Source organism: Scyliorhinus torazame, chromosome 5 (genome assembly GCF_047496885.1).
Source record: "Scyliorhinus torazame isolate Kashiwa2021f chromosome 5, sScyTor2.1, whole genome shotgun sequence".
NCBI lineage: Eukaryota > Metazoa > Chordata > Chondrichthyes > Carcharhiniformes > Scyliorhinidae > Scyliorhinus > Scyliorhinus torazame.
In genome coordinates, this window is record NC_092711.1 from 251,592,146 (window position 1) to 251,736,324 (window position 144,179).

At 48.0% G+C, this 144,179-nt stretch overlaps 1 protein-coding gene across 4 annotated transcripts; it reads left to right on the forward strand.

The window, feature by feature from the left end:
- Window positions 1-17,862: 17,862 nt before the first annotated feature.
- Window positions 17,863-82,987, forward strand: LOC140421039 (uncharacterized). 4 transcript variants are annotated; one of them, XM_072505346.1, is made up of 8 exons: window positions 17,863-18,284; window positions 18,500-18,767; window positions 34,284-34,458; window positions 38,120-38,263; window positions 58,792-58,917; window positions 63,533-63,775; window positions 65,106-65,231; window positions 71,817-76,200. In XM_072505346.1, exons 2-8 carry the CDS (start codon window positions 18,637-18,639, stop codon window positions 72,069-72,071), a joined length of 1,200 nt encoding a protein of 399 aa, XP_072361447.1. In that variant the 5' UTR covers window positions 17,863-18,284; window positions 18,500-18,636; the 3' UTR covers window positions 72,072-76,200. The 4 variants fall into 4 exon arrangements, with proteins under 4 accessions (XP_072361447.1, XP_072361446.1, XP_072361448.1 ...); XM_072505345.1 differs by having other exon boundaries at window positions 18,503-18,767; XM_072505347.1 differs by lacking the exon at window positions 71,817-76,200 and adding an exon at window positions 82,718-82,987 and having other exon boundaries at window positions 17,863-18,767.
- Window positions 82,988-144,179: the final 61,192 nt, after the last annotated feature.

The following is a 144,179-nucleotide window of genomic DNA, read 5'->3' on the forward strand; positions in this document are numbered from 1 at the left end:
GCACTCTCAGGCAGCACAATCCAGGTTTGAACCACTCGCTTCATGAAAATGATATTCTTCATAGCATTCTTGGTTTCCTTGCCAAGCACTTTAAATCCGTATCCTCTGGCTCTTGACCCCTCTGCCAATGCAACTGATTCTCGATATCTATTCTGTGTAGATGATGAACATTGATACGTCAAATTTCCTCTTGACCCTTTCTTCTTTAAGAGTGATCTTAGCGTCTCCATTTGTCCAGGTATCCCTCATCCTGGTCATATTCTTGTAAATCTTCTCTGTACCCTCTGTACATCCTTCCTAAAGTGCAATAACCCTATTATTAGTTGATGTCGAATCAGAGGTTTAGATAGGTTCATCATAAATGTCTTGCTTTTGTACTATACTTGATCAAACGAGGGGAGTCGAATGGGTTTCTTCAAAGTCTGTTTATTCACCAACAGCATTATCTCTCACACACATGGCCTGGTTACATTTAACTTATTTTGTAGTTTCTATAAAGGCAGGACATGTCTCGGAAAAGTCATTACAATGTAAATGGCATTCCCGCATGTTGACGATGACCCTGTCAATTTCAATAGAAGAGACGTCAACTAACAAACAATAGTTGCTAGGCCCCATGAAGATGAAATTTCAAATAAATACATTCAGGCGACTACGCATGGCAGGAATATTGATGGGATATCATCAATTCTCCATTGTGTATCAATTACATCTGCCATCAATCCATTGCCCAGATAGGGGCTGGTTTAGCACAGTGGGCTAAACACCTGGCAGAACAATGCCAGCAGCGCAGGTTCAATTCCCGTACTGGCCACCGCGAACAGGCTTCGGAATGTGGCGAGTAGGGGTTTTTCACGGTATCTTCATTGAAGCCTACTTGCGACAATAAGCATTTATAGTTGAATACATTGATAATGTTGTTACATGACTGAAACTGGCTGGTGGTAACCAATATCTCATTAATCCACAGGGGTAGCCCAATAGATCAATCTGGGTTACAAAGACCAGAGTCAAGCAAGACCATAAGACATCGGAGCAGAATTAGGCCACTTGGCCCATCGAATCTGCCCCGCCATTCAATCATGGCTGATATTTTCTCATCCCCATTCTCCTGCCTTCTCCCCATAATCCCTGATCCCCTTATTAATCAAGAACCTATCTATCTCTGTCTTAAAGGCACTCAGTGATTTGGCCTCCACAGCTTTCTGCGGCAATGAGTTCCACAGATTCACCACCCTCTGGCTGGAGAAATTCCTCCTCATCTCTGTTTTAAAGGATCGTCCCTTCAGTCAAAGATGGTGCCCTCGGACTTCCGGTGGTGGCCATGGAGTAAACAGTGGCACATTCAGCAGCTCTCGCCCTTAGTGTTTTTTTTAATGGTGTTTGAGCCGGATTTTTCAGAAAATCTCTCAACATAAGTTGATTGAAGGGAGAGGAAACGGAGGTGACCCTCAATTTATGGAATTGTGTCCAAATAAGAGTCGAAAAAGGAGAAACCAAAAGATGAGTGAAAGCAAGAATCAAAGATCACCGAGCTCAATGGTAACGAGATAAAGTGTGTCCACGCCAGCTCACTGGTCGATGGAACAATGGGTCGAGTACCTGGATGAGAAGTTCACCCGGCATCGCAAGGAGTTCACAGAAGATGTAACCCAGATGATAGCCTCGATTACGGAGGTGTTTGACCGGGTGGAGGAGAAAATGACGACCCAGGGACAGGAGATTCTAAAGTTGCAGGAGCTGGCGACTGAACGAGAGGAGGAGTCCACTGCAATGGCTTTGGAAATTAGCATACTACAGGGCAGCCAGAAATGACTGCTAGATAAAGTGGACGACTTGGAGAACCGGTCTCGCAGGTAAAATATCCGAATCATCGGGCTGCCAGAGGGGAAGGAGGGATCAGATGCGGGAGCGTATGTGGGGAAGATGTTGCAGGAGATGGTCGGGGCCGATGTGTTTGACAAGCCGCTGGAGGTGGACCGGGCGCACAGGGTGCTCGTACGTAAGCCCCAGGGTCGTGAGCCCCCGAGGGCCATGGTGGTGAGGCTACATAGATTCCTCGACAAGGAGCGTATCATGAAGGGGGCCTGGCAGACGAAACGGTACGTGTGGGAAGAATCAGAGATCCGGGTGTACCAAGGCTGGGGACCAGAACTCGCAAAGAGGAGAGCAAGTTTCAACAAAGTTAAAATGGCCCTGTTTGAGAAAGGCATTAAATTTGGACTGTTATACCCGGCGCGTCTTTGGGTGACCTATGAGAACCGGGAGCTGTACTTTAATTCTCCGGAAAAGGATGTTACTTTCATGAAAGACAATAATCTGGCTTAAGGACTTTTAAATGGTGGGCTGAGTCTGAGGGAAGGGATGGAGTGGTGGGGAGGAGAGAAAAATGGTTCTCAATAGATTTTGTCTTGTTTTTGTCTTGTTTAAAATTTCAGTCTTTTAATTCTGTGAGTTAAGTTGCGATGTTTGGGAAGAAAAGGTTTGGGTGTTTTATTTTTAAAAAAATGTTTTTCTCTCTTTTCTTTTCTCTCGTCTTGTGTAATTTGATTTTGATTTATTCTCTGTAACAAAGATGGTTAATTCTTGCATGCATAATTTTGATTAAGCTGCTAGAAGCTTCTTCTATTGTGTTTAATTTTCTTTGAAGGTGATGTACCTGATAAGAATCGGTCAAAGGGGAAGGGGTAGAACCTGGCAATCTGGTGTAACGACTTTTAAATCAAACTGTGGTGGTCTGAATTTGGGGGAAGGGACAGTCTTGTTTAAAATTTTGTTTTTTTAATTCTGTGAATTAAGTTGCGATGTTTGGGAAGAAAAGAGTTTTGGTGTTTTAATTTTTTTTTCTCTTTCCTCTCTTTTTGTGTCATTTGATTTTGATTTATTGTTTTATATACTGAAGTATATATATTGTTTTATATACATGAAGAACTTTTAAGATGCGATGGGGTGTTTTAGTTTCTGCAAGAAGGATGGTTGATTCATGCATGCATAATTTCGCTTAAGCCGCTTGAAGCTTCTTCTTTTGTGTTGGATTCTGTTTGAAGGTGACAGGACTGATAAGAATCGGTTAAAGGGGGAGGGGTTTGCTTCGTTGCCTGCGCATTGGGGGATGGTATGTTTGCTTTTTGGGATTGTTGTTACTGTGTTGAGTGCTTGTGTTACTACTAGGTGTGATAGAATCTGGCAGTCGGCAGGTTTTTGGACGCCAGAGGATGGGAGATGCTGAGCTAGATGGATAGCTGGTTCACGGGAGCAAAGTGGGGGGAGAGCTGAGGAAAGACGAAGTGGGGGGAAGGGGAGGGGGCGGGAGTGGGGGTACTGCTGATGGGTAAGGGACAGTTAGGAGACTGGAGATGGAGATTAGATGGCGGTCACTGCCGAGGGGCAGATCAAGTGAGATGCTAGGAGCTGGCCTAGGAAAGGTCATGGTTGACCAACATGGGAGGGGGGCAAAAGCCCCTCCCGACCAGACTGGCTACATGGAATGCTAATGGACTGAATGGGCCGGTTAAGAGAGCTTGTGTGTTCGCACACCTGAGATAGTTAAAAGCGGACGTGGCTATGTTACAGGAGATACACTTGAAGCTGGGAGACCGAATTAGATTAAAGAAGGGATGGGTCGGGCAAGTGTTTCATCCAGGACTGGACTTTAAAACAAGGGGGGTAGCTATCCTGATTAATAAAAGGGTGACATTTGAGGTGGGGAGGATAGAGGTAGACCAGGAGGCAGATTTATTATGGTTAGTGGGAAGCTAGAGGGAATGGCGGTGGTGTTGGTGAATGTATATGCCCCAAACTGGGATGATGTCGCGTTTATCAGGAAGGTGCTGGGGAAAGATCCTAGACCTTGACTCGCACCGGCTGATCATGGGGGGGCGGGTGACATTAATACGGTCCTGGACTCGAGGTTAGATCGGTCGAGTGCTAGTTCAGGGAAGCTATCAGCAATGGCAAAGGAACTGCGGGGTTTCATGGAGCGCATGGGAGGGCTGGATCCGTGGAGATTTGAGGAGCAGGGAATATTCATTCTATTCCAATGTCCATAAGGCATATTCCAGGATAGATTTATTCGTGCTAGATAAAACACTGTGAGCAGGGGTTGAGGACACTGAGTACTCAGCAATTGTGGTCTCAGATCATGCACCACACTGGATAGACCTACGGGCAGCTGGGGTGGTTTGGGAGGCACTGAAAGCGGTCATTAGAGGGGAATGTATTTCAATTCGAGCCCACAGGGATAAAACTGGGCGGTCGGAGCTGGATAGGTTGGTAGGAGAAATCTTACAGGTGGACAGGAGATATTCAGAGTCTCCAAATGAGGAGCTCTTGAAGGAGCATCAGAGACTTCAAATGGAGTTTGGGCTCCTTTCCACAGGAAAGGCGGAGGGACAGCTGAGGAGGGTGAGAGGGGCAATATAAGAACATAGGGAGAAAGCTAGCAGGATGCTGGCACAACATGCTGTGGAAACAGGAGGCAGTGAGAAAAATAGGGAAAATAAAGGATTTGAGGGGGAAGATGGCGACGGACCCGAGGGCGGTGAATGAAGTGTTCCGGGAATTTTATAGCCAGCTATACGAGTCAGAACCCTCGGTTGGGGAGGAGGGCATGAATCAATTCCTGGGGAAGCTAGAGTTCCCGAAGGTAAAGGAAGTGCTGGTGGAAGCCCTGGGGGGGCCGAATGGGCTTGGGGAGGTGATAGAGGGACTGGGGGCGATGCAATTGGGTAAAGCCCCGGGACCTGATGGGTTCCCAGTGGAATTATATAAGAAGCTCTGTGGATTACTGGGGCCGCTCCTGGTTAAGATTTTCAATGAGTCCGAGGAGCTGAGAGTACTCCGCCCAACGTTATCACAGGCATCAATTACTCTCATCCTGAAGCATGACAAGGATCCGGAGAGCTGTGGATCGCACAGGCCAATCTCCCTCTTGAATGTAGATGCCAAACTATTGGCAAAGGTCCTGGCCACTCGAATAGAGGATTGTGTCCCGGAGATAATTGGGGAGGATCAGACGGGATTTGTAAAGGGCAGGCACCTAACATCCAACATTAGACGGCTTCTTAATGTAATTATGGTGCCAGCGGAGGGGCGCGAGGCTGAGGTGGTAGTTGCCATGGACGCAGAGAAGGCGTTCGACAGAGTGGAGTGGAAGTATCTAGGTGATATTTTAAGCAGGTTTGAGTTTGGGCAGGGATTGGTGGAGTGGGCCTGGCTACTGTACCAGGCCCCAGTGGCAAATGTTAGAACTAACCGAGTTCAGTCAGAATACTTTAGTCTTTGTCAGGGGACAAGGCAGGGATGCCCGCTCTCCCCATTACTTTTTGCCATGGCCATAGAACCCTTAGCAATGGCCCTGAAAGCAGAGAATACTGGAGGGGTACAGTGAGGGGGGAGGGGGGGAGGTGAAGCACAGGGTCTCTCTCTATGCGGACAATTTGTTGCTTTATATCACGGACCCGGTGGGGGGATGACTGAAATCATGGAGGTATTAGGAAAATTTGGGTGATTTTCAGGCTATAAGTTAAATAGGGGAAAAAGCGAGATGTTCGTGATTCAGGCAAGGGGGCAGGAAAGGAGACTGAAGGAGCTACCTTTTAAAGTGGTTGGGAAGAGTTTTAGGTATCTGGGGATTCAAGTGGCCAAGGATTGGGGGCAGCTTCACAAGTTAAATTTGGGCAAAGCAATGGATCAAATGAGAAGGGATCGTTGTAGATGGGACATGCTCCCACTGACGGGGAGGGTTCAGACGGTGAAGATGACTGTCCTTCCGAGACTGCTTTTCTTTTTTCAGTGCCTCCCGAGTTTTGTCCCAAAGGCTCTTTGGAATGTGGCGATATCCAGATTTATATGGGCGGGTAAAACTCCGAGAGTAAAGAGGACACTCCTGGAACAGGCCTGTGGGGAAGGGGGATTGGCTCTCCCGAGCTTTATTAACTATTACTGGGCTGCTAACATACCGATGGTCAGGAAATGGGTAATGGGGGAGGGTCGGTCTGGGAGCAGATGGAGGCAGCATCCTGCAAAGGTACGGGACAGGAGGCTTTACTGACGGCACCCCTGCCGATCTCGCCGGCTGGGTACTCCACAAGTCCTGTGGTGGTGGCAGCCCTGAGGGTGTGGGAGCAATGGAGGCAGCATATGAGACTGGAGGGGGCGTCAGTGTGGTCTCCGATCTGTGACAATCACCAGTTTGCCCCAGGGGGGGCTGGATGGGGGCTTTAAGGTATGGCAGCAGGCAGGGATTGAGAGGTTTGGGGATCTATTCATCCAGGAGAGCTTCCCGACCTTGGAGACATTAGAAGAGGAGTTTGATTTGCCGGGTGGGAACGGGTTTTGGTACCTTCAAGTGTGGGACTTTGTACGGAGACAGGTCCCAAGCTTTCCTCGCCTCCCCCTGAGGGGACTGTCATGATATACATCAGCATATCATGGTGCAATCACATACACACTGACACACTGATGGACATACAGTAGGACCAACCAGCATATACAACATCGCAGCCAATCACCAGTGAGATCACATGCACTATAAAGACAGGGAACACCAGAGTTCCCGCTCAGGCTAGCAGCAGCCAGCTCAGAGCACAGAGCTCACAGCCTGCCTCTCAGACATTCACCATGTGCTGAGTGCCTCACCTAGATAGTGATAGGACAGGGTCCACAGATAAGCTGGTAATGCACGTACCCAAGCTTACAGTATGTTATTACAGTTGAGTTGTTAATAAAATAGAGTTACACCATCTCCAGCCGTGTTGACCTGTTTGTAGACCAGAACACCCAACACGACAGGGACTACAGGATAAAGTGCTGTCAAAAACAGGGGTTATAGGTGGGAAGGTTTCAGACATAGACAGGGAATTGTTAGAGTGGGAAGGGGCCCCTATCAGAGAGATGAAGAGGGAGTGGGAAGAGGAGCTAGGAGGGGAGCTAGAAACTGAACTATGGGAAAAAGCCTTGAAAAGGGTAAATGCATCCTCGTCCTGCGCTAGACTTAGCTTGATTCAGTTCAAGGTGGTCCACCGGGCCCACAGGACGGTAGCTTGGATGAGTAGGTTCTTCCAGGAGGTGGAGGACAGATGTGGACGGTGTGGGGGTAGTCCGGCCAACCATGTTCATATATTTTGGGCATGTCCGAAACTGAGGGAATTCTGGCAGGGATTTGCAGATGTTATGTCAGAAGTCCTATAAGGTAGGGTAACTCCGAGTCCCGAATTAGCAATATTTGGGGTGTTGGAAGATCCGGGGGCAAAGGCGGGGAGGGAGGCCAATATCCCTGGTGGCCCGGAGACGGATCTTGCTGAGATGGAGGGACTCGGAGCCCCCGAATTCAGGAGTGTGGGTCAGCGATATGGTGGAGTTTCTCAGTCTGGAGAAAATCAATTTTGCTCTAAGAGGCTCAATACAGGGGTTCGCCCGGAGTTGGCAGCTGTTGATCGATTTCTTTAACAAAAACTGAATGCCAGCAGGAAAGGAGGAAAGGGAAAAAGTGGGGGGGGAGGAAAATAGGAGGCATGGTAATGTTAAATAAGGACAGGGAATTTAGTACACGGGTAATTGGGGATAGGGTGGGAGAAGTGGGGTACGTGGTTTATTGTTTGATGTTATTTTAGGGGGTATTTTGTGCGTCGACCCACGCGGTTGTTTTAGAAATGTCAATATGTTAAATTATGAAAATTACAAATGCTTCAATAAAATATTTTCTAAAAAAACAAGATGGTGCCCTCTGGTTCTAGTTTCACCTACAAGTGGAAACATCCTCTCCACGTCCACTCTATCCAGGCCTCGCAGTATCCTGTAAGTTTCAATAAGATCCACCCTCATCCTTCTGAACTCCAACGAGCACAGACCCAGAGTCCTCAACCATTCTTCATACACCAAGCTCTTCATTCCAGGGATCATTCTTGTGAACGTCCTCTGGACCCTTTCCAAGGCCAGGACATCCTTCCTTAGATACAGGGCCTAGAATTGCTCACAATACTCCAAATGGGGTCTGACCAGGGCCTTATACAGACTCCGAAGTACCTCCCTGGTCTTGTATTCTAGCCCTCTTGACATGAATGCTAACATTGCATTTGCCTTCTTAACTGCCGACTGAACCTGCATGTTAACCTTAAGAGAATCATGAACATGGACTCCCAAGTCCCTTTGTGCTTCTGATTTTCTAAGCATTTCCCCATTGAGAAAATAGTCTATGCCTAAATTCCTCCTTCCAAAGTGCATAACCTCACACTTTTCCACATTGTATTTCATTTGCCACTTCATTGCCCACTCTCCTAGCTTGTCCAAATCCTTCTGCAGCCCCCTTGCTTCCTCAATACAACTTTTCCCTCTACAGACCTTTGTATCATCTGCAAACTTAGCAACAGTGCCTTCAATTCCTCCTTCCAGATCGTTAATTTATATTGTGAAAAGATGTGGTCCCAGCACAGACCCCTGAGGCACACCACTAGTCACCGGCTGCCATCCTGAAAAAGACTCTTTTATCCCCACTCCCTGCCTTCTGCCAGTCAGCCAATCCTCTATCCTCTTACCCTTAACATCATGGGCTTTTAACTTATTTAAAGTCTCCTATGAGGCACCTTGTCAAAGGCCTGCTGGAAATCTCATAAATCATGTCCACTGGTTCTCCTTTGTCTAACTTCCTTGTTACCTCCTCAAAGAACTCTAACAGATTTGTCAGACACGACCTCCCTTTGACAAAGCCGTGCTGACTCAGTCCTATTTTACCATGCACTTCCAAGTACTTTGTGATCAGGGGCGTCATTCTCCGACCCCCCGCCGGGTCGGAGAATGGCCGTTGGCCGCCGTGAATCCCGCCCCCGCCCCCGCTGAAGTCTTCGGTACCGGAGATTGGGCGGGGGCGGGAATCGGGCCGTGCCGGTTGGCGGGACCCCCCGCTCAATTCTCCGGCCCGGATGGGCCGAAGTCCCGCCCAGAAATTGCCTGTCCCGCTGGCGTAAATCAAAGCTGGTATTTACCGGCGGGACCAGGCGGCGTGGGCGGGCTCCGGGGTCCTGGGGGGGGCGCGGGGCGATCTGACCCCGGGGGGTGCCCCCACGGTGGCCTGGCCCGCGATCGGGGCCCTCCGATCCGTGGGCGGGCCTGTGCCGTGGGGGCACTCTTTCCCTTCCGCCTCCGCCACGGCCTCCACCATGGCGGAGGCGGAAGAGACTCTCCCCACTGCGCATGCGCGGGAAACTGTCGGTGGCCGCTGACGCTCCCGCGCATGCGCCGCATTTCCGCGCCAGCTGGCGGGACACCAAACGCCATTTCCGCCAGCTGGTGGGGCGGAAATCCCTCCGGCGTCGGCCTAGCCCCTCAATGTCGGAGCATTCCGCACCTTTGGGCCGGCGCGATGCCCGTCTGATTGGCGCCGTTTTTGGCGCCAGTCGGCGAACATCGCGCCGTTGGGGGAGAATTTCGCCCCTCATCTTTAATAACAGACTCTAAAATCTTACCAATGACCGAAGTCAGGCTAACCGGCCTATAATTTCCTGTCTTCTGCCTCCCTCCCTTCTTAAACAGTGTGTTACATTAGCCACTTTCCAGTCCTCTGTGACCCTTCCTGCCTCCAGTGATTCATGAAAGATCATCACCAATGCCTCCACAATTTCCACAGCTATCTCTTTTAGGACCCTGGGGTGTAGTCCATCCGGTCCAGGTAACTTATCCACCTTCAGACCTTTCAGTTTCCCCAAAACCTTCTCCCAAGTAATGTTCACTGCACTCACCTCTTCCCCCTGGTTCTCCTGGAGCTCTGGCATCCCACTGGTGTCTTCCACCGTGAAGACTGATGCAAATAACTATTCAGTTTGTCTGCCATTTCTTTGTTTCCTATAATTACTTCTCTAGCCAAATTTTCCAGTGGTCCAATGTCTATTTTTGCCTCTCTCTTACCTTTTATATATTGAAAAAAACTCTTCCTATCTTCCTTTATATTACTAGCTAGCTTGCACTCATACTTCATATTGTCCCCCTTATTGCTTTTTTAGTTGTCTTCTGCTCGCTTTTAAAGGCTTCACAATCCTCTGGCTTCCCACTAATCCTTGCCACTTTGTATGCTTTTTCTTTAGCTTATATGATGTCTTGACATCCCTCGTCAGCCATGGATGCCTTTTCCTCCCCTTAGCATGTTTCCTCCTCCTTGGGATGAATTTCCATTGTGGCACCCTAACAATCCCCCAAAACTCCTGCCATTGCTGTTCCACTGCCTTCTCTGCTAGGCTCCTTTTCCAATCAACTCTGGCCAGCTCCTCCCTCATGTCTTTGTAGTTACCCTTATTTAATTGTAATACCGTTACATTTGATTGCAGTTTCTCCCTCTCAAACTGCAGGATAAATTCTATCATATTGTGGTCACTGCTCCCTAAGGGTTCTTTCACCTTAAGTTCCCTAATCAAGTCTGCCTCATTTCACATCACCAAACCCAGAATTGCCTGTTCCCTAGTAGGCTCTGTCACAAGCTGCTCCAAAAAACCATCTCTTAGACATTCCACAAATTCCTTTTCTTAGGATCCACTCCCAAACTGATTTTCCCAGTCCCCCTGCATATTGAAGGCCCCATGATTATTGTAACATTGCCTTTTTTACAAGCAATCTTTTGAATAGCCAAGATTGGGCCTTGCCCAAAAATGAAAGTCATGTAATGCAGTGAGAGGCTAATTGATTTTACCCACAGTTTTATAAATTGTTACTACAGGAGCTCAACCGCAATTTCAACTGAAAAGCCAGAAATTTTAAAATTCCATTGTCTCCAGTGAACCAAGAGATAATCCTTCAGGCCTGCAACATTGCAACCACCATCTTAAGGACTGTATAATGAAGTGACCTGTTTCTTTTACGCTTTGTATAATTAAAGTGCATGTTATACCTTTAGAAACATCAATTCTTGTGTGTGTTTGAGGAGCAAGTGTTTGCTTTGATTACATTTCAGGTATTGTGCATCTTTTCTTTTGATTTAACTTTACAAGAAAGCCTGTTTTGTGTCTGTATTCTTTTTTAAGAGACAGCACACAATGTTCAGCACCATTCACAACTCCTCAGATAATGAAGCAGTCTAGTCCAAACGCAGCAAGACCTGGACAATTTAAGGCTTGGGCTGACAAATGGCAAGTTACATTCATGCCACACAAGTGCCAGGCAATGACCATCTCCTACAAGAGAGGATCTAACCACCACCTCTTGACATTCAAATGGCATTACCATCGCTGAATCCCACACGATCAACATTCTGGGTGTTACCATTGATCAGAAACTGAACTGGACTAGCCACATTAATACTGTGGCTACCAGGGCAGGTCAAAGACTAGGAATTCTACGGCAAGTAACTCACCTCCTGACCCCCCAAAGCATGTCCTTCAACTACAGGGCACAAATCAGGAGTGTAATGGAATACTCTCCACTTGCCTGGATGAGTGCTTCTCCAACAACACTCATCCAGGCTCGACACCATCCAGGACAAAGCAGCCCGCTGAATTACTCCCCCTTTCACAAACATTCAAACCCTCTACCACCGATGAACAGTGGCAGCTGTATGCACCATCTACAAGACGCATTGCAGTAACTCACCAAGGTTCCTTCGACAACACCTTCCAAACCCATGACCACTACCACCTAGAAAGACAAGAGCAGCAGATACCTGGGAACCTCACCACCTGGACATTCCCCTCCAAGTACTCACCACCCTGACTTGGAAATTTATCGCCGCTCCTTCACTGTCGCTGGGGCAACATCCTGGAATTCTCTAACAGCACAGTGGGTGTACATACACCTCAAGGACCACAGTGGTTCAAGAAAGCAACTCAACACCACCTTCTGAAGGGCAACTAGGGATGGGCAATAAATACTGGCCTAACCAGCAATGCCCACATCCCGTAAATGAATTTTTAAAACACTCAAATTATTAAAACGCTAGTTATCAAAAATACATCTTGTTGCTGTTAGCCAAGAGGTGATAAAAGGAGAAATTATCCTACATCTCACGCATCCTTAACAATTCCTTTGTTACCTCTAGATTTGCCAATACCAATGCACTCCTGGCTGTTCTCCCACATTATATCCTTTGTAAATTTGAGGTCATCCAAATCTCTGCTGCCTGTGTCCTAATTTGCACCAACCCCTTTCATCCTTGTGCATGCTGACCTACACTGGCCACCAGTCGAACAGCAACCAGTCGAACAACATCTTGTTTTGAAAATTCTCATTGTGGTTTTCAAATTGGTTCATGGCCTCTCCTTTTCCTACTTCCACACTCTGCTCCAGTTCCACAGCTCTCTCAGATATCTGGCCTCTAATTCTGACCTCTTGAGCTTCAGTTATTTTAATCACTCCATATTTGGCAGATGCGCTTTCATAGGAACATGGGATTAGCAGCAGTAGTAGGCAATTCAGCCCCTCGAGCCTGCTCCACCATTCAATCAGATCATGGCTGATCTCTTCCTGGTCTCAAGCCACCTCCCTACATGTTCCCCATATCCCTTTAACCCATTTTTAAAATCAGAAATATATCTATCTCCTTCTTGAAACCATTAATGACTCAAAATTCATGGCACTATGGGGCAGCGAGTTACACAAATTCACCACCCTCTGTGAGAAGTAGTTCCTCCTCATCTCAGTTCTAAAACTACCGCCTCTCAACCTATAACTGTCACCTCTCGTTCAAGATTGCCCCACAAGGGGGAAAATTTGGTCTATGTTTACTTCATTAATCTCTTTCATTATTTTATATACCTCGATTAGATCCCCTCTCATCCTTCTAAACTCCAGCGAGTGTAAGCCTAAACTGTTTAATCTCTCCTCATATGTCAACTCTTTCATCCCTGGAATCAATCTGGTGAACTTCCTCTGAAGTGCCTCCTATGCCACCACATCCTTCCTCAAATAAGGAGACGAAAACTGGACACAATACTCCAGATATTGTCTCACCAACACCCGATACAATTGCAACAACAGCAACAATACTTCTCTAGTTTTACACTCCATTCCTTTTGCAATAAACGCTAACATTCCATTTGTCTTTTTTATTACATGCTGTACCTGCATACCGACTTCTGCGATTCATGAACAAAGACACCCAGATCCCTCTGTCCAGGTGCATTTTGAATCTGCTTTCCATTTAGAAAATAATTTGCCTTTCTATTTTTTTGGCCAAAATGGATAACCTCAGACTTATCCACATTAAACTCCATCTGCCAGATTTTGGCCCATTCTCCTAGTCTATCTATATCCGTCTGTAAAATCTTTATCTTCTCTTCATTGCCTGCTTTTCCATCCTCAAATTTTGCTATGTTACACCCTGTCCCTGCTTGCAGGTCATTTATATCAAAGAACAAAGTACAAAGAAAAGTACAGCACAGGAACAGGCCCTTCGGCCCTCCAAGCCTGTGCCGATCATGATGCCCTAACTAAAAACAAAACCTTCTACCCTTACTCGGTCCCTATCCCTCTATTTCCTCCCTATTCATGTACCCATCCAGATGCCTCTTGAATATTGCTAACGTGACTGCTTCCACCACATACTCTGGCAGCGCGTTCCAGGCACCCATCACTCTCTGCGTGAAAATCTTACCCCGCACGTCTCACTTAAACTTTCTCCCTCTCACCTTGAACCTGTGCCCCCTTGTAATTGACACTTCCACCCTTGGAAAAAGCCTCTGGCTATCCACCCTGTCCATGCCTGTCATAATTTTGTAGACCTCTATCATGTCTCCCCTCAGCCTCTGTCTTTCCAGTGATTGTAAACAGTTGAGGTCCGAGTGAGGACTGACCCCTCTGGCACTCTGCTAGTTATGGTTTGCCAAGCAGAGGAGGACCCATTTATCCTGACTCTCTGCTTTCTGTCAATCAGCCAATCCTCAATCCAATCTAGTATTCTACCCCAATTCCTTGCGATGTCACCTTCTGGATCAGTTTTTTTATGTGGCACCCTGTCAAATGCCTCCTGGAAGTCTAGATATACGACATCCACAGGCTCCCCATTATTCACCTTGTTGGTTACATCCTCAAAGAACTCAAGCAAGTTTGTCAAGCATGACTTACCCTTCATAAAGCAATGCTAACAATGGTGGTTTGAGCTTTGTCGTTCCAAATGTTTAGTCATCCCCTCTTTAATGATTGATTTCCAGCATCTTCCCCACCACCAGCTAACCGGTGCATAGTTTCCTATTTTTAAAAATAAAAAGCAACGGTTAAGGGTAGCTACTCAGACTAGCAAAAGATAGGAGGTGGTGGCCCAAAGGAATTAGAATAGAGACCACTGTTGTTCACTATTTATATATACAATTTGGATTCGGAAATGTGTTAACTGTGGACACAAGCCCTGTAATAGCTGTTCAATCTTGTGAGTGTCCAAAAACGGGATTTGTGCCGGTGAGACCTGTTTGCCTGTCCCCGCCGGTGACATGATCAGGTTCATGCCCAAAAAGGCAATGAATCTGATTTGAATATATTGACATAATTTATATGCCATTCAAGGGTTTGATGCTTTAGTGTCAAACCACGGCGCATCCTCCCCTCGCAGCGTGATTTCATGCCAGGGCGAATTACTGCTGCTTTTCAAAAGCGAAAAACAGTCATGGTGACCATGCCGGGAACATGGAGGTGCCTGTAGGCTCTGGGGATTGAGGGACATGGCTGGGCATTGCCACCTTGGCACAGCCAGGGGGCAGGGCCGAACAAGTTATGGTAGGGATGTTACCCTCCTCCATTAGCGTGGAGGGGTTCCACCTGTGTACTGGGGGGAGGGGAGAAGGAAGAACTTCGATTTTTGTGAGGAGGGTGGTAGAGAATGGAGAACTCCAATGACTGCAAGGAAGGTGGTGGGGGAGGGAGTAACGGTATAAGGGGTGAGAGCCCTGATCCCTGTGAACGGGGTGTGGTGGGGGTGGGAGCCCTGATGTTGGCATTGTGATGAGGAGGTTCTCCGATGCCGGTGTTGTGGTGGTGGTGGAGTGGGGTGCCTCAATGCTTATGGGTGGGTGGGGTGGGGAAACCTTAAATTTAACTTTGATATCAGGGCGCCAATCCCGCCTTTGCAGGCGTGTTTCGGACCTGCCATTCCAGCTGGTTGTGTGATCCTCGCCAGCACGTTGAAATTGCACAGTGTACCATTACATCAGGTGAGAAAAGGTGCCTGTGAAGGCAGTGAGTTTCACACAGCTATTCTTGCCTGATCCTACACTGTGCATTATTGGGAAAATTGCACCCCAGAAGAGCAATATCAAAATTTACAGTGTAGCCACCTGAGTTGGCCAAGTCCCGATTTAAAATGGCGAACGGCAAAGGCTGAAGGGAAATTCAGCCAACACAGGCAGAAACCAGCAGATGCAGGTTTGCTGTGTATTTAACTCTGCAAAAGCCCAGACAGCATCGATACCAGCGACCATCAGCATAATAATGTAGCAGCCATCTACATACTAATGAGCAATCCCCGGGAACAATAGCAACATTTGGGACACACAAAACTGAGCCAGACTCCCCGGCGCCAGCAGGAGCCAACACAAAAGAGGTTAACGGCCACCTCAAGACCACCCATCAATAAGGGAACCGCTCCAGTATTGGAGAAATCGAACCAAGCGATTGGAACGAAGTCCAATCTCCTAGAACCAGGTACAGGGTCCGCCCCACCCCTGACCTGGTGGGCCAGTCCAAAGCTAAGTACAGGCCTGTTAGTTGTAGAAGTAGCTTAGATGTAGAATTTGTGCATGAGTAGCGATTACTTTGTATAATAAATGTGCTTTGATTTAAATCTTACTAATCGGTGTATTGAGTTATTGGTCATTACTCGAACTTGAACCTCGTGGTGGTATCATAAAGATACCTGGCGACTCAAGAGCAAAGGTTATAAAACAGAGCCAAGTGAACCAACCAAAAGTTAGCAACAACAGCCAACTCCAAATTATTGGGTGTATTTAACATAGATGAATTTGTGGAATGGGTGTCTAATTGGCAAACTAATTGCATTATTGGTAACTGTGAAGTTGTGAGGCATTTTACAAGGAATAATAAGAAGGCCAGTTGAACAATAATAACAATAATCTTTATTATTGTCACAAGTAGGCTTACATTAACACTGCAATGAAGTTACTGTGAAAACCCCCTAGACACCACATGCCGGCACCTGTTCAGGTACACTGAGGGAGAATTCAGAATGTTCACTTCACCTAACAGCATCTTTTGGAACTTGTGGGAGGAAATCCTCGCAAAGGGAGAACGTGCAAATTCCGCACAGTGACCCAAGCTGGGAATCGAACCCGTGTTCCTGATGCTGTGAAGCAACAGTGCTAACCACTGTCTGAATAGGCTTGAAGAGCAAAATGAATTTATGGGTATATGGGGCACACAGTACATAAGGCCCAGAGAAAACCAAGGAGCAGGAAACTTTGTAAAAATGCTCAGGTTGTATGTTTGGCATGAAATTAATATTGTCGATATAGTCTGTAATTCAAAGTGTAATGAGGCATCTCAGAATGCCACATGCTGCATTGAATGAAAGGAGTCTTTTTTGCACTTTATTCCATGTTAATTTTGAACTATTATGTAATGTACCTTTACAAATTTTATCAACAAATTATAATTTGGAGGAAAACATTATGTATATTCTTATTAGGAAAGGCTGAATCTTTTTTTTAGAAAAAAGGCTGAGGCATAACACAAGAAATAGGAGCAGTTGTAGACCACATGGACCATCGAGCCTGCTCCACCATTCAATATGATATGGTGACCTTGGGTTTCAGCTCCATTTACCCACCCACTCTCCTTGTCCCTTATTTACCCGAGAGACCAAGTCAGTCCATCCCAGCCTGAAATGTAGTCAATGATTCTACATCCACAATTCTCTGGGGTAAGATTCACCACCCTTTGAGTGAAGAAATTTCTTGTCTCAGTCCTAAATGATCAGTCCCTTTTTCTGAAACTCTGCCCCCATTTGTAGATTCCCCGGCCCACGGAAACAATCTCTCAGCGTCCACTCTATCACACCCTTTCAGAATTTTGTAGGTTTCACACAGACCCAGGCCTCTCATTCTACTGAACTCCAGAGAATAGAACGCCAATTTATTCAGCCTCACATCACAGGACACCCTCCTCATCCCACAGACCAATTTAGTGAACCTTCGCTGCACTGCCTCCAATTCAAGTAAATCCTTTCTTAAATGTGGAAGCCAAAACTGCACACAGCATTCCAAATGTGGTCTTAGCAAAACCCTGTGCAATTGCGGCAAGACTTAATTGTACCAGCAAACTCAAGTCTCCTTTAACATCAACACTTACAGGTTTCACACCTTTAAAACAAAAACACATCTGCTTTTCTACTCTTAACGACCAAAGTGAATAACTTGACAAGTTAGGCATGATCTGGTGGGCATCTTTAAAATGCTGACTGAGAAGGTAGATGCAGAGATGTGAACAAGTCCAAAACTAGCCACTAATAAATCGAACAGGAAATCTGGGGGGCGAAAAAGCTTTGTCCAGTGGTCAGGATGTGGAATGCATGGCCACATTAAGGCAAACAGCACAGTTGCACTTAAAGGGAAAGCTGGATATGCACAGGAGGGAGAAATGGATATAACGCTATGCTGGTGGAGATTCCTCTAGCACATTAACGAGTGTGGAGATGTTGGGTTCAGTGGCTGTGCCTGTGCTGTACACTCTCGATGTGACACAGGACACGCAGGGTAAATTCACTTCATCATACCGAACCTGACTCACAACCGCTGTCATCGCTTCAGTAGGTTGTCTTTCAAGGGGAAAGTACACTTCTGAAATAATAGTCACATGCCTCGGAAAGTACACTTTTTTTCCGGGGGGCGTGGGTTTGGGGGGAGGGGGGGCGGGCACAGCAACTCATCGTCACACCATGTACTGACCAAAAAGACACGGTCGATGGAGTGGGCTGTTGGCCAAGGAACATTAGACATAAGTCACACTTGCCACATGTGTGGTGTGTGGATTGGGCCGGGTTGTCCATGGGGGAGAAGGACAACAGCAGCGGACTGTGAGCCGCAGCAACACCGCACAGTTCAGTCAGCAGGCACTCAGACACCAGGATCAGCTCAGTCTGCAGCTACAGCTGCGGATCGGACCATCATCTTCCGCTTTCCTCACTCTTTGGAAAGTCCCGGGGCAGTTTTCTGGAAACCACAAGAGATCACATCCGCCCAACGCTTGGAGTCTGTGTCCGCGTGATGACAAGTTACCTTTTCAATAACATGGACATCTCGCATGCCAATGATAACACAGCGTGTTGTGGGAAGGAGTGAGGCGGATTGACTGAACAACTTGGCGTAAGGGTCACTTCCCATTCACAGCTATTCGGCGAGTGCGCGCCGGTTCTCGGTTATTCTTAAAAGGTCTGCTTTCCTCTCGCGTGTTTGAATGTAATATTTCCAGAGCTGGGACACCGCCTTATCAGCTGCACTCTGCAACATTGCACCTGACGCTGAGTAAAGTTCCTCCTGAAACTTGCATCAAAGCCACTTCCTCTTTTCTTTTAACCAAGTAGGTTGAAAGTTCGGTCACAAGAGGACTGGGACCTTCGTCAGGGGAGACTGAAACTTGTCACAGAATCATAGAATTTACAGTGCAGAAGGAGAGCATTCTGCCCATCGAGTCTGCACCGGCCCTTGCCATTGAAGGATGGAGAGCCAAGCTGTCCTGCTGCCCCACTCCAGTCACAGCCTTGAGCTGCTGCCAGCACTCGACAAAGCTTCCAACATTCACCAGGAGGGCAAAAACAAAGGTGTCACTGCAGCTGGAGTTACATTTGGGTAAGTTCCCTTTGAGTTACAGAACTGCCAGGATCTGGGTATGACTTTTGGCTGAGCACAGGGTCAGCTTTGACGCTGAAGTCTATATGGCCAAATAGTTTGCTGTCCAGGTTTCTGTCACTCGAGAGTCCAGCAAGTACCCATAGCAGAAGAAAAAAACTTAGCAGGCAAAAAATTGGCAAGAGTAAAATATTTTCCAGAGTTTAATTCTTTAATCAGTTTAATTACGATTAAGCTGCCTTGTTAAATAAGGACTCACCTGACGAAGGAGCTGTGCTCCGAAAGCTAGTGATTCCAAACAAATCTGTTGGACTTTAACGTGGTGTTGTGAGACTTCTTCCTGTGCCCACCCCAGTATCATCGGCATCTCCACATCATTGTTAAATATTAAAACCAGGTATCGCAAGTTTCAGAATCCCATTTCAGAGCGTCACTGCCAAACTATTGTAGAAATGCTGCACATTTAAGGTCATATCTGCTGTGTGCTTTTATTGAAACATGTCTGGGTAGGGGATTTTACTTTTATCTGCATGATATTTCAGTCATGCAGAAGGCTGAAGAATTTGCATGTACTCTACTTTTTTATATTTTGTTCACCCTTTTGTAGAATAATAGCATGATATACATTGAATCCCCCCAACTTCACAACACGTGTGTTCTACAGACGGAAGTGCACTCATTCCCCTGAATGAAACAAAAGGGTCAATCGCATTATGACGCAGGATAGTCCTGCATATTAGGAAGAATTAGGACTGCTATGAAAAACATTGGTGAAAAGGTAGGCTGCCATTTCACAATGCTGGTGAAGCTGCCTAAACCTGCATATCTGGATTCACATTCCAGTCACAAAGTTAGTTTTGAGTAGCATATAATCTATGCCTCTGTCAATTAATTTACTAAGGTGTAATCAGTCATCCCCATGGTTCTCTGATCTAATGTTAATGTTACTCGTTGCCTACAAAAACTAACCAGTTGTAAATTTTCAAATTCCTTTCTTTTTTGATAATTAACCATAAAGTCTCTTCAAATCTCTTTCACCTTTTGTCAGCTCTCATGGTCCATTTATGGAGCTGACTTCAACAAAAATATTCTCACAGGTAGAGAACTAATATTAAAGGTGTTTTCAACCAATTGAATTCGCAGATTTTCATGACTGACGTAGTTGAAACAAAGGTTATTATACAGCAACTCTGGTCCTTCAGGAATACCAAAGCCTCACATCGCAATAAATAATAAAAACAGGGATGAACCAATAACTTATATAGAGGAAACTGTTTTTGAGCTTATTCAAACTTTTCAAGCATATTAAACCTTCAATATTTGCATATTAAAATACCTACCTTCGGAAGTTTAGTTATAGTTGGTATGACAGAGAAGTAATATGTATTTTATTGTTTTTTACACCCTAATGAATTCTGGCAGTCAGTTCAAATGTATGGATTGAAACTAGCCAATGCATTCAAATCGCACTGTGCAAATTAAGTAACAAATTTTAATCTATTCGCCTGACATTCATCTATGATGTTATAACAAAGGAATGAACCAATTGAAAATGAATGGATTCACACCTTTACTATAATATTGCATGGAGCTGTTAACTTCAGTAAAGATACAAGAAATGAATGAAATTGTGAAGCCAATCGGGATGAAAAGTAGTAATTGATTTGCCATTTATGGAAGAGAGTTCTGAATTTCTGTCATCTTTTGCATGTAGAAGTGGTACCTCACATCACTCCTCAAAATCTTGGCTCTAATTTTTAGGCCACGTTCCCCACGTGCTAGACTCCCCACCGAAAGGTTTTTTAACTGCCTGCGATATTTGTTTCTGTCCAGTGAATGGGCCGCAGCTGCCGCCATGAGGGGTAACAGCTGTCACTGGCAGCCATCCAGTGGAGAGGGCACAGCTAAGGCCACTAACTGTGCAGTGAAGGGGTCAGAGCTATGACCATGAGCTGGTGAATGGAGGGAGTCAATATGTGGCCTCAAGCTGTTGAATGGAGGAGTTGCAGTTGTGGCCACTAGCCAACCCATGCGGGGGGGGTCACAGCTGTGGCCACTAGCCGTCCAATGGAGGGGTCATACCTGTAGCTGCCAGTTGTCCAGTGGAGGGGTCACAGCTGTAGCTGCTAGCCGTCCGTGGAGGGGTCACAGCTGTAACCGCTAGCCGTCCAGTGGAGAGGTCACAGCTGTAACCGCTAGCCGTCCAGTGGAGGGGTCACAGCTGTAGCCGCCAGCCATCCAGTGGTGGGGTCACAGCTGTAGCCTCTCGCCATCCAGTGGAGGGGTCACAGCTGTAGCCTCTAGCCATCCAGTGGAGGGGTCACAGCTGAGAGCACTAGCCGTCCGGTGAAGGGGTCACAGCTGTAGCTGCTAGCCGTCCAGTAGAGGGGTCACAGCTGTAACCGCTAGCCGTCCAGTGGAGGGGTCACAGCTGTATCTGCCAGCCATACAGTGGAGGGGTCACAGCTGAGAGCACTAATGGTCCAGTGGAGGGGTCACAGCTGTAGCCACTAGCCGTCCAGTGGAGGGGTCACAGCTGTAGCTGCCAGCCATACAGTGGAGGGGTCACAGCTGAGAGCACTAGCCATCCAGTGCAGGGGTCGCAGCTGTAGCCGCTAGCCATCCAGTGAAGGGGTCACAGCTGAGGCCACTAGCTGTCCAGTGCAGGGGTTACAGCTGTAGCCGCTAGCCGTCCAGTGGAGGCATCACAGCTGAGAGCACTAGCCATCCAGTGCAGGGGTCACAGCTGTAGGCGCTAGCCATCCAGTGAAGGGGTCACAGCTGAGGCCACTAGCTGTCCAGTGCAGGGGTTACAGCTGTAGCTGCTAGCCGTCCAGTGGAGGCATCACAGCTGAGAGCACTAGCCATCCAGTGCAGGGGTCACAGCTGTAGGCGCTAGCCATCCAGTGAAGGGGTCACAGCTGAGGCCACTAGCTGTCCAGTGCAGGGGTTGCAGCTGTAGCCGCTAGCCATTCAGTGCAGGGGTCGCAGCTGTAGACACTAGCCATCCAGTGAAGGGGTCACAGCTGAGGCCACTAGCTGTCCAGTGCAGGGGTCACAGCTGTAGCCGCTAGGAATCCAGTGGCGGGGTCACAGCTGAGGCCACTAGCCATTCAGTGCAGGGGTCACAGCTGTAGCCGCTAGCTGTCCAGTGCAAGGGTCACAGGTGTAGCCACTACCTGTCCAGGGGAGGGGTCACCGCTATATCCACCAGTCATCCAGTGCAGGAGTCACAGCTGTAGCTGCTAGCAATCCAGTGGAGGAAGCTGTAGCCACTAGCCATCCAGTTTAGGGGTCACAGATGTAGCTATACCTGTCCAGTGAAGGGGTCACAGCTGGAGCTGCTAGCTGTCCAGGTTAGGGGTCACAGATGTAACTGCTAGCTGCCATGTGGGGGGGTCATGGTTGTGGCCGCTGGTCTTCCAGTGGATTGGTCATACTTGTAGCTGCTAGCTGTCCAGTGGCGGGGTCACAGCTGTAACCACTAACTGTCCAGTGGAGGGGCCACTGCTGCAATCACTAACTGTCCAGTGGAGGGGTCATAGCTGTAACCACTAACTGTCCAGTGGAGGGGTCACAGCTGCAACCACTAACTGTCCAGTGGAGTTAGTCACAGCTGTAACCACTAACTGTCCAGTGGAGGGGTCACAGCTGCAACCACTAACTGTCCAGTGGAGGGGTCACAGCTCAAGCCACTAGCCTTCCAGAGGAGGGGGTCACCAATGTCCACCATCGTAAATTGCTCTGCCAACATTCCTTTTTACTGTCACAACATAGAAGCAGACTCTGACCACTGGATGTTCTGGTGAGGTGTTTTATTTGTATGTTTCTCTCTAAGCATCATTGACACAGTTTTAGAGAAAAAATGCTTTTGTATTCAACTGAATGTGGGCAATTTCATGAAGAATTTACTGATATTGTTGATATAAGCATTACATCCACGAGCTAAATCAAGAAGACTTCCTCTGGTCACTTTGCATAGCTTTTTGGACACCTTTCTGATTTGCTTCAAACCTTGTCAGAAAAAGTCTTCATGAATTATTTAAGATGTTGCTCTAATATAAACCAGAATAACAGAGCTCAAGTTATGCTGCTTATAAAAGGGACATACTTACACTTGCTAATACTTGTATCGGAATGTTCAAAACTGTATTTGAAATGCAGTTGCTTTCTCAAAGGTGATGTGCCAAAATGGCCCAACTATGATGTGACTAATGTAATCGTTCAACAATATGTTGCTAAGATTTTTCGTAGCTAGAGAAACACGGCATTGCACCATTAACAACGTGATTCCTTCAAAAGGAAGAAAACACTTGTGTAGTATTTCAATTAAAATTGTTGGTTGATTTGCTACATAATCTTCGAAAAGTGGGAAAGATATTTTGAGAATGGTTGTGGAGGAAAAAATACAAATTGATGATTTAATAAAAAAATTAGGTGGTAGTTTTTTTTAAGGGGAAACTATTGTTAAAAAGCTTTATCATGCAGTGCATCACCTGATTCGAACAGTTTGACATAGTTATTTTCATGTTTAGATCCAAAGATATTTTCTTGCTGTGTGCAAATGAACATTTAGGTAGTTTTACTGGAAGTAGATATGCATTGCACTAAGGTGAGTCTCTGTTCTAATCTTAAGAGGTGCTGAGATGCTATCTGTGGTGTAACGGTGACTGGACGTTTGCTCTTTATTTTGCATGGGCAACTTACTAATTGACAGTGAGGTATTACTGATAATGTAAAGCTAAAGGAACACTGATATTCTGCAAAAGATTGTACTGGGGATAAGTTGGAGCATGCAATCAACTGATTGCTGAAGTCAGTGCATAATGTCAACCACTAAATTATTTCTGTTTTATTGAACATTAAAGGAACATAACTGTGTAAAAACCACAACAAAGTAGCTGCTGCTGCAGCTGTTGCAACAGGGATGTGTCACACTCGCGTTGCGGCAGAGAATATGATGCCAATTAATTTTTGTAAAGAAATAGTTTCAAAAACTGGCACCTCCCAAAACAGCCTTAAGTTTAAAGATGCCTCTTTGTCAAACTTCTCAATGGACCACATAGGTGATACTTAAATGTTTGAGTTCCCAATTTATCATTTCCTGAATTGCACAGGAAACAGCAAACACCACAAGCCGCAGAGGACAATTAAAAAATAGTGAAAACAAGTGAATATTTTGCTAGCATTGTTACCAGTGAAATATGGCTCATTGCCATGAAATAAGCATCAGCCGTGGTCATTAGAGTTGAGAAACACACAAGGGATTTATAGAATACTTTAATTAGTTATTTCTCCCTTTCCTGCCCACAGTGTAAATGTGTAGAGGTGTTGCAAACTACTATAGTCTGGTATGATTAAGATCAGGTGATTGTTTCCAGTTCTTTTATGTCTCATTTTACTTCATAACTTGGAGTGCTGCCATCAATAAATCAAGAATAGTGTATCTAGAAAGATACATTGCCATGCCAAAAAGCACAAAAGCTCACAGCAAATGCCTCTATTATAGAATCACTGAACACTGGCTTTCCATGATTAATGTCACATTATGCAGCACTATCTGAATTCATTACATAATGTACCTCACTACCAAAGATTGTGTTATTTAAAAAAAAACCACAGGACTGGAACATCTCACACACACACAAGTTACTTCCCTCTTCCCCTTTCTCTACACGGCTGAAAAACAGAGTGTGTCAAGTGATATCATTATTTTAATTATCCACTCTCTTCATCTTTTGTGTTGCACTTAACCCTTTGAAGCCTGTTACAAATCTGTCCAACCTGTGTACCCAGTACTCAAAACCCGGTGGTATTTGCTACCTCTTGCGTAATTCAGAAAATTACAAATTGGTGAGCTGAAACTTTTAAGTAGCACCTGTATGTGGTTCATCCAAGTTTTTCAAAGGGAGAAATGTTTAAATAATTGGCAGCACAGTGGCACAATGGTTAGCACTACTGCCTCAAGCACCAGTCACCCAGGTTCAATTCCGGCCTCGGCCGACTGTCTGTCTGAAGTTTGCACTTTCTCCTCGTGTCTGAGTGGGCTTCCTCTAGGTGCTCTGGTTTCCTCTCACAGTCCAAAGATGTGCAGATTAGGCGGATTGGTCGTGCTAAAATTGCCCTTAGTATGTCCAAAGATGTGCAGGTTAGGTGGGGTTACGAGGATAGGGCGGGGGAGTGGACCTAGTTTTGGGTGCTCTTTCAGAGTGTCAATGCAGGCTCGATGGGTCAAATGACCTTCCGCACTACAGGGATTCTGTGGTTCTATGGATAGATCATTGTTTGAGAAAAAGAAAGCTTGATCCTTTCATTTCGGATTTATTGATTATTGGTAAGGAGAAATAAATAATTTTGATTTTTTTTTAAAGAATTAGAAGCACTTTTAGTCAATTTAAATTAGAGTTAAAAGCTTAAATCTTAGGGCAAAAGTAACTTTTGAAAACATTTGTCGAACACCAGGGTGCTATATTGATGAACTCCCATACCTTGCATACAGCAATGCCTCACACGTAATGATCAGGTGACCTATTTTTGTGATGTTGATTGAAGAGTAAATATTGGCAGGACACAGGTCTTTAAAATATTAGCATGGAATTTTTTATGTTCAACAGATGGGGTCTCACTTAACACCTCACCAGTGCAGCATACCCTCAGTACATCACACCTTCGGAACCTCGCACCACTCGCACGTCATCATAGATTTTAGACCTCAGGCTCTGGAGCAGAGTTTGAACCTGGAACCACCTGATTTAGGGGCAAGAATGCTACCAACTGTGCCACAAGATTGAATGGAGAATATTGTAACATTAAATTAAGAGCTATACACACAGATATGTACCCTGCAAGCACAACTCCCTAACAGCAGTATAATAAAAATCAAAATACTACAGATGATGGCAATCTGAAATAAAAACAGAAAATGCTGAAAAACACTCTGGGAGCATCTGTGGGGAGAAAAAAACAGAATTTAATGTTCCACCTCCGAATGACTCTTCTCCCTAATTACAGTGTCAGATTGCAGAATCTCCCTGACATCTTGTACCGTTCCAATTCTGAGGGAAAAATATAGGGCTAGATATTCCGTTTCAGTGGCTAAGTGCCGGCTCGAACGGAGAATTTGTGGGAGGTTTACGATGAAAAAAATCGGTGCCGACACTGCACCGATTCCAGGACCGATGAGGGGCTAGCAGCAGCGTCGGGTGAAACTCCCGGCACCCGCACCGAAAACAATGGAGAATGGTCAGGTCCCTGGCTGCGCTTGCGCACGGCTCACAAACTGCAGTGGACCCGACCCGCTATCTGCACCCCACAAGTCACTCCCTGACCACCCCTCAACAGCCCAACAGTCCTCCAACTTCGCGGAAGCACCCCCGCCCAGCGGCACGGATCCCGGCCGAGTGTGGCGGCGCTGGACACAGTCCGCAGCCGCCACGCCAGTTCTCAACCGCTGAGACCACACATGTCCCACCCCATCGGGAACTTGGCCCATCGGGGGGGGGGGGGGGAGCATCCCAGGAGGTATATGTATCAATGTAACAATATAACGATGATGCTGCAATGGCGCTCAACGCGATTATGCCGTTTCCAAGGAGGCGGAGCATGGTTGACCAGCGTCAAATCGCCGCTGGCCCATGATTTGGGCGTCAGTGTTGTTTCTCCGCCCGATCGCTGATTATGATGTCGACATCGGGCAATGGAGAATCCCGCCCATAGTGTTTGATTGTCAGCAAGGCCATCCCTTATCTTTATGAAGAGAAAAGGTACTTGAAGAGCTTTTAAAAAATGCGATACTATTTCTTTGTTAGCAAAACAATTAACATTTCATAAGAGTGCAGAAGAAGGACGTGTAACTTTCACTTCCAGTGCCTGGGTAGTGATCTGGTAAAGTGGATTGTACAATAGGATGAATATCAGTGGATTCTGCAAGGACAGGTGACTTGTTCCATCGGATTCATGCCCAGTCACTGAAACCAAAAATGAACCTGAACGAATTCAACTAAAATTAACTTTTTCAAAAAACACACTTGCCTTGCAAAGTAGCTTTCCACATGATTGCTTTTAAGGGGAATAACACTGCAAGGAAAATCACCTTCATCTAAATCCATCGCACGGGCTGATTGCCAAGCATTATCGGCCTCAAAGGACCCCATATTGCTGCGCTTGATCTGTCATTGCAGTGTAGCCTATTTCTACAAGTAGCCATGTTGGTGTTAACACCACATTCTGCATTCCCCGTGTTGCAATAAAGTCACCATCTGCATCATAAAACTACAGGACATAGATCAATCATATTCTCTGACTACAAGTGGAGCTATTTAACTCCTGGCCCACTGGCTACATCAGATATTGACTGTTTATGATATTTGGTCTCTGCCATCTATATCCTCTACCTGTGCAGTGATGAAGATTTTCTGAAATATTATTATTGTAAAGATATGCATTATTAACCAAGAACTATTCTGTTCACCAGGTTAATCTGATAATGATGGTTATCTTACTTATGAGTGAACACACGAGACAGTCAGATGGAATTGACCATGCACTAGCCCAGGGTGTCATAACTGTTCCTTCTGTGTAGCTGTGTAACAATCAAGTTAACCTCATCTATTGAGGAAAATCGTATTTAAATGATTTGATGGCTCAGTCTGGACAGAGAAGAGTGTGTTATTCATATGCCATATGCATTCTACTTCATAATAATAATCTTTATTGTCACAAGTAGGCTTACATTAACACTGCAATGAAGTTATTGTGAAAAGCCCCTAGTCGTCACATTCCGGCGCCTGTTCAGATACACAGAGGGAGAATTCAGAATGTCCAATTCACCTAATAAACACGTCTTTTGGGACTTGTGGGAGGAAACCGGAGCACCCGGAGGAAACTCACGCAGACACAGGGGGAACGTTCAGTCACCGCCCATATAGTGACCCAAGCCGGGAATCAAAACTGGGACCCACTGTGCTACCCTGCCGCCCAAGACTGTGTGAAAGAATTTGGAGAGCAAATGCAGCTTTGAAATAATATAAAAATTGGGAGTTTGAATAATGGTTACATAATTGGATGAAATCCAAGTGAAAATGAAAATACCTCAGTTGGGGATTCTGAAATATTATTGCATAATAAAGTAGATCATAATTCACAGGATGATCAAGGGCTAGAAAATTCAGCTTCTTTGTGTCCCGCCCGAACTGCCTCCAAAATGGTTTCCACTGACATTGTATTCTTCTGGAGCTAACCACACCAGGCAACATTTTGGAGAGGGCATCAGCACATGCACAGGGAGTGCCTGCTCGAAATATGCAGATTGTGACATTAATCAATATATAATGCTGGTGTGATGCCAGCACTCCCATCACTCCACCTATAACTTGCACAGCTAAACATGCATTCAACAGCAGGAAAGTCCCCCCACCAGTTCTATTTAAAGGGATCATCAGCCATTTTCAAGTCTGGTTTGCTAGCTGTTGCTGTGATTGTAAAGTGTTTGGTGGTTTCCAAAGTTGGTTAAAGTTGCTGAAGTCTAATGACGTGACATGTCTCGACTGCAAAGATTCTGCAAAAAAACACTCGCTTCAGGACGTGGGTGCAGAAAGTTGTATCTGCTTGAACGAAAGCTTGGCAGGGAGTGGCAACAGAGAGCAGGATAGGCCGCTGGAAGAGGGAGGACTCTCAGCAGGAGGCGACATTCGCCCCGGGTATTCGGAGAACAATTCCCCTCCATCAAACTCGACCAGGAACAGTAAAGGATATCACTAAGGATATCCTTACTAAAAGTTAACACATGCTGCAGCTGCAGAACCAAGTGAAGATGGCATTACCAGTGACCGTGGTTTTTATGCATCGGGCTGCTTCCAGGGTAGAGAAAGTGATTTTTAAAATTAATTTTAAGGCATGTGGGTGTCGCTGGCTTGGCCAATATTTATTTCTCATCCCTAGCTGCCCTTCAGAAGGTGGTGCTGAGCTGCCTTCTTGAGCTTCTACAGTCTGAGGGGTGTAGGAACACCTATAGTGCTGTTAGGAAGGGAGTTCCATGATTTTGACCCAGCTACACAGAAGGAACAGTTATGACACCCTGGGCTAGTGCATGGTCAATTCCAGCCCCACTTGACCAGGGTCGCAGCAAATAATCCTTAGAAAAATACCCAAGGTCTTTGGCCCTTAGCTGCCCAATAACTATAGTCATCAGGTTTGTAAGTTTAAACACAATTACTCTTTATTTATAACGAGAACTATAATGAAATATGCAGCAAATACAACTGGTTAAGTACTATCTAATTCCTAATTCCCCACTTTAACTTGACCTACCCTCTATATACATACATATGCAAGGCAGACAAACACAGAGGGGAGGAGAGGGGAGAAAATAATAGGTAACAGGAAAGGTAGTCCTTGTTTCAGATGGTTGTCTTTAGGCACACCTTTCTTCAAAGTAAGCTTTCAGATCCAGGTCACTGTTTGCGGCCTGTAATGGTTTCACTGTGGATTCATTCATTCAGGTTCTCTGTAGGTTCAGAAATATAGAAGCACAGCCTTTCTGGAGAGAGAGAGGAGAAGGTCCTTGTCCCTGTGCTTCCAGGAGTCAAACTCTATTTTCCTTGGGTCTCTGGAAATCATCCCACTCAGGCAGGACCCAATCACAACCTGTTACTGGGCAGAAAACGGTCTTTTGGCCAAGTCATTGGCCACCAGCCAATCAATTTAACTGAGTCCCATCCCATCTCTCGGGTGCTGCAAAGTCTGGGTCTTACTGTCCAAAGCTAACAGCACCATATACTATGTCGCAACTTCTTCAATTCATCATTCACTCTGCTGCTTGACTTAAAGCTACGTGGCCATTCAGCCCTCATGGATCAAAAATGATAACAGCAAAATAACGAAAGAGCAAATAAGGGAATCAACAGGAAGGACCCTAACAGAACAGTGATATATTTCCAAGTCAGAATAGTGAGTGACCTAGAGGGAACCTCCAGATGGTGGTGTTCCATGTATCTGTTGCTCTCATTCTTCTAGAAGGCAATGGACATGGGCTTGAAAGGTGTTGCCGCAGGAACCTTGGTGAGTTCCTGCAGTGCATCTTGTAGATGGTACACGTGGCTGCCATTGTTTGTCAGTGGTGGAGAGTTTGAATGTTTGTGGAAGGAGGAGAAATCAACTGGCTGCTTTGTCCTGTATGGTGTTGAGCCTCTTGAGTTTTGTTGGAACTGCACTTATCCAGGCAAGTCAGGAAAATTCCATTACACTCCTGACTTGGGCACAGGCTTTTTTTGGGGGGGTGGGGTCAGGAGTTGAGTAATTCGCTGCAGGATTCCCAGCCTTGACCTGCTCTGGTAATCACAGTATTTATATGGCTAGTTCAATTTGTGGTCAATGGTAACCCCCAGGATGTTGATAGTGAGGGATTCAATGATGGTTAATATCAAGGGTCGATGATTAGATTCTCTCTTGTTGGAGATACTCATTGCTTGACACTTGTGAAGTTTGAATGTAACTTGCCACTTTCTAGCCCAAGCCTGAATATTATCCAAGTCTTGTTGCATTTGGACATGAGCTGCTTCAGTTTCTGAGGAGTTGCAAATGGTGCTCAACATTGTGCAGTCATTTGTGAACATTCCCACTTTCGACCTTATGATGAAAGGACGGTCATTGTTGAAGCAGCTGATGTTGATTGGGAATAGGACACTATTGTGAGGAACTTCTGCATTAATGTGCTGGAGCTGAGATGATTGACCTACAACCATCACAATTATTTTCCTTTGTGCCAGGTATGACTCTAACGAGCAAAGAGTTTTCCCTCCTGATTCCTTGATGCCATACTCGATGAAATGCTGCCTTGATGTCAAGGGAAGTCACTCTGAGTTCAGCTGTTTTGTCCATGTTCGAACCAAGGCTGTAATGTGGCCAGGAACTGAGTGACCCTGGTGGAATCTAAAATGCACATCCGTGACCAGGTTGTAGCTGAGTAAGTGCCACTTGATAGCACTGTTCATGACCGCTTCCATTACTTTGCTGATGATCGAGTAGACCAATGGGGTGGTAATTGGCCAGGCTGGATTTGTCCTGTTCCTTGTGTAGGGAATATGCCTGGGCTATTTTCCATATTGCAGGGTAGATGCCAGTGCTGCAGCTCTGCTGGAACAGTGTGGTTCAGGGTGTGGCAAGTTCTGGAGCACAAAGCTTCAGTATTATTGCCTGAATATTGTCAGGGCCCATAGCCTTTGCAGTATCGAGTGCCTTCAGCCATTTCTTGATATCCCATGGCATGAATTGAATTGGTTGAAGACTCACATCTGTGGTGCTGGGGTCCTCCGGAGGAGGCCGAGATGGGCCATCCACTCGGCACTTCTTGCTGAAAATTGTTGTGAATACTTCAGCCTTCTCAGTTGCAATGATGTGCTGGGCTCCTGCACCATTGAGGATGGGGATATTCGTGGAGCCTCCACCTCCAGTGTGTTGTTAAATTGCCCATCAACATGTAAGGCTGGATGTGGCAGGACAGCAGAGCTAAGATTTGATCCATTTGTGGTGGGCTTGCTTGGCTCTGTCTATTACTTGCTGCTTATGCTGTTTGACAGACAAGTAGTCCTCCTGTGTTGTAGTTTCACCACTGACATGCCCTCCTGCACTCTTCGTTGAATCAGGGTTGAATCCTGCAACATCTCGCAGCTAAACACTCATTGTTGTATAAGGGAAGCCACTGTGACTCTATATGCAAAGACAGATGAATGCATTTCATTGTGTCTTGCCAGAGAGGAGCTGGTCGAGTGAGCTCATGGATTCACCAGGATAGCTGGATGCTGCTGACTGCACATATGTTACTTTGCAAACACCGCATGTCAACAATGAAATTTACTGCAATTGGAAAGAATTCAACCTTCTCCAAGTCAAGCTGCTCTGTGACTATAAACAGTGCATCAGGTAGGTCAGTGCCTGCTATTTTGGCAGCAGTCGTGATGCCTTCGTTCTAAGGAGTCTGCCTTACCATCTGCACTTGCGCCACCACGAAAAACCAGAGGTTGTCTTCTGAGTGAGAAGGGCTCTCCTTTAACGACAAGACCCCGACACGTGAGCAACATGCATAAAATGAAAACCCTTGCATGAAATATAATTGGGATTCTTAACGATATTTCCATTAAATGGTCGACTTTGGAAGAGTCATGCGGTACCCTTCAGATTGTGTCAAGACATGTGGCGGTCTGAGCTTGTGTGGCAGTAAGCTGAGTTTGCTGACCTCACTCAACCTGAGCTTCCACCAATTCACTTAGATATTTGAGTGGCTTCTGCTTATGCTGCACTGGAAGCAGGGACTTTAGCTACCAGAGGCTGCGTCATATTTGTGTCCACATGAGTTCTCATGGAGTTTCACACTGGAAAGGAACGGCTCCAAGCTCTGTGCATGGACCTGTACTAAGATGGTGCCACTCTTCCAGACTTCTTGACAGTGGCTGCATGTTTTCATGCAAGCCTTGCAGTGCACTAAGCATTTCATTGTCCATACAATATACACTGCAGCAATTCACAAAGGCTCCTTTGAACAGCACCTGCCAACCCACAACCTCCACTAACTAGAAGGACAAGGGAAGCAGACACATGGGAACACCACTGCCTGCAAGTTGACCCCAAACTCACTCACCATCCTGACTTGGAGATATATCGCCATCCTTCACTGTCACTGGGTCAAAACTCTGGAATTCCCGCCCTAACTGTGGGTACCTACAGCACATGGATTATAGCAGTTCAAGGCAGCAGCTCTCCATCGCCTTCTCAAGTGAAATTGGGGATGGACAATAAATACTGGCCTAGCCAATGGTGTCCTCATCCCATGACGGAACTTTAAAACCACCATCAGCCGTTTTATGTATGCACTGCCTGTGCTAACCCTCCTCCCTCAATCCACCACCCCATCGAAGTCCTCATCTGAGTCCTCTGCAGCATGTCTCACCTACCAGTGAGCTGATACCAACATTACAATTTGTCCCTGCCCTGGCTGAAGGCTGCTTTTACCCAGTGCCTCACTGCATGCAAATCCTGTCTCCATGCTATCCTCTATATAAGGTATGCGCCATGTCGCTCTGAGCAGGTGGCCGCTGGTCTGAGAGCAAGTGATGTTGTTTCTTTTTCATCACTTTCTTCTGGTTCTTCCACCACTGCTGACTAAAAGTAAGAAAAATATAGTGGCTTTCATGAACGCTGGATGTCTCGAGTGCTTTGCAGCCAACAAAGTACTATTGAAGTGTAGTCACTGTTGTAATGTATTAAATGCATCAGTCAATTTTCACACATCAAATTCCCATAAAGAGCGTTGTGAAGCTTTTTTTTTAGTTGATTGACCAGGTGGCAGTTCCTGAGTATCTGAAAGGAGAAAGGCACAGGGTAGTGTTGTGGTAGGAAATAGATGGCGGGAAAGAAAGAGGTGTGTGCTTACACCACGTACAGCTTGTAAATCAGAAGAGATTGTCGGGTGAGGGAAGCTGGAGGTGAGAAGGAGGGATTGGGTATGAGGACATGATTGTCTTTGGTTTCAGCACTGCTGCTGGCCACGGCCTCAGCCCTGGTTGCTCCAGCGAATGGCGAACACCGTCTCCTGCATGAGTTAAGGACAGCCGTGCCCATCTCCCGTGGACTAGATGGTGCTTCCTCTGTTTATGCATGACCTTGTCCTGGAAGAGAGGGGGAAGTGTGTCATTGAGGGTGTTGCAATCCATTTGAACGATGGTTCAATAGCTGGCAGTGTGTGCAGTTTGCCAGATGTGGGTGTATGTCTTACAGCAGTACAAAGCGTGTGGGCATGAAATGAAGCTATGAATATAAGGTACAGGTCCTGATTGATAGAGATTGTTGAGTGTGGGGTGCATTGGAGCAGTACATAAAGGCTAGTGCTGCAGTTGGTGGTATATGCCGTTGGAAAATACCTTCACTCGTCTTGACCACTCCAATTCGATCAGTGAACCTCTAGTGGCCTGCAGCCAGATCCTCATTCCTGGCATTGAGGACCATGGATAACTGATTCCCACTGCCTTTGAAAAGTTAGCCTGCAGGATCTCTGGCCCCTGTAGATAGATGACAGGTTTTATAATCTCCACCGCCTGAACTCGGGTGCAGGCTGCCTTTAAATAAGGAAGGCTAGCTTTAACGTGTGGTAACCTCTCCTGATTTTACAGCATTTGCTCAGACATGCAGCCACTCAATGGTGTGCTCAGTGCTGGCTACATTCTGCAATCTGTTTAAATAACTGCTGCCTGTATTAGAAGCACTGGATGTGGGGTAATCCTGTAGTGCCTGTTTTTGGGCCCTGTCCAACTTAGTGGCCAAGATGTTTTTCTCAAGAATAGGGAAGTGCTGCATTTACACTCCACTGCCTTTGAGTTACTCTGTGCTTCAGACAAATGTTGGCATCCAAACCCAAATGGCCTACAAGAAGCAGGGCTGTGCGCTGATTGTGCTATACGATTGTCTGACTGCAGTGCTCCAGGTCTCTTGAGCACCTGAGAATAAACAATATTTTTGTTTTTTTAGAGACAGTATCACTAGAACATCAAATGAACCATTCCAACTGGCCCAAAATGTGAATGAGTTTGGAGCCGAGGAGAATGTGACCTTTATCACAGAGAGCATGAGTGTAACTACTGCAGATGAGGAGAAACTGCTGCTGCTGAACAGGAACACTGAACTGAGACGTATGAACAAAGAGGTATTTGGTTCCCTTCTGCATCTCTACTTTTTAAAAGCAATTTGAGCACCAGGTGATTTACATATGCAAAGTCTATTAAGCAACACCCTGCTGGAGTTTCCCTCCTGACCCAAGGACAACTGACAATCATTTATAATTAACACTCATCTTCTCTGCAAAACAGAATCAGTCAAGCATGTAGTTATTGAAATGTCTTGAGAAATGTATCTTTTGGTGTCAGCTGTTACTTACTTGCCCTTGAGATTTAAGTGGTCTGTCCAGCATCACATCATGCAGCACATATCATCGAACTGTGAGCCACATTATCACAAATGTTATTGTGGGAGAGATTGCTTACGTTGATCATCAAAGACATTCCGATCATGTTGTGGCTTCATTCCATTCTATAATTAAATGACAGTCTATGTACTTTTCAGAATTATTTAAAAACAAAACCTGCGCAATGAATGAGTATGACTCTGAAATGATATTGTAGGCTAGGTGCACAGTGCAATTGAAAAACTGAAGTGACTCATGTTAAGTTTGTTAGAAAGAAATAAGAAAGAACTTGTTCATATAGACAATATATAATATATACATTATATAACATTTATATGCAAAGCACCTTTCATGACTTTAGGATATCAGGAAGCCTGTTGCAGACAATGAAGTACTTTTTAAGTCCAGTCACACTTGTAATGTAACAATCAACAGTCAATTTGCACACATCAAAGTCCCACATAAAGCACTGAGATGACTAATTAGATTGTTTGATTTTAATTATTTATGGCAAGGGAAATATGCTCCTCTTTGCATATTTCAAATGTTGTCAAGTTTGCATCGTTCTGAATTCTGCCCCTTGTACGTACAGAGGGATAATGAAATACCAACATCATTTCATAGTGGATTTCCTTGGGCATTGCTGCAAATGAGTTGGAGGAATGTAGGTTGTATTGAGCGTGCTGTTGTTTTAAGTCAAAGTGGTACTTTCAAATTTTGTGACCCTCTGCAGAAGCTTGTGACAGAGTATCTTTTATTTGGTCATTGGATGCATTCTGCTTGCTTGGATGTATTTTTTTCCCTGTAGAGACACACAACAAAGATTGCATATTGTCAACAAAAGGAAGGAAAACAGCCGGGATACAAAGCAGTTGATTGCAGAGTGAGTGTGCTCTTGAGTTGGAAGACATGGCAGGAGGGAACAGACCCGATACATTGCTTGCCAGCGCATGCCTGTATGGGTTCGTCAAAAGCACTGCTTTTCACAAATGTCAGTTGTGGAGTGGTTGATGCACTTGACATATCCAAGCATTTATGATCACACAAGTCAAACGCTATGAAATCCCCTTTGCAAAGAAATGACAGGTCGGGAAGATCGAACTGGTTAATGCCAGCTTTGTTTTCAAAAGCTGTTGTGTTTTATTTTATAAATTATGCAGTAACTGTTCTGTGTTAGATTTGTTGTAATGTGGTTGTAGGGTGAAATCAGGGGATAGAGTTTCTCTGGGTGTGTTGTATCCTTGGATGAGGAGCAATTACTGATACAGGCAATAACGACTGGATAAAATGGAAAATAGCTAAGAAAGATGGGTGTCCATTCAAAAACAGACATGGAATGTACAACTACACAATAACAAATGTATTAAAAAAGTTTTTTGTATACATTTTCAGAATAGAAAAAAAGAATAACATACCACTGATAGAAGGGAAGCCATAATAAATCGAGGGGAGTAATTTATCATATCTAATACAAGTAACAAATTATATTTAAAATAGATAATTTTCTAGGACCTAATGATTCGCACTCCAGGATATTAAAATAATTACAAAAGCAATGTTCTATGGATGCTGGAAATCTGAAATAAAAACAAAAGTGCTAGAAATATTCAGCAGAACAGGCAGCTTCTGTGGAGAGAAATAGCGTTGACGTTTCAGGTCAATTACCTTTCAGAGCACAGGTGAAAGATTATCAACCAGCAGTGTTAATTCCCTTTATCATGGATGCTACCTGACCTGCTGAGTATTTCCAGCATTTATTTGGTATTGGTGAGAGAATTGCAAAAGCATTCGGTATAATTTTCCATAGTGCTCTTGGTTTGACAATTGTGCAAATTGGAAATTTTCTAATGTAATTTCATTATTTAAAAAGAGTAGGAGACAGAACCTCTACGCTGTAAGTTTTAACAACATTTATCTTGAAGCTGCTTAAGAAATGCCATTAGTGTTATAAAATGTAAATGTTACTTTGAGGGTAATTATTGTATCAATATTGAATTTTATTAGGTCACTAAAAGGTAGCTAAATGTATATGGATGTTATCTTAAGGGGGCTAGTTTAGCTCAATTGGTTCATGATGCAGAGCAGGGCCAACAGCGTGGGTTCAATTCCCGTACTGGCTGAAGTTATTCATGAAAGCCTTGCCTCTCAACCTTGCCTCTCATCTGTGGTGTGGTCCTCGGGTTAAATCACCACCAGTCAGCTCTCCCCTTAAAGGAGAAAGCAGCCTGTGGTCATCTGGGACTATGGCAACTTTGTAGACTTCTCAAAAGCACTTGTTAAAGTGATAAATGATAGCATTTGAAATTGGAGGTAGCCTTTGATTTGAGACAAAAATTGGTTTGGAGGTGGAAACAGAGAGTGACAATGAAAGGTCGGTACTCTGATGGGATGTGACAAATAGCATTTCAAAGAGATATGTTCAGGAGCCACAAACTTTCAACATATCAATTAGTAGCTTGAATGAGTTGTGCATCCAAGCTAATGGATGACACGTATTAGGTGAGGTGCAGCAAGCTACAAAGGAACATAGATGAAGCAAAAGGGCAAAACTGTGGCAAGTGAAGTCAAGTGTGAGGCTATCCATGTTGAGCCCCCAAAAGATATAGATAAATTGGATTATTTTCTAAATGGTTAGAAACAAGGAACTCTGGAGGAGCAAAGAGATTTGGGAGTCCAGGTAAAAGTTAGTAAATGGCTCCAAATAGTAACCAACAAGGCTAATGAATTTTTCTTTTTCCATATCTCAAAGGGTCTGAAATATAAAGAGAGGAAGTTCAACTTTACTTGGGTGGGATACTTCGGTCCCCCAGCCGCAGATTTCTCGGCCGCACGCCGTTTGCTGGCAGCGGAATTCTAAGTTCCCGCCGCTTGTCAATGGAATTTCCCATTGTAACCACTCCAGTCTGCCGGGAAACCTGTGGGCGGGGGTGCGCACCTGGGGAAAAAGTGAATCTCAACGACCAGAGAATTTCAGCCATTATCTGGAGTGCTGCATTCAGTCGAGGAAAGTTTTATATTGCACTTGGAGGGGTTGCGGTGCAGATTCACCAGAATGATACTGGCACTTGGATGGTTAAATTAAAGTACATTAACTCGACTTGTAGTCCCTTAAGTACAGAATATTAACCGTGATCTAATTGAGATGTTAAAAGGATTTGACAAGGTAAAGATGGAGAAAGTCTAGACACAATCTGTATAATCCATGTCCCTAACACATGATAAAGAGGTATTGCTCATTGTCAATACTGTTAGTTTACTAAGACACAATGACCAATTGATCAGGAAATTCTCTCCAGAATCAGATGTAATCCATTAAAAAGAAAACTGGAGAATGTGGCTGTCGCTGAACACCAACTAATGTGGAATATCTGCTTCCATTCTTGTCATATGATCTTCCTTTCAGCTGATGAAACTCAACCAAGACTGGGACCAGGTCTATCGAGCAACCACAACAGGACTTCAGCAAAGAGTGGCAGCACTGCAGATGGAGGTTTCAGATACCAATCAGCATGCTAATGCACTTTCCAAGAAACTGGATAATGAGCAGGTATAAATAACACCAACAACCAGAATTACTGATCAATGACTGTTCTCCCCCTTTTTCTTATATATGTCAAGCATTAGTGCTTTTCTCTGACGTTTAGCATTTTAGGCAAATCAATGTTTGGCACAGATGAGTGTCGCTGTTTAACCTGCTAGCCAGCTCTTCTGGTATATTGGCTTATACACCAGGCAGGTCTGCTCCTTCCAGTATTAATAGCCCAGATTGTTATATGTGTACACTGTAAACAGGAACTTTTTCAAGAACCAGAACTCCTTCATAGCTGGCAATTCCCATCAATAGATCTATGAGAACATTGATGGAAGGAATGAGACCAAACCAGTCTGTGAACTTTGGGGTAGATTAGGAGCAATGTCAACCAATGGAAAACAAACAATATTTGAAGAGGACAGGATGCATGACATGAAGGGAAATGGATGCAGAGGGAAATGAAAGAATGGATGCACTTGGGAGGGGTGTGGCTAGCAGTGGAGGATGGGGAGTGGCAGCAAATAGCTGGAAATGAAAGGGAACTGAAAAGAAAAATTGAATGAAGAGGACGGTGAGGAAGTTGCCTCAGAAGTAGATAAGAATTTAAGAAAAGGCAAAATGAATGGCAATGAAGTGGAAAGAGAGCGGACGTTAATGCTAGGAACAAGAAAGGAGAACGTAAGGGTTAGACCTTTGAGCTCGTGGACAAGGAGAGTATCAGCAGCAGCTGTAAGCAAATGGGAAGAGAATTCTCCAACAGGAGTGTGGGCTCAAGCCAGTACTGTGGACATATAGGAATTGGAAGTACCAGATTAATTAGGTCAGTGAAGGTGAAGAATAATGAACCCTTTATAGAAGGTGAAAAAGGAAAGAGAGAATTTACCTGATTCTAAACTAGAAGGGTTAAAGAAGAGAGCATCTCCCTAAAAAGGTGGGGAGTTGAATGAGGTCTAGTATCTCTGTGAATTGGATCTGGAGCAGGTTATGTGTTTTTGTGAACATGTGGCAGAGGTTACATGTGAAACAATGACAGTTGTGTGTGTGGATTAGTAAAAGTTGACATTGTATTTGGGTAGTACATATCCCATTGGTTTTCACTCATTATTACCTTAAATCTATTAATTTGTCAAAAATATAAGTCTTCAGGACATAATTCCTCCAAGGTTCTACCAGTTTTGTAATGGAGATCCACCTGTAGTCATGCTAACACCTGCCTGGCCTATGCAAGTATCAGTGCCGCTCAGCACTGACGGGTGCAATCTAGGTAGATATGAGAAATATTGGCCTGCTTAAGATTAGCCATAAAACAGGTAAAAGGCTATTCCTCAATTCTCAACATTTTGTGAACTGTCAGCTTTTGCTATTTTCCTAGATTGTCTCCAATGTATTCTTGCAATGTGACCAAGAGCGCTTTTGTTATAAAGGTGTAAAATATACCCTCTTCCCAATATGTGACATAAGAATTTTATTGTAAACATTTAATGAGGGCCTAAAATATAATGGAATTAGTAGACTGAAGGAGTAGCAAGAAGGTGGTCAGGTGTTACTGTGGAGGAGTATGCACTCATACAAGTATACAAATAAATAAGCCATGTAATATTCTCAGGAGCTTTAGGATCCTCACCAAAGTGACTCCATTGCTTTGGATGCCATTAGGAGTCCCAAATTATATTGCAACCGTAAACATTTGTCCCAGTTCATCTGAAAAATACATTTTCTCTTTCAGTTATTGCAGAATATCTTGAAAGTCTGCATGGAAAGAATTTGTTTCTTTGCTGCAACAATGGTCTCTACTGATGATCCAATTTCTAAAGTCTGTGCCTATAATTAGAATCCAAGTACGGAGCTACTTTATGTTTGTAACATGCAAAATCATAAGCATCACCTTATCATTGTAGAAATAGTGTGCAGTTCTCTTGGTAGCCTCGTACAGTTATGGACCCATTCATTTAGAGGGGAGTTATTCTTCCCTCAGAATGCAGTCATATTAACATGACCAGTTATATTTTCTGAAGGAAAGTACATTGTAAAGGTAGTTATTTGTTCCAATGATCTTCAGAGCTGCTAATTAATTAAAGCTCATCATTTGTTTTACTTTTTGCTAGATAATAGCAAATTACTGCACAGAAACTTCTTTGCAACAATTCAGTCACAGTAAATTGGTAATAGAAGACATACAGAATCTACATTTTTTAAAGTATCATTTGAATAAATTCAATGGTGAATTCTTTATCTCAGTTGCATTGTTTTTGAAGGTCACGTTTCTGATTCTCTAGAGAATGCCAGTTGTAATTGTAACATTGTGGCCAGTTGGATTCATCGCAGTATTGTCGCTTCTGTCGCCAGCCTTGATGTTGCAATAGCGGCAAAGGCCACAAGTAATCCAGTGGTTAATCTCAATTCCTTATTTAAGGCAGCACACTTATTATTGCATTGAACCTTGGATGAGAATATAATTAACCAAACATTCAAGAGGAGAAACTTGTCGATTCCTCTGGGACAGGCAGCACCAGGCGCCAATTCCCGTGGGATCTGCTTCACTGATACCACTGGAGACCAGCTTTCCCGCCCATAACCGTGCTAGAAGCGGTGCCTTTTCTCCCTGGCTGGATCTCTTCAGGAATTTGAAGAATTATAATTGTGTGATCCACAGTGTACCTTTTTGGGACTTGACTTTCAGGCACCTGTGCCAAATTTGGGTCAGTCTTGTCTCCAAGTCAAAAACTTGAAGGTTGAAGCAGAATTCCAAAGGCTTGAGCATATAATCTCAGTCGATGCCTCAATGCAGTCCTGAGAGCGTGCTGCATGGTCAGAGATACCATCATTTAGATAAATCGTTCAACCAAGGCTCACCTGATTCTCAGATGGATGTAAATTATGTGACAATCCCATTCAATGAAGAGCTCCTGGTTTCGAGGCAAACATTTATCCCTCCACAAACGCCGATAAAATGCATTTTTTCCTCATTGAATTACCATGGGCGTGATTCAGCAGACTCGAGTTAAAGTCCGCTGAACAGTGCGTTTAACAGGATGTTTCTCGGCGGCTGCAGTATCGAGAAACATCCCGCTAGCCAATGGCACTGTGCTGTGTTTCTTTTGGCCTCGGAGACTTTCTCCCCGCCCAGGCCGCACCTGGAGGGATTTCCTGCTGTGGAGCTGAAGCTCATCAGATGGAACGGCTCCTCAAAGATCGGGGACCCTTTTTGTCCAGCAGCCCCGATCTTCAACTCCCACACCCTCTCAACCTGGCACCTTGGCATTCTGGCTGGGCACCCTGGTGGTGCCATGGTATCCGGGTGTCAGCGAGAGTTCCAGGGTGCCATCCTGTCCTATCCCTAACCACCCGGGAGGGTCTACAGTGGCCAGAGAGACCCCCAGGTGCCGTTGCGACTGGCCACGTTTGTGGATGTGAGATGTTGCCATCTTGATCCCACCCACAGTGGGTGGGATCTGTACTTGGCAAATCTGCATATTAAACCAAACAGCTAGTCTCAATTTAGTAACTCATCTGATTTACCCAAGACATTGGGATCGAATCCCTTCGCCTTAGAGGGGCCCAGTTAGTTCCGGTCTCCACAAATTGAGACCAAGCATACTGGCACTTGGCACTTGGGTGGTTGGGCTCTGAGCATGTTGGTATCCTGGCTGTGGTGAATGTATTCACCTAAGTATGAACTGTCTGTATAGTGCTGTGACCTATGACCTGGAAATGATAATACGGGTTACTTCCAGGTACTGTACTGGAACCCCGGTGGGCTCCGCCTCTGGCTCTGCCCTCACCGGGTCGATATATAGACCGGCCACCTGTGGGTGGCACTCATTTGAACAGCAGACACTGGCAGGCGAGTTCCTGGATAATAAAGCCTTATATTCACTCGCTCTCACAGTATCGCAGTGAATTGACAGTGTAACAATTTATTATCCAGCGACAGCACCATGGAAGCCGCTCTAAAGCCAGATAAACTCGAACTCGACGCGTGAGCCACACAGACCAAGGAGATCTTCTCACACTGGCTTCGCTGTTTTGAGGCCTACCTCGACTCCTCCGCAACGCCTCCATCTGAAACTCACAAGCTGCGATTCCTCCACGCTCGGATGAGCCATCGAATCTCCGTGATGATAGAGAAAGCTGCCACGTATGAGGCGGTGGTCGCGACCCTCGAGGCGCATTTCGTGAAGCCCGTAAATGAGGTGTTCGCGCGGCACCTCCTCACTACTTGCCGTCAACGCGCCAGGGAATCGCTGGATGAGTACCTGGAAAACCTAACCCTACTCGCAAGGAACTTCGACTATCGGGATGTGACGGCAGAGGAGCACATGAAGCTACAGATCCGGGACACCTACGTGGCTGGGGTCCGATCGAACTACATCAGGCAGCGCCTGCTGGAAAACAGGACCACTGACCTGCAGGACACGGTAAAACTAGCCACCTCGTTAGAGGTGGCCTACCAGAGTCTCAATGCATTTCCCGCGCACCCGAAAACCCCTCGTGGACACCATCGTTGCGGATTCCACCGGACCCGACTACGCCACAGGCCTGTACGGCGCGGCTGCCCGTCCAGACCGGGGAACCGCAGTGCTACTTCTGCGGCCAGGGTCAACACCCCGGCAGCATTGCCCAGCCCACAAAAAGGACACTTCGCCAGAGTCTGTCTGGGCTGACCTAAAGCCCAGGAATCGAAAACTCACCAGGCCCGACCCATGGACTCGCAGGCCCGCAGACCATGCAATGTGGCTGCATGCCTGCCCGGAACGCCCCCTTCAGACGTGTCATCAGCCTCGTGCGATTCATGGGGGCCACCAACTTGGCCGCCGGCTCCGGCACCGACCGACACGTGCGACTCGTGGGGGCCGCCACCTTGGCCGCCGGCTCCGGCACCGACCGACACGTGCGACTCGTGGGGGCCGCCACCTTGGCCGCCGGCTCCGGCACCGACCGACACGTGCGACTCGTGGGGGCCGCCACCTTGGCCGCCGGCTCCGGCACCGACCGACACGTGCGACCGATGGGGGCGGCCATCTTGGTCGCCAACACGTGCGAATCATGGGGGCCGCCATTTTGTGACCCCGATACCGCCGACCACGCAGGCTACCTGCAGCTTGGTGCAGTCACCCTCGACCAGTTGCAGCCAAAGCACCTGAAAAATTCAATGATGGTCGTCCAGGTCAACGGGCACGAGACCCCCCCTGTCTTCTTGACTCCGGGAGCATGGACAGCTTCGTTCACCCTGACACGGAAGTCCATCTCCAGGGTCTCGCTTCCATCCTGGCTGACAACTCCGGGACCTGTCCTTCTCCGGAAGCATATGTGTAGCCATAAGACCGACCCCCTGGTCGAGACGCTCCAGCTGCTGCACACCAACCCCCAGTACGCCTACATCGCGCACCAGGACGGACGGCAAGATATGGTCTCCCTACGGGACCTGGCGCCAGCTGGTTCCCCTGCCAACGCGCCCCCCTCCCCACTGCTTACCGCCACCCCCAGTGCCCCTTAAGCCCCCCTGGGTCTCCTGTATTGTCCCGCGCCGGCACTGCTGCCACCGACCACCCCACTGCCTACCCCCACCCCTCAACTGTCTCCAACTGAAGCTCTATCTGCAGACACAACGCCCCCGGAGTCACCACCTGCAACAACCGTGCCCGCCGCATCGCCAGAGCTGAGGAGGTCTAAAAGAACGATCCGGCCTCCAGACAGACTGAATATTTAATGACCCCACGTCACTCCCGCTGATTGATTTTTTTAACAGGGGGTGAATGTGGTGAATGTATCCACTTAAGTAAAAACTGTCTGAATAGTGCTGTGACCTATGACCTGGAAATGATAATACAGTCTACTTCCAGGTACTGTACTGGAACCCCAGTGGGCTCCGCCTCTGGCTCCGCCCTCACCGGGGCGATATATAGACCGGCCATCTGTGGGTGGCACTCATTTGTACAGCAGACACTGGCAGGCAAGTTCCTGGATAATAAAGCCTTATATTCACTTGTTCTCACGCCTCGCAGTGAATTGACGGTATAACACTCGCACTCCTGGTGCCAACCTTGCAGTGCTACCCACATGCCACCTGGGCATTGCTAGGGTGCCCATGTGGCACTGCGAAGCCAGCAGGGTCAGTACCAAGGTACCAGGTTGGCAGTGCCAAGGTGCCCAGGTGACATTTTACCCATCCCGGGATCGGGCCTGGGGGTGCCTTGCCCTTATTCGGTGGTGGGCTTGATGACCACCTTACAGGTGAGTTGGTGCCTTGGGGGGGGGGGGGGCATTTAAAAATGGCAGTGCCGGTAAACACACGGCTAAGTGTGCTTAACACGGGACTCTGTTTCATTTCTGTTTGATCACGCCTGCCATTACTACCCTGTGCCCTTGTTCTCTGAAACTGAGCAAAATATAGAAATCCTTTCTTGTCACTTTCTCTCATATACTGTGCCTTTGATTAGAATGTTCACTCTTTCTGGTTTTAATGATCCAAAAATCGAGCTGTAGATCAGAACTATCACACAGGAGAATTATTGAAGCTTTGCTACTATTAGCCGATCCCCAACCCACCACCGGCTCAATCTCACACTGACCCCCAACCCTCCCACAGCCTCAGTCACACACACACACACACCCAACCCCCACACAGCCTCAGTCACACACAGACCCCCAACCGTCCACCGGCCCAGTCACCAGCCCCCCCACAACCCTCCCAGTGCCTCAGTCACACACACACCCCCAACCGTCCACCGGCTCAGTCACACGCAGACCCCCAACCGTCCACCGGCTCAGTCACACACACACCCCCAACCCTCCCAGAGCCTGAGTCACACACAGACCCCCAACCGTCCACCGGCTCAGTCACACACAGACCCCCAACCGTCCACCGGCTCAGTCACACACACACCCCCAACCGTCCACCGGCCCCAGTCACCAGCCCCCCCACAACCCTCCCAGAGCCTCAGTCACACACACACCCCCAACCCTCCCAGAGCCTGAGTCACACACAGACCCCCAACCGTCCACCGGCTCAGTCACACACACACCCCCAACCCTCCCACAGCCTCAGTCACACACACACACACACCCAACTCTCCCACAGCCTCAGTCACACAGACACCCAACTCTCCCACAGCCTCAGTCTCACAGACCCCAACTCTCCCACAGACTCAGTCTCACACACACACAACCCTCCCACAGCCTCAGACACACACACACACACACACTGATGCACGGTCAATTACACAAAGACGAGAGTAGGATGTAATTGAGGCTTTATTACACTGAGATGTGTGGCCTCCGACAGCAGCTGACGAAATGGCTGCCGTACTGGGAGCACGCATATTTATACTCCGCCTACTGGGCAGAGCCAGCACGCAGGGATCTACCCCCGTACCTGCAGTACAGGGGCCATACCGTAAAGCACCTATATCAACATTCTATATACACAACAGTGGTGACTACCACATTCACCCCCTGTTAAAAAATGAGTCCGGCGGGGGTGGTGGAGAACTATATACAGAAAGTTGTGTTTTAAAAGTACAGATAAGATTACAAATTCAGGCGGCCCGGTGCCTTGATCTGTCAGCGAGTGCCGCAGTGCTGGTGGCGACTCCGGCGGCGGCTTGATCTTCGGTGACTCCGGGAGCGTGTCGAAATCCTCTTCATCCCCGGGTGTGAGCACGGGGAGGACGTATTGTCCCGGAGCAGGGGCTGCGGTGGGGCTGCGGTGGGGTGCGTCAGGGGAGGGGAGGGTGGCGCGGGGTGGGGGGGATGGGGTGTGTGGAACCAGCTGATGCCAGGTCCCTGAGGGAGACTGTGTCTTGGCGGCCTTCGGGGTACGCTACGTAAGCGTACTACGGGTTGACGTGAAGTAGCTGTACCCTCTCAACCAACGGGTCCACCTTCTGGAGTCGAACGTGTCTGCGGAGGAGAACGGGTCCTGGGGCTGCCAGCCATGTCGGGAGCGAAACACCGGAGGTGGAATCCCTAGGGAAGGCAAAGAGACGTTCATGGGGGGTTTCATTAGTCGCGGTGCACAGGCGTGACCGAATGGAGTGAAGTGCGTCGGGGAGGACCTCCTGCCAGCGGGAGGCCGGGAGATTTCTGGACCGTGGGGCCAGCTGGACGGCCCTCCAGACCGTCCCATTCTCCCTTTCAACCTGCCCATTTCCCCTGGGGTTGTAGCTGGTCATCCTGCTCGAGGCAATGCCCCTGTTGAGCAGGTACTGGCGCAGCTCATCGCTCATGAATGAGGATCCCCGGTCGCTGTGGACGTAGGCGGGGAAGCCGAACAGAGCGAAGATGGTGTTGAGGGCTTTGATGACGGTGGCAGACGTCATGTCGGGGCATGGGACGGCAAAGGGGAATCGGGAATATTCATCGACCACACTGAGAAGTACGTGTTGTGGTCGGTGGAGGGGAGGGGCCCTTTGAAGTCCACGCTGAGGCATTCAAAGGGGTGGGAGGCCTTCACCAGGCGTGCACGGTCTGGCCAGTAGAAGTGCGGTTTACCATCCGCGCAGACCTGGCAGTCTCTGGTGATTGCCCTGACTTCCTCGATGGAGTAGGGCAGGTTGCAGGCCTTGATGAAATGGTAAAAACGTGTGACCCCTGTGTGGTGATATGCATCACTGTAAATACACAAGGGGTTAATGCAAATACACTAAGACTAGATAAACACTAGAGGGAGCACCAGAGACATCATGACACACAGACATTCAACCAATAGGTCAGTAAGATAGGACACAACCAATGGGCATTCAAGACACACCCAGACGTGACAGTACCACAGGGGGGCATTACACCAACCCATATAAAAGGACACAGCACACATGTTCAATCTCTTTCCAGTGGAGACACTTAGTGAGTACAGACAGGGTTGATTGAAATACATCACACCCACCACGTGGATTGTAGCAGACTGGTTAGTTAGTCTGAGTAGCTATAGCAGGATTAACAGGAGAGTCGAATCCAAGTAGAAGAATTGTTAACAGTTTAATAAATGTGTTAAAGTTATCTCCAAGTCTGAACCTTCCTTTGTCAGAGTGCACATCAAGGAAGCAGCTTATGCTACGTCAAGAGCATAACAAAACACCCTGGCTGACAGAGGTTGTCGCGCAGGGTCCGGATTCGGTCCACCTGTGCGCTGGCACCTGTACCTCGGGATAGGGCATCGGGGGGCTCGTGGAGCTTACCTGGGCGATACAAAATCTCATAATTGTAGGTGGAGAGCTTGATCCTCCACCTCAAGATTGTATCGTTTTTGATCTTGTCCCGCTGTGTGTTGTTAAACATGAAGGCAACCGACCGTTGGTCAGTGAGAAGAGTGAATCTCCTGCCGGTCAGGTAATGCCTCCACTGCTGCACAGCTTCAACGATGGCTTGGGCCTCCTTTTCGACGGAGGAGTGCCACATTTTGGAGGCATGGAGGGTGCATGAAAAGAATGCCACGGGCCTACCTGCCTGGTTGAGGGTGGCGGCCAGAGCGACGTCTGATGCATCGCTCTCGACTTGGAAGGGGAGCGTCTCGTCGACCGCGTGCATTGCGGCCTTGGCGATGACGGCCTTGATACGGTTAAAGGCCTGGTGAGCCTCGGCCGTCAGAGGAAAAACAGTGGATTGAATGAGTGGGCGGGCCTTGTCCGCATAGTTTGGGACCCACTGGGCGTAATACGAAAAGAATCCCAGGCAACGTTTGAGGGCCTTGGGGCAGTGGGGGAGTTCCATGCGATCGGGGTTGAGCCCCGGTACTCCGTTCTGGACCACGTGGCCGAGGATGGCTAAGCGGTTCGTGCTGAACACGCACTTCTCCGTGTTATACGTGAGGTTGAGGAGAGTGGCGGTGTGGAGAAATTTGGCAAGGTTGGCGTCATGGTACTGCTGGTCGTGGCTTCAGATGATGACGTTATTCAGGTACGGGAAAGTGGCCCGCAGCCCGTACCGGTCAACCATTGGGTCCATCTCCCGTTGGAAGACCGAGACCCTGTTGGTGACGCCGTAGGGAACCCTAAGAAAGTGGTAAAGGCGGCCATCTGCTTCGAACGCAGTGTATGGGCGGTCCGCCTTGCGGATGGGGAGCTGGTGGTAGACCAATTTCAGGTCTACTGTTGAGAAGACCCAATACTGTGCAACCTGATTGACCATATCAGATATGCGTGGGAGGGGGTACGCGTCGAGCTGCGTGTACCGATTGATGGTCTGACTGTAGTCAACAACCATCCTGTTTTTCTCCCCAGTTTTGACCACTACCACTTGGGCTCTCCAAGGGCTGTTGCTGGCCTCGATGATGCCTTCCCGAAGCAGCCGCTGGACTTCAGACCTGATGAAGGTCCTGTCCTGGGCGCTGTACCATCTGCTCCTGGTGGCGACGGGTTTACAATCCGGGGTTAGGTTTGCAAAAAGGGAAGATGGGTCGACCTTAAGGGTCGCGAGGCTACACACAGTAAGGGGTGGTAGGGGCCAGCCGAATTTCAGGGTTAGGCTCTGGGGGTTGCACTGGAAGTCCAGGCCGAGTAGCAAGGCAGCGCAGAGGTTGGGGAGGAAGTGGAGGCGGAAGCCGCTGAACTCCACGCCCTGGGCAGTGAGAGTGACGATGCAGTACCCCTGCATCGTCACAGAGTGGGTCCCGGAGGCCAGGGAGATTCTCTGGTTAAGCGGAATGTACCGCGAGGGAGCAGCGCCTTACCGTTTTGGGGTGAATGAAGCTGCCAGTGCTCCCGGAGTCCAGCAGGCAGGAGATCTCGTGCCCGTTGACCTTCACTTCGGTTGAAGCAGTCGCGAGGTTGTGTAATCGAAACTGGTTAATCGTGACGGAGGCGAGACGCGGCTGGTCGTTGGTGGTTGCAGGCGATGAGGTGCCCGACGGGCATGGCTCCTGGGAGGAACAAGATGGCGGCACCCACGGGCCGCACGTGTTGTGAGTTGGACAAAATGGCGGCATCCACTGGCCGCACGTGGTCCTAGGAGCGAAGATGGCGGCGCCCACTGGCTGCATGTGGGGTGTGCTGGGACAATAACGGCTATTGAGCGGGCCTGGCACACTGCAGCAAAATGTTTCTTCTTGCCACAGGCCTTGCAGAGAGCGCTCCGCGCCAGGCAGCGCTGTCGGGGGGTGTTTTGACTGCCCACAGAAGTAGCATTTGGGCCCCCCAGGGTTGGTTGGCTGCCGCCCGGTACAGGCGTGGGATTGGCTGAGGGCGGTCGCTAATGGGGTCCACGATGGGGCAGCTGTCTGCGGAGTCCACGATGCACAGGGGGGGGGTGGGGTGCGCGGTCGGGGGCATAGGCCTGAATGTTGCGTGATGCGACCGTAATTGAAAGCGCTTGTTTTTTGGTCGCCACGAGGTTGGGCGTGGCCCCCTCTAAGAGGCGCTGGCGGATGTAGTCAGACCCTATGCCCGTAACAAATGCGTCTCTCATTAGCAAATTTGAGTGTTCCGTGGCCGAAACGGCCTGACAGTCACAGTCTCTAACTAGGGGGAGCAGGGCACGCCAGAAATCTTCCACCGACTCACCGGGAAGTTGGTGCTGCGTGGAGAGGAGGTGCCTGGCGTAGAGTGTGTTAGTCCGCTGAGCGTAGTTTTCCTTCAGTTGCGCCATGGCTTCTGCGCAGGCCGGCGTTTCCTGGACAAGTGGAAAGACATTGGAGCTCAGCCGCGTGTAAAGGATCTGGAGCTTCTGGAATTTCGTCTGGCGCAGACCCGATATACGCTTCAAAACAGGCTAGCCAATGCTCAAAGTCCTTTTTGCCGTTGTCTGCTTGCGAATGCAGCTGCAGTAGATCGGCTTGATGCGGAGGTCCATCTTCTGAAAAACTCAATGTAATAAATTAATGCACAATCAATTACACAAAGACGAGAGTAGGCTTTAATCGAGGTTTTATTACACTGAGATGTGTGGCCTCCTACAGCAGCTGACAAAATGGCTGCTGTTCTGGGAGCACACATATTTATACTCCGCCTACTGGGCGGAACCAGCAGGCAGGTATCTACCCCGTACCTGTAGTACAGGGGCCTTACCGTAAAGCACCTATATCAACATCCTATATATACAACAGTGGTGACTACCACACACACACACCTCCAACCCTCCCACAGCCTCAGTCACACACAGACCCCCAACTCTCCCACAGCCTCAGTCTCTCACACACACCCAACCCTCCCACAGCCTCAGTCTCTCACACACACCCAACCCTCCCACAGTCTCAATCACACACAGACCCCCAACCCTCCCACAGTCTCAATTACACACAGACCCCCAACTCTCCCACAGCCTCAGTCTCTCACACACACACCCAACCCTCCCACAGTCTCAATCACACACATACACCCAAACCTCCCACAGCCTCAATCACAAACACACCTTCCCAACCCTCCCACAACCTCAGTCACACACACACACACACACACACACACACGCCCAACCCTCCCACAGCCTCAGAGACACACACACACGCCCAACCCTCCCACAGCCTCAGTCACACACACACACGCCCAACCCTCCCACAGCCTCAGACACACAGACCCCCAACTCTCCCACAGCCTCAGTCTCTCACACACACCCAACCCTCCCACAGTCTCAATTACACACAGACCCCCAACCCTCCCACAGCCTCAGTCTCTCACACACACACCCAACCCTCCCACAGTCTCAATCGCACACATACACCCAAACCTCCCACAGCCTCAGTCTCTCACACACACACCCAACTCTCCCACAGTCTCAATCACACACATACACCCAAACCTCCCACAGCCTCAATCAGACACACACCTCCCCAACCCTCCCACAGCCTCAGTCACACACACGCCCAACCCTCCCACAGCCTCAGACACACAGACCCCCAACTCTCCCACAGCCTCAGTCACACACACACACACCCAACCCTCCCACAGCCTCAATCTCACACACACACACACACACACCCAACCCTCCCACAGCCTCAATCACACACACACACACACACACACACCCAACCCTCCCACAGCCTCAGTCACACACACACACACACCCAACCCTCCCACAGCCTCAATCACACACACACCTCCCCAACCCTCCCACAGCCTCAGTCACACACACGCCCAACCCTCCCACAGCCTCAGACACACACACACACACACCCAACCCTCCCACAGCCTCAATCACACACACACACACACACACACACACACACCCAACCCTCCCACAGTCTCAATCACACACACACCCAAACCTCCCACAGCCTCAATCACACACACACCTCCCCAACCCTCCCACAGCCTCAGTCACAGACACACACACGCCCAACCCTCCCACAGCCTCAGATACACAGACCCCCAACTCTCCCACAGCCTCAGTCACACACACACACACCCAACCCACCCACAGTCTCAATCACACACATACACCCAAACCTCCCACAGTCTCAATCACACACACACCCAACCCTCCCACAGCCTCAGTCACACACACACACACCCAACCCTCCCACAGCCTCAGACACACAGACCCCCAACCCTCCCACAGCCTCAGACACACAGACCCCCAACTCTCCCACAGCCTCAGTCACACACACACACACCCAACCCTCCCACAGCCTCAATCACACACACACACACCCAACTCTCCCACAGCCTCAGTCTCTCACACACACCCAACCCTCCCACAGTCTCAATTACACACAGACCCCCAACCCTCCCACAGCCTCAGTCTCTCACACACACACCCAACCCTCCCACAGTCTCAATCACACACATACACCCAAACCTCCCACAGCCTCAGTCTCTCACACACACACCCAACTCTCCCACAGTCTCAATCACACACATACACCCAAACCTCCCACAGCCTCAATCAGACACACACCTCCCCAACCCTCCCACAGCCTCAGTCACACACACGCCCAACCCTCCCACAGCCTCAGTCACACACACACACACCCAACCCTCCCACAGCCTCAATCACACACACACACACCCAACTCTCCCACAGCCTCAGTCTCTCACACACACCCAACCCTCCCACAGTCTCAATTACACACAGACCCCCAACCCTCCCACAGCCTCAGTCTCTCACACACACACCCAACCCTCCCACAGTCTCAATCACACACATACACCCAAACCTCCCACAGCCTCAGTCTCTCACACACACACCCAACTCTCCCACAGTCTCAATCACACACATACACCCAAACCTCCCACAGCCTCAATCAGACACACACCTCCCCAACCCTCCCACAGCCTCAGTCACACACACGCCCAACCCTCCCACAGCCTCAGACACACAGACCCCCAACTCTCCCACAGCCTCAGTCACACACACACACACCCAACCCTCCCACAGCCTCAATCTCACACACACACACACACACACCCAACCCTCCCACAGCCTCAATCACACACACACACACACACACACACCCAACCCTCCCACAGCCTCAGTCACACACACACACACACCCAACCCTCCCACAGCCTCAATCACACACACACCTCCCCAACCCTCCCACAGCCTCAGTCACACACACGCCCAACCCTCCCACAGCCTCAGACACACAGACTCCCAACTCTCCCACAGCCTCAGTCACACACACACACACACCCAACCCTCCCACAGCCTCAATCACACACACACACACACACACACACACCCAACCCTCCCACAGTCTCAATCACACACACACCCAAACCTCCCACAGCCTCAATCACACACACACCTCCCCAACCCTCCCACAGCCTCAGTCACAGACACACACACGCCCAACCCTCCCACAGCCTCAGATACACAGACCCCCAACTCTCCCACAGCCTCAGTCACACACACACACACCCAACCCACCCACAGTCTCAATCACACACATACACCCAAACCTCCCACAGTCTCAATCACACACACACCCAACCCTCCCACAGCCTCAGTCACACACACACACACCCAACCCTCCCACAGCCTCAGACACACAGACCCCCAACCCTCCCACAGCCTCAGACACACAGACCCCCAACTCTCCCACAGCCTCAGTCACACACACACACACCCAACCCTCCCACAGCCTCAATCACACACACACACACCCAACCCTCCCACAGCCTCAGTCACACACACACACGCCCCAAACCTCCCACAGCCTCAATCACACACACACACCCAACCCTCCCACAGCCTCAGTCACACACACACATCCCCAACCCTCCCACAGCCTCAGTCACACACACACATCCCCAACCCTCCCACAGCCTCAATCACACACACACACACACACCCCAACCCTCCCACAGCCTCAATCACACACACACCTCCCCAACCCTCCCACAGCCTCAATCACACACACACACGCCCAACCCTCCCACAGCCTCAATCACACACACACACACACATCCCCAACCCTCCCACAGCCTCAATCACACACACACACGCCCAACCCTCCCACAGCCTCAATCACACACACACACACACATCCCCAACTCTCCCACAGCCTCAATCACACACACACGCCCAACCCTCCCACAGCCTCAATCACACACACACCTCCCCAACCCTCCCACAGCCTCAGACACACACAGACCCCAATACTCCCACAGCCTCAGTCACACCCCCCCCAACCCTCCCACAGCCTCAATCACACACACACACCCAACTCTCCCACAGCCTCAATCACACACACACATCCCCAACCCTCCCACAGCCTCAATCACACACACACACACACCCAACCCTCCCACAGCCTCAGACACACACACACACCCAACCCTCCCACAGCCTCAGAGACACACAGACCCCAATCTTCCCACAGCCTGTCAGACACAGACCCCCAACTCTCCCACAGCCTCAATCACACACAGACCCACAGCCTCAGACACACACAGACTCCCAACCCTCCCACAGCCTCCGTCACTCACACACATACACCCCAACCCTCCCACAGCCTCAGACACCCCCCCAACACTCCCACAGTCTCACCCACACAGACCCCCAACCCACCCACAGCCTCAGTTACACATTTGACCCCCAACCCTCCCACAGCCTCAGACACACACAGACCCCCAATCCACCCACAGCCATAGTTACACACTTGACCCCCTACCCTCCCCCAGCCTCAGTCTCACACACATCCCCAACCCTCCCACAGTCTCAGTCTCACACAGACCCCCAACCCTCCCACAGCCTCAGTCACACACACACCCCCAACTCTCCCACAGTCTCAGACACCCCCACCCTCAACCCTCCCACAATCTCAGACACCCCCCCCCCAGCCCTCCCACAGTCTCAGTCACACACACCCACCCAACTCTCCCACAGCCTCAATCACACACACACACACCCAACCCTCCCACAGCCTCAGTCACACACACACACACACCCAAACCTCCCACAGCCTCAATCACACACACACACACCCAAACCTCCCACAGCCTCAATCACACACACACACACCCAAACCTCCCACAGCCTCAGTCACACACACACACACCCAAACCTCCCACAGCCTCAATCACACACACGCACACACACACACACACACACACACACACCCAACCCTCCCACAGCCTCAATCACACACACGCACCCCCTCCAACCCTCCCACAGCCTCAATCACACACATACACCCTCCAACTCTCCCACTGCCTCAGTCACACACACACACACACCTCCCCAACCCTCCCACAGCCTCAGACACACACAGACCCCAACCCTCCCACAGCCTCAGTCACACACACACACACACCCAACCCTCCCACAGCCTCAGACACACACAGACCCACAGCCTCAGACACACACAGACCCCCAACCCTCCCACAGCCTCAGACACCCGCCCAACACTCCCACAGTCTCACCCACACAGACCCCCAACCCACCCACAGCATCAGTTACACATTTGACCCCCAACCCTCCCACAGCCTCCGACACACACAGACCCCCAACCCACCCACAGCCACAGTTACACACAGACCCCCAACCCACCCACAGCCTGTTACATACTTGACCGCCAACCCTCCCACAGCCTCAGTCTCACACACATCCCCAACCCTCCCACAGCCTCAATCTTACACAGACCCCCAACCCTCCCACAGCCTCAGTCACACACACACACCCAACCCTCCCACAGCCTCAGTCACACACACACCACCAACTCTCTCACAGTCTCAGACACCCCCCCTCAACCCTCCCACAGCCTCAGACACCCCCCCCCAGCCCTCCCACAGTCTCAGTCTCACACACACACACCCAACCCTCCCACAGCCTCAGACACACAGACCCCCAACCCTCCCACAGCCTTAGACACACACACACACACACCCCAACTCTCCCACAGCCTCAATCACACACACACACCCAACCCTCCCACAGCCTCAGTCACACAGACCCCCAACCCTCCCACAGCCTCAGTCACACAGACCCCCAACTCTCCCACAGCCTCAATCACACACACACACACACACAACCCTCCATCAGTCACACACACACACATAACCCTCCCACAGCCTCAGTCACACACCCAACTCTCCCACAGCCTCAATCACACACACACACACCCAACCCTCACACAGCCTCAGACACACAGACCCCAACCCTCCCACAGCCTCAATCACACACACACACACCCAACCCTCCCACAGCCTCAGTCACACACACACACCCCAACCCTCCCACAGCCTCAATCACACACACACACCCAACCCTCCCACAGCCTCCATCACACACACACACCCCCAACTCTCCCACAGCCTCAGACACACACAGACCCCAACCCTCCCACAGCCTCAGTCACACACACACACCCCAACCCTCCCACAGCCTCAATCACACACACACACCCCAACCCTCCCACAGCCTCAGTCACACACACACACACCCAACCCTCCCACAGCCTCAGACACACAGACCCCAACCCTCCCACAGCCTCAGTCACACACACACCCAACCCTCCCACAGCCTCACACACACACACACACACACACCCAACCCTCCCACAGCCTCAGACACACAGACCCCAACCCTCCCACAGCCTCAATCACACACACACCCAACCCTCCCACAGCCTCAATCACACACACACACCCAACCCTCCCACAGCCTCAGTCACACACACACACCCCAACCCTCCCACAGCCTCAATCACACACACACACCCAACCCTCCCACAGCCTCAGACACACACACACACACCCCAACTCTCCCACAGCCTCAGGCACACACACACCCAACCCTCCCACAGCCTCAGACACACACACACCCAACCCTCCCACAGCCTCAATCACACACATACACCCCCCAACTCTCCCACAGCCTCAGTCACACACACACACCCAACCCTCCCACAGCCTCAGACACCCCCCCCAACCCTCCCACAGCCTCAGACACACACACCCCCCCAACCCTCTCACAGCCTCAGACCCCCCCCCCCCCAACTCTCCCACAGCCTCGGACACCCCCCCCCCCACAGCCTCTGTCACACACACACCCCCAACCCTCCCACAGCTTCAGACACACACACACACCCCAAACCCTCCCACAGCCTCAGACACACACAGACTCCCAAACCTCCCACAGCCTCAGACACACACACACACCCCAAACCCTCCCACAGCCTCAGCCACACACATACCCCCAACCCTCCCACAGCCTCAGTCAACCCCCCCCCAACCCTCCCACAGCCTCAGTCACCCCCCCCCAACCCTCCCACAGCCTCAGTCACCCCCCCCCAACCCTCCCACAGCCTCAGTCACCCCCCCCAACCCTCCCACAGCCTCAGTCACCCCCCCCAACCCTCCCACAGCCTCAGTCACCCCACCCCCCAACCCTCCCACAGCCTCAGTCACCCCCCCAACCCTCCCACAGCCTCAGTCACCCCCCCAACCCTCCCACAGCCTCAGTCACCCCCCCAACCCTCCCACAGCCTCAGTCACCCCCCCCAACCCTCCCACAGCCTCAGTCACCCCCCCCAACCCTCCCACAGCCTCAGTCACCCCCCCAACCCTCCCACAGCCTCAGTCACCCCCCCCTCCAACCCTCCCACAGCCTCAGTCACCCCCCCCCAACCCTCCCACAGCCTCAGTCACTCACAGACCCCCAACCTTCCCACAGCCTCAGTCTCACACACACCCCCAACCGTCCCATAGCCTCAGTTACACACAGACCGACCCATCCTCACCACTCAGTGTCTCAGTAAAACACAATCTTGCAAACCTCGCACTGCCTCGGTCACACACACAGCCCTTCCAACCCTCACACCTCCTCAGTCACCACCCTGTCCGCCTCTTCCCCCACATCAGCCCTCTAGCTGCCAGACTTTCACCCAGATCCCCCGCTCCACCTCACTGCAATGTCTGATTAATCCCATCTTTCAGGTTGCCATAAGAGGAGCCAACAGAATCCATACAAACCAGGAAGCTCATTTTACATTCTATTAATGATGATGCTTCAGCCTTGAATGCTTATGTTGTTCAACCTACTGCTGTTACCAAACAGTTACACTGTGATAGTGTCATTTGACTGCAAGTGTAATTGTTTTATTACTTTGAAAGTGTTGCAAGATTTAGTTAATAAAATGTGCAGTCACTGGCAGCAGACTGCTAGAATAATGAAGAAATGTATCCCTCTTACTTGCTTAGAGCCTCAATTAGCACTTGCCCAGCACTACCTCAGTCACACAAAGACCAAACGCAGTTACAGCAGCATTTAAACCAGAGCAAAGCTGTGCTAAACTCTATTGTGGGAAGACTTCAGCGCAATGTAGGAAGTTTAATTCCCCTGTTCCTGTTTCTGTCAGTCAGTATTGACAAGCAGACAACAGAATGAAAACACCGAGGGTTGCATTGCATGTTTACTTCCTGATTTACTTCTTCAATTTAGTTGCAATTAAATCCAAATTTGACCATTAATGCATCACCGGTACATACAGTTTCCCCAAATTAACCTCTGGGGAGTTTTAGGAGTCAGTAGAACAACACAGTCAGTTGAGTAGTTTAGAATTATGTGTTTTCGCTCATCTCCCAAGGAGTTTAATTATATACTTAGATCCTAGGCCAAAACTAAGAATTTTAATCTCTTACTTAAGTCTCTAGAATCATAGGATCCCTACAGTGCAGAAGGAGGCCATTCGGCCCATCGAGTCTACACCGACCTCTGAAAGAGCACCCTACCTACGCCCACGCCCCCACCTTATCCCGGTAACCAAACCTCACCTTTCTGGACACTAAGAGACAATTTAGAAAGGCCAATTCACCTGGACTGTGGGAGGAAACCTGAGCACCGGAGGAAACCCACGCAGACACGGGGAGAAAGTGTAAACTCCACACGGTTACCCAAGACTGCAATTGAACCCAGGCCTCTGACGCTGTGAGGTAGCAGTGCTAACCACTGTATCACCGTGCCTCAAGTGGCAACAGTTTCGCCTGCCGTTCATTTGTATCAGCGCAGGATAACTAGCCTTATGATTTGAACCAATGTATGTCAAAAATTTGATTTGTTCATTTATGCTAAGCAGGTTCACATGACAAGGCTCTCAACATTAGATATAAATGTCATCTTTAATCAGTGCACCAAAATGTATTTAATACTTTTGTTTGTTTTGAAATTAGCGCAAAAGGGACTATTATGAGCAATCCTTAATCCAAGAGATGAAGAGAAATCAACAGCTCCAGGAATATGTAAGACAATTGGAAAGTAAATTACACAGCATGAGAGAGACAGTCCAACCACCCTTGGTAAGTAATTTCACCTATATGAAGTTCGAATAGAGCTTATCATTGTGCGCTGGACAATATTTATTCTCCCTTTATTGTGAATGGCCAATAAACCTTGCTTCCAAGTCGAGGACAAAGACCTTTCTGTCCATAATAGCTTGTTCACTCCAGCACTGCAATTCATCGAGCATTGTTTCCAACAGCATTTTAATCATCCCTAACTCTCTCTAAGTAAATTAGTCCTTGCACAAAAGATTTGGTGCAGTGTGGCTTCCTGCAAATTTCTACATTTATCATCGGAACAGGATTTGCTGCCCCATCACGGCAGTAAAATCCCAGAGGCAATGAAAATGCCAATTTTTGAACAGTTATTCACAATACTAAATCACATCCTATTAATGCCAAACATTTATCACCCTTTCAGCAAAGATTAATTTTATTATTAGCCAACGTAAAGTTATATTTCACCAATTTAATTTTATGTTCTGTGTGTCAACTGACCTGGCTCAATGTGAATTAATGATCTGCGTTTACCTCACCTATAAAATTTAATATTCTACATCTGTCAAGAAGTTCGTCTGAACATTGTAATGCTTGCATTTTACTAACTGTTCCCCTGGCTTACTGCCTTCACACAGATCATTCTTACTGAGGCAGACATGTTCCTATTGATGCTCTTTAATGAACAATAAAATGCACTGGTCGGAACATAATTGGAGTAAAGGGAGCATTCAGAATGCAACTCCCCCTTACTGTTCATGAAGCAGTGAAACACTTGAAACTGGAATATGAATCTGTTCTAATGGTGATGGGATGTCTGTTCTGTAAGCCTATTGTAACAACCCTGCAGTGCAGGGTTATATACACTAGGATGAAGCCTTGAACCAGCATGCAGAACAATTTGGTTGAGGGGAGAAAATGACATTCTTTGTTTACTTTGCAACAAAAGGTATGCTTAATTATACTTTTAACAAAAGAAGAAATAACAATGTATAAACTGCTGGATGGGGAATTCTTTGTTCTATCATTTCCATCCCATTTTGCTAACCTATCTACAATGAGCAATTTCAGATTATGCTTCCGATGTGACAATTAACACATTTGATTGGGGAATTTGAGATGTTAATTGGCATTAACAAGCAAATAATTAAGAATGCTGCTCAGTCTCAACAAAACATTGCCATAGTTACATGGTATTTACCCTGAATTAGCAATTGGATGATAGTTGGAAAGCCAGCTACTACAGACGTCCGACAGGTAGCTTACTGTTGGAAGCATGCCAAGGGCTTTTCTCAGTAACTTCATTGCAGTGTTAATGTAAGCCTACTTGTGACAATAAAGATTATTATCTTTTCCTGGATACCCAGATGGTCCATACGGTCCTTCACTTTGATAAGGAGCTTGGTTTTTCTGAAAAACAAAGGACAATCTGCTGAAATTCTCCTTAGTGACTATTAACTCAGATAGTTTATTAGCCACCTTAGGACATGGGAAATCCTGATCTAGGCCAAGACTCAACAAACCTTGAGACAAAGACACTTCTAATTAAGGAGAAATTATACTTGATTGCTGAGTATAATTATCTTTAATCTGTATCTGTTTGTTTATCCAAATTGTTATTAAGGTGGAATTTTAAAAATGTACGTATCTTAAGTAAGATTGATATGTTATGATTAGCTTTAGTTACCATCTATTCTATCATATAATCTTTTATAAACTAATCTACAATTGGTTTCAATAATTAAATAAGTATACAAGATTTGTAGTCTCACATTTACATCATCATGAGCCCACATATATAATAACAATATCCTAGAATTCTAAGAGCCAATATTGGGAAATTTAATAATAGTTTAGTCTGCTATAATACGCTAGACGCCTGGGGTGGGGACCTTTTATTTCAGGACCAGTTTATAGATGACCAAGCAACCAATGTTCCTTTACTGACTGGAAATTTCTTTCAGTTGATATTCTAAGCTCACAACAAGCTTGAGGGAATAGATTTCATTTGCTGGTGGGGGAGAGGGGTGGGTGGTAAAGATGGTAGAACCATTAATATCTACTCCATGGTATGTGGCTGAGTCAGATGCCTGCCGCTTAAATTTTACTCGCCCAAGAGGGTAGGTATCACACACATGAAAAATTGCAAAATCGGATGGCATCACTGGTTACTGATGCCTCTAGAATGCAAAACAATTCTCAAAGGGAGGAGCGGAGAGCAGGCAACCCACACAACTCAACTTTGGAAAAACTTGAGCTCATTAACAGCCTTTGGAGCAGCAGTTTGAGACTTGTAGTTTGGAGACATGGGAAAGATGGAGTGCCCGAGTGGCGGCTGTCATGAATAGGGTGAAGAGTTATGGCTGCTGATTAATGCATCGTTCAAATGGGAGATTAGAAGTCAACTGTTCATCCAGTGGCACAGAATTACTATCATTGGTGCTGAAAGGTTTGTATTTATGATCAGTGAGTGGTTTGATTCTTGAGTGTAACATGAATCTGCTAGCATCACTTGGGCATCAGAGGATAGTACAGGATGTCCTGGTGAAACAATATGTGGCAGGTGAAGGAGCTGAGATGGGAACATGCTTTTCTGACATTGGACAGAGCAGCGAGGAGAAGCTAAAATCGATGCATCCTTCTGGTCAAGAGATGGCTAGAGGTGCATATTGAGCGGCTGAAAAAGAGAAGAAGGTGCTATTCACCACATTGGGTGGTCTGCCTAAGAATTGGCTACCAGCAAATGAGAGTGTGCCTGTGCTGTAAGAGACTGCACCCACACAGGAAGATGGTCGTGGACATTTCTGCTCTAGTCCACCATTCCCTGAAGCCTTGAGGCTTCTTGGCACTCCCCTACCAGCAGCCATCAAGTTCCACAGTGGTTCGGAATTTTTCTACATCTGGGTCATTCAAAGAGCCAGCTGTGGACCTGGGTGTCATTCTTCATTCGGCAGCTGTTCACACCATCAGACAGCTCTTGCATGTCTCTTCCAAAGGGCCTGGAACAAAGCCTATTTTTTAGACAAGGGGCCACTACAGGCACAAATGACATTGGGATTGATAGGCATTGACAAATTCCCTGAGGTGCTGGAGGGTCATTGATTGTACCAACATAATTATCAAGGCACCAACAGACCAGCTAGCCACAGAAAAGGCTTCCGTGCATTGAACAGGTTGCTGGTCTGTGAACGTGTGGACCTCGACTTTGTGCTTGCTTCCTGGGCAGCTGCCATGATTCTTTTATCTTAACCCCTCTTCAGGCCAACATTCAAACTCTGTGGATTGCTGCTGGGATCCTCTGAAGAGCTTGTTCCTGACACAAATCTGGTACACAGGCACAAAGAGGAGAGAAGCTCCAACCAAAGCCATCCTCTAACATGAAGCTGCATTGAGTAGACCATTGGGATCTTGAAAATGCATTTTCATTGGCTTGACCCATTGGGTGGTGCTCTCCAGTACAAGCCAACCCAGGTGTCTCATATTGTGGTTGTTTGCTCTGTGCTAACAATATGACTACACAAAGAGGCCTGGATCTGGATGAAAACTAGACCCGGGAATGCTACTCTTCTTCAGAGAAGACAATTAAGAAATGGACAATTGGGGATAGGTAACAAAAGCTGGCCTTGCCATGATGCCCACATCCCATAAAAGAAAAGGATGGGATGGGAGGAGGAAGAGATAGATAAAGGGGTGCTCCACTGGATTCCAGTACCCCGGCATTGGAGGAAGTCGGCCCAGGCCATCCAGGCCTCCTGCCGATCAGCAGTCTGACATGGCCACAAGAATCATTTTAATTCAGCAATGAACAGCTCCCAACCCTTGTGACAGATGACCCTGTAAATCCCCTTTCACCAGAGAGAGAAATTACATGGAAAGCACACACATATATACACACACACATCTGAATAATCACTTTGCCACTCAAATAGATTGAAAATCAGGTCTCCCCATGTTTAAAATCATAGAATTTAGTGCAGAAGGAGGCCATTTAGCCCATCGAGTCTGCACTGGCCCTTGGAAAGAGCACCCTACTTAAGCCCATGCCTCCACCCTATCCCCGTAACCCAGTAACCCAACCTAACCTTTTGGACACTAAGGGGCAATTTAGCATGGCCAATCCACCTAATTTGCACATCTTTGGACTGAGAGGAAACCGGAACATCAGGTGGAAACCCACGCACACACGGGGAGAAAGTGCAAAGTCCATGACCCCATAGGAAAGCTAGCCCCCCCCCAACTATCCGTGGTTCTTTATTCCCTGGCCCTTTTGACAACAGGCTATGATAACAAACAAGTCATTCTTGTATAAGTAAATATATTCCTACACCAGTGACAATGTTGGTGTCTCTGGCCTATGAACCTGATTGTACTTTCCAACATCATTCCAGACTGTGTAAAATGGATGAAACACTGTACCTAGTCTATATTATGTGTGCCTGCATGCATGCATATCTAACAATGTAAACTAGTAACTAAGTTACTTAAATTTAAATCTTCCTCAAGTAATTTTCCAATACTCTATCTTTTACTTTTCCATTCAGTTCTCAGGCAATATTAACTATGGGCCTGAATTAGCTAAAATCTGGATGTGGTTGCGTCTGTATTATCTGAAGGCTTTTGTTTTATCCTTGTTTAGAAAGATGAGCCATGGAGACAAATTCGACACAATGAAAAAGCAAATGACATCTATCACCAATTACAGTCACGTTATAAAGACACAATACCCTCATCACCAAAACATATGCAGAGCTCAGAGAAGCCAAGGGAGCACACCCTGTGCTGGCAGAAACTAGAAGGAGCCCGATGTGTAACCAGCAATGGAATCTCGCAAATGGAGTGTAAGGAGCTACGGGACCAAATGCACGCTCTCGTGTGTCAGGTAAGGTGTCACCTTTCTCCTCGGGATCTTGTTTTCTTCCTTCGTATCAGTCTATGATAGGATAATACTTACTGCTGATCTGAAGGGAAATTAAAACACAAAGCTGTCCAACATTTGTAGAGAGCGCACCTGAGCTAGCAGCTGGAATATTCTGAGAGGTTGGGACTAAAAGTTGGTCCCAGCCCAGCTGGTAGATGCCTGGATGTTTGTTGTGTTCTTACTGGAAGCAAGTAATTAAGAGGGCACTTCCAGGAGCACTATCCAATTACGATCAGCAGGCAGGACATGTATTGGGCACGGCCAGTGGGAGGAGCTGCAGAGTTGTCATGTCAGCAGCCCCATTGGGAGAGCTGGGCACTGCTGCAGTAGGCAGTAACATGAGGATGCTCCAAGATGGAGTCACCCTCTGAAGATGTAGGACAATTTTAAAATTATTTGTGGTATCAGCTGCCACTTTGCTGAGGGGCACCCTCCACAGAAGTGGCTCCGTGCTGTGAGGAGAGGGGAACACGTAAATAAAGATGGTCTCACCAGCTTGCTAGACGACAGTCCCTTCAGAATACTAAGATGGGTGGGGAGGTCAATATTAGTGGTGGCCATCATGCTGGAGGTGCTGGAAATGACAGTGAATCATCTATTGATTATGAAGGTTAGTGGGATGGAAGGTAAGAACAAGGGGAATCCTATTATGATTCTGGGAGGATGGGAAGGGGTGAGTGTAGGAAATAGAACTGAGATGGGATCAAGGGCCCTTTCAACCAACATGGGGGCAATCTTGGTTATCGAAAACTGAAGACCTACCAGATGTGCTGGTATAGGGATAGGCTATTAATGAATATTTACTGTAAGCTCTCACAGACTCCCACAGCTATCTGGACTATATTTCTTCACTTCCCACTTCCTTTAGGGACCCCATTCCATTCTCCCAGTTTCTCCACCTCCATCATATCTGTTCTGATGATGCGACCTTCCACATTCATTCAGCTATGGTTATTTCAAAGCGTACCTTCTTGATAAGATGCAGTCCCAAGATCTGTTTTTGCTAATTGAATCTAGTACTGGCACGAGCCAGCTTCTTTGGGGTAAACCAGTCTTGTAATGGGGGTTCAAACAAGCGTTACGTCCTTTATCTGCCAATGAAAAGACCTCGTGCCTCTTTTTCCGATCTGGCCGGAGGTCCTGGATAACGATTTTCTGTCTTTTCCTAATGTGGTAGGAAACACGCTTTTGTGCTTCAGGCCACCATAATGAAACCTTAACTATGGCAAGAATGAATGGGGTTTAATCTAGAATCTGTCCAAAATTTGATTTGTAATTTTCTTAAATATAGACAAAACTTTATGAGTCTGATTATAAGACTGAACGCAAAGATCGACAGCGCACTCAAGCTGAAAATGAAAAGCTGAAGAAGAAAACCGATGAAATGCATTTGCAGATGAACCTTCTTCAGCAACAGGTTAGTTACACTTTATTATTCCAACCTTGATATTGTGATTGACCTTCAATTGAGTTTCTAACCACACACCTGTGCCATCACCAAGACTGCCTACTTCCACCTCTGCAATATTGCCTGAATTTGCCTCTGCCTCATCTCATCTGCTTCTGAAACCCTCATTCATGTTGTTGTTACTTCAAGACTTCTATTCCAATGCTGTCCTGGCTAGCCTTCCACCTTCCGCCCTCTATAAACTTGAGATTGTCCAAAAACTCTGCTGTCCGTATCCTAAATTTCACCAAGCCCTGTTCGGCTGTCAAACCTGACCTACATTGGTTCTCAGTCCAACAGTGCCTCCAAAATTCCCATCTTTGCTTTCAAAATCTTCCCTTTCTCTGCAACCTCCTCCAACCCTACAGCCCTCGAAGATTCCCTGTGCTCATCTAATTCTGGCTTTTTGTAGAAATGATCTGCTTAAGGGCAGCTCCTCCACTCATTTCTTCAAACCTCGCTGTGTAAGTGGACCAGTTTCCTCTTCCACTGCTTGTAGGAGACTCCCATGTTCTATTTCAAATTTGCAATAAGACTAGGTGAAGATTATGTGGTGGTTTCTTGTTGCCTCCTCCTGTGTGCAGTTGTCCTCCTACGTTCTTGCTCTTCTGCTATCACCACTGAAAGTTCACCACCAAGAATTCTGACTTTGTCCATGGCTCATACTCTTACCTGCACCTATCCCGCTTCCTTAATTCTTTTTTAAATTTAGGAATGCCCAATTCATTTTTTCCAATTAAGGGGCAATTTAGTGTGGCCAATCCACCTACCCTGCACATCTTTGGGTTGTGGGGACGAAACCCATGCAAACACTGGGAGAATGTGCAAACTCCACACGGGCAGTGACCCAGAGCCGGGATCGAACCGGGGACCTCGGCGCCGTGAGGCTGCAATGCTAACCACTGCGCCACCGTGCTGCCAGCGCTTCCTTAATGTTAATCACTTTGCCGCAGCTGTGTTTTTAGCTGCCTTGGTCCTAAACCTCCTAAACATCTCTGCCGCTCTCTCCTCCTTTAAGATGCTTCATAAAATCTCATCTGTGCATCTGTCTTTGCATCTCCCTTTGTGGATTGGTGTGAAATTTCATTTGATAATGTCGCCATGAAACACCTTGGGATGTTTGCATATGTTAAAGGCGCTATATAAATGTAAATTATTTAACTTCTTGTTTAAGACAGTCAAGGTAATTTTGGGGAACAGTTCAACGATCCACACGCGCTGGAGGTGACTTGATCTTCTATAATCATAGTGGGGAGATAAATTCATAATCAGTCAAAATAATAGAGGATGCTAACTGTAAGATATGGTTGGAATGAAATGAAATGAAAATCGCTTATTGTCACAAGTAGGCTTCAAATGAAGTTACTGTGAAAAACCCCTAGTTGCCACATTCCGGCGCCTGTTCGGGGAGGCTGGTACGGGAATCGAACCTTTCTGCTGGCCTGCCTTGGTCTGCTTTAAAAGCCAGCGATTTAGCCCAGTGTGCTAAACCAGCCCCATTAAAATGTTAGTAAGGGTTTTATTTTGCTTAATTTATTTATTAATGTATTGAACAATTAACATGCAGTGAAACATCCACAATGGAAATCTCATTGGAGTAATCAAATCAGAGCAGAAATGTTTGCTTTCGTGTTTTGTTGCTTAACTCCTGTGAGGATTAGCTTGTTTTTCATTTTTTTGGGAGTCGTAAAGCATAAACAGATTAACAATTTGGTTCATCCGTTGGTTTAATTAAACCTTCCACATACAAAGGCCTCGAGAAGGAGTTAGAGCACGCACAGAGCACAACTCTGTGTAATATCTGCAGGTTGTTATGATACTGAGAACACAGACTTAACAACCACTTCAGTATCTGATCTCATTCAGGAGAGCTGATGGGAATTTCCACCCAGCAGTCCTAGTTTACTGGAGACGTGCCCTGAAGCTTTAATGTGCTTCCTCCTGTTATCCTCGGCAGGTTTTCTCTCAGTTCACAGTGGAGTCAATTCCTTTCTCGAAAAGTTGACTCCTGAAGTTTTAATTGTCAGCAGCTTCTCGAGCTTCCTCTATTGTGTGTTACAACACGAAAAAACATACTAATAATAATTACTTATTGTCACAAGTAGGCTTCAATGAAGTTACTGTGAAAAGCCCCTAGTCGCCGGAAAACTTGTTGTAAAATAAAGCTTTCCTTATCTTAGCCATGGTTGTTAAAGAAGTCTTCTTACACCCACAGCCTGTCATTTGACATGTGTTCTCCTGTACCAGCAGTGCTGAACCTGAGCATCATGTAAACAGAGCAAATTCAGTCCCAACACAAGTGAATTAACCAATAATTCATATATAGTTTCTGAGATCTTTGAACCTTGACTGCTTCAATGACTTACAGGCGCCCGATTTGTAAGTGTGACACAAAAAAGCTGTTTATTTGTAACAACAGTAGAGAGAATAACCTTTATTAGTGTCACAAGTAGGCTTACATTAACACTGCAATGAAGTTACTGTGAAAATCCCTTAGTTGCCTGTGAGGAAGAACTCAGAATGTCCAATGCATTTAACAGCAAGTCTTTTAGGACTTGTGGAAGGAATCCAGAGCACCCGAAGGAAACCCATGCAGACACCGGGAGATTGTGCAGACTCCGCATAGACAGTGACCCAAGCCGGGATTTGAACCTGATGATTATCAAAGAATATTGGTCAGCTAATCTATTACTCCCCTCCTTTTACCTAAACACATCCCACCCTCTACCTAAACACACACAAGGCAGACATACACACTGGAAAGGGCTAAAATGATACGGATTAAAATGGAAAATAGAGATGAATGTTCTTGCTGTTGACATCAAAGTTGTTGTAACTGGCTATCTTCCCAGAACGTGGAGTGTTGAAACCACCAGTTGGTTTGGATCTTACAGAATGTGCATTAAATCAGAACTCTCAGGCTGTAAGACTTCCTCTGGGGAGTCACTTCACTTTTATTAACCTGAGCCTTCAACCAAAAGAATAGCTCAAGGCCTGTGTAATTCTCATTTGTCTCTAGCTCCCCGAGATTGCCTTAACATCCTTTCCACGATGTGAACAGAGTTCCCCACTCGAGATTTGAAAAGGATTCTTTGAACCACTAATCTGCCTGCAACTGATGCTGGACTGAACTTCCTTGCAGGTCAATCTGACTGTAGAGCGAGAGATGTACTGCCCTTTCAGGGAGAGAGAAAGCTCAAAGGTCTTCTGCAACTCTGTCTAAAACTAAACTAACTTCAGTATCAGGTCTGCCTGCTTGTGCAGAACATGCTGGATTGACAGCCCCAATCAGCATTAAGTGTTAGGTAAGATCCAGGAATTTAGAACAGCTTATTGGCTGTCAGTGAAGTCCATCAAATATGTTATTGCTGAGGCCAAACCAAGTATCACATCACACCAGGGGTTTCCTGAGGCCAGACTAAATAGCACATCTTGCTGGATGGGATGGTGGTGGTGGGGGGGGGGGGGGGAGTGGGGTTGCTGCTTTCAGTAATCGTCGAGATGCAAAAGTTAAAAAGCCAAAATAACAGAAAATAAAGCGAATACAAAGGGGAAACCAGGGGTGAAATTCTCCATAATCGGCGCGATGTCCACCGACCGGCACCAAAAACGGCGCAAATCAGTCCGGCATCGCGCTGCCCCAAAGGTGCGGAATCCTCCGCATCTTGACCGGCCGAGCCCTAACCTTGAGGGGCTAGGCCCGCGCCGGACTGATTTCCGCCCCGCCAGCTGGCGGGAAAGGCCTTTGGTGCCCCGTCAGCTGGCGCGGAAATGACATTGCCGGGCGGCGCAAGCGCGGGAGCGTCAGCGGCCGCTCACGGCATCCCCGCGCATGCGCAGTGCAGGGAGTCTCTTCCGCCTCCGCCATGGTGGAGGCCGTGGCGAAGGCGGAAGGAAAAGAGTGCCCCCAGCGCACAGGCCCGCCTGTGGATCGGTGGGCCCCGATCGCGGGCCAGGCCACCGTGGGGGCACCCCCCGGGGCCACATCCCCCCCCCCCCCCCCCCCCCCCCCGCCTCCCCCCAGGACCCCGGAGCCCGCCCGCGCCACCTTGTCCCGCCGGTAAGAGAGGTGGTTTAATCCACGCCGGCGGGACAGGAATTCTAGCAGCGGGATTTCGGGCCCTCCGGGCCGGAGAATCACCAGGAGGGCCCGCCAACCGGCGTGGCATGATTCCCGTCCCCGCCGAATATCCGGTGCCGGAGAATTCGGCAACCGGCGGGGGCGGGATTCACGCCAGCGCCCCGGCGATTCTCCGACCCGGCGGGGGGTCGGAGAATCTCGCCCCAGGTTTGAGCAGGAGGATCCTTAACTTTGCTGATCAGCATGAGAGCAGGGTTCCAAATGCAGATCATGACTGCTTCAAGGAGCAGAGCATTATGGTATACTTTTAAAATGAACTATTTCTCAACTGTTGAGAGCAATTTTAAACTTAGCTAAAGCAAATAAATTTAATGGTTCAGATACAGTAGTGCATTAAGATTTGAGGATTTGCTTCCCATACCAAATTCTGGATTAAATGGAGCTTACTGTTCATTGGAAGTGCTGAGAGAGTCAGTTAATGGATTTTGTTCCTCTCATGCCTCTGTAGAGTGCTTCGGGATATTTTATTGTGGTCCAGGCACTATATTAGTTCAAATTGTTGGTGTACTGAACCAGTTATATTGTGTAACCTAAAACTGCATTAAAATCACTGCCAAAGTGAAACTGATCCCCAGATTCCCTGATGATGCACACTGCAAATTGGTAACCAAAATACGGCAGGTTTATGAACAAGCGTGATCTGTCATTTAAGCAGGGCTTAGGATAGAAAACAAGATGAAAGCACACGTGCCTGCATGTTAGTAGTCACATATTTTCTAATAGGCTCCAGTTTACAAGTCACAGCAGGGCTGTGAAATATTGATGTCGCACAAGGAATGCATTGGAGGGGGTTAGTCCAGTTGATGCTTAACATGGTTTTCAGTAGACATTCTTCCCGATAATTACACTTGCACCGCAGCACAGCCAGACATGAATGACATTTGCCATGCTGTTGCCATATTCCCATATGTCCATCAAGTGGATGGAAAGCTGGAAGGGGAGTTTCACTGAGGCACCTGTCACTATGAATCAAAAAACTGTAGGACAAAGAAATGTCACTTTAACTTGCGGTAACCAAGTAAACTTTTTTCATCTCCATTTCTTCAGAAGTTACAAGAAGCAGGGTGAAACATTGTATCACAAGGAACCTATTGAAATATGCAGTTCCCTTTCTGCAGATATATATTGCCATCCAAAATGTCTGAATGAACCAATGGTTATGGTTTGTAGTTGTACTTTCTCGGTTTTCAGACCTCACAAGTGATCGATGCTGCTCCTTTTTCCAGGCACAATAGAGGAATTCCATTGAATTTCTGACCTTGACTCAGGTCACCTGTGTTGACGCAATGCCAAATTCACCCTCTCATTTTTAGCCAGATGGCTGAAGATTAACCTTTTCTTTTTATTACTAAACATTGACGTAAACCGATCAGAAATGCTGGACTATTAATTAGCTATTTCTTTTAACGCTTCAAATATTATTCCAGCTTTCCCCCTTAGGCTCGACTGATGCCCTCCTCCAGGCCCTACATAAGCAGGGAGTAAACGAGAAGAGCTTCTTCGAAAGATACATTTTCTATGTTAGTCTCATTCTACTGTCATAAGTGTCTGCTGACCCTCAGCGTTTTTTGAAGTTAATCTGACTGCACTCTTGAATCCATCACAAGGAAAGAACTTGTTGCCCACTAAGTTGGAAGTGGAAACAATCAAAGATTTCAAAGGAAAACTGGATAGAAACTTGAAGGAAATAAGCCTGCAGGGCCATGGGGATCGATCAGGGGAATGGGAATGACTCGATTTTTCTGTGGCGAGCTAGCATTGACTTAATGGACCAAATGACCTCAATCTGTGCAGGGTTTGACTCTATGCCTTCAATTGTGGCAACCATGAAAATAGCAAAAAGCATATGCACAGCTCTGTTATTGTAGTATGTAGTATATAGACAATACCTTCTTCCGATGGGACAAACAATAGATATAAACGTCATGAAATAATCCTTCAACACACCAATGTTGGCAGAGCAGTCTTAGTCATTTTATGGTTTGGGGAGTTTTTCTTATAGAATGCCTGATTGTTTTCTGTTTGGTACCAAATGATAGTAGTGCCCACCTAATATTTTCCAAGGGTGGCTTTATGGTCAGTGATAACTCACCAGTGTGGATGGAGTATTGTATGGGGGGAGGTATCAGGTTACGTTTAAGCATTGTTGCAAAATATTTATTTTATGTGAACTACCTTCTTCACATGGGGGTCATGACATCAATGAGCACATTTCATGATCAAATATCTTGCGACTGTTTGTTTCTTATGTGAAGATTCATGGATGCTGGAAGGCTGTTAGCATCTATACAATCTACCGCCATAAGAGTCAAATCTTCAGAAGAAGAGGGGATAAAGTGGATCAGACACGTGAAATAAAAAGCGGAACTTGCTCTGTATCGAAATGCTAATGCTGTGCTTCACTGCTTTCTTAGCTCAAGATTTACGAGGACGACTTTAAAAGGGAAAGATCTGATAAGGAAATTCTACAGCGTCTTCTAAAGAGTAAATCGGAAAGTAAGGAGCCAGTCCTGGTTCACCGATGCAACAACACTCACCAGAAATCTCCAGAGATCAGGAGAGTACAGTGTGGCAAGCACTGCGTTGAACGACATACCGAGTGTTCAAATCACCATCGGTGCAGAGGTGCAGAACTTCAGGCAGAGCCATACGCAATAGATTATCATTAGAGCAAGCACTTGGAAGAAGACAGGCACTAACAAGAGCACTATCAATACTTTGTCAGACCTGCCACATACTTATGCCTTTATTCACAAATGGAGAAAATCTATGACCATAACATACAGTGTATACTTTACACCTCTGTATGAGTTTCATGCCCTCTTAAGTATGGGTGAGTAACTTAAGCACGTGAATGCATTAACACATTTATATAAAACTTAATTGTCTCTCATTTCATAAATGGGTTCATATAACGCTTTAGTTAAAATAGCAGTCAGAAGTATGTTACATGAACACAATCATGTTTGCTACTAATATCCCTCCGTACAATTTAAAGCCAAATGCATGGCTTCAAAATCATGTATTTTTAAGCAAAATATATGATAAAAGTAGTGAATTTTTTTTGACATATGTAATATAAACCTAGATTTTGTTGTTCTGTCTTTTCATTGGATAAGAGAGGTCAACAGATACCACTCCTGAATGTACAGGATACAGTCACATTTCCTCTATTGGTCAAAAGGGAATGTTCTTCTTTCTCAAGTGGGTAATAAATACTGAGTATACATAAATATTAGAGATAAATTAACATCTTTCATTTTGGCCCAGTAAAAAGATTTGTGACTTACTTTGCACCACATCAAAATGGTGACACAGTGCTGCTGATTTTCATTTATTCTTGGAGTGAAAATATTGGAATCAGACTTTGCCAATGAATTGGGGGCGTACACAAATTCAGTGAGGACAGACACATGACCTGATTCAGATAAAGTGCAACATCTGAACTGAGTGACAGATAATCATGATGCAGTCTCATCCACAATGTCCATTATTCCTGACATACTGCACTTAAAAGCATGAATCATACTTTTTTTCACAGAATATGTTAAGTATGATACGCTCTTCAAATAGTGACCTCTGGAAACCAACACATAGAACATAGAACATAGAACATAGAAAATACAGCACAGAACATGGTATTTTGAACACGAGTGTAGACTTTGAGTTTCAAACCTACCCTTCGCATTCAGATTTTGCATGGAGTTGAATTCACCAGCTTTGGCCAGATTGCTAAAACGTGTGCCTGGGGCGACTGTGAAGTTAAATTGGCTAAAGCCGCATAACTGACTCGTGCAGTACAAGATTCCCTTGGCCTGTTCAGGAAGGAGCATCCTAACCATTAGAGTAATAATTTTCAGTGTTAACTGGAGCAGGATTTTAGCCCCCACTGATACATCTACTGTCAAGTTAATCAAAACCACAACCCGGACAGATCTGCCTGGCTCATTAATCTGATTTTCAGAGTTTTCCACAGTGAGTCACTCAATTCCACCTCCTCTCCCTGACTTTCCAAAAGACTCACACAGCGTAATCAGTTTTCAGTCATTAAACAACTGATGAGCAAAGGTTGAGCTTTGATAGGCAAACAACAGATATTAAGATGTCAGGGTAACCAATACAACTCACCATAAGATGTTTAATGTGGATGGGGAGGTTCAGTGCAATTTCTACCTAATCCAAGGAGGCTGCATTGTTTTCTGGTCATTCCTCCACAGTTGTCACCCAGCATTTCCTCACCACATATAAATGAGACATCTGCCTTAAAAGTGATATGCAAGATAGTTTATGACATGCCATCTAGCTGGATATTCTAAACCTTGGTCTATATTTCAGGCATCCTTGTCACCAGCAAGGTCCAAATTGAAATGCTTTCACAAAGAGATATGCCAGCTATGAAGCTAAATGATAGGTTCAATGCTGATCTTTCAATATTGATGTTTTGTTTAAAATGGGCAGATTACCTGGTCATTATCATTTGCTGTTTGTGGAACCCGGCTGTAAGCAAATTCATAAAATCCCTACAGTGCAGAAGGAGGCCATTCGGCCCATCGAGTCAGCAGCGACCCTTTGAATGAGCACTCCACTCCACCCTCGCCCCATAACTTAACTGCACATCCCTGGACACTAAGGGGTAATTCATCATGATTAATTCATCATGACCTAACCTGAACATCTTTGGACTGTGGAAGGAAACCGGAGCACCCGGAGGAAACCCATGCTGACACGGGGAAAACATGTAAACTCAACACAGTGACCCAAGTCGGAAATTGAACCTGGGTCCCTCGAAGACCATTCTACTGGCCCTACGGTCCAGGAATCTCTCAGTCTCCCGCTGGCAAGAAGTCCTCCCGGAGGCCCTCCACGCCATCCGGTCTCTGCTCTGTACAACTACCAATCAGACACCTCATGAAGGTCTCCTTGTCTTCCCCAGGAAGTCCTCCTCCGGGACCTCGCTCCCGACCTGGCTGGCAGCACCCGGACCCATCCTGCTTCGGAAGCACGTGCGGGTGCACAAGTCGGACCCGTTGGTTGAGAGGGTCCACCTGCTGCACGCTAACCCCCAGTACGCCTACGCGGCGTTCCCTGACGGCCGGCAAGATACAGTCTCCCTTCGTGACCTGGTGCCCGCCGGAATCCCACGCGCACCCGAACCATTACCCCCCCCACCCCCCCCCACCCCCACCCCCACCCCCCACAGCACCTCACTGGAGGGTCAGTCCTCCCGCCACTCCTGCCTAGGGCGTCCAACCCACCAACGCCCCCTACTGGCGCCTCCCTCTCGGGCCAATCGTTGGCCCCACCAGCGCCGTCTAGGGGTGACGAAGCTGCCATGGAGGCCGCGCCATGCTCCCGGAGTCGCAGATGCCCGGACCCCCACCAGAATCACCACCGAAGCCCAGACGATCCACGAGGCCGACCAGGCCACCCGACCAACTGATTGTTTCACTGTAACTATAACTGTAAACGAACATTGAATGTATATATCTTCCATGCTTGTAAATATTCTCGACAACTCTGCAAAGAGGTATCACGGGACCTCCGTATCTGATCATACCATGTTAGATGCAATTGTAACCACTGGCCACCACCCCCACTGGACTCTTTTTTTAACAGGGGGTGAATGTGGTATTATCAGGTATTACAGTACCCATGAGGCTGAAGACCATTGGTTAAACCTAGGAGTTTACCATTAGCTGTTGGTATGTAGCTCCGCCTTGACAGGCGGGGTATAAGAACCGGTGCCATCTCAGCAGCCCTCATCTTCTGTACCGAAGCTGCTGGGGAACAGTTCTAGTTGATTAAAGCCTTCAGTTATGATACAACCTCGTCTTTGATTGTAATTGATCGTGCATCAATCACTTAAGAGGAAGAATCAAGGAACTGAAACCTCTGTCTTAATCTGGTGACTATGGAAAGTAAACAAACAAGATACGTATTATGTACAAATTCAGGCTTTAGGGTGCAAACCCTGATGTCATTTGTAAGGTGCTCCAGGTAAATATTTTGACACTTCTGCCTTATCGAGGGTGTGCATCCACACCATAGATATCGCAAAATAAACATTCGCTGTATAAACATCCTGTGATGTAAATGGTGATCAACAGACATTCCACCTTGGCAGAAGAACAGCGGACCCATTAAGCCAGTAGATCTGATACATATTTTAAAAAACTTGAAAATAATATACTTTAGGCAAATCACCTTCGGCTCATTTGAATTTTACAAGGAGATCAACTTGCGTTCTTATCTGTCCTTGTTCAGAGGATGATATCATGGTTTAATATAATAATTTGATATCACCTTTACTCGCAAAATGATAAATACAAAAACTAAAACTGTCATGATCATTATTAGATTCTGAAACAGTGCAACATTAATTATATGTTGAAAGATTTTACTTAGATAATGTCAAAACTTTTATGTTTTAAGAAATGTACTTATTTTTGAGTGGCAAAATCTCTGATTTCGCTCTCCCCTACTCTCCTGTCCCGGTACAGTGCAAACATGGTGGATGAGGGAGGAGTTATTTCACTATTTAATAGGAAACATTGAACTGTTATACCCTCAGTGTATTGCCACTGACCTAATCGTCCCAGCACAATTGAGGTGGAGGTAGGGGAGAACTGCAGCTTGGTTAAATTGGATAATTGTTCCATGCATGTTCCATGTATTATCTTTCTGTAAAATAATTGTGTCTTAAAATGTTTCTGTACCTTTATTGAATACAACCATTGCAATATAAAAAGCCATTACTGTGATTTTACAGTTTTGTTACAATAAAAAGCTATAGCCTGATGATCTGATTTTTGAAACGTTTGTTTAAATGGAAATGCAAACAACAAAACTTTAATTCTAGTCTTAAAATATTTGTCAGATTTTCCGATTTTCTTTTCCCAATTTCCGGCCATTTATTTACACCGAGAACAACCACGTTATCAAACAGGACTTTGTTGTTTTGGGGGGCCTCTGCGAGGGAGGCCCCGCCAAGGCCGCACTTATTAATTCCCTGCATTGGGTGGCACTGCCAGGGTGAGATTGAAAGAGATTTTTAAATGCTGCCCAGATCTCTCGACACCCCCCCGGACCCTTCCCAACACCCCGAGCTTGCCAATTAGCGGGTCCTCGAGCCCATCTCATGAGGTTAGGGAACCCCGGGACCAGTCCCCGGCATGGGTAACCTGCCACCCGGACACCTTAGCACTGTCAGCCTGGCAGTGCCCTTGCCAACCTGGCAGTGCCACCCGGGAACCCTGGCCAGGCTGGCAGTGCAGAGGTGGCATTGGGGAGTGCCAGGGTACCACCCTATGCAGAGCCCAACCACCCGGGGGCTTCCAATCTCCAGGGAGAACACCCCAATTGCAGTTAGCACTGGTCCACATGGACCAGTACTAAACAACGCCATGGCGAGGTCTCCAAGGCACGGTCATTCAATCCTTGGCCAGGCAGCACGTTGGTGCAGTGGTTCGCACTGCTGCCTCATGGCGGCGAGGACCCGGGTTCGATTCCGGCCCTAGGGCACTGTCCGTGTGGAGTCTGCACATTCTCCCTGTGTGCATGGGTCTCACCCACAACCCAAAGATGTATAGACTGGGTGGATTGGTCCTTAATTGGAAATCTGTTTTTTAAAAAGTCAATGGGATTTCCCATTGAAGAAAAAAAAAATTCAATCCCTGGTCTTTGGAAGACTCCAGTGCGAACATATTTAAATTGAGCCAAACTGCAGCTTTAGATATTAGTGTGAACGAAATCCAGATTGTGACGCCTCACAAGATCTGGTTAGACCTCGCGAGGCGCTGAGAGTGCTGTAAATCTCTTGAGAGGCTTGTCGCAAGATGTAACAACCTCGTCACGTCACCAAGTCGAGCACGACGAGGCCATACAATCACACCCAATAGCTGAGAAGCAACTCTCTTTGTATCCCACTCTGTTCAATTGGCAAGCCTCTGTTGTAGCACTCACTCCTGAACCATATGGGTTCAAGACCCACTCCAGGACATGACCACAGAAGCGAGGCTGAAACATCAGCACTGAGGGGGTGCTGCACTGATGGAGATGCCGCCTCATCAAGAGCAGGTTAACGTACTGCTTTTACTTATTCGGGTCAACACAAAAGATCCCATGGAACAATTTGGAGAATAGCAGGGGAGTTCTACTCTCCTGGCAAACATGTATTCCTCAAATGAGATTACCAGAATAGATTGACAGATTAACTAGGGAACAGATTAACTGCTTTTAACTGATTGCTACTTTTTTGGGGACCTTGTACAAATTGGTTTCTGGGATGGCCTAAAGTGATTCCACTTTAGATTAATTTAGGAGTTTTGAATTGGGACATCGTGAGCAATAAAAGACACTGGGCGGGATTCTGTAATCCTGAGGCTAAGTGTTGATGCCATCGGAAATGCCGTCGCTTATGCCGACAGCGTCAACACGGCCTCAGGATCAGCAATTCTGGCCCCTACAGGGGGCCAGCATGGCACTGGAGCGGCCCACGCCACTCCAGCTGCTGATCCCGGCGTGAACTGGGATGGTCACGTATGGTCCCATACAGCGGGACCTGGAAGTTCTGTCTGCGGTGGCCGTCCTTGTCGGGGGGGGGCGGGGGGATCTGACCCGGGGGGGGGGGGGCCTGCACGGTGGCCTGGCCTGCGATCGGGGCCTACCGATCGGCGGGCAGGCTATTTCCATGGAGGCCTATGTTCCTCCGCGCCGGGCCCTGTAGGGCTCTGCCATATTGCCCAGGAGCCAGTGCGGAGATGGGAACCCACGCGCATGCGCGAACACGCGCCGGAGAAGGTAACGTGCATGCACGGACGTGCGCCAGCCATGCCGCGTCGGCTGGAGCAGCAGAGACCACTCCAGCGCCGACCTAGCCCCCTAGGAAGGGGTGAATACCTGACAATCGAGGACCCTTGACGTCGGGGTGGTTCGCACCGCTTTTCATGACCGTGGGATTGGAGAAACCCGGCCCAGATGCCTGGTTGGGGAATCTGGAACCAGGGACACAGTTGAGGATATGGGATGGACCATTTAGGACTGGGATAAGGAAAGTTTTCTTCACTCAAAGGGTAATGAACCTGTGAAATACTCTACCAGAAAAGGCTATAGAGGGCAAGTCACTGAATGTATTCAAGCAACAGATAGATTTTAAAAGATTGTAATGGCATCAAGGGGTATGGGGAGAAATCAGGAATATGGCATTGAGGTAGAGGATCAGCCATGGTCATATTAAACGCCAGAGTGGGCCGATTGGCCTACTCCTAGTTTCTATGTTTCTCCAGTATCTAGAAGAATGATGCAACCATCTCCTGCTGAGATAAGGGTCATGCAGCCAAATTGATAAAGGGATTGGTATACTCAATGCAACTTGTTCTCTCTGCTTTATCTATTCCCAAAAGAAAGAGGTTCCCCTATTGCATTGGCACCAAGATTAACAGTGCTTAAAAGGATACAGATACCCAAAATAGTCAAGTTTAAAGAAATCACTGATTACAAGGTCCATGTCCAGGTGTATTTCTTTGAACAAAGAATACTGATAACATCATGTGGATCGGTTTTCTGAAGTTGATAGTGTAGCCACCTAAATTGGCCAACTCCCGATTTAAAATGGCAAATGGCAAAGACTGATGGGAAAGTCAGCCAACATAGACAGAAACCAGCAGCTGCAGGTTTGCTGTGTATTCACCTCTGCAAAGGCCAGACAACATCGATACCAGCGACCATCAGCATAACAAAGTAGCAGCCATCTGCATACTGATGAGCAATCCCCGGGAACAATAAATAACATTTTGGACATACAAAGCAAAGTCAGACTCCTCAGCGCCAGCAGAAGCCTACACAAAAGGAGGTGAACGAGCACCTCAAGACCGCCCATCGATCAGGGAACCGCTCCAATATTGGAGAAAATCGAACCAAGCGATTGGGACAAAGTCCAATCACTTGGGACCAGGTACAGGGTCCGCCCCAAAAGGCGGGAAGCCCCTGGGGACTATAAGAGTTGAGCCCCAAGTTCAAATCGCTCTCTCTTCAGCTCTCTTCAGCTCTCTTCTCTCTTCACCTCTGCGTTCTGCCCGGGTCACCCAGCAACATGAACCAACATTGACCGTGACCGGTGCAGTGACTCCCGATTAAGTAAGTCTTAATTCAACGCTCGCTACGAGATAGGGGCTCCTAGCTACCAATCCGTACCAACTTCGAATCCTGCAGACTCAGAACCCGAACGAAAGGCCATTTGTTCCCCTGACCTGGTGGGCCAGTCCGAAGTTAAGTACAGGCCTGTTAGTTTTAGAAGTAGCTTAGACGTAGAATTTGTGCATGAGTAGCGATTACTATGTATAATAAATGTCCTTTGATTTAAATCTTACTAATCGGTGTATTGGGTTATTGATCATTACTCGGACTTGAACCTCGTGGCGGTGTCATAAAGATACCTGGTGACTCGAGAGCAAAGGTAATAAAACAGAGCAATTGAACCAAGGAGAAAGTTAGCAACAATAGATAAGCAAAAGGTTTTGCCTGCATTTTGTCATTAATTCATCAGTGATGATCGTTCCTGTTGACTGCATTACAATCTCCCTTTAAAGATTTCCCCAAATGATTTATTTTGTTATAAAATGAAAAGCCTATTTTTGATACAATAAAATGCTGAAAGCAGTTCAGTAATTGAGGACACTTTGCTTGTGCTGTTTGTACATCATTCTGTCACACACTGTGTGCACAACAGATAAAACAAAAATTTACAGCAATAAATAAGAAATTCTGCTTACTATGAAACCTGACTCCTACCTGTCAATTCTTGCATACTTCCACCTTTTTCTTACTTAGCGTTATTTCTGTGTGACTGTCAATGTAAGAAATTGTAGTATCATGAAAGACTGGCGGTCACCAAATAGATTAACAAATTAATGGTTTATTAAGGCGTCCCAGCCACCACACACACACACACACACATAAAGGGACCCCCTAACTCAGTGTTTTTCAAAGTTTGTTTCCGGGGACCCATTTTTACCAACCGGCCAATCTTCGTGACCCACGCCGGCTGACCTGCGCGACCCACCATTTTCTCTTACCTTGTTTGTTGCTGACAAAAATGGAGCAAATGGTTTTGGGTCCCTTTGGTCGCCCGAACTTGAAAAAAAAAGGCTGCAACCATATTTTTAAAAATGCTGCCGCACTGCACATGCGTGCCCGATCATCGGTGCACATGCCCATAGTTTTGTGCATGCGAACTGATGATTGGGCACGCATACGCAGTGCAGCTGAATTTTTTTATCTGCTCCTGCCCATTTTGAAGGTCGCTTGCAGCCGGCATTATTAAAAGCCAGCTGCTGCGGCTGTTGCGCGCGGATTTGCACGATCGGGAGCGCCGCGACGGACGGCTCCGCGACCCTCCCGACACCAGCCCGTGACCCACCCATGGGTCGAACCCCCGAGTTTGACAATTCCTGCCCTAACTAATGGAAGCTAGAGAGTAGTTCAGACAGGGCAGTGATAAAAATTACCATTGTAACACTCCCCTGGAAGCATCACTTGCCCAGTCCTGAAAAGAGAACAGCTGTGACCTGTGTTTAACCCCCTCAGATTCATTAGCTGCAAGCCATTCATTCAATCCTGGTACTGAGCTGTGATTGACAGCTTCCGAAAACCAGCAGTTAGCCTTGCTTCATTCATCTTCTTCATGGATGAGTAGGTCTAAGTGCTGGAACTACGATGTTTACAAACATCAACCACATCAAAGAAAATGAAATGTATTCTAATCACGACTTTTCACGTTTGAGTGATTTTGAAGTACGGAGCTGTAAATTGACAGCACTTAACTCTTTATTTAGTGAGTCTCTGGGATATCCCTCTATTTAGGGATGTCCCTGTGGGGATTTCCTTTAGTTAGGGGACCCCTGTGGGGGTTCCTTTAGTTAGAGGATCCTTGTGGGGACTTCTTTTAGTTAAGGGGTCCCTATGGGAGTGTCTCCCTATTTAGGGGGTCCCTGTGGGGGTTCCCCTCTAGTTAGGGGGTCCCTGTGGGGAGGACGGGTCTCCCTATTTAGGGGGTCCCAGGGTGGTCCTTTATTTAAGGCATCCCTGTGGGGGGTCCCTCTAGTTTGGAGATTCCTGAAGGGTGGGTTGGTCTATTTAGGGGGTCACTGGGGGGGCTGGGTTGGGACATCCTTACACTTGGGACAAGGGGGGACACGCAGAAAATCCATTAGTAGGGGGCTGCTTTAAGATGTGGGGGGTGCTGATTTGCGGTGTGTGGGAGGGGTGTGGCCAGCCACGGGACTTCGCTGGCAGGTCACATGATCAAAATTGTGACCTGATCGTGGGATTCCCTCGGAAATACTTTGGTGTTCCTCGTCATGCATGAATTTGGATGGTAGCCATGATGTGAAGATGCCGGCATTGGACTGTGGTGAGCACAGTAAGAAGTCTTACAACACCAGGTTAAAGTGCAACAGGTTTGTTTCGAATCACCTGAGGAAGGAGCAGTGCCCCGAAAGCTGGTCATTCAAAACAAACCTGTTGAACTTTAACCTGGTGTTGTAAGACTTTTTACTATGAATTTGAATGGCAAGGGACACTGAATTGCTCAGTGATTTGCGGTTAATCATGTGCAATTCGGCTCCAGCAACAGAACGTAGTCTCCCAAACGAGGATTCCACCCACTATATAGAGGAAGTCAGACAGCAGAGCTGTCAATCAAGTAATGTTTCCCCTGTGTTTCAGGTGTTTCAATATTCTAATGGATTTCTTGGCTCTAAAAATAGCTAAATACCTTGGCAATGAGGCATGAAGAGTCATAGGTGTGGGTGAGGGGGGCATACTTAGTTATGATGGGCATGAGAGGCTTGAAGTGTGGGATGGGGGTCATACCTTGGAATGGGCGGCATAAGAAAGATCGTCTGAAGTTATCTTTCAAAAGTTCCCCCAGGCAGTCCATGATTCACAACTCATTAAAAAGCCGGTTTGACTCCACGAATATTGTGAAGAGCTTGGACATGCCTATCCCTGTAATGGAGCCAACCAGATAGAGAGTGTAGGATATGGGCTCGTGATCCAAACCAGCCCTGACCCTTAAAATGCACTCCTGAAAATCAAAAACCGTGTGGAATGGTGTTAGGAATCCTGGAATTGGAACCCGACCACCATTTTCAGCCCTCCACTGAGTCTTCCCATTGACATGAAAATCCAGCCCATAAACTCTGTTTCTCTCCACAGATGCTGGCTGGCATGCTGAGTAATTCTATCATTTTCTGTTTCTATTCGAGACTTGAATTTTACTTTTCTAACCTTTAGGTTGTGTTTTTTTGCCCCACAGGATGGAGCTGCGGTGCTTAACATTTATGGAGAAGATAACTTTCCCATAAATACGCAATACGCAGAGGACAGTGCTACATCAAGGATAATAGTTCACATACCAACACATTGACCTCAATGCAATGCATAAATAACACATTACCTAGTTTGTATAGAAGGCGGAAAAATGTAAGTACACATCACAAAGTCTGAGAGGCATGCCTGTAATTTATCGTATCGTGCACTGTGATATTCCTCAATAAAGACAAGTGGAGTTGTGGGCAATGAAGTCAAGGGCAGCACGGTAGCACAAGTGCATAGCACTGTGGCTTCACAGCGCCAGGGTCCCAGGTCACTGTCTGTGCAGAGTCTGCACATTCTCCCCGTGTTTGCGTGGGTTTCCTCCGTGTGCTCCGGTTTCCTCCCACAGTCCAAAGACGTGCAGGTTAGGTGGATTGGCTATGCTAAATTGCCCTTAGTGTCCAAAAGGTTAGGAGGGGTTATTGGGTTACGGGGATAGGGTGGAAGTGAGGGCTTAAGTGGGTCGGTGCAGACTCGATGGGCCGAATGGCCTCCTTCTGCACTGTACTAAGCCATTTTGGCAAGTTCCTCTTTGACGGTGAATTTATTACAATAGTGATAGAAAACAGATGTTACCATTTCCGTGACTGGAAGACAGTAAGATCAGAATCGATAGAAGAACAATACACCTTTGTATATCCAACAAAACTTTCAGAATCTCCTTGGTTTAATCAAATACAGTTGCAAGTCTAGAGTTAAATCTTCTGGGAATAGGGCATCTCACCATGCACAATGTTAGTTGTCTTTCTCTTGCCTCCTTCAGCTCCATATATGTTTGCAGTTTTCTTGCTAATTAATAATGACACAACAGTGAAAGCAATGGGCCATCTGGAAACTTAGTGAATGGCAGGTCCAACACTCTTTCCCTTTTCCCAATGAGAAAGAACAATGTAGGAAAAATGGAGGAGAGTGAATTAGAATAGAAGCAGGTAACAGAAAGATTGGATTAAGAGATTGCGAGAGAAAGAAGAGAGATGATAAGGAAAATTAATAATAAAAATGATGTAATTGTAAAATCACGAAGAAGAATTTATGACATGCAGAAATGTATTTTTATTATAAATTTAGTGTACCCAATTAATTTTTTCCAATTAAGGTGCAATTTAGCGTGGCCAATCCACCTACACTGCACATCTTTGGGTTGTGGGGATGATACCCACGCAGACACGGGGAGAATGTACAAACTCCACCCGGACAGTGACCCAGAGCCGGGATCGACCCTGGGACCTCGGCGCCGTGAGACAGCAGTGCTAACCACTGCGCCACCGTGCTGCCACCGACATGCAGAAATGAGACTCAACAGATTAAACAAGTCCCTTTCTGGGCTGGGGAGGTTAATTGTCACTGCATTAATAATGATCCCATCATTAAAAAGTACTTGCGCAGTAAGTTATGAACCCTAATTTTCTGCAGCAATTAATCTAGAAATAAGAACAGGCAGTTTCTTTTGAAGAAAGCATTAAATTGTGAATGTGTGCATTATTGGCTGTATGCATTGCGAATTTTATTTTTCCAGGCAAGTTTGGCTCATTCTCGACTTGAAATTAAGGCTCTCTCACTTTGAAAAATGTAAGGTTGTTGCAACCAGAATAAAAAAGTAAATCTGAATTAGTATGGGATCTAACTTAACATCTGCTGAGAGGGCAAGAGACTTGGCTGTTACACTGCATGAATCAATGACAAGACAATAATTGCAAACGGCACACAACACAACCTGCGTTTTCTGAACATCAGAATTCCCCTCGCTGCCCACACATTTCTAATTTCCCCAATTCTACTGCTTCATTTTGACAAAAGGTGACGACCATGATTGTGTGAAGTTATCGGTTCCTCATGCGGGCCTTGTCTCATGGCAGCCTGCACCTCAGGGAGACACTTCTGGCTGCAGTTCCGGGCCTTGTTCTTATGTATCCTGATATGGCTTTGCACATGGCAGCACGGTAGAACAGTGGTTAGCACAATTGCTTCACAGCTGCAGGGTCCCAGGTTCGATTCCCGGCTTGGGTCACTGTCTGTGCGGAGTCTGCACCTTCTCCCCGTGTCTGCGTGGGTTTCCTCCGGGTGCTCCGGTTTCCTCCCACAGTCCAAAGATGTGCAGGTTAGGTGGATTGGCCGTGCTAAATTGCCCTTAGTGTCCAAAAGTGCCCTTAGTGTTGGGTGGGGTTACTGGGTAATGGGGATAGGGTGGAGGTGTGGGCTTGGGTAGGATGCTCTTTCCAAGAGCCGGTGCAGACTCGATGGGCTGAATGGCCTTCTGCACTGTAAATTCTATTAAATTTCACTGCTGTGGTGATCAGTGGGGACATGCCTGGCATGTGCTCCTATAGGGAGAGATATCTGTATCAGGCTAACTAACACATGTCATTGCCATTCCACCAAGCCCAGGACCTTTGATCCCAGTTAACAATGGAATGGTTGATCTAATGCAGTTAACAGGTCATAAACACTTTTGGTAGATGGCAACATGCATCATGGACACCATGGAGGCTGTTATTGCAGATTGCTCTTTATTGACCCTTCTATTTCTTCTGAGCAGGACATCTAATGCAGATTCCATTTAAGCTGGCATTTTCTCCATTGGTTCTTGCAACAAAAACAATACGTTTGAGATGTTTATGCAACAAGCAGACTTGTAAGCTATGCATCCTTAAAGTTGGACCTTAGAGTCTGCAGATACATGTAATTTTCCTTTAGCATCCTTCTTTTCAGGTGAGTACCAATCGATTCTCGGACCCCCAACTCCAAAACCATGGAGCCTGCTCTTCAGCCTCTGCTGTGAAGGTGAAATATCCTCACTCACTTTTTAATCCCTATGTTATCGCAACCTCTGTGAATCACGCAGTGCCATCTACTCACTGACACTATCCAGGTATGCCCAGATGATCTGAGCTGCTGCCTAGGTATGAAGTACTCAGAGTCACAGGGCATCATGAAAGCATTGGGGGAGAGCTATAGGGGGCAAGATGATTGGCCAGGTACGCCCACTTGCCCAAGTTCTCATCATAATAGTCAATGTTAATGACGTTAGTTAACAAGACAGTAGTGTCTTTCCAGCTGCTCCTCCTCTTCTGCATCATCCTCTGTCCCTCCAATACTGACATGGATCTGCAGGAGAGGAGGTCATTAGTTAAGAATGGGTGAACACCAACTCCTTGCTATTAAGGAAACAGAGCAAGGGAGCCAAAGATACTGAGTGCCATGCTGAGGTGACAGTGCAGGTCTTCAATCACAGACATGACTCCAACATCATGCCAGTGACGTTACCATTGGCTGTCAGAACTGTACATGAAAAATTTCAGAGTGAAAATACCCCCTCTGCTGGCTGATCTCAGTCAGGCATTGGGGACTGTTTCCTCCCTAAATAGAGGAGTGTAAGGCTGACAGTTGAGGAGCATATAATTCGGCCCATCGAGTCTTCACTTGCCCTCTGAAAGAGTACTTCACCGAAGCTCAGTACTAGCCCTATCCAATTAACCCCTGAATCTAACCTACACATCTTTTTGGACACTAAGGGCAATTTAGCATAGCCAATCCACCTAACCTGAACACCTTTGGACTGTTGGAGGAAACCGGATTGTCCGGAGGAAACTCACGCAGACATGGGGAGTACGTGCAAACTCCAAGGTAACCCAAGGCGGTAATTGAACCCGGGTTCCTGGCACTGTCAGGCAGCACTGCTAACTTCTGTGCCACCATGCCGCTCCTATGTATGTACATGGGAAAGCGGAATTAAGAGATGCAGTGATGTGATTAAGAGCCTGATAAAGTGGAGGAAGTGGTGTTAGAGTTGTGCACATTGTAGCGCACAAAGACTCCGAGAGACGAATAGAGTGAAGTCGATGAGGCTTTATTAAGCGTGACTGTTCCCCCGCAGTTCAGTAGTAGACTGCCTGCGGGGGAGGACTCCTGGTTCTTATACTCCGTCTTCAGGGCGGAGCTAGAGGTCAACGGCCAACCAGGACCCGGGATCTGTCAGCCAATGACATCACGGCTTCACAGTCCCACATGACCCCTAATGCATACTACCACATTCACCCCTTGTTAAAAATGAACCCGGCGGGATGATGCTTCGCATGGTGGTAAGGGTTTACAAGGCTGGTCCTGGGAGGAAAACTTTCGCATGTTATTACAGTATGTACAAGGTTTTTTTTTGTTTCGAACTATTTACAGTAATTGTCAGGAGAAAAAGACAAAATGTTCTCGTTAAAAGTCCACATATTGTAGTGTTAGATCGACGCCACGAGTCGGTCGGGCGGTCTGGTCGTCCGTGTCGATTGCCTCGGCCTCGGTGGTGGTGGTGGTGCTTGTTCCGGTGTTGTCGTCTCCGGGAGCCTTACGGTTTCAGCTTGGGCTTCACTCCTGGTCGGGCCTGGGAGGAGGACCGATCCTCCTGGGAAGGGGGCGGTCGCGGGGTGCGGCGGTGGCAGGGAGGGGGTGATTGGTGTCGGGGGGGTTTGTGTGTTGCTGGCGGGCGCCAGATCCCGCAGGGAGACCGTGTCCTGTTGGCCGTCGAGGTACTCCACGTAAGCATACTGCGGGTTCGCGTGAAGGAGGTGAACCCTTTCGACCAACGGGTCCGACTTGTGCGCCCGCACATGTTTTCGGAGCAAGATGGGTCCTGGGGCCGCCAGCCAGGTCGGCAGCGACGTTCCAGAGGAGGACTTCCTGGGGAAGACAAGGAGGCGCTCATGGGGCGTTTGGTTAGTGCTAGTACTCAGTAGTGACCGGATAGAGTGGAGGGCGTCCGGGAGGACCTCCTGCCACCGTGAAACCATGAGGTCCCTGGACCGTAGGGCCAGTAGGACGGTCTTCCAGACCGTGCCATTCTCCCTCTCTACTTGCCCGTTCCCCCGGGGGTTGTAGCTGGTCGTCCTGCTCGAGGCTATACCGTTGCTGAGCAGGAACTGGCGCAGCTCGTCACTCATGAAGGAGGACCCCCTGTCGCTGTGGACGTATGCGGGGCAACCGAACAGTGTGAATATGGTGTTCAGGGCTTTAATGACTGTGGCCGCGGTCATGTCAGGGCAGGGGATGGCGAATGGAAAGCGGGAGTACTCGTCCACCACATTAAGGAAGTATGTGTTGCGGTCGGTGGAGGGGAGGGGTCCTTTGAAATCCAGACTAAGGCGTTCAAAGGGGCGGGAAGCCTTAATCAGGTGCGCACCATCCGGCCTGAAAAAATGCGGGTTGCACTCTGCGCAGATGTGGCAGTTCCTTGTGACTGTACGGACCTCCTCCAAAGAGTATGGGAGGTTGCGGGACTTAATAAAGTGGTAGAACCGAGTGACCCCCGGGTGGCAGAGGTCCTCGTGGAGGGTTTGGAGGCGGTTAATTTGTGCGTTGGCTCATGTGCCGCGGGATAGGGCATCGGACGGCTCGTTCAGCTTTCCGGGACGATACAAGATCTCGTAGTTGAAGGTGGAGAGCTCGATCCTCCACCTTAAGATCTTGTCGTTTTTGATTTTGCCCCGCTGTGCATTATCGAACATGAAGGTTACCGACCGTTGGTCCGTGAGGAGAGTGAATCTCCTGCCGGCCAGGTAATGCCTCCAATGTCGCACCGCTTCCACTATGGCTTGGGCTTCCTTTTCCACTGAGGAGTGGCGGATTTCTGAAGTGTGGAGGGTTCGGGAGAAAAAGGCCACGGGTCTGCCTGCTTGGTTAAGGGTGGCCGCTAGAGCTACGTCGGAGGCGTCGCTCTCGACCTGGAAGGGGAGGGACTCGTCGATGGCGCGCATCGTGGCCTTTGCGATATCCGCTTTGATGCGGCTGAAGGCCTGGCAAGCCTCTGTCGACAGAGGGAAGGTCGTGGTCCTTATTAGGGGGCGGGCCTTGTCTGCATACTGGGGGACCCACTGGGCGTAGTATGAAAAGAACCCCAGGCAGCGTTTTAGGGCTTTTGAGCAGTGCGGGAGGGGAAATTCCATGAGGGGGCGCATACGTTCGGGGTCGGGGCCTATTATCCCATTGCGCACTACGTAGCCCAGGATGGCTAGCCGGTTGGTGCTAAAAACGCACTTGTCCTCGTTGTACATGAGGTTCAAGGCTTTAGCGGTCTGGAGGAATTTTTGGAGGTTGGCGTCGTGGTCCTGCTGATCGTGGCCACAGATGATTACATTGTCAAGATACGGGAACGTGGCCCGCAACCCGTGTTGATCAACCATTCGGTCCATCTCTCGTTGGAAGACCGAGACCCCGTTTGTGACGCCAAATGGGACCCTTAGGAAGTGGTATAATCGCCCGTCTGCCTCGAAGGCTGTGTACTTGCGGTCACTTGGGCGGATGGGGAGCTGATGGTAGGCGGACTTGAGGTCCACGGTGGAGAAGACCTTATATTGGGCAATCCGATTGACCATGGCGGATATGCGGGGGAGAGGGTACGCGTCTAGTTGTGTGTACCTGTTGATGGTCTGGCTATAGTCTATGACCATCCTTTGCTTCTCCCCTGTCTTTACTACTACCACCTGTGCTCTCCAGGGACTATTGCTGGCCTGGATTATGCCTTCCTTCAGTAGCCGCTGGACTTCGGACCGAATGAAGGTCCGGTCCTGGGCGCTGTACCGTCTGCTCCTAGTGGCGATGGGTTTGCAATCCGGGGTGAGGTTTGCAAACAAGGATGGGGGTTGAACCTTGAGGGTTGCGAGGCCGCAGATAGTGAGTGGGGGTATTGGGCCGCTGAATTTGAAGGTTAGGCTCTGTAGATTGCACTGGAAGTCTAATCCCAGTAATGTGGGGGCGCAGAGTTGGGGAAGGACGTAGAGCCTGTAGTTTTTGAACTCCCTCCCTTGCACCGTTAGGGTAACTATGCAGAAGCCTTTGATCTGTACGGAGTGGGATCCTGCAGCTAGGGAAATCTTTTGTGCGCTGGGACGGATGGTCAAAGAACAGCGTCTTACCGTGTCGGGGTGGATAAAGCTCTCCGTGCTCCCAGAGTCGACCAGGCATGGTGTCTCGTGGCCGTTTATCAGCACCGTTGTTGTCGTCGTCTGGAGCGTCCGGGGCCGTGCTTGGTCCAGCGTCATTGAAGCCAGACGTGGTCGTAATGGTTGAGCGTCTTCTTCGAACCCCGTGGAGCCGTCGACACTGGGGTCCGTTGTTGCCGTCCAAGATGGCGTCGGGGGTGAACAAGATGGCTGCCCCCATGCATCGCACATGGCTGGGGGGTCACAAGATGGCGGCGGGGGTGGACAAAATGGCCGCCCCCATGCGTCGCACAGGTCTGGGGTGGTCCAAGATGGCGGCGCCCCTCCTCCCCTCGTGGTTGCCGGGACCCAAAATGGCGGCGCCTGCTGGTCGCACATGGGGCGCTGGGGGGGTTGGGGAGCGTTAGAGATGCGCAGAACTCCCTCTTCTCCGGGGAGAGCGGTGGTCGGGACCCAAAGTGGTTGCGCCTGCGGGTCGTACATGGGGCGCTGGGGGGGGGTTGGGGAGCGTAAAAGGCGTGCAGGGCTCCCTGTTCTCCTGGGACAGCGGCGACCTCCCGGGACCGGCACACAGCCGCGAAATGGCCCTTTTTCCCGCAGCTCTTACAGATCGCTGCGCGGGCCGGGCAGCGCTGCCGGGGGTGTTTCGCCTGGCCGCAGAAATAGCAGCGGGCTCCCCCGGTGCGACTTGGCGTTTGAACCGCACAAGCCTGTGGGGTTTCCGGGGGGGGGGGGGTGGGTTTGTCGCGACGGGTGTGTACGGAGCCCAATGGGCTGCCGCGCGGTCGGGGCCGTAGGCGCGGGCGTTTCGCGCGGCCACGTCCAGGGAGGCTGCTAGGGCCCGTGCCTCTGAGAGTCCTAGCGACTCTTTTTCTAAAAGTCTTTGGTGGATTTGGGAGGAGTTCATACCTGCCACAAAAGCAACGCGCATTAACATGTCCGTGTGTTCATTTGCGTTCACCGGCGGGCAGCTGCAGGCCCGTCCCAAAATTAGTAGCGCGGCGTAGAATTCATCTATCGATTCTCCAGGACTTTGCCGTCTCGTTGCGAGTTGATAGCGAGCGTAGATCTGGTTTACTGGGCAAACATAGAGACTTTTTAGTGCTGCGAACGCCGTCTGGAAATCCTCTGCGTCTTCGATGAGAGAGAAAATCTCCGTGCTTAACCTTGAGTGCAGGACCTGTAGTTTTTGGTCTTCTGTGACCCGGCCGGGGGCCGTTCTGAGGTAGGCCTCGAAACAAGTCTGCCAGTGCTTGAAAGCTGCTGCTGCTGCGTTCACTGCGTGGGGGCTGATCCTCAGGCATTCCGGGATGATCCTGAGCTCCATAGTCCTTTAGTCACGCTTAATAAATTGTAGCGCACAAAGACTCCGAGAGACGAATAGAGTGAAGTCGATGAGGCTTTATTAAGCGTGACTGTTCCCCCGCAGTTCAGTAGTAGACTGCCTGCGGGGGAGGACTCCTGGTTCTTATACTCCGCCTTCAGGGCGGAACTAGAGGTCAATGGCCAACCAGGACCCGGGATCTGTCAGCCAATGACATCACAGCTTCACAGTCCCACATGACCCCTAATGCATACTACCACACACATAAACGATTGCTGTTAGGGGTGTGGTTAGCTATCGAACAGGATGCCAATTTAAAGCTCCCAACATTCCCTTAACCAGGGTATGTTGTGAAAGAATGGTTGCTAAAGTGGTGTTTTAAAAGGATGAAGAGTGTGTTCGTGCCCAGGTGGGCAAAGGAAAAAAATGTTAGGTGTGTTACCTCGCCAGCCCTGATAATATTGTTGATCATCATTCAGCAGTGTTTTGCATTCTGAAGGAGTTGGCACTCAGTGTCTGCTCTTGCTCAACATCATAAGTGATATTCCAGCTGGCTTGCTAGCACACACTCAGGAATCTTTGATTCTACCCAGTCGGCCTGGAACACAGTTGTAAAGCTTTACTTTCTTTCCCTGCTTACTGTCCAGCTCTGTTGCCTCCCCCGGCTCTTCGGTGAATGTATTCCTGACAGAAATATAATTCTTGAAAAGCATGCTGAAACGATTGATGAGACGTGTACCGAAGTTACTGGTGAGTGAGGTCGAGAGCTGTTCCTTCCTCAGCCAAGTGCGTGCAGGCTGAACTGCCTTTTGAAAAAAAAAACTGCACGCCAATTTCTGTGCACTTCATTCCATCTGCTTTACACAAGATTTACACGATGATTACACTAATTTGTATGCAAATCAGTTTAATCAGGATTTCAGTGTAAACAACTCTTTCGGGGCCAAAGGGTGTAAATGTATTTTTCATTGGCATAACAGGAGATCAATTTACTTGGGGAAAATCAAACCTCCACCACAGCATTCAACGGGAATAGTGATTCATTATTGATCAAGGGCAGATCAAGTCAAAAATTCATGAAGCATCGTGCAACGCATTCCCACTATATCCCTTTCATCCGATGGTGAATCAATCTTCTGCAGTCCTCCATGTATAAAATGATAATTTGTAGAGTACTTGCACCATTAACAAGGTAAAATATTAAGGTGCTTCACAAGATCACAATCAGACGAAACAAAAGAAGGAAACAAAAGCAGTGTTGACTAAAAATTTGACCACAGAGTTGGGTATTGCATAATATGCTCCACGGAAAATTGAAGACCTACACAGTGATCAGAATAATTTCTCCAGAGAGTTCTGGATAACAGTTGCAGATTTCCACTGTAACAAAGAGAGTTCTTGCTGACAACCCTACATTTTGTCTCGCCTATTGCCAAAAATATTTAATTTGCTGACTTGAGGTCCTGTTGTGCAGAACAATAAGTTGTCTACATTAGCAAAATTACACAGGCACAAACAGGTTCACAACACAATCACTTCTCGAAAATGTGTTTGTCAGTTCTGGCAAATGTGAGGTATTTAATTCAGTGATTTATTCAAAACTACAAGACGTATAAAATAAAAACCTTCACCCTCCGTGAACCTGTCACTATCCTCTGGTACAAATTAAATCAGCATTCAGGGGCGTCATTCTCCGACCCCCCGCCGGGTCGGAGAATGGCCGTTGGCCGCCGTGAATCCCGCCCCCGCCCCCGCCGAAGTCTCCGCTCCCGGAGATTGGGCGGGGGCGGGAATCGGGCCGCGCCGGTTGGCGGGACCCCCCGCTGGATTCTCCGGCTCGGATGGGCCGAAGTCCCGCCCAGGAATTGCCTGTCCCGCCGACGTAAATCAAACCTGGTATTTACCGGCGGGACCAGGCGGCGTGGGCGGGCTCCAGGGTCCTGGGGGGGGCGCGGGGCGATCTGGCCCCGGGGGGTGCCCCCACGGTGGCCTGGCCCGCGATCGGGGCCCACCGATCCGCGGGCAGGCCTGTGCCGTGGGGGCACTCTTTCCCTTCCGCCTCCGCTACGGCCTCCACCATGGCGGAGGCGGAAGAGACTCTCCCCACTGCGCATGCGCGGGAAACTGACAGTGGCCGCTGACGCTCCCGCGCATGCGCCGCATTTCCGCACCAGCTGGCGGGGAAACAAACGCCATTTCCGCCAGCTGGCGGGGCGGAAATCCCTCCGGCGTCGGCCTAGCCCCTCAATGTTGGGGCTAGGCCGCCAAAGATGCGGAGCCTTCCGCACCTTTGGGCCGGCGCGATGCCCGTCTGATTGGCGCCAGCTTTGGCGCCAGTCGGCGGACATCCCGCCGTTGGGGGAGAATTTCGCCCCAGATCTTTCCAAAATACTCACCATTTTCTGCTGGGGTATTGAGAATCACTGAGATGTCCACATGTATCACAGAAAGGTCCACAGGAGGTGCTGCAGGTGTTTGAACAGTGACTGAATTCATAAAGGAGGCTAGTTGCAGATTACAATAGTAACAACTGTGACAATATTACATCTTTATCATAACAAAATTCAGGGTACTTCATGAGGAGAGAAGAAAGGTGTGCGATTTACCGGCCGCGTCCCACTGGAATCGAGACAGGATGCAGCCGGCAAATCCCGCGAAAGGCCTCTTCTGGGATTCCCAATGGTCGTTACACCTCGCAAAATCTAACGAGATCTCGTGAGGCCTCGCAAACTGGTCCCGCCCATCCAAACTTGCATAGTTAAGTGACTGCTCACTTAACTATGCCTACGCCAGATCTAACCGACCTGGGGGTCTACCAGCTTCGCCAAGGAGACCCCGTCCGGGCACCGATTAGCACTGGTCTCCACAAGCTGGGACCAGGTGGAACGGAACTTGGGGTGGGGGGGGGGGGGGGTGGGGGGTGGGGGTGGTGGTGGTGGGGGGGAGTGTGTGGAAAGGGAGGTTTCCCAGGTGATCGGAAACTCCCGGTCGGTTGGCCTCTGGGCAGGGTGGCACCCTGGCACTGCTGAAGGATGCCCAGGTGACACTGACAAGCTAGCGGGGCACCTCCAGGGTGCCAGGCTAGTAGTGCCAAGATGCCCAGGTGGCATTTTGCCCATGCTGGGGATCAGGCCCAGGGGTGCCCTGCCCATATGAGGTGGGGTGTGTGAGGACGGTTCGAGGACTCCCCCCAACAGGTGAGTTGCGGCATTGGGGGGTCGGGGGGTAATGTTGGGGATCGGGAGATGGCGCCCCTTCACTGGTAAGCAGAGATTCTCAGTGCAGGAAAGAAGACGGCTTACTATGGCCTGGGGGGCATTCCCCATGGAGGCAGGGCAAAATATCCGAGTCCCGTCCGATAGCAGGGTTGTTCCCAGTGCTTGATCTTGCACTGATCTATGCCCACCCTAAACGGGACACTTTTTTTTTTTGTTAGATCACGCCCCAGCTATTGAGCAGGAATTAGGAAATTTGCTGCAGGAAATAAAGAGATAGGTTTTGAGGTAACAGTGATTAGAAGTTATTAGAAAGAAGCTATTAGAAGTTGAAAAGGATTTGTCTGTAGCAGCAGTCTTAGAGATTGAAGTTGGGGCCATTCAAAGAAGGCTGGAAAGGCCAAGGGAAGGAATATCAGAGGAACAAGACTGAAGGTGAATAAAATGCGGAAGGGAAGCTGCCTGATTCGGTTAAGTGTATTTGTTCTCTACTTTACACAACATCTAGACTGCTTCATGCAACACATTAAAACCCCGCCCTATTATTCCGAAACCCGATTTTCATTCTTTGATTAAGGTGAACATTTTTGTATTGGTTGGTATGAGTCCCAAGGCCAGTTTCTAGTTTATTTTGAAGCAAAACTCTGCCTCTAACTTTGGAATTATTTAACAGAATTTGGGTAATCTGACGCACTGCACATGGCACCAGATTCGATCCTGCTGGAGCTTTTCTGATCTCACTGTGAAGCTAATCATTTTGTGATTTATTGAACTCAATGTATAATTTGGGATATGCTGAGCAGATGTTTCCCCTAAATTAAATGATACTTAGAATTCAGACAATATTATTACCCATGCAGAATGACCTTATATTTAAATATTTGAAAGGCTTCTGGATCCAGCAAAATGGAGATGAATTGATACACTAAAGGTTTATGCCTAGTCTGTCTATTCATTTATTAGAAGTTGATTATTCTTCACTCTGTTACACCATTTTATGATATGTACAACATTTATTATTACTCAAAGTCAATGTGCACAAAGTACTATTCTTGAGGGAAGAAATCTTGCTGATCTGGCCTACATGCGACTCCAGATCACAGCAATGTGATTGACTCTTAACTGTCCTCTGAAATGGCCTCTCAAGCCACTCAGTTCAGAGGCAATTAGGGATGGACAACAAATGCTGCCCTTGCCAGCGACACCCACATCCCATGAAAGAATTTTAAAAAGCATAGCTTTAATGGAGAAATTGATGGAAATACTAGTTACATAGTGAGTTATGTGGGCCTGTTAGTCTGACTACTACCCAGGTTAGTTTAAATTTACATCCTGCCGCCGCAAGTGCAATGGTGAGAAAGCTTAAACTCAAAGCACAGACTACTTCAGCCTTTCTCTAATTTGGAGCCTATTAATGAGTGTAGACCTGTTGCTTCCTCAGCTAATCAAATCAGCTACAAAAAGAGTACAATCTATTCCAACTATACGGAAAAAGAATTAATTTGCAATGACAACTTAATGCATCAATAACTCTATCCAAGTTCTGGCAGAAATTTTTTGTCTCTGAGGGGAGATTAATTTTTTCTCCTAGTCTGACGCTTCCTCTGCAGCACTGCAGTTTCCGGCCCAGTGCTTTTTTGGCCAATGACCACAATTAACTCTGTCCTCCCCCATTCCCAAGAGATGCTATGATGACTTTAATTTTATTCCGAGGGTCCATTCTGTGCCCCAGTCAGCTTCTCAGACTTTCACCCCAGCACTGGACTGACCCACTGTTCAGAGTTGCCCCTCAGTGCTCCCAAAATTCATTTCCACCTCAATATTCCCAGTCCCAGATTTCCATCACAATGTTCCCAAAACCCATCTGCACCCCAGTTCTCTCAGACCACAACAATGCAATCAGTTTTCTCCTTGTGGCCATTTAATGGCTAATTGGCCATTATTAGACTTAAGGCGCTGTTATAACGCAGATGAGACTAATGAGGTTAGAGCAATTAGTCTCCCCGTGGAGCCTCGTTGAGTACACGCTTCCCTGTTGAGGAGCGGGAAGCCATGGACAGGGTAATAGACTTTGATATAAAAGTCAGCTAGACTTGGAACCGACAGATCAGACCCGGCTGGGGTCAGAAGAGTATTGTATATATTATTATGTTGTAATAAAACTAATTTTTCTTTAGCCACTCACCTTACGACTCCGCCGTCAACGGGCCCCCAAGGTGAGCAATTCTCACCTGTCTAGGGGACAAGGTGGACGCCGGAGGGGTTGGCGCCGCTTCAGCTGGCGCTGACTTGACTGCGCGAGTTCAGGCATGCGCGGAACCGGCATCGTGATCTCGCGCATGTGCGGAACCGCTGGCGTGATTCCACGCATACGCAGACAGGCCGTCGTATTTTGGCGCATGCGCAGGGGGTTTTCTTCTCCGTGCCAGCCATGACGGAAGGAAGAAGTGCCCCCATGGCGGAAGGAAGAAGTGCCCCCATGGAACAGGCCCGCCTGCAGATCGGTGGGCCCCGATCGCGGGCCAGGCCACGGTCGGGGCCACCTCCGGGCTCGGATACCCCCGCACCCCCCCGAGGACCGCCCATGCCGACTTATCTGCCAGGTCCCGCCGTGTGGGACCATGCGTAACCCACGCAGGCGGGACTGGCCAAAAACGGTCGGCCGCTCGGCCCATCGGGGCTCGGGAGTCGCTGGGGGGCCGCTGCCAACGGCCCCCGACCGGAGTGGCGCGAATCCCACACCGCCCGAAAAACGGCGCTGGACAACACGGCAGCCGGCGTCCGGGCAGGTTTTGCGCCGCCCCCCAGGGATTTTCCGATCCAGCGGGGGGTCGGAGAATCCCATCCCTGACCTCGGAGAACTCTAGGCCAGAGGTTGACAGCATTCCATTCCCAGCAACTTCACTGGAAGTGGTGGCCAAAGTCGCAACTGCACTTGCAGCTTGAACTCAGCGCTGGATCAGGACTTGGTAAATGTTTGGGGGTGTCTCCAGGCCATGCCAATGGGGACAGTGGTGTTGGGGTCTGGGAGACTATGGGATCTACTGGGGAGGGGGAAACACCTTGGGGTCCCTCCAATGTACCCAGGAGACTTGTTAAGGAGCTTTGCCCCTAACCTACACAAGGAAACCAAACAGATTGGTCGCTTGGTGCCATCTTCTCCCGCCACTGATGAAATCCCGTGAGTGGTAAGTTGAGGTCCTTAAGTGGGCATTGATTGTCCACACAAGGTCAAGTCACTCAGTGCACCTCCACTGCTGGTGAAATTGCACAGGGCTGGACAGGTAGGTAGGTAGCAGCAGAATACCTGCTGGATTTTATGTGACCCCCATGCCCTCAGGGCAGCACCGTAGCACAAGTGGCTAGTACTGTGGCTTCACAGTGTCAGGGTCCCAGGTTTGATTCCCCGCTGGGTCACTGTATGTGCAGAGTCTGCACGTTCTCCCCGTATCTGCGTGGGTGTCCTTCGGGTGCTCTGGTTTCCTCCCACTGTCCAAAGACATGCAGGTTAGGCGGATTGGCCATGATAAATTGCCCATAGTGACCAAAAAGGTTAGGAGGGGTTATTGGGTTACGGGGATAGGGTGGAAGTGAGGGCTTAAGTGGGTTAGTGCAGACTAGATGGGCCGAATGGCCTCCTTCTGCACTGTATGTTCTATGTTCTACGTTCTTCGCCTTCAAACCCACCTGCAGGGGTGCGTAAAATCAAGCCCAATGAGAAATGAGTTGTGTTCAGCTTTGCACACCACAATACGGAACATATATGTGACTGGCAAAGGGAAAGATGGATGTCAAACAAAAGAAAGGGACACAAAAAGTTTCAGAGAATAACAAAGAGGCAGAAAAACAGATTATGGAACAGAGATACAAGTGCAAATCCATCAATTTTACATGCTCAGCAGAGAGTTGCTCTCAAGTGTATGTTATAAAGGGAATTGTCTTTGTTCAACAAACATTGACCTTGAGCAGTATTCGCTTTTCACAGTGTAGGATTAGTGCAGATCTTTGATCGTTCTTTTGTTCTTGGAGAAGACCAATGATGTTATAAAAATGGTATGGTGTATAGTATAGCATTCTGATCACAAATAGAATATTCTCTCTCACCCAAGTGTGGCATTGGTTTGGGATTATAAATGTGTTATGAATTAAGAATGACGTTTGAAATGAGTTCACATCCCGAGGGAGGCGAAGAAATTACGAGTCAAGTGCCTAGAGATATGACAGTATTTAATCCAACAAATGGGTATATTGACGTGGGCACATCATCAAAAATGATGTCTGTAGGCCATCCAACCAACAAAAGCAGCCAATAAAAGAGAACGAGAAGAGAGACAGAAAGATAGGGCAGCTGCTCGAGCCAATTATCAGTCACCACTTCAACCGGCCAACAAACAAAGTCCTCAGCTTGGCAGAGCCTGGAAGGTTAAGATCGGGCTCATAAGCCAACTGCAAATCCACAGGGCTGAATTTTCTATTCTGGAGTTTGGTGGTAATTGAGAAAGTCGGTGTCATTCCCACTGGAGCGGAGTTTTGGACCCAATTTTCTGCTTTATTCATTAATTGTGCATCAGCAAAGAGCTTGTGGAAACTCATGCAAGGATGGGCAGAGATTCATCTGTCAGCCATTACCTCATGACGTCAATGGCCCTGCCGCCATATTTAAACGGCACCATATTTAAACAGCGCCTGCACTGCCATTCACTCACTGCATCCCAGGTGTGCCACAGTGCCAAACAAAATAAACCTTCAGCTCAACAGCTCAGCAAAACCTTCCCGAGGATTCTCCTCCTTGACGCTGAAGAAAGGTGGGAGGTCCTCCTTCCAAGGGATGGGAACAGGAGGTCCTCCCACCTGACCACACCAGCTGGGAGGGGGCCATCAGGGAGGTCAATGCCCATGGCAGCTGTCATGGGAATGTCCCTTGAAGAAATGTGTGTTTATCAAATAGCTTCAGTGATGTCATTGTGTGGGTGGAACTGGGATGTGGTTCGGTCTTTTACTTTTGGTTTGAGCTGGGAGCTGTTTGTGGCTCTGTATTTTACTTTCATTTTAGACAGTTGGGAGCTGCATTCAGACAAACAAGGTTTATTTTGGTCTCTCTGTATGTTAAAAGGTGTCCAGATCACTTGATAATATAAAAGTGATACCTGTTTTTGTAAAGAATTCAAACCTACTGTTTTGTTAAAAAAGGATTGTCTGATTTATGGATGTTGTTACTTGGGTAAATCAGTAAAAGGGAAGTTATTAAGGGTTAAATATAGAGTACTGTAGCTGTGTGGTGGATATATGTTTGTAGTTGATAAATATGCTTACTGTGTGAGTTTATAAAATGTTAACTGAATTTGTAGAATAAACTTTGTTTTTGATTTAAAGTGCTTAAGGCCTCTAATGCATAACACCTGAAGAGAGCCCTTGTGCTCCTCAAAACCAAAATCTATAAGCAGTTGTAGGTCAGGTGAACTCCATGATATACTTTGTGTTCTCTAAACCCTGGCCCATAACACAGGCAAAGAAGGATTGCCTTTCAGTGAAGGAAATTAATACACACATGGGAACACAAGGAGCAGGAGTAGGTCATTGGGCTTTTTGAGTCTGCTCTGCTATTTAAATCTGATAATAATATTAAATCTGCCTCCTGCCAACCCCCGATAACCTATCAAAAGGAATCTTTCCACCTCTGCCTTAAAAAGGACTCATGATGTTCTGATGTGCTCCGCCAGAGAAAGTGAAACTTCTACTCACTCCAAACTCACACTCTCATAAGGACATCAAATAGATGAAAGGCTAGTGTCCACAAGGATGCCGTATATGATCAGCAGATGGGACATCAGCACTGGATGTCTGTCAGCCACTTTAGGATCACCATCTCATGCAAGGTCCTGCACAAATGGAGCGAGGGGCTGTGGAAGTGGTGGCAGCAGCAGGCAGGGGTAGGTGAAAGCCTGTCAACTGGGTGTACCGAGTCAGGATGTCTTGCCTGCAATTATGGAGTGACAGTGCCTCCAAAGAGTTTGTGTATCGAAAGAGATTGTTAGAGGTAGCACAGTGGTTAGCACTGTGGCTTCACAGCGCCAGGGTCCCAGGTTCGATTCCTGGCTTGGGTCACTATCTGTGCGGAGTCTGAATGCTCTCCCCGTGTCTGCGTGGGTTTCCTCCGGGTGCTCCGGTTTCCTCCCACAAGCCCAGAAAGACGTGTTTGTTAGGTAATTTGGTCATTCTGAATTCTCCCTCCGTGTGCCTGAAGAGGCACCTGAGTGTGGCGACTGACTGATTTTCGCAGTAACTTCATTGCTGTGTTAATTTAAGCCTATTTGTGACACTAATAAAGATTATTATTAGTAATAGTTTCTTATCAGAGACGGCTCAGCGGGCACAACAGGCATGCATACTTCTGAACTGCTCTCTCAGCAGTAACCTGAAAACGATGGATGGACAATGCACATCTAACCTTACATTTAGACAGATATTATGTGACCGCATGAGAATTGTTGATCAGAATTTGATTATCCTGATGCTATCCCACTGAAGTCTGTAGTTTGTGGATGTTACAAGTATTTGTCAAGACCACAATTAGAGTAATTTCACACAAGTGTACTTTGCAATAGCTTTTATTTTTAAAAAAATATTTTAATTCAACTTGTCTGATTTTATACATAATACAAAAATAAAACACAACCAAACAGCATAAAAGCCTCCCTAACCCCCCTACCCTCACCTCTCCAAAAACAATTGCGTTTATTTTATGACTGTGAGGTTATGTTTAAAGTATTCTTCATCGTCAAGCACCATAGTCTTTCAAGCCTCCCTGCCACATTACGTGGTCTTTTCGGTTAAGGCTGAACATTATTAGTTCCCACTCTCGCCAGGCATGATGCTGAGTGATCGAAGTTGGTTGCACTCGGTGTCAGTTGAAATGCCTGCTCGATGGGAATGAGTGTGCAGATCCTAATGAACCTGTCTACTTACCTTTAATGATTCTTTGTTCTCAACAGCTGTCTAGAGGTGCTTCATGGAACCCTTCTGCGAATTGACCTGTAATTCATTGCCTGTGTACTCATAAACGATGCTCCGGCACATCTCCTGAATGTACAGCAGGAGCTATGAAGAGAAGAAGTTATCATTGACCGTTGTGCCAAAACTGACTGGGTCATGTCTCTCCCAGATGTCAAGGCAATGCGAGACATAAACTTTGCAGACAATGACAAATGTCTGATAATGAGTGTTTGTCAATAATCATACAATGGTCCTGCTGAGGACAATGCTAACATCATTTACAGCTTTGGGTGCAGGCTGTAGAGTAACAGACCAGTACATCCTAATGTTCGATGGCACCCTGGGGCTCAGTATCAGGATGAGTCCTCGGTATTAATCCTGCATGAGAGCTGGTATTTGGACAGATGGTGCTTTCCGAATTTAGCTCCCTCTTCAGACAGCCAAGCGCTAATCATTGATGAATAATTTAGTCACATTGTTAGGCTCGTTGGCATGAGTACATCGGTGAGTGCAAAATCATTGCTGCCTTATGGAGGCGGCCATGGTCACTGACTTTTTTGCATCATGGTTGAAAAGACTGCACTATGCTTAGGGATGAGCGCTATTGGAGTGCTTATCCCATTACACAGCAGCCACATGCTCCCTAGGCTATTGCACCTTCCAAAGATGATACTATTGTTAGGTTTAAATGTGACTTTTGCTTCCTCGGTGATCATTGTGAGAAAACCTTTCAAAATATGTTAAAGATGAAAATTAAGATGTTATAGTGCCCTGCATCAAAGCGTGAGGAACAATCCATTGTACCAACGTGTCTTTATCTTATTCCTCCTGGAATTTTGTAGCTGTGTGGTTATCAAGTGCACATATTGTGTCTGCTCAGGCAATTTCATTCTCTAGTGGCTCGGCTGGACCCTTGCCCTTTTCACATTCATCCACTTCAATGTCCTTCTCATCTGAGTGCGTGCGTGCGCGTGTGTCCATGTCTGATCAGTTTAAACATTGGAAACGTATCTTTAAGAAGCCAATCATATGCTCTATCAAAGACTTATTGATTGAATATGCAGCATTGTTTCTATCCTCAGATGCACTCTGTGACAACGAATGGGTATTATTAGCAACGTCTTTAGGGGGTACCCCTTAACACTGAGGAGCCAACCCTCTTATCACCGAGGGCCATTGAATATCTCTGCCCCTTGAAGTAACTCAAAATATATGAATTGTGTGAACTCCCTGGTTACCTAGCACAATCATGCTTCATTTGCCTTTTGTGATCACAAATTAGCTGGATGTTCAGAGAATGAAATCCTTCTCTATTAATTAATCTCACAGGTGCTGCCAGGGAGCTCTCAAGGCTACATGTGTGTAGTCAATGGCACCCTGTACTAGCGGGTAGCCTGAGATTGCAGCATATTCCACAGCTCTGGCAGCCTGGCTTGCTTCTTCCAGGCGGAACTGCATGTAATCGGGTGCTTTATTGAAACAAGCATCGGACACCTCCCTTATGCATTTGTTAGTCGTTGCTTGTGACATTCTGTAAAGATTCCCAGTGGAGCCTAGGATCCACTGGCAAATAAGTTCAGTGTGACAGTAACTTTGAAAGCAACTGGTGTTGGATGCCCTCCAAGTCCATGTGGCATGTGTTTCACAAATATGAGTTCCCAAATCCCTGGATACGTGAAGGTGCTTGCGGCACTGGACGTGATTTAACTAAATGGGAACAAAGTCCATAGCGAGCGTATTTAACCTCATGTTTGCCGGCACCCGCAGCCCTGAGAAACAAAGCTATCAAACGGCACTCGCGTTAGATCAAGGGCATCATCGGGGAATGCGCGGCCGAGGCCGCACATAGCCTGATTTGTGCACTGAGGAGCTCCCGTGCCAGAACTACTCAATGTAGCGAGAGATCAGGATGCCAATTTTAAATGTCGTCCTGAAGTGATCCACTAGCAAGCTCCAACGTACTTTAGGAGTGTTCCCGTCAACTGCACCCCAACACACGCACTGGGCACCACTGTCCCAATTGCCACCATGCAAAAAATGTCAGCTTGGCATTGCCAATCTGGCAGTGCTCCTGCCAGTTGGCAGTGCCAGACTGGCACCTAGGTGACACTGCCATAGTGTCAGATTGGCAGTGCCAACATCCAATCCCTGGGAAACCCCAAGAGTGCCTTTCTGTCTGATCCCCATTTGTGGAAACCAGTGAAATTGCACATTAAAGTGAGACTAGCTGTCTTGCAAATATGCAAAAACGTTGTCCCGTCCACAATGGGCAGGATTCACATCGCAACATCTTGTGAGGTCACATGAGACCTTGTGATGTGTTGCGACCAATAGATCCCTGGAGCAGCGTCGCCGGACTTCTATCGACCACACTGCTGTCTTTCAGGCACAGCGTGGCTGCAAAATCACGCGCAATATCTTTTACTCATTTCCATGTAATGCACCTTCTGTAGACCCTTGTTTACGTGCAAGTCTTTGTGGATTTGGTCCCTCCTCACCAGCATCTGGGTCTTCCTGGGGCTCGCTGGCTTTTGCTCCTCAGAGCGATGGTCTTCCCAGAGCTGTGAAAATTGGCGACCAGCCCTTCTCCTCCCCCTAATTGTCGCCATCAGAAAGGCAGCATTGCCTGCAATCTGCAATCACCACTCTTTGTATCTGTGAATGGATACAACTGAGCAATCAATGGTTGCTGCTGGTGAATGGCCTTCCTTCATAAACAAGGCAGGAATGCAGTTACTATCCCTTGATTTTTCCTCAATCTGTACATTGCATTTCAAGGTCAGCTCTTTCAGGCTGATATCATCCTGGAGTACAACACAGAGCTGAGGTTTCCCCTCAGACATGATTCACAGTGAGGGTCTTAATTAGGGTGCACAGATCCAAGACCCAGGATCCATGGTCAGCCTTGTGTTGGGTGTCCTCCAGAGGCTTTGACAATAACTATAGATACCCAATCCTTGCACTTATGTCCTGAATGTAAGCATGGTGCCTTGAATGACCAGTGCACTGGGAACATGGAGGCTTATTGGGCCGTGCTGCCTCTGCGCAGAAAATGTGACCCTTGACATGCCTCGGGAAGGTCCAGTTGCCAATTAAAACTATGTGCAGCTGCAGCACTGAAAGGTAATGGGCTCTCACCTGAATGTCCGCAATTAGTACAGCAGCCAAGCTAATTCATTCTGCATTAGATCCTTGAGTCCTGCACTCAACTAAGCCAGGCTCGACATGGTTTGTGCAGGACAGTTATAGGATGTCTCTTCAATCAACCAAGAATTGCTGCACTGAGGCACTCCCAAATACCCAGTAACCCCTCCCCGTTTGATTTTTTCCCAGCTTGTTTTTCGACCTTCGCTCCAGAACAGTCTCTTCAATATGTCTGTAACAGCTTGACCAACGTTCCAGAAGAGTCTCTTCAATATGTCCCTGACAGCATGATCTCAGCTCCAGAACAGTATCTTCAATATGCCCCTGACAGCATGGCCTCCGCTCCAGAACAGTCTCTTCAATATATCCCTGACAACATGATCTCAGCTCCAGAACAGTATCTTCAATATGTCCCTGACAGCATGGCCTCCGCTCCAGAACAGTCTCTTCAATATGCCCCTGACAGCATGGCCTCCGCTCCAGAACAGTCTCTTCAATATGTCCCTGACAGCATGATCTCAGCTCCAGAACAGTCTCTTCAATATGCCCCTGACAGCATGGCCTCCGCTCCAGAACAGTCTCTTCAATATGTCTGTAACAGCTTGACCAACGTTCCAGAAGAGTCTCTTCAATATGTCCCTGACAGCATGATCTGAGCTCCAGAACAGTATCTTCAATATGTCCCTGACAGCATGGCCTCCGCTCCAGAACAGTCTCTTCAATATGTCCCTGACAGCATGGCCTCAGCTCCAGAACAGTCTCTTCAATATGCTCCTGACAGCATGGTCTCCGCTCCAGAACAGTCTCTTCAATATGCCCCTGACAGCATGGCCTCCGCTCCAGAACAGTCTCTTCAATATGTCCCTGACAGCATGATCTCAGCTCCAGAACAGTCTCTTCAATATGTCCCTGACAGCATGATCTCAGCTCCAGAACAGTCTCTTCAATATGCTCCTGACAGCATGGTCTCCGCTCCAGAAGAATCTCTTCAATATGCCCCTGACAGCTTGGTTTCAGCTCCAGAAGAATCTCTTCAATATGTCCCTGACAGCATGGCCTCCGCTCCAGAACAGTCTCTTCAATATGTCCCTGACAGCATGGCCTCCGCTCCAGAACAGTCTCTTCAATATGTCCCTGACAGCATGGCCTCCGCTCCAGGACAGTCTCTTCAATATGTCCCTGACAGCATGGCCTCCACTCCAGAACAGTCTCTTCAATATGCCCCTGGCAGCATGGCCTCCGCTCCAGGACAGTCTCTTCAATATGCTCCTGACAGCATGGCCTCAGCCCCAGGACAGTCTCTGAATCTTCCTTGGACAGATTTATAACTCTTGCCCCAGGACAGTCTTTCACTCTTCCATTCTATTCCTTGACCATGCCCTAGTCCTTCCTCTATCTTCCCCCTCCCCGTCAGTGTTTCACCTCCCATCGCAACTCCTGCCCCACCCCAGTCCTGCCTCGGACTCCCCCATCCCAACTTCATGGATTCTCATCTGAATGTGCATCATTAGTAAAGGAGTCAAGCTCATTCATTGTGCATTAGACACCCCCAGATTATTACTTTCTGTGCTCAGTCTTGGTGCAGCTTGCGATACAGGTGCACGATATCTCACTGTAGGGGCTGGTTTAGCACACTGGGATAAATAGCTGGCTTTTAAAGCAGACCAAGGTAGGCCAGCAGTGTGGGTTCAATTCCCGTACCAGCCTCACCGAACAGGCACCGGAATGTGGTGACTAGAGGATTTTCACAGTAACCACATTTGAAGCCTACTTGTGACAATAAGCGATTTTCATTTCATTTCATTTTCATTCCATATGCTTAAAGGTAGGCAAAAGCCTCAAATGTTCTCGATGATGTGAACCTCACCAGATGCATTCCACTTATATACAGTTGGGAACAGACCTTTCATATAATCTGCTGACGGGTGAATTTGGAGGGAAACGTAATTCTGGTGAGTTGGCCTTTTAATGAGTATGCATGAGATGCAAATGCATGCAAATATGATTCCTGACATAGATCAGTGAGCAACACAAGTCGCCTTTAACCCCGACTTCAAAGTCAGGAGAACAAAATTGCAAACTAATTTCCCATCAGCAGGAAACCAACTTTTTCCATCACACCAAATTTAGAACTCTCCCCCCCGCCCCCCCACCACTATGATTCCCGCTGCTGGTGGGAACGGAAAATTCTGCCCACAACCAACACTGAGATCTTACTTAAACCCATCCATCCACACGGAAACATCTTTGACACGAGAGGCGAATGGTGATCATACTGGTAATGGCATTCAATGATACACATGTTCCAAAATAAGGATTACTTTCTAATGCTGAATCTATTTGCTAGTTTGTGCACAACAACCAGGACCACTTAGCATTTCATTAAACTCTCGTCATTTTTATGCAATCTTTTTTTATAAACTCAAGAACAAGTAATGGTGAAGTTTAGCACCGATATTATGAAAATAATTCTTCTGCAGGTAAGTCAGCTGTTGAATGAGGATTTTGTTGGTGAAATGTACACAGGGTCAATGGGGAGGGGGGTGCGGAATGGTTTAAGTAGTGCACTATGCTCAATGGAACTCTTGCATTCATTGGTTAATGCTCTGCCTTATATCAATGGTTAGAGACTGTACAGTTTGTTTGAAGAAATCTTCCTGTGTCCATCTGTGACAACAAGCCAGTTTGGTTGAAAATCAGTTTCTGCACATTGTCCAGCAGGTCTTGAACCCTGAACAAGACTTACTAGAATGATTAGTGAAATCAGTGATTAATTTGAAATGATCAGTTCATGGACAATGTATGCCCATGGTTTAATGAAAAACGCTATATTCAAAATCGAGACAGTTTTTAATTTGAAATGATCAGTTCATGGACACTGTATGTTCATGGTTTATTGATAAATGCTATATTCAAAATCGAGACCGTTTTTCATTATTATTTTAGATGAATCAAATTAATCAGATTAATTCTATGAAAAAATAGTACGTTTATTAATAGAATTGTCTCTTGCGTGTCACTATTTGATTATACTTTTTAATAATAATCTTTATTGTTACAAGTATGCTTACAATAACACTGCAATGAAGTTACTGTGAAAAGCCCCTAGTAGCCACATTCCGGTGCCTGTTCGGGTACACAGAGGGAGAGTTCAGAATGCCCAAACTACCTAACAGCACATCTTTCGGGACTTGTGGGAGGAAACCGGAGCACCCGGAGGAAACCCACACAGGCACAGGGAGAACGTGCAGACTCTGCACAGACAGTGACCCAAGCCGGGATTCGAACCTGGGACCCTGGTGCTGTGAAGCAACAGTGCTAACCACTGTGCTACCCTGCGTCCCTTGGCACTGTTTTAGCATTGTAATATTAGGATTGATGGTGTAAGATTGATATACTTTAAGAACGATGTGAAAGCGTAGGAGAGAGTACAGCAAAGATTCACAAGAATGGTTCTTGGGGTGATGAACTTCAGTTATGAATGTAAATTGTGTTATGATATTAAGTTTTTGGTAAGATCAGGGGCGAAATTCTCCGTTATCGGCGGAAAGTCCGCCGATCGGCGCAGAAAACGGCGCAAATCCCACTTGCGTCACGTCATAAAAATGGGATGATAGTCTCCGGCCCGAAATGGGCTAGCAGCGACGTAACGGGATCCGCGCTTGCGCAGTGGTTCACGCCGTGCAACGTCATACGCGCTGCACGGCGTGACGGCTCATAAGGCCGCGCAGCTCCCCCCCACCCGACCGCAACACCCGACTGGATGGCTGGCCGTCGCTCAGCCCCGAGGTTCGAGTCACGCGATGTGGAGGCGCTCCTGGACGCAGTGGAGCAGAGGAGGGACGCCCTGTATCCCGGGCACGGCCGCAGAGTTGCCCCACGCCACAGCCGGCGTCTGTGGAGTGAAGTGGCAGAGGCCGTCACCGCTGTGGCCCTGACACCACGGACAGGCACCCAGTGCCACAAGAAGGTGAACGACCTCATCAGAGCAGGCAGGGTGAGCCTCCCCATATCCCCCCTCCCCATATCCCCCCCTCCCCCATATCCCCCCTCCCCCATATCCGCCATATCCCCCCTCCCCCATATCCCCCCCCTCCCCCATATCCCCCCTCCCCCATATCCCCCCCCTCCCCCATATCCCCATATCCCCCATATCCCCCCTCCCCATATCCCCCCTCCCCATATCCCCCTTCCCCCATATCCCCCCTCCCCCATATCCCCCCTCCCCATATCCCCCCTCCCCCATATCCCTCCTCCCCCATATCCCCCATATCCCCCTCCCCCATATCCCCCCTCCCCCATATCCCCCATATCCCCCCTCCCCCATATCCCCCATCCCCCATATCCCCCCTCCCCCATATCCCCAAGTGAATCCAGCCCTAACCTTAACCTCTGCAATGCACGCGCAACCGATGGCGTGCATTCATATACCTGCCTAACACTGTTGCCTTTTACCCCTGCCACCACCCCCCCCACAGGAGAAGCGCGCACACAACAATAGGGAGCATGTGAGGACTGGAGGAGGGCCCGCTGATGAGAGGCCACTGACCGTACACGAGGAAAGGGCCCTGTAACTGGCTGGCGGACCTGAGGACCGGGAGGTTGCTGATGCAGAGGTCGGGGGCCCACGAGCAAGTGAGCCACCAACAGCCCGTCCCCATATCCCCCCTCCCCTATATCCCCCTCCCCCGTATCACCTGATCACTGCCTGATGTCTAACCATGCATGCTTCATTGTGTATCGCAGGACCAAACGTCCAGGCACCCATCCCCGCAGATGCACACCGCCCGCAGGATGCCCCTCGGAGACCACAGGAGATGGAGAGACCCGCACCCTCCAGCATGCGACGCCCGCAGGATGCCCCTCGGAGACCACGGGAGACGGAGAGACCCGGACCCTCCAGCATGCGACGCCCGCAGGATGCCCCTCGGAGACCACGGGAGACGGAGAGACCCGGACCCTCCAGCATGCGACGCCCGCAGGATGCCCCTCGCACACCACGGGAGACGGAGAGACCCGGACCCTCCAGCATGCGACGCCCGCAGGATGCCCCTCGCACACCACGGGAGACGGAGAGACCTGGAGCAACAGGGAGACGACACCCCCGTCACGTGTGGGAGCGACCACCCAGCAATGAGGGGGGCAGCCACAGGCCCCCGTCACATCCGAGCCAGGACACCACTACCCAGGACACCACTATCCAGGACACCCCTACCCGGGACACCACTACCCAGGACACCCCTACCCGGGACAGCACTACCCGGGCCAGCACTACCCAGGACACCCCTACCCGGGACAGCACTACCCGGGACAGCACTACCCAGGACACCCCTACCCGGGAAGATGAAATACCGGACAGTGACTCAGAGTGGATGGGTGGAGACGAACCCCCACCCCAAAGTGCCATGGAGTCAGAGTGGGACGAAGAGCACGACACAACGCCACTGCTGTCACCAACACCCTCCACCATCGCAGAAACACTCACCACGGTTGGGCACTTTAGTGATGAGGCGTCTGGTACACTCACTGGTGCGCACAACACAGCCGTCCCGGTACAGCAGGTGGAGGTAGGAGCAGCAGAGGGAACGGGCGGTCGGAGGGCAGCCCAGGCCAAGCGAACATCTGCCGCCCAGATGGATCCCGGGTTCCTGCAGTTACCACACCCACACATAGATCCGATGCAACCACCGACACGGAGACGAGCGAATAGGGTGACGGGTGGCTTGCGGCGGCTGCGGTCGCAGGTGGAGGAGTCCACCCGCGTCCAGGAGCTGGGAGTGGTCCCGGTCATGCGTGCCACCCAGGCTGACACCGCACGGGTGGCATCCGCGGTGGAGGCAATGGGTGCGACGGTGTCAGACATGGGGAATGGCTTGCGAGGCCTGGGGCCTTCCGTGCAGGCGGCGTCTGTGGCCCAGGAAATGGCTGCCCTCTCACAGGAGGCCATGAGCCAGTGCCAGCGCCAGATGGCAGAGGCGCTCAACGCCATAGCCCAGTCTCAGCAGGCCATGGCCCAGTCTCAGCAGGCCATAGCCCAGTCTCTGCAGGCCATGGCCCAGTCTCTGCAGGCCATGGCCCAGTCTCAGCAGCCCATGGCCCAGTCTCAGCAGGCCATGGCCCAGTCTCAGCAGGCCATCGCTGAGGGCATCGGCGCCAGTGGCCATGTGCGAGCCGGCGTCGCACTGTCACAGACAGGGTTTGACAACCCCCTGGGCTCCATGGCTGCAAACCTGCAGACCCCTGTCGATACCAGCACGGGCCTCCAGGACTGGCAGCGCCAGATGTCGGGGGGGCGTCGGATGGCCAGTCCGTTCACATCCCCCACCCATGTAGAGGCCTGGGGGCCATCGGGCACCCCGAGGGAGGAGGAGGTGGTGTGGTCCGTCCCGGCTCCCTCTGTAGGGGAGGTCCCGGTACACCGCGACACCTCGGACCCCCCCCTTCCGTCCCAGGTGCATCAGGTGGGCAATGGGCAGGACAGGCTGGCAGCTCGCCATCCCAGTGGCCCGGGCCGCAGCCTGGCCCATCTAGGCCAGGACGCCCCAGGAAACGGCCGCCAAAGGGATCCAGTGTCAAAAGGACAGGAATCACAGGAGTCCACCTCCAGTTCTGCTGTACCGTCTGGGGAACCACGTAGACGTAGTCAAAGGGCCCGTAAGGCCAAACAATTAGACACTGAGTAAGTTGGCACGGGTGCAGGGCACAGATGAGTTTTAGGGGCTAGGGCACGTGCATGAACTCCTTTGGTTATTAAAGACAATGTTACACCTACCGAAGCTGCCTTTGTGCTCTGTCCAAAGTGTGCGGGCGTGTCATGTACGTTGAGCGCAAGTGTGTGTGTGAGGGGTGGTCTTACCTCAGCCCCAGGCGAGTCTGCCCCCTTCCCCCTGGGCCGCCATCAACATCCCCCGGGCAGAGGACGGGACCGTGCGCTGCAGTGTCACAGCCGCATGCAGGGATGGTCCGGGTGGATGGTGGTACTGTGGCCATGGGTCAGACATAGTCCAACGATGTAGAGCCAGGAGCTCATCGCAGGGCGGGTTGTCATCATCCTCCATGGCCTGCGATAGACACGCGTCCACCCGCAACTGGGTGAGCCCGGCCCGTTGTGCCGCCGGTGGATCGGCAATTGGGGGGGGGGGGGTGGTGTGCATGCGGGTGGGGTGTGTGGGGTTGGGGAGGGGGGTGAGGGTGCTGGGTGGGTGGATGGGTGGGGGGTGTGGGTGGTCGGCTGTTGCCATGGTGTGCGGTCTGTGGCCATACTACCCGATTAGTCAGTGAAGCGGGCGGCTATCAGTCTGTCCCGTGCCCGCTGGGCCAGCCGGTAACGGTGGACAGCCACCCGCCTGTGTCTAGCCCGTCTGCCCTGACCATTGCCCCCATCCCCCTCATCTGGGGAGGACTGTGCCTCTTCCTGCTGCTCCTCCACTCCGCCCTCCTCTGCCTGCGGCACATCGCCCCTCTGCTGGGCTATGTTGTGCAGGACGCAGCACACCACAATGATGCGGCCGACCCTATCTGACCGATACTGGAGGGCGCCCCCAGAGAGGTCCAGGCACCTGAAACGCATCTTCAGCACGCCAAAGCACCTCTCGATCACTCCCCTTGTCGCTACATGGGCATCATTGTAGCGGTTCTCCGCCTCATTGCGTGGCCTCTGTATAGGCGTCATCAGCCATGATCGCAATGGGTAGCCCCTGTCGCCCAGCAACCAGCCCCTCAGCCGGGGATGGCGTCCCTCGTACATGCCGGGGATGGATGACCGCGACAACACGAATGAGTCGTGTACACTGCCTGGGTGACGGGCGCAGACGTGCAGGATCATCATGCGGTGGTCGCAGACCACCTGTACGTTCATCGAATAGGTCCCCTTCCTATTAGTGAACACGGCCCTGTTATCTGCAGGTGGCCGCACGGCGACGTGCATCCCATCGATCGCGCCCTGGACCATGGGGAACCCGGCAACGGCAGAGAAGCCCACGGCCCGGGCATCTTGGCTGGCCCGGTCCACGGGGAAGCGGATGTAGCGGTGCGCCATGGCATAAAGGGCATCTGTCAGTGCCCGGATGCACCGGTGCACCGATGTCTGCGATATGCCGGACAGGTCCCCACTCGGTGCCTGGAATGACCCCGTTGCATAAAAGTTCAGGGCCACCGTAACCTTGACGGACACGGGGAGAGGGTGTCCCCCGCCAGTGCCACGCGGTGACAGGTGTGCCAGCAGGTGGCAGATGTGTGCAACGGTTTCCCGGCTCATCCGGAGTCTCCTCCTGCATTCCCGGTCCATGAGGTCCTGGTATGACTGCCGGGGCCGGTACACACGGGGCGCCCTCGGGTGCCTCCGTTGCCGTGGGGCCGCGACGTCCTCCTCCCCCTCCTCGTCCTGTCGGTCAGGTGTCCCTCCAGCCTGGGCGGCTGCCGCCTGCCCCTCTGCGGCAGCCTGCGCCGCCTCTCTGGCACGCTCCTCCTCCTCCTCCTCCTCCTCCTCCTCATCCAGGGCAACATAGACATGAGCGGCTGCCACCACGGCGGCCAACATCGCTGGATGGTCTGAAAACATGACGGCCTGGTGGGGGGGAGGGGAACGACGACATGTCATCATTGCCCATATCCCCTCCTCCCCCCAGCCAGGTGGCATGGACCGCATGGGTCCAACTGTTGGAGGCTGGCACCTGGCCAGGTGGACCAACTCATTTGCCCTCCCATCACCCTCCTCGGCACGGACCCCCTCCAACCCCCAACCTCCACCCCAGCACAGACCCCCTCCCCAACCTCCACCCCGGCACGGACCCCCCCCCAACCCCCAACCTCCACCCCAGCACGGACCCCCCCCAACCCCCAATCTCCACCCCGGCACGGACCACCTCCCCGACCTCCACCCCAGCACGGACCCCCCCAGCCCCCAACCTCCACCCCAGCACGGACCCCCTCCCCAACCTCCACCCCAGCACGGACCCCCCCCAGCCCCCAACCTCCACCCCAGCACGGACCCCCTCCCCAAACTCCACCCCGGCACGGACCCCCCCCCCAACCTCCACCCCGGCACGGACCCCCCCAAACCCCCAACCTCCACCCCGGCACGGACCCCCTCCCCAACCTCCACCCCAGCACGGACCCCCCCCAGCCCCCAACCTCCACCCCAGCACGGACCCCCTCCCCAACCTCCACCCCAGCATGGACCCCCCCCCCCCAACCTCCACCCCGGCACGGACCCCCTCCCCAACCTCCCCAACCTCCACCCCGGCACGGACCCTCTCCCCAACCTCCACCCCAGCACGGACCCCCTCCCGGCAGTCCCCCGGAGCCCAGCCTACTCTAACCACCCCCCCCGCCCCCTCCGTCGCACACACACACACACAAGCCGAGACACACCTCTCCTCACGCAATCAGTCTGCGGCCACGCCATTTCCTGCCCAGAGCCAACCCCCCAGGCCGTCACTCACCTCCTCGCTGGTCGGCGTGAGCCTGGAGCACCGGGTCACGCCGATGAAAAGGAGGTTTGATTCACGTCGACGTGAACGGTCATCACGTCGACGGGACTTCGGCCCATCCGGAAGGGAGAATATCGGCAGGCCGAAAATCGGCTGCCTTGCGCAGACCCGTGACATTCTCTGCGGCAGCGGCGCCATTAACGCCCCGCCGACTTTTCTCCCTTCGGAGACTTCGGCGGGGGCTGGATTCACGGCGGCCAACGGCCATTCTCCGACCCGGCGGGGGGTCGGAGAATGACGCCCCTGGTTCTGGAACTACTATGTTTTTCTTTAAATAGACCAGGTTTGAGATTCAAGACACTTGCTAAAATTAAAAAGCTATAAGATTTTACAGGTTTTGAACAAAGATAAAATTTTCTACACAATATCATAAAGATAAAACAATTTACTATCATTTGTATGCTCTAACATTCATTATCCAGTATACATGGATTAACAGGCAAACCATGGTTGAAAACATCAAACTGAACAATAAGTGGCAAATGCGACTAAAACAGATAATAATAATAATTACATGGATTATCCCATGGATTTCCCGTCAATCCACCAAACATCAGTAAAAACCATGCATCAACCAACGCTGTCTCCATCATGAGGGATTCCAATCTTTTTATTTTTGCAGGCCAAGCCTCTGAATTCCATCAAAGCCATTCAAACTTGGAGTGGCTAAATGACTGCACACCTCCCAGGGTTTCAATCTCCTAAGACTCCATTTTCCTGGATTTCTGAGTCTGCACTCCATCATCGACTGCAACTTCAGCTCTCCAAAAGCTGGCTAGCTTCAGTGGACTAGATCTCACCAAGCCCAAATTTTCCCAGCCACACCAATCTATAAATGACTCCCAAGGCACATGGAGCCAGTGTATGCCACTTTCACAGCCCCGAGACTTCTGCCGAGCCCCAATGACAGAGCTATCATACAGCTCTTGGGACTTCTCTTGAGCCCTAAGTACACAGAGCCAGATAACAGCAACACATTTTCTCCCAGGAGCCTGGGAACAGCAGCATCTTTTCCAATGCTGCAGAACACTGTCTCTCCCAGCAAACAAATAAATTGAAACCCTCAAATTTTTTTAAGCTTCACCGATCTCCACAATAACGTAGCCTTCCAGGGCTTACTGAGTGTTTTTAACTTAATTGTAGCTTTAACTCCCAAAACAATACAACTCTCTGGACTGTATTTCTTTGTAGTGTGGATGCCTCGCACCAATTCTCCAGATAATCAGGTCCACCTGCTGTTTTATGACCTTACCTTTCCAGCTGTTCACCCCTTAAGTTAACACGGCCCGCAACCTTTAAGTGCGATCTTCTTGTGGCATTTATCCCCTTTCCTGCAGTTACATTTTAATACTTTTAGAACTAAAAATTACCTCTAAAATATTGCCATGAACGATGAACTAGGTGTTCTTATCAATTGGAGAAGTTACGACATTTTTCCTTGACGAAAAGAAGGTTGAGAGGAGATTTGATAGAAGGAGTCTGACATGGTAGATCCGACATGGTAGATGGGGAGAAATTGTTCCAATTCATAGATTGATAATGAGAGGGCACAGATTTAATGTAATTAGCAATAGAAGCAAAAACAATAGGAGAAAAACCTTTTTCACACAGCAAGATCTGGAATGCACTATCCAAGAGTGTGATAGAGGCAGGTTCAATTGAAGCTTCAAAAAGGAATTAGGCTGCTATTTTAAAAAAGAAGAATGTGCAGCATTATGGGAAGGCAGGAGAATGGAATTAAGGGAATTGCTCATTCAGAGACAGGTGCAGACACAACTGTAATAATTCCGTGGTTCTGTAATTTTTACTTTAACTTCAATTTAATTGAGATGTCTTTCACAATGGGAATTTATAGTTTTGATTGTTTTCTTCCATAAAATATACTGATCACGGGGCTTTAATCATACAACTACTTTTAGCAAATTATTAGAGCACGATAATCTGAAAAGGAACAGCTTTCTTATATTTTAACAATGGTCTAAATTAGAATTTTGGACAACTTTCTTGAGAGATTTATTCCTGTTCTTTATTTAATGCTGCGATCACTGACAAGGCAGCATGGTAGCTAGCACAGTGGTTAGCACTGTTGCTTCACAGCTCCAGGGTCCTAGGTTCGATTCCCGGTTGGGTCACACGTTCTCCCCGTGTCTGCATGGGTTTCCTCCGGGTTCCTCCCACAAGTCACGAAATACGTGCTGTTAGGTAGTTACGTAATTTGGACATTCTGAGTTCTCCCTCTGTGTACCCGAACAGGTGCCGGAATGTGGCGACTAGGGGATTTACACAGTAACTTCATTGCAGTGTTAATGTAAGCCTACTTGTGACAATAAGTAGAGCTGTGAGAATTAGAGCTGCCTTAGCTCAGTGGGCTAGACGGCTGGTTTGTGATGCAGAACAAGACCAGCAGCACGGGTTCAATTCCCGCACCAGCTTACTCGAACAGGCGCCGGAATGTGGCGACTAGGGTTTTTTCACAGTAACGTCATACTTGTGACAATAAAAGGTTAAAAATAAAGATGATTATTATTATTTATTTACCACCCTTAATGGTGAGCCATCTTTGAAGTTCCTGTGGTGAAGGTACAGTTGCAGTGCTGATAGGAAGGGAGTTATCGGACTTTCACCCTGTGATGATGACAAAATGGTTTGTATTTTCAAGTCATGGTGATGTGTAACTTAAAGGGGAACTTTCAGGTGTTGGTGTTCCCATGCACCTAGGCCCTTTCCTTCGAGGCTGTATAGGGTGTGAGTTTAGAAGCTGTTATTGAAGTAGCTTTGAGTTGCCACAGTGCATCCTGCAGATGGTACACAAGGATACTGCTATGTACCAATGTCCATCACCGTAAACATTCACTCCCTACACAACTGGCTCACAATGACCGAAGTGTCCACAATAAACAAGATGCACTACACCAACTTGCCAATCTCCTTTGATAGCCCCTTCCAAATCTGTGTCCTCTACAACTCAGACAAGGATTTACATATTAGCATGGATAAATGATTTAGATTAGATTTAGAGTCACATGTACCAAGGTACGGTAAAACGTATTGTTCTGTGTACAGTCCAGGCAGATCGCTCCGTACATGAAAACATAGAGCATATGATAAATACACGAGGATACATAATGAAAATACATAAACATAGACAGCGGGTGAAGAATACGGATTGGTCAGCTAACAGGAAACCGTGAGTAGAGATAAATGGGTAATTTTTGAGTTAGCAAGCAGTAACTAGACGGTGTGCCACAGGGATCAGTGTTGGGGACATCGACTGTTTACAATCTACATCAATGACTTGGTTGAAGTGACCAAATATATGGCAGCTAAGTTTGGCAATGAAACCAAGGTAGGTAGGAAAGTAAGTTGTCAAGAGGGTGTATGGAGTCTGCAAAGGGATATAAATAGATTAATGAGTCGGCAAAAATCTGGCAGGTGGAGCATAATGTGGGAAAATGTGAACTTGTCCACTTCTGTGGGAAGAAGAGAAAAGCAGTATACTACATAAATGGAGAGAGATTGCAGAACCTGTTGGTAGAGAGGAATCTGGATGTCCTGGTCGATGAATCATAAAACGTTCGTGTGCAGTTATAGCAAGTGATTAGGATGACAAACGGAATGTTGGTGTTTATTGGAAGGGGAATGGAATATAAAAATAGGAACGTTTTACTGGAGCTGCAGAGAGCCCTAGTGAGACCACATCTGGAATACATCTGGAATTCTGCATTCAGTTTTGGTCTCCTTATTTAAAAAAAAATATATATAATTAGACACATTAGAAACAGTTCAGAGAAGGTTCACTCAACTCAATCCTGGGAAGAGGGACTTATCTTATAAAGAAATGTTGAATGGGTTGGGCCTATACCCATTGGAGTTTAGAAGAATGAGAGGTGATCTTATTGAAACACATAAGAGCCAGAGGGGACTTGATAAGCTTGCTGCGAAGAGGATGTTTCCAACTACGGATGAGCCTAGAAATAGGAGACACAGTTTTAAAATAAGTGGTCTCCCTTTTAGGATGGAACTGAGGAGAGTTTTTTCTCTGAGAGTCATAAATAGGTGGGATTCTTTTCCCCAGAAAGCAGTGGCGATTGGGTCATTGAATTTATTCAAGACAGATTTTTGATCGACATGGGGAGGTCAAGGGTTATGCGTTGCAGACATAAAATGGAATTCAGGGGCGAAATTCTCCGGAAACGGCGCGATGTCCGCCGACTGGCGCCCAAAACGGCTCCAATCAGACGGGCATTGCGCCGCCCCAAAGGTGCGGAATGCTCCGCATCTTTGGGGACCGAGCCCCAACATTGAGGGGCTAGGCCGGCGCCGGAGGAAGTTCTGCCCCGCCAGCTGGCGGAAAAGGCCTTTGGTGCCCCGCCAGCTGGCGCGGGAATGACATCTCCGGGCGGCGCATGCGCGGAGCGTCAGAGGCCACTGACAGTTTCCCGCACATGCGCAGTGGTGGGGGTCTCTTCCGCCTCCGCCATGGTGGAGACAGTGGCGAAGGCGGAAGGGAAAGAGTGCCCCCACGGCACAGGCCCGCCCGCGGATCGGTGGGCCCCGATCACGGGCCAGGCCACCGTGGGGGCACCCCCCGGGGCCAGATTGCCCCGCGCCCCCCCAAGGACCCCGGAGCCCGCCCACGCCGTCTTGTCCTGCCGGTAAGGTAGGTGATTCAATTTACGCCGGCGGGACAGGCAATTTATCAGCGGGACTTCGGCCCATTCGGGCCGGAGAATCGAGCGGGGGGGCCCGCCAACCGGTGCGGCGCGATTCCCGCCCCCGCCGAATCTCCGGTGCCGGATACGTCGGCAACCGGCGGGGGCGGGATTCACGCCAGCCCCCGGCGATTCTCCGACCCGGCGGGGGGTCGGAGAATGTCGCCCCAGATCAGCCAAGTTCTTATTGAATGATCCTCTGAGAAAAAAAAAAATCTCCTCATCTTCATTTTCTTAAACTGTGGCCCTTAGTTCTATACTCCCCCAAAGGTGAAAACATCTTCACGGTATCTACCCTATCAAGTCCACAAGACACAGGAGCAGAATTAGACCACTCAGCCCATCGAGTCTGCTCTGCCATTCAATCATGGCTGATATGTTTCTCATTCCCATTCTCCTGCCTTCTCCCCCATAACCCCAGATCCCCTTATTAATCAGGAACCTATCTATCTCTGTCTTAAAGACTTTCAGTGACTTGGCCTCCACAGCCTAGTGCGGCAATGATGTCTGCAGATTCACCACCCTCTGGCTGAAGAGATTCCTCCTCATCTCTGCTTTAAAGGATCGACCCTTCAGTCTGAGGCTGTGTGCTTGCATTCTAGTTTCTCCTACTAGTGGAAACATCTTTTCCACGTTCACTCTATCTAGGCCTCTCTGTATTTAAGATCCTTAAGGATCTGACATTATTCAATAAGATCACCTCTCATTCTTCTAAACTCCAGTGGGTATTGAAGGACTGAATGGCGTACTGCTGTCCCTAAGTCCTATGTTCCTCAAGGGTTCTCGTGCAATTCCCTTGTCTTGGAGATGCACTGACTGAACACTGTCAACACGTTCACAAATTTGAGTGTATGGGATTTAAAAAGTTCTGATTTGTGCCACGTGTTTGATTTCTATTCTTTTACTGCTTTTGAGAGGTCTGAATAACTCCAAATCAATCACCGTAAATCTTTCAATTGTAGAATTTAAAACGCTGTATTCATCATGCTAGGTCATAACAATCATGCAAGGTCATATCAATTTCCATATATATCTGATGACAGCTCTATCACTCCATCACCTCATTTGACCTTGTGACAACTTCTGTTATCTGACTTCCTCTCCAAAACGGTGACATGATGAGATTCAACTTTTATGTCGATAAAAAACAAAGTTACAACATCAAATACTCCACTCACCTGCTACTTATTCCAACCCTTTCCACAGTCCCATGGGCAAGCTGATCACATCATGTAATATTTTTATGATCAGTTCAAATTACAGGTGAGTTTCAAACTTCACATCATAGCCATAACCAGGAAATTATTTTCACTTTGGCAACATTGCCTGAGTCGAACCATTGCTTCAGCCCATCCATCACCTTTATCCATAAACATTCAGATTTATATTTATTGTCACATGTTCCAAGGTACAGTGAAAAGTATTGTTCTGCTTACAGTCCAGTCAGATTGTTCCATATATGAAAAACATAGGACATACGATAGATACACAATGTAAATTCCTCATGTGTTGGTTGACCTCCGTTTTCCTTGCTGACCTCCCATTTTCCACCTTGTAAAATCGCTAAATGATCCAAAATGCAGTTGTCCATATTCTGGCTCCACTCTGCCTCCCACCCGCCTGCTCACTGCCTCCCTTCACTCCCTACTGACCTACACTAGCTATTCATCCCTTAGGGTTTTGTATTGAAAATTCTCATTCTCATCTTTAAATTCCCAAACTAATTTTGCCAATTTCTCCAACTCTGTACCCCTCCCATGCACTTCAATTCTCTGGTTCTGGCCTACGTGCTGACAAGTATTTTTACAGTCATGTGATCTGAACAAATGGAAGCAGCTATATTGAAAAGTTCTTGAATTCGATTGTATAGAATGATATGGTTTGAAACTATAGCCTACTAAAACACCAAAAATAGTGGGAAATGTTATTGCAATATCCAACTACAGTGCTCGCAGGGCCTTACTGGTGTCATGCGCTCCTTCTGGAATTCATCTGTACTACTGCATCTGTCTGTCGCACTCTCCTTTAAAAGTCTTCTCCAAACCAACTTTTCAACCAAGCATTTTTGTTTTCCATCCTAACTTCTCCCACTATAGCTCAGTATCCATTCCTTTACCTTTTTGTACTTGTGAAATACTCTGGGACAACTGTCATGTGAGAGTATCTTTAAGAACTAGGTGTTTATCAAATAGCTGTAGTGAATGTATCTTTAAGAACTGGGGATGGGATTCTCTCAGCCCAGGGCCGGGCCGGAGAATCTCCGCGACCGGTGCGAATCGCGCCACGCCGCCCCGATGCCGGCACGTGAGAGAGCGGAGAATCGGCGCCCAGTTCATAGAACATAGAACATATAGTGCAGAAGGAGGCCATTCGGCCCATTGAATCAGCACCGACCCACTTAAGCCCTCACTTCCACCCTATATCTGTGATCCAATAACCCCTCCTAACTTTTTTGGTCACTAAGGCCAATTTAGCGTGGCCAATCCACCTAACCTGCATGTCTTTGGACTGTGGGAGGAAAGCGGAGCACCCGGAGGAAACCCACGCAGCCACGGGGAGAACGTGCAGACTCTGCACAGACAGCGACCCAGCGGGGAATCGAACCTGGGATCCCGGCGCCGCGAAGCCACAGCGCCACCCACTTGTGCCACCGTTTATTACTTTGAAATCCTCAAATAATGTGGACTTCACGCCGGGACTGGCAGCTGGAGCGGCGTGAACCGCTCCAGTGCCATGCTGGCCCCCTGTAGGGGCCAGAATTATTCGTCAGGTCGGCCCGTTCACGACGTTGTAAAACGCGACAGCGTTTACGATGGCGTGGACACTCTTGAGCAGGCAGCTACAGTGTGTTTTAGTTTTGTTTTCAGAGCTGGATAGCTGCAGGCAAAGCAAACAGCTGTATAGTGATCTAAAAGAACAAAGAACAAAGAAATGTACAGCACAGGAACAGGCCCTTCGGCCCTCCAAGCCCGTGCCGACCATACTGCCCGACTAAACTACAATCTTCTACACTTCCTGGGTCCGTATCCTTCTATTCCCATCCTATTCATATATTTGTCAAGATGCCCCTTAAATGTCCCTATCGTCCCTGCTTCCACTACCTCCTCCGGTAGTGAGTTCCAGGCACCCACTACCCTCGGTGTAAAAAACTTGCCTCGTACATCTACTCTAAACCTTGCCCCTCTCACCTTAAACCTATGCCCCCTAGTAATTGACCCCTCTACCCTGGGGAAAAGCCTCTGACTATCCACTCTGTCTATGCCCCTCATAATTTTGTATACCTCTATCAGGTCTCCCCTCAACCTCCTTCGTTCCAGTGAGAACAAACCGAGTTTATTCAATCGCTCCTCATAGCTTATGCCCTCCATACCAGGCAACATTCTGGTAAATCTCTTCTGCACCCTCTCTAAAGCCTCCACATCCTTCTGGTAGTGTGGCGACCAGAATTGAACACTATACTCCAAGTGTGGCCTAACTAAGGTTCTATACAGCTGCAACATGACTTGCCAATTCTTATACTCAATGCCCCGGCCAATGAAGGCAAGCATGCCGTATGCCTTCTTGACTACCTTCTCCACCTGTGTTGCCCCTTTCAATGACCTGTGGACCTGTACTCCTAGATCTCTTTGACTTTCAATACTCTTGAGGGTTCTACCATTCACTGTATATTCCCTACCTGCATTAGCCCTTCCAAAATGCATTACCTCACATTTGTCCGGATTAAACTCCATCTGCCATCTCTCCGCCCTGTCTACAAACTGCAAACTGTCTCCAGATCATTTTAGGATTTCAAAGTAATACCTGTTTCTGTAAAGAATTTAAGCCTGCTGTCTTTCTGTAAAAAGGGTATTTTGGTCTTATGGATGTTGTTAGGAAAGTTATGAAGGGTTACTAATAGAATATTGTATCTGTGGGGATTATTGGTGTTGATAGTTGTTAAGATGTTTACTGTGGGTTTATAAAGTGTTAACTGAATTCATAAATAAACATGGTTTTGTTTTAAAAGTACTTTAGATCTCTGTTGCATCACACCTGTAAAGTAGGCCCTTGTGCTCCCCATAACTGAAATTTCTTAAAAGTTGTGGGTCAGGTGAACTCCATGATACACTTTGGGGTTCTCTAAACCTTGACCCGTAACACAACTGAATTTCAAAGTCACAAAACAACTTTTGTTGACTTTGCCAAATCACTCAAACAGGGTGGCTCCCTTTCAGAATCTCAATCTTCATTTTCTTAGGCCAGGGTGGCGCTGAGAGGATTGGGATTGCTAAAGTTAAGAACACAGCTGATGGTAAACACCAGGATATTCCAAATCCCAGAAGGGAACTTGAAACACCTGCTCTCAATTGTACTTTTGCAATTTGGTGCAATATGAGGACAGGTTTGAAAACTAAAGAATGATCCCAGATTCTTTGTGCTGATTTAAAATAAAATAAATGTTTCTGAAACAATGAAATACACAACAAAAAAGTAAATCTACAGTACAGAGGAGGTCATTCAGCCCATCGAGTCTGCACCAACCCTCCCAAACAGCACCCTATGCTCACTCCCCTGCCCTATCATTGTAACCCCACCTAACCTGGACACTGAGGGGCAATTTAGCATGGTCAATCCAACTAACCAGCACATATTTGGACAGTGGGAGGAAACCAAAGCACCTGGCGGAAACCCATGCAGACACTGGGAGAAAGAACAACCTCTACACAGATAGTCACCCAAGGCTGGAATTGAACCCAGGTCCCTGGAGCTGTGAGGCAGCAGTGCTAACCATTGTGCCACCGTGCCGCCCAATGGCTATATACTCAATGGCTATACACAGTATGTCTAAATGTATCCCATTCCAAATCCCTTTAATCCCCTACCTTCAGAGCTACTTCTCCCCAAACATTATCCAATAAGGCTTTAAAAACTATAGGCTAAATCCAGGAATAAACCTCTTACTTATACCTTTGATGTCCTATTCTCCCTTGATACTAACTTGCCTTAGATAAACATCTGATAAAAGTGTTGCCAGGCTCATCAACATATCAAAACACTAGTTCCATTAACCTCGCAAAACTGCCCCTTCCATTAAGAACTTTCATTTTCAAATAGTTTTTAAAAACACATAACAAGCAGAACACATTCCAAATTATTGGATTTCCTTGATATTTCATATTAGCACGATTTTTCCTGACACTAAATTTTGAGAAAATTGTTCTTAGCGGAGCAGACTCGATGGGCCAAGTGGCCTAATTCTGCTCCTATGTCTTATGGTCTTCCTGCTCCAAGTAATAAGAATCCCATTTCACATTCCCCTTTCCACCTGTCTAGAGTCTCAGCAGACTGGACAGAGTCAGGACAGAGATTATAGTATACCCAATGCCAGCCTGATGTCACATCTACACATGTGTTTCCGGGCAGCATGGACAAGTTGAGTCGAAGGGCCTGTTTCCATGCTGGAACCCTGTCTGACTCTATAAAACATTTACCTTACCGTTTGTGCATCATTTTGTCCATCATTGTACAGAAATACTCCCTATTAAAATAATTGGATAATTAAAGTGCTGATAATCTAAAATTAAAGCATTTATTGCCTGATCCTAATTACTCTTAAGGTGGTGGTGAACCATCTGCTTAAATATAACTAAATGACTTGCTAAGCCATTTCAGATAGCAGTGAAGAATCAACCACATTGCTGTGGGTCTGGAATTACATGTAGGCCAGACCAAGTAAGACCTGCAGACTCCCATCCTTAAAAGGTATTAATGCACTAGAAGGATGTTTATGACAATTGGATTATTCACCTTCCAATTTCAGATGTATGTAATTTAATCTAAATTCAAGCTGCTGCGATGGGGTTTGATCTCATGTCTCTGGATCATCAATCCTCTGGATTATTTATCCAGTAGCATATCCACTATGTAGTCATACCCCTGGAGTTAAATTAAACTCATTATAATAGTTTATAGAAAAAGCAGTGTACTACGCTAATGGATTTGTGATGGGACCAGCAGTTTTGTCTTCACTGAATGATTGAATTTATGAACACAGTAGTCCATAGGGAAAAGAAGAATGTGAAGATAAAGGGACAGAAAATTTTGGCCTGTACTATAACATGAATAACGATAAATATTTGTGACTGGAGTGTCATGCATAAAGCACAATGGCCAATATTTTGTTCGCTGGCCTTATAAATGAATGGAACAATGTTGTTGATGCAATTACACCGATCAGAGAGAATTTGATCACTTTGTCTCCTTGAAAATCCATGAGGAGCTGTGGGACCTGGGTCAGTGATTACGGAACCAGGGCTTCCAACAGTTGAATTATTTCTCAGTCTTTTTTACTCTCTATTCTGTTTTGATAACATCTTGAGATTTAAACTGGAGATTAGACAGACAAATTAACAGGTGTGGAATCTTAACATAAATTGTCAAGGAAGCTGGAAGCAAAGAACAATACAGCACAGGAGCAGACCCTTTGGCCCTCTAAGTCTGTACCGGTTATGATACCACCCTTGGCCACAGCCTTCAGCACTTACTAGTGCCGTATCCCTCTCTACCCATCCAAGTGCAGTTTTACCAAAGTTCTATACAACTGCAGCATGATTTGCCAGTTTTTATACTCTATGCCTCGTCCAATGAAGGCAAGCATTCCATATGCTTTCTCGATTACCTTGTCCACTTGTGTTGCCACTCTCAAAGATCTGTAGACCTGTAAACCCAGATCCCGCTGACTTTCTATATTCCTAAGAGTTTTGCCATTTACTGTCTATTTCCCCTCTATGTTAGACCTACCAAAATGCATTACCTCACATTTGTCTGGATTTAAATCCATTTGCCATTTCTCTGCTCCAACCTACCTATGTCCTGCTGAATCTTCTGACGGTCCTCAACACTACTTGCCACTCCACCAACCTTGGTGTCATCCATGAACTTACTAATCAGACCAGCTACATTTTCCTCCAAGTCGTTTATGTATACTACAAACAACAGAGGCCCCGGCACCGATTACTGTGGAACACCACTAGTCACAACCTTCCATTCAGAAAACACCCTTCTATTGCTACCCTTAACCACCCTCCCCTCATCAATCATCTTTATCACCTCATCAAAAAACTCGATGAAGTTAGTGAGGCCCGACCTCCCCTTCACAAAACCATGCTGTCTATCGCTAATGAGTTCATTTATAAATCCTGTCCCTGAGAATTCTCTCCAATAATTTACCAACATGAGGCTCACCGGCCTATAGTTTCCTGGATTATCCCTGCTACCTTTCTTAAATAGCGGTACCACATTAACTATTCTCCAGTTCTCTGAGAACTCACCTGTAGCCAATGTGGATACAAATGTTGATCTCCAAATTTCTTTCTCTGTCAGTCTGGCCTCAATAAAAGTTGAGACGGATTCGCACGTAAACAGAAGTTATTTATTTAGCTTGCAAGCTTAATCATCTTACAGAAATGTAAGAGACATCCAGCCTCTTTCATTCCAGAAAACGACTGACTAAAAGACAAAGAGATCTCTGCAAAATCAATTCAAATGGTATCAAGTTTCACATACTCGACGGACATAGGTCAGCCTAGGTCCCTCCTGACCTGTTCGATCTATTCTGATTGGCTCACTTCCAATCCCTTTCTCTGGCCCCTATCAATGCAGTCTCACTCTCATAGACACACCTCTTCCTGCTTTTTCCATGCGGTCTCAAATTCCTTTGTCCCTAACTGCAAAAATCAAAGTGGCTTATTTCTACATTACATTAACTAGTATCTCTAAAGTAACTATTTTATATCACATTCGTCACAAAGATGTCAGTCAAGGCCCCAACAATTTCCCCCCTTGCTTCCCTCAGTATTCTGGGGTAAATCCCATCAAGCCCAGGACCCTTATCTACCGTAATGTCTTTTAAAACACCTAACAACTCCTCCTTTTTGATGTCAACATGACCCAAACTATCCACACACCCTACCCAAGAATCATCTTCCACAAAGTTCTTTTCTTTGAACACTGATGCAAAGTACTTATTTAATACCGCGTCCATTCCCTCAAACATAAGATTCCATCCACTGTCCTTAAGTGGTCCAATCCTTTCCCTGGCCTCCATCTTGCTTTTTACATATGAATAAAAAGCCTTGGAATTCACCTTAATCCGATTTGCCAAGGACTTTTTATGACCCTTCCTAGCCCTCTTAATTTCCTGCTTAAGTACCTTCCTACTTTATTTATACTCCTCATGGGCTTTGACTGTTCCCACCCTTCTAAAACGTACAAAAGCCTCCTTTTTCTTTTTGACGAGGTTCACAATATCCCTCGTTATCCAAGGCTCCCTAAACGTCCCATACGTATCCTTTGTTCTCTCAGGATCGTGACTTTCCTGAATCCTAATCAACTGTCACTTGAAAGACTCCCACATGTCCGATGTTGATTACCCCCCAACAGCCACACCCAATCTAAATTCTTCAATTCCTGTCTAATGTTATCGTAATTTGTCTTTCCCCAGTTTAGCACCTTAAGGTGAGGGTTACCCTCATCCCTATCCAAAAGTACCCTAAAACTTATGAAATTGTGGTCACTACTCCCAAAATGTTCCCCGACTGAAACCTCAACCACCTGTATAAGCTCATTCCCCAATACCAGATCCAGTACTGCCCCTTTCTTAGTTGGACTTTCTACATATTGTATCAAGAAGCCTTCCTGGAATCACCTTAAAAACTCTGCCCCATCCAAGCTCCTAGCATTAAGTTAGTCCCAGTCAATATAGGGAAAGTTTAAATCCCCTATCACATCAACCCTGTTACTTTTGTACCTGTCCAAAATCTCTCTACTTATCTGCTCCTCCATCTCTCGCTGGCAGTTGGGGGCCTGTAATAAACCCCCAAAATTGTGATTGCCCCCTTCCTGTTCCTGAGCTCTACCCAGATCGCCTCATTGTTTGAGCCCTCTGAGGTGTCCTCCTATAGTATGGCTATAAATATTTGCCTTAACCAGTAATGCTACATCCCCCACATTCCACAACCTATGTTGTTCCCGGTCCTTTCTGTAAGAATATGTAGTTCATGGCACCTCAGAAGAGTCATGAACCATTTAGGAACCCCAATTCTAATTGGGTAACAAAAAGAGAAAAAGAGGCAATCACCTGCTCCTGATAGTCTTTCACTGACAGACTTTGAAGTACATAAAAGAAATATTCTGTCAGTTTCAATGGTTAGATGCTGTGATTGATTAGCGGGCTCTGTCCTGCAAAGGTAAATTGATCAGCATTGTGTAAGCAATTAGTTCTTGGACACAAGTAGCACTGCTGCTCAAGTGTTAAGGACTCACAGACGTTGCTGTATTCAGTGCCTTCAGCCATTTCTTTGCATTGATTGAATTGAATTAGCTTAAGACCGGTATCTATGATACCAGGGACCTCAAGGGGATGGCACTTCAGGCTAAAGATGCTTGCAAATGATTCTGCCCTGTCTTTTGCACTGACGTGAATGGCTCCTCCATCATTGAGGATGGGAATATTGTGGAGACTCATCTTCCAGTGAGTTGTTAATCTTTATTAATCTGTTAATTAGTATCGCAGGTAGGTTTACATTAACACAGCAATGAAATTAATTGTCCATCATCATTCCCAACTGGATGTAACAGGACTGCAGGGCTTTAGTTTGATCTATTGGTTGTTGGATTATTCAGCTCTATCTATCGGAATGCTGCTTCTACGGTTTAGCATACCAGCAGACCTGTGATGTAATTTCACCAGTTTAGCACCTCATTTTTAGATATGCGTGGTGCTGCTCCTGGCATGCTCGCTTCCATTTCTCATTCAACTAGGGTTGATCTCCAGGCTAAGCAACTGCTGTTCGATAGCACTGTTGATGGCCCCGTTCATCACTTTACGATGATCAAGAGTAGACTGATGGGGCGATAATTGGCCGGGTTGGATTTATTCTGTTTTTTTGTGCATGGGACATATCTGGAAATTTTTCGCATTGCTGGTTAGATGTCAGTGTTCAAGTTGTACTGGAACAGCTTGGCTCGGGGGGCCTGGCAAGTTTTGGAGCACAGAACTGCTCAATACTGACAATACTGCCAGAATATTATTGGGGCCATAGCCTTTGCAGTACCCAGTGCCTTCAACCATTTACTGACATCATATGGAATGAATCAAATTGGCTGAAAACTGGCATCTCTGATGCTGGGGTGCTCCGGAGGCCAAGATGAATCATCCACTCAGCATTTCTGGCTGAAGATTGTTGAAAATGTTTCATCCTTATCCTTTTCACTGATGTACCGAGCTCATCCAATATTTAGGATGAGATAATTTTGGAGCCTCTCTTTGGTGTAAAGTCTTTCTTGCCATGAAAGTTTCCAGGCTTTTTGATGACAGAGGGCAACAGAGGCAAGGAGGATATGCTGAAAACAGAAGAGACAATAACATTCTCCAGTGGCACGTTATTAATATAGCACAACTGGTCTTTTCGAGGGTGGGCATGCAGAACTCCGAACGTAGGAAGTCCTTGCCCTTCCTTGCATTGACATTTTTTTGGGACAGGCAGTATTGGCAATCGAAAACTCGCATGTTAGGCCAATATACAGCTCAGCCTGGACAAGACCTAGTTTCAAATTCTTCGAGCATAATTCAGCCAAAGTTACAATGGGTGAGATTGTGAGAGTACAGAACAAATATTATACATGAGGAAAAAGGGTGGGCCTCACAAAGCTGGATTTCTTGGTTATCAAAGAGCATAGAGTGGGGCATTGCAAAAGTTACTGAGAGGTCAATGCTGCAGAATGCCTAGGGGATGCAGGGTGAAATACAAAACCAAATAGAGGGCTTGGAAAATAATTTGAAATTAAAGTAAAGGAAAACCCAAAGATAATTTATAAATACATAAAAAAAGTAAGAAAAGGAGGAGTTGGCCTTATTATTAGTAATAAGTCAATTAGCATATTTGAAAGTGGTCAAATCACCAGATCATGTTAAAATGTATCACATGCTGCTAAAAGAAACAGGATGAAATAGCAAAGGATCTGGCTATTGTTTTACAATCCTCACTGGCTACAGGTGTGATGCTGGAGTGCTGGACGACTGCCAACAGTTTACCATTATTTAAAAAGAAGAAAGGGAAAGACCACCCAACAACAGGCCAGACATTCAGATCTCAGTTGTAAGCAAATTACGGTAGCACAGTGGTTAGCAACGTTGCTTCACAGCGCCAGGGACCCAGGTTCTATTCCTGGCTTGGGTCACTGTCTGTGCAGAGTCTGCACGTTCGCCCCGTGTCTGCGTGGTTTCCTCCGGGTGCTCCCGTTTCCTCCTGCAAGACCTGAAAGACCTGCTTGTTAGGTGAATTGGACATTCTGAATTCTCCTTCTGTGTAACCGAACAGGCACTGAAATGTGGCGACTAGGGGACTTTCACAGTAACTTCATTGCAGTGTTAATGTAAGCCTACCTGCGACCTAATAAAGATTATTATTAAATTATTGGAACAGGTTCTGAGGAACAGTATAAATCGTAATGTAGAAAGGATTAACCAAAGACCGTTAAAAAGGGGTTTGTTCAGGGAACACGGGGCAGGATTCTCTGATCCTGAGGCTAAGTGTTGACGCTGTCGTAAACGTCGTCGCGTTTCACGACGGTGTAAACTTGGCCCCAGGAGCAGCGATTTTGACCTCTACAGGGGGCCAGCACGACACTGGAGTGACCCACGCTGCTCCAGCTGCCAATACCGGCGTCAGATGGGCGCCATGGGTCTGAGCATGCACAGTGCGACCGGCGTGATTGCGAGCATGTGCGGTGGCTCCCTTCTCCGTGCCGACCCCAACGCAACATGGCGTAGGGCAACAGGGGCCGGCGCGGAGGAAAAGAGACCCCCAGTCCGAGAGGCAGGCCCACCGATAGATAGGCCACGATCGCGGGCCAGGCCACAGCGAAGGCCCCCCCCCGGTCGGACCCCCTCCCCCCACCAGGCCGGCCCCGGATGGATGCATGCCGAGGTCCCGCCGAGTACGGCCACACGTGGACGGTGCCGGCGTTTTGTTTATGCGGCCGCTCGGCCCATCCTGGGCGGAGAATCGCCAAGGGGGTCGCGTAAAGCAGCCCCCGACCGGTGGCGCGCTGACCGTGCCGGCGGCAATGGCGCCGATTCTCCGCTCTCTAGCGTCGGGGCAGCGTCGCGCAATTCGCGCCCGGCCCGGCATGGGCAGAGAGAATCCTGCCCTCTGTGTCTGACTAACTTTTGAGGAGGGAGTTTGTAGAAGATACAACAATTGGCCATGTATTTGATGGTGAGGAAAAAGACTATAGACTGCAGGAAGATGTCAACAGACTGATCAGGGAAGCAGAAAAATGACAAATGGAATTCAGTCTGGGGAAGTGTGAGATAATGCATTTGTGGAAGGCAAATAATGCAGGGGAAACACAATAAATGATAGGAACTGAGGAATGTAGAGAAGCAGAGGAACCTTGGAGGGCATGTCCACAGATCACTGGACAGGTAAATAAAGCGGCAGGAAGGCATATGGAATACTTTCTTTAATTAGCCGAGGCAACAGTATATTGTAACGGAGTGGGGGGGGGGGGGAGGGGGGGAAGAGGCTATGCTGCAACTGTACAAATAGTTGGCCGAGTCGCACGAGTATGTGCCGTGTATCTGGTGGGTGGTGTTCTCAGGTGTAATAGTGGTACCCATGTCGATGATCTGGGACGTCTTGCAGAGATTGCCATGGCAGTGTTGTGTGGTCTCGTGGTTGCTGTTCTGGAGGCTGGTAGTTTGCTGCAAATAATGGTTTGTTTGAGATTGCGCGGTAGTTTGAAGGCAGCACGGTAGCATTGTGGATAGCACAATTGCTTCACAGCTCCAGGGTCCCAGGTTCGATTCCAGCTTGGGTCACTGTCTGTGCGGAGTCTGCACATCCTCCCCGTGTGTGCGTGGGTTTCCTCCGGGTGCTCCGGTTTCCTCCCACAGTCCAAAGATGTGCAGGTTAGGTGGATTGGCCATGCTAAATTGCCCTTAGTGTTGGGTGGGGTTGCTGGGTTGCGGGGATGGGGTGGAGGTGTTGAACTTGGGTAGGGTGCTCTTTCCAAGAGCCGGTGCAGACTCGATGGGCTGAATAGCCTCCTTCTGCACTGTAAATTCTATGATAAATAGTGGGGGTGTGGGGATGACCTTGGCAAGATGTTCATCTTCACCGATGACGTGTTGAAGGCTGCGAAGAAGATGCCGTAGTTTCTCCACTCCGGGGAAGTACTGGATGACGAAGGGTACTCTATCGGTTGTGTCCCGTGTTTGTCTTCTGAGGAGGTCGGTGCGTTTTTTTGCTGTGGCGTGTTGGAACTGTCGATCAATGAGTCGAGCGCCATATCCCGTTCGTACGAGGGCATCTTTCAGCGTCTGTAGATGTCTGTTACACTCCTCCTCATTTGAGCAGATCCTGTGTATATGGAGGGCTTGTCCATAGGGGATGGCTTCTTTTATGTGTTTAGGGTGGAAGCTGGAGAAGTGAAGCATCGTGAGGCTAGCCGTGGGCTTGCGGTAAAGCGAAGTGCTGAGGTGACCGTCCTTGATGGAGATGAGTGTGTCCAAGAATGCAACCAATTCTGGAGAGTAGTCCATGGTGATTCTGATGGTGGGATGGAACTTATTGATGTCATTGTGTCGTTGTTTCAGTGATTCTTCGCCGTGGGTCCAAAGGAAAACAATGTCATCGATGTATCTGGTGTATAATGTCGGTTGAAGGTCCTGTGCAGTGAGGAGGTCTTGTTCAAACTTGTGCATGAAGATGTTGGCGTATTGGGGTGCGGATCTGGTCCCCATGGCTGTTCCATGTGTCTGGATGAAGAACTTGTTGTCGAAGGTGAAGACGTTGTGATCCAGAATGAAGCGGATGAGTTGCAGAATTGCGTCTGGAGATTGGCAGTTGTCAGTGTTGAGTACTGAGGCTGTTGCAGCAATGCTGTCGTCATGGGTGATGCTGGTGTAGAGTGCCGAGACGTCCATTGTGACGAGGAATGTTCCTGGTTCAACTGGTCCATGGGTGCTGAGTTTCTGTAAGAAGTCCGTTGTATCGCTGGGCGGTCCTTGTACGATGTGTTTCAAAATGTCCTTGATGTAGCCAGAGAGGTCCTCACACAGGGTCCCATTGCCTGATACAATAGGGCGGCCTGGTGTGTTGGCCTTGTGTATTTTCTGGAGGCAATAGAGCTCTCCAACATGGGGAGTACGTGGGATGAGAGCACGTAGGGTGGATCAAATGTCTTGATCAGTCTGTTGTGTTGGCGAGTGTGTTCCTTGGTAGGATCTGCGGTAAAGACTTAATTACCTGCAAATGCTCGCATTCAAAGTATCGTCTTGCATCTTTGACTTTGTCTATATGAATGTTTCTGGAATCTACCTCTCCATTCACCTGAGGAAGGAGCAGTGCTCCGAAAGCTAGTGATTTGAAACAAACCTGTTGGACTTTAACCTGGTGTTGTAAGACATCTTACTGTGCTCACCCCAGTCCAACGCCGGCATCTCCACATCTTAAATATACTCAATGACCCAATCTCCACTGACTAGCTCTTTAAAGGTATTGGCTCAGGCATACTGGGCTGAATGGTCTCTTTCTCCACTGAATAATTCTATGACAATTCCTTAGCTGGTATGTCATTGTTGTCCTTAAAAAATATATATAATTTTATTTACTGTGATATCCGTTACAAAACATGCCATTAAATATTTTGCCTATGGAACGCATCCATCATACTTGACATCACACATTATTAGGATGCTGTACCTTGTTGGAAAACAATCTTCAAAAAAGACAAGAAAATCATTGGCTTTGAATTCCTGTCTGAAAGTTGATGAAACCGATTCTACAATTGACCTTAACAGTTTTATAAGCAGCTACAGTAGTTTGGATTTTGTATTCAGAGTAGCAATGTTAAAATAACAAGTTAGTAGCTAAATGTCATAACAGTGCTTCAAATTAAATCGTCTTGAACAACATGACAGGAGATTCACTCATCACAAAATAAACTTCAAATTGTGGGAAGGTGCTATGACTGCAGTAGTAGGGGGGCATTGACTCATACACATGGAGCCGATAAAAGCAGAAGGTAACACACAGCGAGTCAGATAGCTAAAAACAAAAATGTTCTGCACTGCGATTCTGTGACTGGTAATGCAGCATAATAAGATTGCTTTTAACCCACAGCACTGAAATTGGAGAACCCATGTTTCAATTTTACTAAATTACTCCCAATAATATGGAAGGTGACTATAATAAATCAGTAACGCAGTGTCCAAACTGACAACAAACATACCAACTAACGGGGCATGAACTTGGTCATTTGTTCATTTTTCTTTTATTCCAATAGAAAAACAATCTGAACAACTTTATAGACATTCAGCCAGTAATTCAACTGAATTGCAAGAATAGCTACGATGGAGCGCAGTTCGGTTTTGCTTCACACTATAACATCTTTTTGTTTTCATTTCCAATTTGGATAAAGAAGTACAATATGAATTTAAAATAATTATTTAGCTGCATTCAGAGAGGGCCTATAACACATGTTGAACCTTTATTAAATATTTTAATCAGCATTTTACACACTTCTGTCATACCCAACAACAGCACAGCCTGAGGCTGTTATCATCACTGCAGTCGTTAACTGTTATGCAATGGGCTACTTCCAGGCTGCAGATGGAAAAGTAGGAAGAGCTGGAGTGCTATTAACCACCAGTGTCTCTAGTTGCCAGAGCTCCCAAACAGTAGTTCAATCAAGAGCCTTCTCCCCCGACCTCAATACACTAACTATCTTGTATTCCACATTACCATTGTCCTTTTCACCACCACCCAATTTCCATCGTTCCGTCCAACCTCACTTCATTACACATTTAAACATCAACACGGGGCAGCACGGTAGCATTGTGGATAGCACAATTGCTTCACAGCTCCAGGGTCCCAGGTTCGATTCCACCTTAGGTCACTGTCTGTGCGGAGTCTGCACATCCTCCCCGTGTGTGCGTGGGTTTCCTCCGGGTGCTCCGGTTTCCTCCCACAGTCCAAAGATGTGCAGGTTAGGTGGATTGGCCTTGCTAAATTGCCCTTAGTGTCCAAAATTGCCCTTAGTGTTGGGTGGGGTTACTGGGTTATGGGGATGGGGTGGAGGTGTTGACCTTGGGTGGGGTGCTCGTTCCAAGAGCCGGTGCAGACTTGATGGGCCGAATGGCCTCCTTCTGCACTGTAAATTCTATGAAACATCAAATCGGAAAAAAAAAATCTTCACTGTGCAAGCTCTAAAATATCTGCAATGAAACACACAGCGCTGCAGCCAATGGGGGGGGGGGGGCTCATACTGAGGGGTGACTTTGTGTGGGAACATCAATCACTGCCTGGTAGCTCTGAATTTGCTGATAGGCAGCTCATTCTTGAGGCAATAGAAAACAACCTTAGACTCTAGTGGGCTCCCCTTTCAAGTGGGAAAACAGCTTGCCAGACATTGAGAGGTGGTGGAGACTGAGAGAAGTTCAGACATGGATCTCCTGGATTAGTGTGAAGTTTCTGACCTTTGATTGAGTAAAGTTTCAAAGCAGCAGCCAGGTTTCTGGCAGACAGGAAGGCAGCCCTAGACAAAAGTTAATTCGCCAACCTAACATCGGGATGCGACAGCATGCAAAGCCTTCAGTGAGGCCAGGAGGTGACGCTGGCCAATGGCCGGCGAGGGGGGCAATGGGGTGACTCTCTACCTCCAGACCATGGCTGAGGAAAGCGGGTCGGCAACAGACCAAACAAAGAACAGAGGCCAGGCCAGAATGCCAGCAGTAGGAGACAGGCAGCCAGCCTGTAGCACGCATGGTTGTCGAGGGTCGAGGCCCGGCCACCCGGGCGAGAGCTGGGAGGTGAGCAGCAGTTCGGAGGTGTGAAGAAGGGCAAGCAAGCCGGCACCGTGCTCTTTGGGAAACGGGGAGCAGCAGCCAGCAGGAGAGGGGGTGGGTGGGGGGTGGGGAGTGGGTGGGGGTGGTGCCTTAACCAGAGCCAAACGCCAGCAAAGACTGAGTGAGAGGTTTGGCCAGAACCAACATTTTCATCCTTCTTGTTTTGCATGTTGAATTTATCGCTTTTGGGGGGTCATTTCGCACCCTTATCGATGTTGGTGTCTTTTATGATATCCTTGACCATCGGCATCACAGCTTTCCCAAATATTATTGCCAACCGCCAGTTACTGTGGTAGATTTTGGCAGTGAGCTCCAGCTCATCCTCACACCAATTATTTTCACAATTTCCAAAGACTACCCCCCTACCGACCTCTCATAAGCTTTGTTTAATTTGTCACTGCTTTTGTGCAGCTTAGACAATCGGCTGCCTTTGCTTCAGGGGACTTCATTTGAGTGAAGATTCTGAAAATTTATATTGATGAATCATTGAAATCAAGGCAGATCAACCCCGGTCAATATGAAGAGACATTTTGAACCGGAAGTCAAAAACGCAAAAAGCTGAAGGTGAGGAAAGAGGATGAAGTTCAGCAGAAAACGTTTGTCACTTCGCTTAAAAAGGTTTGAAGTACTGAGCAGTGCCCAAGCTGAACATTCATCCTCAACAACAACATCCACCAAAAGTTTTGGTGACTCGCCTGATGAGTTCAACCTGCCAATTTCAACACATTGTCTGAAAACCTTGAACAAGAAGGGCAAGAGGACACTGAAATGGGAATGCAATTACAAAATACTCTAGCTCATTGTTCTTCTTCTGCTGCTGAAGTGAGGGCAAGAGACCCACCCTGAAGACATTGCCTTCTGGCCAAACTCTGTTTCACTGGGTATGATTGAATATTTTGTGATAAATAGACCAGAGAACCTAGGTAACATGGACAATTTGTGAAAAGGGCTTGATGTTTGAGGCCAAAAGCAGTTTAGAAGTCTTTATGTCCCATGATAGATAGGTTCTTGATAAATAAGGGGATCAGGGGTTATGGGGCGAAGGCAGGGGAATTGGGATGAGAAAAATATTACCCATGATTGAATAGCATAGCAGACTTGATGGGTCGAGTGGTATAATTCTGCTCCTATGTCTTATGGTCTTATTTTCTGAACATGAAGAGAAATGACTTGGCGGAAAGGAGAAATTGGATGATTTTTTTCGGAAACCCAAGTCTACTGTTATGTTGGTAAATTATTCCCTGACCCTAGTAAAGGGAAACAATAATTAATTGAAGGGTACTCTAACTGGAGAAATGTTGGAAGAGATATTTCTGATCACAAAACTTCCAAAATCCATATTAAGGCTATGTGTGCATTCGTTCAAAGATGTAAATTATCTGGAAGGATTGACTCTGCGTTATTGGCTCAGTTAGAAAAGAAGTGTTCCTATTGGAGGAAAGTGCTGAGACATGTTGCTGCCATAGTCAAACTGCTGTCTTCCTTGGGCCTACCCCAAGTCTAAAATATAATCTTTTATCCCATCTTGAATATCTCAGCACGTTTGATGAGCTTTTCAAAGAGCATTTTAAAAGTTATCAATATTGTGGCTCAGGGAAGACTTAATTTTTAACACACCAATCCTATGTTGACTTCATCACGATAATGGCAGAGCAACTCAGAAACCAATTCACTAATGAAGTAAAAGTTGCCAAATGCTATTCCATAATACTTGATTCAACATCAAATATGAATCATGTGGACCACTTAACATTATTTTTCAGATAAGTGACCAGTGATGTTTTTTTTTAATTTAAAATACTCAATTCATTCCTTTTTCCAATTAAAGGGCAATTTAGCATGGCCAATCCACCTACTCGGCACATCTTTGGGTTGTAGGGGTGAGACTCACGCAGACACAGGGAGAACGTGCAAACTCCACACGGACAGAGACCTAGGGCCAGGATCGAACCCAGGTCCTCTGCGCCGTGAGGCAGCAGTGCTAACCACTGCACCGGCATGCCACCCCTGTGAAGTTGTAGAGCAATTCCTTTGGTTTGTCCAGCTAAAATCTCACACTTCTGAATACCTGGAGCAACTGTATTGGAAATCTTGCAAATTTAGGTTTGGACGTAAAATTTGTCGTGGGCAGAGTATCACTAATGCCGCAAATATGCAGGAAAATATTCAGGTCAATTAGCAAGACTGAACAAAGCAAACCCTTGTGCATTATTCATCCTATGTTCCAGTTACTCCTTGAATTTAATCTGCAACACAGCAGCTAAATCATATGAGGCAGCCGTACATTTTTTAGACTTTGTTTAAAATGGGTGTGCCTTCTTTTCAGTTTCCATGCATAAGTGGAATATGCTGCAATCACAGTTGGAGCAGGCACATGGAAAATATTTGATGGTCAAAAGAATCTATGACACCAGGTGGTCCACTCATGCAGATGCTGTTCTGACTTTGAGGCTGAACTTTATTGATATAAAGGAATGCTTATCGGACATAGCCACATCAAATTCAGAGAAACCATGTGTGACCATGTGCGAAAGCTGAAGCAAAACCCTTAGCAGAGAAGTTTGAAAAGAACAAAATTGCTGTCTTCACTGTTTTGTGGAACCATTTCCATCAAAGAATTAATGTGTCAGCAAATCGCTGCAAAATGTTGATTCAACTTTGCTGAATGTTTCACAATTGCTAGCTTCAGTTAATAGTTTTGTCATGGAAGTTCAAACTGACTATGTCTCAGTGGAAGCAGAGGCACTAACTTCAACAATGAATACAGGCCCCTCTGACGATGAGAAGCGTACAAGACAGAGGAAGTTATTTTTTGATGACACTACAGACAAAGAAAGCACTTTAAAAGGAAAAGAGACTGTCAATGATATTTGTGACACAATAAAAGTGCAATTGTAGAGCAGAACTGAATCTCTGAAGAAGACTCTTGAATAATTTTGGGTGCTTTTTGACAAAAGTTTGGATGCGAATGCTGAGTCGATGCAGTAATAGGTCATTGAATTCTACCATAAGGACATTGAGTCAAATCATTTTGACGATGAAATGAAACAATTCATTCATTTCATTGATAATGATGAGCTCTGAGATCACCAGTTGATTTGGACTTGTACGTGATGGTTTTCAGGCAACCTTTCCAAATGTGAAAACCATTCTGAAAATATTTTTAACAACAACTGTCACAAATGCTCCCGGTGAACGTTCTTTCTCTGTATTGAAAAGAGTGAAAGATTATCTGCGAAGTACGATGAGTCAGGAACATTTGACAAGTTCAGCAATCCTGACAATTCAAAGTGGATCCTTTCAAAATTTTACGTCTTTTGATGTGACTGATGATTTTGTGAAGAGGAAGTGCGAAAGGAAAGCGATCTACATTGCCTTGGATTGAAAACAATTGATGAAGCAAGAAGATGTTTAAAAATCTCTCCCTCCACCATGTTCTCCAGTCTAATTTCTGTTCTTCAAGTAAGAACACAAGCTGACCTGATATAATGGCTGGCGATCACATGCAGATAGTTATAACTGGTGAGTAACCACCATCCCCCATTGCTCTTTACTGGCCTTCAGAAAAGTCTCTTCTTACTCCTCCGGACAATTAAAGAATAGAATCCTGCCAGACAGTTGCCAGCAAAGTCACTGATATTAGACATGGACTGGACACTCTACTTCATTGGAGTATTTGTTCCTGCTCTCGACTTTTTCTGGCTCATTCTGTCTCACACTGAAATGCTGTGCTGCAGACATATCATTGGCTAATTTCTCAATCCCATTGCTCATCAGCCAGTTCATGTTTGCTCACCTCAAGACAGACAGATTGTAATATGGACCATCTATCTCCACCATCATGCTGACAACACAATTATTGTTGTCATAAGTTAAAAAGCAGTACAGCACTCTGTCAAGCAGTGATTTGGGGTTTCTGTATCCTGCATTATGTGAGCTGAGGGTGGGTGGGGTCAGGAGGGCATTACATTATTGGGGGTGGGGCTCAACATTGGGGCGGGTCTCTATGTCATTAGGGGCAGGGCTTGATGGCATTGGGGGAGGGCTGTCATATCACCAGGGGGTGGGGTGGGGCGGGGCGTGACGGGACGTGACGTGTGGTGCATGCAAAGACAGAGTCTGGGGCCCCCAAAAGTGTAAGTCCACGCTGAATATCTGTTTTTGCTTCTGGTTTGTTTACTTTCACTGGTCAAAGTGTTTGTCATATGGACACAGCTTGGGAGGTAAGGCTGTTAAACTTCCACTCAGGACACTCCAGGTGGCTGTGGCAGTTAACCTCAAGCATCTCTAAGTTAAGAAGACCTATGCAGCAGACTGCCACGGGGAGGGACTATCCAGAGTTTGACAGAGTGGGATGTGATAGTCTGGATGGAATTTTAGATGGAGGAGGCTGCTGGGGAGAGTGTATGGAATGAGCGGTCATTGTGAGCAAAAATTACCCATCCATCGACTTCAAGAATTAACTCAGACATCTTCAATTGGTTACACATAAACCCATCCAGAGAGCCCAATTTCAAAATGTCGAATCACTGAATTCTGGCAATACTTTAACTTAACATTTCGTAGCACATCAGTGGGTTTCCGAATAATCCTGGCCTTGCAGTTGGAATCAGAGTGAGAAGAGTGAAAAACAGTTCATGACACTTGTTAATATTCAATCAGTAAGAAGTCTTACAACACCAGGTTACAACACCAGGTTAATCAAGTATACCAATAAATACATAATTCCGATGTTAGAATGTTAGAATCCTCACAGTGCAGAAGGAGGCTATTCAGCCCATCGAGTCTGCACCAACCCTTAGAAAGAGAACTCTACCCATGTCCACACCCCCGTCCACCTCGCCCTACCCCCCTGTAAACCAAACTGCACATCCCTGGACACTAAGGATCAAATTAGCATAGCCAATCCACCTAGCCTGCACATCTTTGGACTGTGGGAGTAAACTGGAGAACCCGGAGGAAACCCTCGCAGACACGGGGAGAAAGTGAAAACTCCGCACAGAGAGTGACCCAAGGCCGAAATCAAATCTGAGTCTCTGGTGCTGCGAGGCAGCAGTGCTAACCACTGTGTCACAGTGCCAGCCTTGATTATCATAATTGCTTTCTTACTTACCACTGGGAAAGGCTTGCATGGTCAGAGTATTTGTGATAAAAGGTTAGATTTTACACTTAAAAAAAAAAATTTAGAGTACCCAATTTTTTTTTTCCAATTAAGGGGCAACTTAGCGTGGCCAATCCACCTAACCTGCACATCTTTGAGTGTGGGGGTGAAACCCACGCAGACAAGGGGAGAATGTGCAAACTCCACACAGACAGTGACCCAGGGCCGGGATTCGAACCCGGGTCCTCAGCGCCGCAGTCCCAGTGCTAACCACTGTGCCACATGCCACCCCAGATTTTACACTTTGGAGGTAAGTTCAGGGGGATGACACAACAACTGCATACATTGTACCTTGGGCGATGACCAAAATGAACATTAGCAGCAGCAACAGTGTGTAGATGGTGAGATGAGTGGAGCAGCAGAGGGCCGAGCCTGAGGAGTCCCAGACTTCACAGCAGACTGTACAGACATGAGTCAGCATCATTCACCTCTCAAAACAGCAATGTCCGAGGGGGTTCAGGTGGTCTTGCCCAGTACTAGGAAACACCTGAAGACTACTGGAAAGAGATAGGCTCCCTTCTGGGCTTGGTGATCATTCATTATCATTGAGTGTGAAAGCATTCACTTCCCTTAAACACTCCCAGACCGTTAACAGAGGTATATCCTGGATCTCCCAGTCGACTGCAGACAAATACTTTTGGTGCGTCATGTCAGAGTTGTTTTTTGACTTTACTGTTGTGATGACAGCTGGAATTTTTCATGGGGTTGGTGATCCCAAACCCCAGCTGAAAAGTTGGGTTGGGATTGGAGGGGCGCCCCACCTCTGTGGGGCCAGGAAGCCATGGCCTGATTTTAGAGTCTTTAATTAATGTTGCTACTTAGCTCAGGTCTTCGCTTCTGACCTCACCTAGGATGATGTCGCATCTCCAAAAGTTACCTGCATCAAAGGTGAAAATCCAGCCCTCTGTCTCTTTTCTTCTAGCCAGCTCTCTGTCACTTTCTAGCTGTATATCTCTAGCTGTCTTATATATTCTTACTGACAGCAGTTTTATAAATGGAACTTTCCCTTTACCTGTACTGAATGAAGAAGTGATGAGGTATTAAAGTGTATCATACAAGCTAGACTACATCAAATGCAGACTGTTCTTACCTATTGGGGAGGGAACAAAAAAGTTCCCCAACCCTCAAGCCCACACACTCCCCATACCCCATCCATGCCAACTCATGTCTCCCGCCCACCCCATGGCTTCTCATAAGCCCTCCCACCACTCCCAAGCACTCAAACCACTCCCATGGTGCTTTGAAGCTCCCATACCAACTTAGTGCCATCTCATGCCAACTGATGCCTTTTACTCACCATTCTTTGCCCTTACATCTTCTGCGCCAAGTCAACCAGCATCCACCATGGTCTGACCTCAGGAACCATGCTGAGATAAAATACATTTTGAAATATTTATAACAGACTTCACTACACTTAAAAAAAATTTCATCTCATTGATAAAGCCCAATCAATACATCATAATCCCTTCAAGTACTTAATCCAATATCACAGTAAACATTGGTACTCATGGTCCCACAGCTAATATCTTTATAACCACTTGGAGCTGCACTCAAACTGTGAACTTACAGACTTGCCACTCTCATTAATGAAAGGTTATGGAAGTAATCAAGCAGAAGTCGTACCATAATGATAATACTCAGGCTCATGTCAACAAACATACACTGAAATTACATGCAACATTTTGTTTCTAACTCGGGATCTTTTTTTCTTCACAATTAAAGACTAGGGGACTAAAATGACGTGACATTAACCACTTTCTACATACATTCATGTCTACTGGTAACAAACCCAAAGCAGTGCCTGACCGCTCCCAAAGGTGTGTCTGACCTCTTCCTAACAGGGTACGTGACCTCTCCAGGTAACTCTGATAAAGCACATGAGTCAAGTTTCAGAAATCTGAGGCGATATTCTCCGGAAACAGCGCGATGTCCGCCGACTGGCGCCCAAAACGGCGCAAATCAGTCCGGCATCGCGCCGCCCCAAAGGTGCGGAATCCTCCGCATCTTTGGGGGGCCGAGCCCCAACCTTAAGGGGCTAGGCTGGCGCCGGACGGATTTCCGCCCCGCCACCTGGCGGAAAAGGCCTTTGGTGCCCCACCAGCTGGCGCGGAAATGACATCTCCGGGCGGCGCATGCGCGGGAGCGTCAGCGGCCGCTGACGGCATTCCCGCGCATGCGCAGTGGAGGGAGTCTCTTCCGACTCCGCCATGGTGGAGACCGTGGCGAAGGCGGAAGGGAAAGAGTGCCTCCACGGCACAGGCCTGCCCGCGGATCGGTGGGCCCCGATCGCGGGCCAGGCCACCGTGGGGGCACCCCCAGGGGCCAGATCGCCCTGCCCCCCCCAGGACCCCGGAGCCCGCCCGCGCCGCCTTGTCCTGCCGGTAAGGTAGGTGGTTTAATCTACGCCGGCGGGACAGGCATTTTAGCGGCGGGACTTCGGCCCATCCGGGCAGAGAATCGCGGGGGGTTGCCCGCCAACCGGCGTGGCGCGATTCCTGACCCCGCCGAATATCCGGTGGTGGAGAATTCGGCAACCGGCGGGGGCGGGATTCACGTCAGCCCCCGGCGATTCTCCCCACTGGGTGGGAGAATCACCGGGGGTCAGTGTGAATCCCGCCCCCGCTGTCCTCCCAATTCTCCCGTCCCCAATAAACCGGCGTGGCGTGATTCGCGCCGCTCGCCTCGGAGAATGGCGGGGTCCTGCGCGACTCAATGGGTCCGGGGCCGCCCAAATGCTCCGGCCCGCAATGGGCCGAAGTCCCGCCCACCTGTAGCCGGTCCCGCCGGCATAAATCAGAGTAGGTCCCTTACCAGAGGGACCTGGCGGCGCGGGCGGGCTCCGGGGTTCCTGGGGAATTGCGGGGGGATCTGGCCCCGGGTGGTCCTATTCGTTCCACATCGGCCGTTGTGGTCCTCCGCAATGGCCGATGCGGAAGTGAATCCCTGTGCGCATGCGCCGACTAGTGCCGGCCGACTAGACGCCAGCACGCGCTGGCGCTCCCGCGCATGCTCCGACTAGTGCCGGCGGAGGCCCTTCGGCACCGGTTATCGTGGCACCATTTCCCTATCCCGCCGGCCGCCGGGGTGCCAACCACTCTGGGACAGGCCTACCCCCTGAAGGTGCAGAGGATTACGCACCTTTGGGGCGGCCGGACGCCAGAGTGGTTCACGCCACTCCGTCCCACCGGGACCCCCCATCCCGCCGGGTACGGGAGAATCCCGCCCCATGGTATCTAGTTTGGATGAAGGAACCATTTGACCTCTCATATGCTCCATGCCAAGCTATGCCACTTCTATGCTTATTCACTAACTATACACTCTGTAAAGAACCAATGAAACTAATAGTGACAATCAGAAGTGATTTTTTAAAGCATTAGAAAAAAGTTAATGGGCGGGATTCTCCTGCAATTGGCGGGATGGCCATACCCCGGCGCCAAGGATGGCGAGAACCACTCCGCCATCGGGCCACCTGGAAGTTGCAGAATCCTCTGTACTTCCGGGGGCCAGGCCGGCGCCGGAGGGGTTGGTGCTACGCCAACCAGCGCC

What these genes read in the sequence shown, in the direction of transcription:
- LOC140421039 (XM_072505346.1), top strand. Translation starts at nt 18,637, where the DNA reads ATGGAGAGCCAAGCTGTCCTGCTGCCCCACTCCAGTCACAGCCTTGAG. An exon ending in GCAGCTGGAGTTACATTTGG is followed by an intron (nt 18,768 to 34,283) that starts GTAAGTTCCCTT and finishes TTGTTTTTTTAG; the next exon opens with AGACAGTATCACTAGAACAT. An exon ending in AGACAGTCCAACCACCCTTG is followed by an intron (nt 58,918 to 63,532) that starts GTAAGTAATTTC and finishes ATCCTTGTTTAG; the next exon opens with AAAGATGAGCCATGGAGACA.